Source organism: Platichthys flesus, chromosome 16 (assembly GCF_949316205.1).
Source record: "Platichthys flesus chromosome 16, fPlaFle2.1, whole genome shotgun sequence".
NCBI classification, from domain to species: Eukaryota; Metazoa; Chordata; class Actinopteri; order Pleuronectiformes; family Pleuronectidae; genus Platichthys; species Platichthys flesus.
This window is the reverse complement of record NC_084960.1, coordinates 9,268,760-9,409,033: the sequence shown is the minus strand read 5'-3', so window position 1 is coordinate 9,409,033 and position 140,274 is coordinate 9,268,760. Positions and strand designations below refer to the sequence as shown.

At 43.1% G+C, this 140,274-nt stretch overlaps 10 protein-coding genes and 1 long non-coding RNA gene across 22 annotated transcripts in view; 3 read left to right on the top strand and 8 right to left on the bottom strand.

Moving 5' to 3' along the window:
* The window catches only part of LOC133970569 (uncharacterized), a 26,240-nt gene extending 18,221 nt beyond the window's left edge, over positions 1-8,019 (bottom strand). Inside the window, exons 1-3 of one of the 5 annotated variants that reach the window (XR_009924318.1) lie at positions 6,488-6,959; positions 5,352-5,565; positions 2,617-2,758 (exon numbers count right to left, since the gene is read on the bottom strand). This is a non-coding gene — a long non-coding RNA (uncharacterized LOC133970569). Of the gene's footprint in view, positions 1-2,616; positions 2,759-5,351; positions 5,566-6,487; positions 6,960-7,949 lie in introns of those variants that run through there. The other 4 variants (XR_009924320.1, XR_009924321.1, XR_009924319.1 and 1 more) reach the window with 4 other exon arrangements.
* A 16,782-nt stretch (positions 8,020-24,801) lies between these two features.
* Positions 24,802-27,352, bottom strand: LOC133971099 (suppressor of cytokine signaling 3-like). Its single transcript, XM_062408320.1, has 2 exons — positions 27,167-27,352; positions 24,802-26,638 (listed from the first exon to the last, which is right to left on the bottom strand). The coding sequence occupies exon 2, from the start codon at positions 26,490-26,492 to the stop codon at positions 25,875-25,877; it is 618 nt and encodes a 205-aa protein (XP_062264304.1). The 5' UTR covers positions 26,493-26,638; positions 27,167-27,352; the 3' UTR covers positions 24,802-25,874.
* An 11,854-nt stretch (positions 27,353-39,206) lies between these two features.
* On the bottom strand, positions 39,207-76,698 carry cyth1a (cytohesin 1a). Of its 4 annotated transcripts, none has more exons than XM_062407328.1 (13): positions 76,589-76,698; positions 52,725-52,807; positions 50,701-50,765; positions 49,598-49,664; positions 49,391-49,509; positions 48,120-48,200; positions 47,833-47,945; positions 46,893-47,041; positions 46,569-46,681; positions 42,930-43,008; positions 42,757-42,825; positions 41,688-41,842; positions 39,207-41,143 (listed from the first exon to the last, which is right to left on the bottom strand). In XM_062407328.1, exons 1-13 carry the CDS (start codon positions 76,605-76,607, stop codon positions 41,065-41,067), a joined length of 1,191 nt encoding a protein of 396 aa, XP_062263312.1. In that variant the 5' UTR covers positions 76,608-76,698; the 3' UTR covers positions 39,207-41,064. The 4 variants fall into 4 exon arrangements, with proteins under 4 accessions (XP_062263312.1, XP_062263310.1, XP_062263311.1 ...); XM_062407326.1 differs by lacking the exon at positions 76,589-76,698 and adding an exon at positions 71,742-72,040 and having other exon boundaries at positions 42,930-43,006; positions 46,570-46,681; XM_062407327.1 differs by lacking the exon at positions 76,589-76,698 and adding an exon at positions 65,919-66,144.
* Positions 76,699-77,817: 1,119 nt separating this feature from the next.
* On the bottom strand, positions 77,818-93,156 carry usp36 (ubiquitin specific peptidase 36). Of its 2 annotated transcripts, none has more exons than XM_062407874.1 (20): positions 93,059-93,156; positions 88,954-89,219; positions 88,615-88,836; positions 87,745-87,855; positions 85,972-86,074; positions 85,805-85,872; positions 85,118-85,188; positions 84,922-85,004; positions 84,683-84,794; positions 84,454-84,594; positions 84,046-84,146; positions 83,824-83,962; positions 83,353-83,715; positions 82,610-82,834; positions 82,036-82,160; positions 81,245-81,931; positions 80,646-80,860; positions 80,142-80,333; positions 79,940-80,055; positions 77,818-79,834 (listed from the first exon to the last, which is right to left on the bottom strand). In XM_062407874.1, exons 2-20 carry the CDS (start codon positions 89,204-89,206, stop codon positions 79,703-79,705), a joined length of 3,459 nt encoding a protein of 1,152 aa, XP_062263858.1. In that variant the 5' UTR covers positions 89,207-89,219; positions 93,059-93,156; the 3' UTR covers positions 77,818-79,702. The 2 variants fall into 2 exon arrangements, with proteins under 2 accessions (XP_062263858.1, XP_062263859.1); XM_062407875.1 differs by having other exon boundaries at positions 82,036-82,106.
* Positions 93,157-94,095: 939 nt separating this feature from the next.
* timp2b (TIMP metallopeptidase inhibitor 2b) lies at positions 94,096-101,252 on the bottom strand. Its single transcript, XM_062408733.1, has 5 exons — positions 100,923-101,252; positions 96,344-96,444; positions 96,145-96,250; positions 95,652-95,776; positions 94,096-95,545 (listed from the first exon to the last, which is right to left on the bottom strand). The coding sequence occupies exons 1-5, from the start codon at positions 101,050-101,052 to the stop codon at positions 95,348-95,350; spliced, it is 660 nt and encodes a 219-aa protein (XP_062264717.1). The 5' UTR covers positions 101,053-101,252; the 3' UTR covers positions 94,096-95,347.
* Positions 101,253-107,640: 6,388 nt separating this feature from the next.
* Positions 107,641-111,185, bottom strand: LOC133971574 (galectin-3-binding protein A-like). Of its 2 annotated transcripts, none has more exons than XM_062408990.1 (6): positions 111,053-111,185; positions 109,959-110,065; positions 109,580-109,783; positions 109,299-109,433; positions 108,897-109,188; positions 107,641-108,805 (listed from the first exon to the last, which is right to left on the bottom strand). In XM_062408990.1, exons 2-6 carry the CDS (start codon positions 110,041-110,043, stop codon positions 107,806-107,808), a joined length of 1,716 nt encoding a protein of 571 aa, XP_062264974.1. In that variant the 5' UTR covers positions 110,044-110,065; positions 111,053-111,185; the 3' UTR covers positions 107,641-107,805. The 2 variants fall into 2 exon arrangements, with proteins under 2 accessions (XP_062264974.1, XP_062264973.1); XM_062408989.1 differs by having other exon boundaries at positions 109,580-109,789; positions 111,053-111,184.
* Positions 111,186-111,333: 148 nt separating this feature from the next.
* On the bottom strand, positions 111,334-119,249 carry cant1a (calcium activated nucleotidase 1a). 3 transcript variants are annotated; one of them, XM_062408986.1, is made up of 5 exons: positions 117,080-117,472; positions 114,779-114,917; positions 112,979-113,611; positions 112,365-112,568; positions 111,334-112,274 (listed from the first exon to the last, which is right to left on the bottom strand). In XM_062408986.1, the coding sequence occupies exons 3-5, from the start codon at positions 113,586-113,588 to the stop codon at positions 111,904-111,906; spliced, it is 1,185 nt and encodes a 394-aa protein (XP_062264970.1). In that variant the 5' UTR covers positions 113,589-113,611; positions 114,779-114,917; positions 117,080-117,472; the 3' UTR covers positions 111,334-111,903. The 3 variants fall into 3 exon arrangements, with proteins under 3 accessions (XP_062264970.1, XP_062264969.1, XP_062264968.1); XM_062408985.1 differs by lacking the exons at positions 114,779-114,917; positions 117,080-117,472 and adding an exon at positions 119,129-119,249; XM_062408984.1 differs by lacking the exon at positions 114,779-114,917 and having other exon boundaries at positions 117,080-117,474.
* Positions 119,250-120,027: 778 nt separating this feature from the next.
* syngr2a (synaptogyrin 2a) lies at positions 120,028-123,154 on the bottom strand. Its single transcript, XM_062408987.1, has 4 exons — positions 122,954-123,154; positions 121,802-122,039; positions 121,531-121,667; positions 120,028-121,390 (listed from the first exon to the last, which is right to left on the bottom strand). The coding sequence occupies exons 1-4, from the start codon at positions 123,050-123,052 to the stop codon at positions 121,193-121,195; spliced, it is 672 nt and encodes a 223-aa protein (XP_062264971.1). The 5' UTR covers positions 123,053-123,154; the 3' UTR covers positions 120,028-121,192.
* Positions 123,155-124,116: 962 nt separating this feature from the next.
* On the top strand, positions 124,117-132,012 carry LOC133971569 (transmembrane channel-like protein 6). Its single transcript, XM_062408983.1, has 19 exons — positions 124,117-124,461; positions 124,752-124,855; positions 125,183-125,350; positions 125,464-125,596; positions 125,695-125,776; positions 125,861-126,127; positions 126,207-126,397; positions 126,485-126,629; positions 127,062-127,205; positions 128,185-128,336; positions 129,029-129,119; positions 129,582-129,679; positions 129,767-129,862; positions 129,954-130,029; positions 130,108-130,241; positions 130,917-131,093; positions 131,360-131,438; positions 131,678-131,756; positions 131,853-132,012. Exons 1-18 carry the CDS (start codon positions 124,334-124,336, stop codon positions 131,753-131,755), a joined length of 2,343 nt encoding a protein of 780 aa, XP_062264967.1. The 5' UTR covers positions 124,117-124,333; the 3' UTR covers position 131,756; positions 131,853-132,012.
* A 533-nt stretch (positions 132,013-132,545) lies between these two features.
* Positions 132,546-133,966, top strand: LOC133971572 (heterogeneous nuclear ribonucleoproteins A1 homolog). The gene is made up of 4 exons (XM_062408988.1): positions 132,546-132,739; positions 132,859-132,954; positions 133,072-133,218; positions 133,375-133,966. The coding sequence occupies exons 1-4, from the start codon at positions 132,662-132,664 to the stop codon at positions 133,510-133,512; spliced, it is 459 nt and encodes a 152-aa protein (XP_062264972.1). The 5' UTR covers positions 132,546-132,661; the 3' UTR covers positions 133,513-133,966.
* Positions 133,967-134,487: 521 nt separating this feature from the next.
* Positions 134,488-137,989, top strand: cenpx (centromere protein X). Its single transcript, XM_062409065.1, has 5 exons — positions 134,488-134,567; positions 135,153-135,204; positions 135,300-135,353; positions 135,438-135,526; positions 136,628-137,989. The coding sequence occupies exons 1-5, from the start codon at positions 134,529-134,531 to the stop codon at positions 136,640-136,642; spliced, it is 249 nt and encodes an 82-aa protein (XP_062265049.1). The 5' UTR covers positions 134,488-134,528; the 3' UTR covers positions 136,643-137,989.
* The last annotated feature ends 2,285 nt before the right edge of the window (positions 137,990-140,274 follow it).

The window sequence follows — 140,274 nt, the reverse complement described above, 5'->3', positions numbered from 1 at the left end:
AACGCGCCTTGTTATTCCCCACTCTCTGACAGAAGCCATAGCAATCCGCTAAACCGCGTTATTTGCTTCACATTCCTTTGCTTTGATTGTGGCTCGGTAGTCCAGCTGTCAATTCTTCGACGAAAGGCCCTCATCAGCTGGAACACACTTTGGATTGTAGGCCTTTACGTAAATGACAGAAAAATAACTCAAATCCTAATAGCATGGCCAGTCAGTTGCACAGTATCTCAAATACATATTCTGTATATTCTCACTGGAATTGAAGGTTATGGTGCGACCAGAACATTTTCAAAACTTTACAAGGAAATGTGATGCAGGAGTCACGATAATATAACGCTTTGAATTTTTCATTCTCATTCAAACCTATCTGTATTCCCTGTTGCAGTAATATCTTTAATTTTAAACCTGCTGGACACTTCACCGCATCACATTGCTTCATTGTGGCGCTGCCCGACGAGGGGGGTGGGGATGTCTCAAGATGGAGTGATCTCATTAAGCGAGGAGGGACTCAACCCCTGGAGGAGCGTGTATAAGATGTGCTTTCTCTTTACCTGGGAACCACTTGAAAAGTTAATTACAACTGTGCCTTGTTTGTAATGGGATGATTCGAAAAAAAAAAGCTGTTGCCATGGAACACATTTTCTCCCTTATTTCTCATTCATCTCTAAATATCACTATAATAACAATTATTACGTGAAGCAAGTAGCAAATGTGTGGACATGAAGAAAAGATTAACTTTTCCTCCTCAGTAGAATCTATCCTGCATTAAAATCTCTTGAAAGGACAAAAATTAAGCGCTTATATATTTTAATATAACTCTGTGCTCAGCCGATTTGGAGTCATTTTCCAACTTGCAATAAAACATGTAGTTTTAGTCTTCCGTTTGTTTGATGGTTTGATGGTTTGTTTGTTTGTTTGTTTTTGAGCAAGATAACACAAAAACCACTGGACGGCTAACAATGAAACTGACCCGCTGGGGACCAAAAGTGGAATCCAGGATTTTTTTTTTCATTGTGAGATAGGACATTCAACCTTATTCTTAATTTCAACAAAATAATTCATGGATATTGATGCCAAAATCAATCAGATCCAAATAGAAATCATGAATAAAACATATTTAGCAAAAACATTTTGAAAGGGTTCAGTCATTGCAGCTGAGAGGGAAGGAAATTGGAAAGCTTTCCTTCCCTCTCTTTTTCAGTACAATGTACAGTAAAACTGAACAATGCTTTATACATTCGTTTTTTTAGTTGAAAATATTGCAAATAAGGGTGATTTCAGATCAAACAGGAAGTGGAATGAGAGAGAGAAGGGCAGCAGAGTTCAGGCATGTCTCGCAGAGTAGAGTAGTCCCTCTTTCTGTTGATGAAAGCCTCACAATGCTGTCATCCCCAGGAGAAAGGGAAGCACACTGATGACGGGGAAAGCAGTGCACAAATGGCTTTATTTCCCCTCCACCTTTGTAACCTTCTCCCGTTCACTATCTCAGCCTTGCTGGGTTTATTTCGCGAGACAAAGATAGATTGCTCCTGCCGCAGCCAAGTGTGTTCTTATCGCACCGTGCAGCTTCCTCAGCGACCACCAAATTGCCAGGAGCCAAGATATATATGCAAGGCTAATGAGGTCAAATGAAACGAGGAACTAGCGCAAGGACGGCAACATTTAAATTCTGCAAAAAATGTGGACTCCACCTGGGATCATCCGCAGAACATGTGATGGCGGCATGCCTTCCAGAGTCATGGTAACCCAATGAACCCTGATACACACGGCCTCTAATTTGATCACCCGAATCCTTGTGAGATGTTATGGCTAAGCTCCTACAAATCCTCCTGAAATCAATGGCTCCAGGAAAAACTATCCAACTGCTGAGTAATGCTGTGTGCTGCAAGCGATGCTGGGAGAGTACTAACATAAACCAGGCTGCCTCGCAAAGCAGAGCAGATTTGAAAATATTGTGCTGAAGCCTGTGTACACCAATTTAATGTGATAAAAATGATTTAAAAAATAAATTTAAAATTTCATAAAAATGTAATAATACAAAAATAATACAAAAATGTAAATAGCAATTAGATGTCAGAGGACAGAAATGAAATGTTTATGGGTGTGTCCTTATGAGTGACATGTTTACAGGTACACTTAATCATTTGACTTATTGTTTGTATAACAGTACTATTAAACCAGCTGTAAAAATGTTAATCAATTATCTATAGGCATTCTAACAATCTAATTGGATATCAATCTCAATTCTCATGGTTGATTTTGTCTGGAAAACCACAGACGTCCTATGGACCGTCGTTTCCACAGAGCAACATTGCCTTAGCCAGGCTCCTATAGCGAGGCTTCAGAGGTGAATGGAAGATCGATTTACATTAGCACTGTGTGAAAACTTTGAAATGAATAATTCCAACTATACCATGTATCACCATTAGATGTCTGAATTCCAAAGCAATGGCCCACAAGTAACCCCATTAACAATTAACATGGCGGTGAGCAAGTCCCACTGGTTTCTTTGAGATAAACAACGGCTTTATCACAGACTCATTATGCGTGCAGAGAGCCTACAGCATGGAATTAATCATTCAGATGGACACACGATGAATGCAACGTCACACTGACCCAACCACTCGTCTGCTCGGACTGATCCTCCCATCATCCATCTTCCACCAGGGGTCAGCATTCTTCCATTCTCCACACTCCTCACTCACCCTGCACAAGCGTCCCTCATCCAGAGTCTGTCACAGGCCACAAACTGATGTCTCTGTTGACCCAAACACAATGGTAGTTTTCAGCAGCAGTGGAATCTCAGAAAAATACATCCCGCTGTATATATTATGCCTCTTTGGTCATTGCTCCTTATTTGCACATGTCAGACAAAATGTAAACTCAAGCTTAGGTTGTGTTATTAAGAATCCATAATGGGTCTGCAGAGGATTTTACTGGAAACGTTTGTGGCACAAGTTCAGTCTGTAAACTGTTGTTGTAGCATCTGTTTTGAGACATAATCTGCTTTTGTCCCCGGGCCAATAACTAAATTACCAGTTTCAGGCATGAGTTGACATACACGTGTCGGGTAAGGTAATCCAAAGGGCACCGCACTTCCAGTAAGGCCCAGATGGGTGTGGGCACTGTTTCCTCCTATTCTGTTGCCTCACAGTAAGGTCCTATGTCCTATTAGATCCGAGTTTACTGAAATTAATTACATACATACATTTCGTTATTATATACTTTTTTTTTTATGACAATTATTTGCATGAATAATTATAATTTCTGCTAGGTTTATTTAAATACTTTATGTTTACATGGGGAGCAGGTCCTCTCAGAGGCGGTCATGTTTTTTAACAGTAGTTCAAACTTTACAAACTAAACACCTTTTGGTCTTTTTATGACAACTGAAGGTTAACGGGAGAGTGAGGGGAGGGGTGTTCAGCTGCAACATGCAACTTCACCACTAGTTGTCACTAAATTCTACACGCTGAACCTTTGAGGTCTAATTTTTGTCCCACTCTCTTTTTGCAGTCTCTGTCTCTCTCTGGAGGCTTTGATGTGGACGACCTCAACGCCCAATGTCTTGTGGGAGGACAACTCTTTTGTCTAGAGTTTGAAATTCCGTTTGGACCCATTTCATCTTCTCATCATGTGGAGGCAGAACAAGGTAATATCAATATGGTCTTTGTGCTATTTGAGGGGGAGCAACGTCTCCATTTTCAAAGTTGCTCTGAGTCATATACTAACATGGCAAACAAACAAACAATCATGCAGTGTCTGCAAGGATGGAGCACTGCACTTACATTTGCTGACTGCTATGTCTGCAGAGCCCCAATTCTGGATCATGGCATTGGGCTTAGCTGAGATGTGTGAGTTCATTCCCGTAGACATGGCTCTGCTGCCAAAGCAAACAGGGCTGTGGCACGGTCACTATGCAACCTTTTTCAACTTAATCCCCTCGGCATGTGCGCCCCACCAGCTGGACGAGTCCCCTCCCACTACGATTCAAGAAAGGGGCTCTGAACAGCTCGCCGTACAACTTGCGTGGGGGACGAAGCAGAAGTCAAGCCGAGATGAGAAGAACTAACTTGAGCTCACTGTTGGTTTTCCTGCCAACACTCCTTCCCTGGGTATGCACCCCTACTCCTCCATCTGCCTATGTCGTCCAGTGAAAACAGACAGGAGCTTGCATTTGGGTTAGAGGAGGTGGAAGACAGCTTTATTTAAATGCCTCGTTGTTGCAGCCAGTAAGAAAGTTGTTATCTTCCTCTGAAGTTATGTTTCGTTTCTCTTATCTCTTCTATATCCCTTCTTCTAGGAAACAGTGACAATTACAATTTATCTATATCAACATCCCTAAAGGCTGATATATTACAGGGGGTCACAAGAGCAGAGAAAAAGCACAACTCAGACTGTGCGTGCACGGCCATCAGCTCAGCGGCAGATCCTGTAGTATTTAGTTAATCAATAACTGACCGACTTTCTGTTAAATGCGTCCTGAGTGCATGGGAACTTGACATCTGCTGATAAAGCTGTCGTTCTAGTCATGTTACTTGGAAAAAGGAACCACTCGCTCATGCAGTTCATGTGAATTGTTGGACAGCACAGTCATGTAGCCGGTGTCTGTGTTGGACTGGTGACTTACAGTTTCACAAGCCTCTGGAGAAAAACAAAGCTAATTAGAATGGCAATTGGTAGAATGCCAAGGCCCAACAGTTTCATGAATTCAATCAAGCCTTACAACTAAGCCAACAACCAAGCTTCCATGTCCTGGGAAATACGTGAAAATGTCTGTGTCCCCATAATGTCTGTGTGTAAACAGATTTAGGTCCCCACAACACACCAATACCTGGACCACACAAACACACCCACACAGTCTGTTTAAACCCCGTGGGATAAAACAGGTTATTTAGTGTCTGGAGGAAGGTGTTGTATAGTTATTGCATTGTGTTCTTAGTTCGAGATAAGACTTTACAGACTTATGGGAACACAACCCACCTGTTGGAATGTGAGTCTAGAGTATAAAGAGGCCTCACTTTCTCTGTGTGTGTTGCCTTTGTGCATCTATGCTGCCCTTAAAAAAACAAAAAACTAGCAAGACGGAAACCTATTACCTCTTTGATCAATGTGTCTCTGAAGAGCTCACTGTTTCTCATTCATTCATTCTTCTTCTGATAGCACTAGAAATATTTTGTAGACACATAATAGAGTGGTTTAATCTGTAGGCCTTGTTTCATGAGAATTGGCTTCATCATGAAACACACACACACACACACAAATACACACACACACACACACACACACACACACACAAACAGGCAGAGAGTGCGTGTGTGTGTCAGTGAGCTGATTAAAAATGGAAGTACCTCCCCCCGGTCTCTGTGCTGTCACCCGATCCACTCGCGCAGGCGTCCGCACACACGATGGCATTACCTAAGACCGGAGGAGCTTGGGTTTCTCATGCAGGACAGATACAGTCCGGCCCATTCGTCTCAACCGTCCCCAGCAGCGTCCCGAGAGAATGAACCCCAAAACTGTGCCCGGAGAGCATCCATCACAACGCAGCCATTTGATCTCAAACTGGAGAATACAGAGTTACTGCTTCTTTGTGATCGGGAAGAAAAACGTATCTGGGTCATTTCAACTGCATCCACATCTACTTATGCACTTAGAACCCGACTAATGGGGGGATGTCACCTGCAGTAGCCATGGTGACGCCTATATTACTGTTGAGTTGTGATGGTGTAGAAAATTACGACTTTATTTGGAAAAGTCTGACAGGTGGGTGCTCGGGTGCTGGAGGGTGAATACAATATACACAAAGTGTTGAATGCAATTACTCCATGCTGTAATGAATTGAAACTTCTGTAAGAAATCAGACAGTAAAAAATAAGTCTTATGTGCAAGACTTAAATAATCCAGCACATAAGCCGCCAGCATGCTTTCAGTGTTCATACCAGGCATAGAAAATGAAACGTGTAAACACCTAGAACATATGAGACATTCACAGCAATTCTTAATGTAAATGAAACAGCCCTGGGCAAGTAGATTTCTAATATTACTTTGAATTGACTGCATTGTGTCTGTTACATGTGCTATGGATTAGAATGGGGCAAATGTAAGGTACAGGTCAAACAAATCACACTGCTCTGGCAAATTGTTTTCCCAATGTTGTACGTTTGAACGGAGAAAAGGAAATCTAAATGAATTGATTTGATATTGGTTCGATTGATTTAGTGTCTGCTGACCCGGTGACCTTGTGCTTTGTTCCTGCAGGCGGGCGCCGCAGCTCTGCCATCTTATTACAGAACAAATGATAAATAAATAACACTGAGGTTGATTTATTTTGGTTTTCACTGCATTGTGCGAAATTACTCAACTGCCTGCCAATATTAGGTCAAAGTGTGTCAGTGTGTCAGAGTGTCTGCGTGTGTGTGTGTGTGTGTGCACGCGTTTGTCTGCCAATCGCAATAGACTTGTATGTGCATGATTGTATCTGTACCTCTGTTGACTGGAAATTCTACAGAGGCTGCCGGGTGAACGCCGGGTGAATGCGGGGTTTGGCCCGGTGTCACTTTCGCCCCCCTCTGGTCGGGGTCGGTCACTGTGGTCTCCATTCTCCGTCGACCACTGGAACCTGTTTGCATAGCGAATCATGCCATGTCACCTGGTTGCCACAGCAACAGTGCAGTGTGGTCAGACCTTTCCCGTAAGTGTGGAATAATAACAGATCCTTATCCTGCCGGATTACCATCCTTTCAAGTGCCTTTGTGAAAGCAGTTTTATTTTTTCTTCTTCTTCGGCTGGTTTCTCTTACAGCTGCACCACATGTCCACCTGTTTCTCTCTTTCTCACGTTCTATTATTCCTTTGTTTCAGCTCAGCGAGCGTTTTTTCTTGAAAGCCCCTCCACTGTGACTGTGGCGCTTTTGAAATGCTGCACCCTTTGCCCGGCACTGACCTGGTGATCGTGCACGTGTGGCATCTGTTTTCTGATTCGCTCGCACACCTCGATACATTGACCTTTCGTGGTTTGTGTGCGGGAAATAAAAAATGAACAGAAGCAGGCTGAAGTTTCCACATAGGCAACTTGTGTGTGTTACGCACTAGAAAACTCATGACTTTTTAAAGGGGGGCTATTGGGGAAGCAGTGAATTCAGTTCCACATCAAAAGATTTATAGCTTTCCCTGCATTGTGTTGCATTGTCATTCCAGTAGCACTTCACAATATGTATTAACTACAGCAAAGCTATCTTAAGAGAATTGATAAGAACTGGCAGGTACTTCTTTGGTATTAAGAAGCTCCAAAGAAAGCTGACGTGTCACAATACAGATATTATTGTTGCTTCCAGAGAAGAGGTGCTATCAGTGTCCATCTGCACACCCTGAGCACACAAGCGGTGTCTGTCTGCACAGATGTTTCCTAATAAAGACTTGTTCTCTCTTCAGACTTGTGTTGGAAAAACCTATCCAGTAAAAAATTGGATGGATCACCTCGACAACCTCCATCCAGAACGACAAATTGGCGTTCGTAAGAAGTATGCGAGAGAAGAGAAATTCGACTTGATAGCCAAGTAATGTGCTGCAGCTGCTTTTGTATATTCTACCATGTCCGTGTCTGACTTCATAGCGAATGGAAAATCGAATGACTTCAGTTCCCCTCCCATGTGTAACTTTAGTTTTGATTATAATACAGTTTGCTCATCCTGAAAAAAAAGCTGTTATTCATTAGCAAAATAAAACAAAGTTTACTGAGTCCAATCCTCATGAAGGATGTTTTGTGGAAAAGCAGTCAATCCACCATCTAAGATAGGTATATTGGTGGCAAATCTGTTATTGGACTATAAATCAAGAACCCTTGGAGGTGAATCAAGGGTATTTTAATAGAACTGCAGTGTTTCACAACAAAAATTGCACAATACAAACAAGTCAGAACTCCTCATAGTGTAGAAATCAAAATGAAACCTGCCACTGGACAGAGCCACGAGCACTAGAAGCTGTTCTGCTCCTCCACATGTGCGGCCAGCTTTCCAGATGTGGTGTTCGTAGATGTGTGATTGTAATTTGTTTATGCAAAGACAAAATGAGAGCTTCCCGACCTTTGGGTCCCATTTGTTAAACATTTACATGTTGTTATCCCCCTTTTAAACACTGCAGCTAACAAACATGCTCTGTCTGTCCTTGAGCAACCGCACAGAAATAAACTGCATTGTGACTTTGGGGGAGTGAGTAGGCGTCCAAGGATCTCAGTCTCTTGGACCCAACTGAATATATTTGAATGGTTGTGGAAATAGGCAAGAAAGTCTCTAATATGAAAACTGACAGGAAGTGCTGAATGTGATGTGCAGTGTAATGAGGTATTTCCCTGTGTCATATCTGAATTACTGGAAACTCATGGACATTTGAATGGCACTCATGTAATTTGGCTTCCAAATAAGGTATTTGATTTCCAGGAAGAGCCCAGCACAGAAACCAGCATCCTTCAAGTCGTTTCAGGTTGTTCAGATGTCAAAATGGACTTTCTTCTACCATGTCACCACGATGTATCCCTGGCTTGTTTCTTTTCATGAGAGCGAAGTGGGTTTGTGGTGTCGCAAGCCTGTTGATTATGGGAAGCGTATGCTTTCTGCTTATCTGATGTGTTCAGAAAAAAAAACTCTTGGTTTGCAACAGACTGTTCCAGGAAGCAGGGAGGGGGCCTGATGACACAACTCACCTGAGTCCGATCACCATAAAGATATGAGGTTTTACATCTCTGATGTCCAAAGCCGCCAGTGTTTCGCTTCCACTTCCCACAATTTGCACGGAAAGATCTTGCTGTGTTTCATGGTGTATTTTTCCTCTGTTTTTTTAGGCCACACGCACACACACACACGCACAAACAGGCACACGCAAAACACACACACACACACACACAAATGATAAAGTGTGGGGTGCATATGCACCACACACTCATCAGGTGCATCTGCTCTAACATTAAACAAAGGTAAGCTCAACTCTTTCGTATGAAAAACTTACAGACCTTGAGGAGGTTGCGTTTTCACCCTGTGTGTTTGTTGGTTGTGTGTCTGTTGGTTTATTTTTTACGGGGATCATGTCTAAACTATACCGAAGAGGGATGTGGCCTGAGCCTGAGAAGAACCCTTTATATTTTGTAGATTTATTTTATGAACTTTTTTCATTTTTAACTATATTTTTATGACAAATACATCATTTTGACTGTCAGACCGCTTCACTTTTATCTTTATGTACACAACCATTTTATTTTAAATAAGGTATTGAGCCGCACACAGAGGGCTTGAGTCCTCCTGCAGCAGACGTGGGTTTGTTTCGCTTCCCCATTCAATTTCCCCATGTCACTGGATTATAAAGTAAATTAAAGCTGTTGTTTCCATGAGGTGGATGATTGTGTTTTCACTGTGTTTATCGATTCAGTCAGTAGTTAAAGGAATTTACCATAAAGTCTCAGACTCTCTTTGAGGGGGCTACTCACCACATACGCACTGTACCTCAGGATACCACCACAGAGAAATGTGAAGTGTTGTAAATCTCAGGGGAACCGAGAGTACACTCATATCCACATTGCCACCAACGAAGCAGTGGAACCATTCAATCTGACTCGGTGCTTACTTTTTAACCTTAAACTGAAACAACGCAACACTTGTGGTTAAGACTCACAAGGGTTTAGAGGAAACCAATCGTCTGTCAGGAGGGGGGGCCTCCGTTGTTATCATCACACAGGGGTCCCGACAGTGTCACTTCCTATCACTGCTGTGGGAGAGAGGAGGGGGAGGCTACTCTCAACCTGATGTCACGCAGAGAAAGAGAGAAACACGATTGTTCTTTTCACACATGGGGGTATATTCAAGGAAATTTACATAAAAAAAAACACAGACACGAAATTAGAAGGAACAAATCTGAAAGCACAATTCAAGACCATTTTTGGACAAATTAAGATATTAAAGGGAGTTGAATAAAAGAGATAAAGGATTAGAGAAATAAAAAGGATTAATCTGTATCAAAAGTTGAAAGGGGAAATTAAAAGTAACAAAATAGGAAGAACTGTATAGAATAGTATACTTTAAAAAAAGAACAATGTACAGTGATGGTTTGACTTTTTTAAATGTAAAGTTGATTTGGGTAAAGTGGGTAAAAGCGGCTGGTGGGGCTTTGACACACAGATTCCTGATAGATGAGTAAAATAGTGGTTGAAGCTCCTTGTCCTCGCTCTTGATTCATCTCCTCGTTCCCTTGGGGGCAACTTGTCGTGAAAATGTTGCTTTTTATTAGTTTCACGGTTTACTCATGCACGGTTTACAGTCAGTTACTCAGGCTGACTGCATCGCATGTCTATCTGTTATGGGAAGTGGAGACCAGGCCTGACGTGAGCAGTTTGGCATGCGAGGCCGAATTTATACGCCACACTTCCAATCACAAATGTGTCAATATCCTGTTTGAGTTATTAATAAAACTGACACGAGAAGACGGAGGACCTGCTTGTGTTGGGGCCTGATGTTCCCACATGTGGATTTAAGAGTGTGAACGATATTTACAGAAAAGAGACAAGAGAGAGAGACAGAGAGAGAAAGAAAAGGAGGATGAGGTAAGGAGGAGTGTGATGGTTTTGCATGAAATAAATCCACGTTTGCTCAAGACACACAGGCCGTGAGCAGCATCTGAAGGGTTTCCTGATACGCCACAGGATGAGTCACACTTCTCAGAGGCCACAATCAGTTCCTTGAATAGTTACTAATAGCAGAGCAACTCCCCTCCCCTCCCTTTCTCTCCTCCCATTCTGCTATATACGGACGTCATTTTCTCATTCATGCAAAGTGTGTCAGACCAGCTGGGGCAGCGGCTGAAGGCTCCATTGCTTTTTATTCTTAATCATATAAATGGTGTTTTCTTGTATCGCATTTTCTTTCTGATTACTACCTCCTCCGAGGAGATTATGTTTACATCATGTGCTTGTCTGTTTGTTTGTCGGCCATTTAGCTGGGGTACACAAAACATAAACTGGATGGAATGCCATTTGGGGGAAGGATGTGGCACGGGTCAAAGGAGAATTCATCTGTATCAGAATATTTTTCCCTTCTTTAACGTCGCAAGATAGATCATTTTACATTATTGTCGTTCATGTCAGCCATGATTAAGTGACTGATATTTATGAGTTTGCATAATTTGGGGAAGATCCAAATAAAAAACCCTGATCTGATTATCTGAAATGTGGACTTTCAGGTTTGTGCTCGATCAGTGCATATGTTGTAAATTAACAGAAAGATTCTGAGTAAAGAGCAATTAATAGTTCCTTTCCTCTTCTTCTCTCAAACAAACCATGCACTGGCTTAAAATGGTTGATTATGAGGATTATGAGGTCTAATATACACACCAGTTCATATATATAGCATTAACAGTGATGCCCTGTTAAATACAGGGCACCACATATATACACCCACTCCCTTTTGAAGCATTTCACTTTCAATTTAGTTGAAAGGAATTCACAATTTTTTCATCAGAATGGAAGTGATGGTGGGCAGGTTCGTTGTCACACAACTGTCTATTTCCAGATAATTTCCACTCCCTCTGAATGCGGTTTGAGAGAAGTTGCACAGCAGACCTCACGACCACACACGTGAACTCTGATAATGAACTTCACAGCAGACGAACAAATACACACACTGTTCTTACTGTTCACATTGATCCATTCACCAAAGGTTACCGGACGTTCTTTTCCTCTTTTTGTTAAGATGGCACCTATGCCTCAATCATTATTTCACACTAATCAGAACTGTTTCCACACTTCCTCTGGCTTGTAAATTGAGCAAGGGCATTTCTAGTTAGAAGCCTTTTGCAAACATAGACTGTACTTTGTATAGCATCGCGGTGCCAGGATATACAGCCAGTGCGGCGTGTAGCAATGTATTTTTTTTCCTGTTTTGACCAATGTTCCAATTGTGACATTAGTTCCAGTATAGTCTGTAGTTCCACTTCCTACAAGGCCATGGTTTGCGGTCAACAACGATGTTGAAGTTTTGAGACAACTCATAGCGTTTCTGTTACTGTGCCTGGAGAACTAACTGTGAAGTCACATTTGGGTAGAACGATTGACCAACATGATAACATTTTAATTTTTCAACATTTTATATCTAGACAGGATGTGTGAGCGTGAGTGAGCATGAGTGTGTGCGCCGATGATGGGAAGAGTGATCCTTCCCAGTTTACAGTCACTGTGTGTGCTCAGTGACTCAACCTGCTGGAACAGACGCTCATTATCACCTTTGTTCATTCAAAGGGTTTTCTGAGAGATCTCGCCGCTTCAGACTTTTCCTCTGTCTGTGATCAATAATCAACAGCCAATTATAATAACCGGGGGACTTGATGATTGTGTCCTTGAGGAGCTATTTAATGAGTTTGCCTCACACTCGATCTACGGTGGAGATTCTTTGTGTAGCAGAATCCATGTTTCTGTGGTAAAGCGGATTAGTGGGACTGTGTTAAACAACCACCAGAACCAAAAAGACACAGGGAAACTTTTAAGATGGTTTTGTGAACTATAAAGGGTTGTAACAAATGCAGAAAATGATCCCCGCACAAAAAAGAAAAGACCAACGAGAGACAACGTATTAAATCCTCCTCCTTCTCCAAATCTCTGTGTATTAAACACATGAGTCAGAGTGGAGAAAAGGAGCCTGCCCGCATGTACCCTGTCCTCAGCTGACCCCTGAGCTCATTTTTCTAAATTCCATAATGCTTACCATCACAGGCGAAAAAATGGAATCCAGTAAAGGTTAAATATTCAACTCATTTTGCTGAGGTTCCAATGCTCAACTTTATATTTTCTCTTAGTTTGTTACCAAGCAACGTTTTGGACCGTCCTTGTGCAGGGCACAGTTGTTTCCAATCCTGTGAGTCAGTCCAGGTCAACTGCAGTTATTATTGTTTTCCAAGAGGAGTCATGGGTTCACATCTCAACCGTCCCTGTCTTTCATTAACATGAACATCAAGCCACTTTCAATGCATTCACAAACACATTGTTCCATCTTTTGCTTTTCTGTACGATTGAATCAGAGGTATCTTGGTGGATGCTCGCTCATGCAGCTCATGTGAAACATGGGGCAGCACAGTCATGCAGCAAATATCTCATTCTACCTCGGCTCTCAGCAGCGAATGCTCGTGTTGGACGCATGTCTGGACAATTCACAAGCCCTTGGAGAAAAACAAAGCTAACTAGAATGGCACTCAGTAGAACGCACACCTCCACGGAGGCCCAACAGTCCCCTTGAGTTCAATCAAGCCAACAAAACAATGTGGTTCACGAAATTAGGTTGCAGAAGAATATTACTTTTTGTAATTATTTCCTGGGAAATAAGTGTTACAAAATGTTGCACAATGTTACAGAAATGTAAAAAGAGCATTCCTGGATATAAACCAAACTCAAATATGGTTAATCCACTGAGGGTCTCGGAGGGGAGCTGAAGCCAGTCCCAGCTGACTGGAACAGGTCAGGAGTGCATCGCAGGGCAGACTACAGCTGCTTTCAGACATGCACTGGGCTCCGCAGATCCTCCGTATTTTCACCGGAGGAGGCGCATGTGTGAACGGAAATGTCAGAGTGGGACGATCCACAGTTTCCGAGAACTTTGCTGGTAGAAATCCAAGAGATGTTGATGTGTGTACACGAGTGAGGGGGTTGATGACGCTTTTTACGAAGAGTTGTTGGTGATAAGAGCTGACGGCAGTGTCAGGGCGCTGTAAACGAGATCACCTGATCTACGCAGCTAATCGTCGGTTCCTGCCTCAGCCTGCTGCACCCGGCTGCTCCACCTCCACACAAAGGATTTGTTGCTGTTGTGAACGCTGTGTTGTGCATGTGTGTAAGCCAGTCTCTGGGTACTCTGTAGCCAATTCTCTGGATTTTACCCAGAGGTCATGTCTGCTATACACTCACATTTGTACTGTTCAATTAACTTGCATGTATTTGGGCTGTGGGAGGAAGGCAGAGAAACAGGGAGAACATACGAACTCCACACAGAAAGGCCCTGGTCTGAAGCCCCTCCTCTAGCAACCAACCAGCCAACAAGGTTGTTGGTCCATGCGACTGTATTTTTTTGTTTATCACACAATGAGAGCGGCAGTTCCCAGATGTAATGTTCTATTATGCTGTTGTTCTAAATGTGGCTCTGTTGTTACTGAAGAGAAAGCCCCTGGCATCACAACACCATTTCACTGGCCCTGCTCTGACATCTGGCGAGGCCCATCCCAGAGCTTTGCCTCTTTATGTCTGTGCCACAATGAGGAAAATGTAATTAGCTTTGAAGGTTATGAGGGTGGCGTTGTTTTTTTCACAGCATTGGTGATCCTGCCGTGCTGCCGCCTCATGTCCTTGCTTCTGCTCATTGGTGTCGAAAAATCTTGGTGACGTCCAACACATCCGACATGAACGTTTAAAGCAGCTCTCATCAAGCATCTCTCTTGACTTAATTAGAAAATGGACCTCATGACTTGGAACTCATCACTGGAACTCATTAATCAAGAGTTTTCATGATTATTCAATTCTACTATCACTGATTATATACATGCACAGGACATTATGGGGATTTGTGATTTTTGTCCCCATAAAGAAGACAACTCCCATAATGTGACCGTAAACAGATGTAGGTCCCAACAACATGAGCAATACACACACAGACACACACACTGAGCCATGGGTTTTGGAGAAAAAAATTGGGTGTTTTAGAGGGAAAGTCCAAACATTCATAAAGTTAAAATTATATTTAAAACATTTTCATTGTTCATACCAATGGAAAGCAGCAGTATCTACGTCCAGTAGGGATTCCCCGAGTTTTGTTTCCTCTCCAGGCCAGTGAGCTCATAATGGTGGGCTTTATCATCATGGCTCTGGCATTTGAGGTTTAGGTTTGTTGTGTTGTGAGAGCTTGCATGCAGCAGGACCTGCTCTGGAGTCAGTGTGTGGGCTGTGTGGGGCCCGCAGGGACACAAAGAGCAGTGTACAATATCAGATTGTTCCCTGCTCACTGTTGTGTGTTGAGCTGTTCCCGGAACGTTCTGTGTTCCGTGCATTTCCCTGCAGTGTAAGAGATGTGTGTCTCAAGCGGACTGCTTGGTTACCTGTCATGTCCTGACATGAACTTTGTTCTGAAAATGTTGCAGCCAGGCCACGCCTCTGTTGTGAAAACAAAGCGTTTTTACAGAGAACTACAAGAAGTTCTGAGTAAAAATAGTTCTCAGTATGGTTCTGCAGAAAGCCAGATCTGTTTCAGTTTGTACATGTGTTCTATGGAAAATCCTTAGTTACATAATTTTTTCAATTTATCATGTTCCCTCAACTCTCAATACCCTCACACCACAGAAATTTGTAGTAGAAAGTAACAAGTCACAATTACTTTGCAGCTATACAACACTTTATGAGATTAATTCTATTTAACTTTGAATTAGCTATTTTTAAATTCAGTCTGGTTAACAAATAATAAATTACCAAAGATTGAATTTGCTGGCTATGTATAAACCACCATCAAAGTTTGTCCAACCTTCTCCAGCTGCCCTATTAAAAGTTCATGTTTATGGATACATTCAAATTTGTCCTTTTTTTACATGTTCCCCCTATCATCCAGTAAGTGATTTCCCTGTTTGCTGACGCACCATCCCGGCAGGCCGCACTCAAGGTCATTCAAGGTCATTTCTGGTCACCTGATGACCCCTGTTACAGGAAAGGCCACCTGACTAAACTCGTGTTCCCGCTTTTTGTTCTCTTATCATAACCTTGTTGCCTAAAGTGCGCACTTACACACATACAGTGTAAATACTACATAAAAGCAATGTATTTTGCACACACACACACACACACACATACACACACGCACACACACACACACACACACACAAGGCTGTCATAGTATACTCAGTAAGTGGCTTGATGTATTGAATGGCTGTCACGCTATCACGGAGTTTCCAGTTGATCTATCCTGACTCTGTCTACACAAAAATGTGGCTTTAGGTCTATTTTTCTCTCAAGTATCTGAATTCCAGAGTTTGTTCATGTTTCACGCTCGATGCTGGACATTCAGAAGCTTTGCTTGGAGCCAAACTGATGGAAGAGCAGCAACAACACGCAACAACATGTGTTTACATAGATGCCTGTAGCCAATCCAGTTTCTCCAGTGCAAAAACATGGGTTACTTTTGTATGCCTACAGTGGATGTGTTGTTGCAGACATTTTAGTTGGAATCCAGCAGTCTGATTCAACACTGGCTGGGGTATTATGTTGTATTTTAAGTGACTGAAAATGTCTTCTTTGGAAATGTGTTTTCCGAGGAGGAGAGACAGTTCAACAAGGTGGGGCATGCTGGAATCACTAGGCGTGAAGGAAATCACCGCCACCAGACTACAAAGGAAAAGCCTAAAGATATTATAGAACACGTCCCGCCCAACTAACGGCCTTTTTAATGTCCTCCCTTCTCGTAATAGACTAGAACAACCAGATTCCACAATCAGTCAGCTCCTCGGTGCTATTTAAGAAAGGGAAGTAAAGTAAATGTATTTTTTTATCATGCACTTATCCACTTTAACTAGTGGGTCGCTGCTGATTACCCATGCCGATTATCTTCTTATATATTCATTTAATACGCTAAAGGCATTTTAATGATTTGTTTACTTTAACATCTGTGTATTTTCTTTTTGTCAACGTTAGTGTGAGATCGCCGAGACGACTTCCAATCTGCTTTGTTTACATGACAGTGAAGTGATGAATCTTGAATTCTGAATCAGGAATCTACATTTAAAACTGTGCATTGTATGTCTCAGTGTCAGTGTCACAATCAGGAAGTTCCCTTTGTGCACAAAAAACAATAAATGACTTTGGCAGTGTGTTGATATTAATGTTTTAAACTTTAAATGACACTTTCACCGGGAACTTCGAGAGTCCTCCTCACCATTAGCACTTGCAGAAGAATATGTGCGTTAAGAATCGCTGACGTAATGGCAACTTGCGAGCGAGGTGACATCCCCACTTGGCATCTAATTAAACACCTAGTTAAAGTATTTTCACACATGACTCACAGCTGCTGCTTTAAAGCGAGTGTCTCCGTAAGATGCCAAACACAGAGATGGTGCTAACTAGGTCCCATATGGCGGAGCAGGAATACACAGGTGTTCAGTGCAACCACCAGATAAAATACGGTGTTGGTAAGAAAGCCTGCAAGGTGTCTGCAGATTTGCAGATCAGAGTTACAAAAATATCCAATGAACAACTGTAAATGCAGAACTCTTCACTGCAGGTTCATCAGAAGCCCTTTGAACCTAACAATACAGGTCATTCATGTGTTTTTAATCGTTTCGGGGAACAACAGAGCTCTGTGGCACCGGGGCCGATCTTCGGTTACACAGACGATACTTGTTAGTGGTTTAAATCCCTGGTTGGCTATGGTCTGTGAATGAAATATGAGGCTGTGAAAGGAAAAATACATGGTATCACCACACTGACAAACACTAATGTGTGAAATGACCTAGTTCATGAGATGTTGACAGTCACACTTTTGTTTTTGTCATGTAATGTGTCCTTCGTTTGCGTTGTAATGTAATGATAATGTGACGTGTGTCTGGATATCAGAACGGATGCACACAGCTGTCTCAACACGCTCAAGCAGCCTACACAGGCTCAACCCTGGTTTATTTTGAAGCTCATCTGCTCAAGTATTTTGTGCTAAGCATCTATTATAAGTCAAATTCAGAGGAAATTTCCGAGGAACTACTGGTCATGCCCGCAAGTCATAATTGTGCATCTGACAGCTGTTACTCACTGTTTGGCCACAACCACACAGATGGCAGAAGGAGTGCCAAATTCTCCTTTATGGTTGCGTGTAGGTTACTCAGTGTTTGAAAAGAGTTGTTAGCTTAAGATAACAGCACGATTCTCAAAGTGTTTGGCTACTAAATTAAGGAATGGCTAAATATGAGATTCCTGGGTTATTCTTGGAAATCTCCTGGGGATATTATCAGGCAAAACTGTTTCTAATGAAAAAGAAGTTCCTGTATTTTGTGTGTTTTTCTGGCACTGAGTGGGCTGATGTGATGTGTGTCGGAACGCGCACAGCGTTGTGGCTCTCATAGTAACTAGCATAATCAGTTTGTTTCAGTTTGGTTTATTTCCTTCAACAGCTGTCTGCTATATGTCGTATGTAATGTCTCTCCACTCCAGGAACTTTCCTTGACCTTGTTTTGCATTCACCCGTCTCGACCTTGTCAGAAACAAAGATGCTGAGGAGAGCCACAGAACTGGCGTTGATCCAGTGCTGACTGCGTTAACGGAAGAAGGTTCGTTCAAAGTGTTTCCTCTTTCTGACGACAGTTGTGTGAATAGAATATCATGACAATCCGAAGGAGTGAACTCCCCTTGCTCAGAGTTGTGCGTCACATTGTGATGTCAAGAACTCTGTCCTCATCCGCTGAACATTGACTCTGATAGATTCTCGATTACATTCTTGATTGTATTCTCACATATATGCTTTTATTTCTGTTTTGTTATATTCTCTGTTGTGAGATTCTCGTTTAATTTCTCTCACAGAGAATTTCCACCACATGATACATCGGCTTATCATACTCCTCATAGCCAGAATAATTCAACTGGTAATCCTAATAGGCCCTTGAAATGAATTCCAACAGAAATAAATAAAATATCCATCCCTTTTTTTAGGAATGATGTTATTGTGAAAGTAATGTCCTCAAAGCCGAATCCCATCTGTGGTTTCAGCGAGCAGCATGCAGCCCTGGATCCTTTACGGCAAACTGCAGATTAAATAAATTACACACATACAAATACTGCATTGTTTTGTTCCCATGGCGATGAGAAGCTGTTCCCCACAATGACTAGGAAGAGTACCAACGTAAGCATGCAGCCGCATTACCAAATTGCGTCACCAACCAGGCCAAGTGTCATGATGTGACAAAGACACACCCTGTTCCAATAAAAGACTTTCTATTGACTGAAATACACATAAGGACACCGTGTTGTTAAATAACAGTCAAATAAAAGCTGGAGACTCATATCGTACTATGTGGATTATTTATAGAACAAATTGTTCAAACTTCTTTTGTCTGCAGACACTGATGACAGCACAGAATGTCACAGGTTTTCAAATACGTTCATGATTTCGAAGGAACGACGGATCTTTTACTTTAAGGGCTCGAATATATTTTTACAACACAGAAAAGAGCAAAGTAAACATGCACCGTGGACTGTCTGCAGAGCGGCTTATTACTTATATGTTGATCATTCACAGTGTTTCCCATGGTGAGAAGAGGATCAGGAAGTGAGTCAGGGTTCCACCTGAGTACCCCTGCATGGCAAAAAGCTTGTTAAACATGCTGCCTCATTTTCTCAATCGCACACGTATCTGTTTAGTGCTGTTTGATCACCAATTACAGTTTGCATGCGGCCCGTAATTCACCATATGCGAAGCAGCCCTGGATTTCCCGTATTGTAGCTCAGAAATGTTTACACAATGTAGTAACGTGTCTTGTGCACGAACCGGCATCTAGAAATACGACATTTCACCCCGGGCCAGGCCACAACAGCGTCTAACTTCTGCAGCTGTGACTCAGAGGGTGTTTCCCGGCTGTGCGGGTGGACTGTTAGGGATTTCTCTTCAGCTGACAGTGTTTACATTCACTACCTGCTTTGCAGCTGCAGTCACCCATCACTTCCTGGAAATGCAGGGAAGAATTGTGATCAGTGATTTACCTGAAGCATCAGTTTTTCTGGAACTGAGTGATTTGAAAGCAAAACTGGACCAGTCAGACGCGTTTATAGCTTTATCTGCTCTGCAGTAAATTCTGGTACTCGTGGACCAGTATGAGTAATGGTTTCAACTGTAGTAAATGTGTTGAATCTGACTTCTCACCTGCCGGCTATTGCTAGCCCACGGTGTAGGTGTGTGGAGGCGCACTGTGACACGGCCTCGCTGTGGTTGGCGTCTGAGTTAAAGTAAAACAGAGATCCAAGGTGATGTAAACATTTCAAAGTGGCGTGTTGGTACTTGTATGTCTGGGGTCTAATTAAACCCTGTAGGCAGGTTTACACATTTTAGAACAGGCGCTGTAGGAGTAACACAACATTTAGAATGTCAGTAAAGCACATACCTGTACCCAAGAGCCAACAGTCCCCTTCAATACAACATAGCTGCTTTGGATTTCACACACTTGTAAAAAATCAGCTCCCTAATTGTAAAATTAATAAAAAAGCCCGATCTCACGCAGTTAAAGAAAGTGGGAGAAAATATCCCTGACCCAGACCACATCCTATTATTAAAAATACATGTTTACTATCCAGGTTGCAATTTGCGGTGGTGTTTGCCCACATACTAAGACGAGTGGAGAAGAATATTCAAAAGTAATTTGAACATAATGTGGAACAACAGCAACCCGATAAGCTCAGCAATAAAAACACCACGTGGGACTTCTTTGTAAAAACTCATGATTATTAGCTGTAAAATGGAGAACGTGTGGATTTTATTCGATTATAAAGGTGTGCATTATAAAACCTATATGACAGAAAAGGGATATAAAGAGGATCGTAAAGATGCTATAATCCTATTGATATGAAGTAACATGGAAAAGTATATAAAATGCAGGAGACACAAAGATATCTGGGAACTCAGACTAAAATAGCGGAGGTACTTTTGAGAGGTGCCAGCTGTGCTTATGTTCATTGTCGTCAGTGGTCGTGGCTTAAAATCAGACTCTAATTTTTCAGTTTTCCCTCCTCAAAGCAGAGCCGGGACCTGGAAGTCTGCACAGACCTGCTGAAGTGGCAGAGCAGTCAGTTTGGATGAACACAGTGAAGATGGCCATGCAGATTTATATTATTACAGCCTGAGGTTGAGCCCAGCACAGGGGAGTGGAGTGCTTACAGTAAATCTGAAGGCCTGGAAGAGGAGGAGGAGGAACAGGAGGAGCGTGCCCGGAGAAGAGTCTTGGTGGGTGGGACTTGCGGCCTGTGGTGACTCAAGGCTTCTCCCTGGTTGGCTCTGGTACCTGGCATCTGGACCTTATTACTCACAATAGCTCCATGGCAACGAGCAGTTGTGGAATTGTAAACACACTGAGATACTGGAAAGATTAGTGGGAATGGGGCTCTTGACGTCTCTCCATATGCTCGGAGAGCACCAATGAGGCTCTCAGCTTTTACTGGGTGCACAGGCGTTAAAGTCAAAGGGAGAAAAATTAGGAAAAAAAATCAGCAACAACAGACCTTCGCCTCTGCAGAGTATTGTAACGCTATACGCAGCTCTCCATCTCAGAGTTAGTTCTACCAAAGTCAAAAGTGAGTGCATAATAAATGCTTTAAATTCGTAATTCTTAAAGAACTTTACAGTTATTGTAAAACAACATAAAACATTAATCTTGCTTGTGAACAAAATATCAATCTCAGAGAAGATACTCTGAAAAATGAATGATCCTGCTCTCTCTATTCAACAACAACTCTATTTTGTTGATTTGCAGTGAAGTGTCCAGCTTCTGTAACCCCTTCGATTGTTGTCGCAGAATTGGTTCTATGTCATCGTTTGAAGAATCACCGGACAACAACATACATCATTCAACATATTCCCTGAATTCCAGAAGGATAGTTCCAGACATTTTGGCATCGTCTAGTTCCGCTAAGTATGATAAAGTATAAAGTAAACTAAACTATAAAGTGCACCCCAGTTCATTTGCTGGTTTGGTATGTTAGTTTGTTTGCCTGTTTGTAAGCATGATGACTCAAAATCAACAGAACGGATTTACATAAAACTTGGTGGAAGAATGACGAAAGGGCTTGGAGAAGAATCCATTACATCTGCGTCAGGGGGCAGATCCAGGATTTCTCTCTCTCTCTCTCTCTCTCTCTCTCTCTCTCTCTCTCTCTCTCTCTCGCTCTATCTCTCTCCCTCTCTCTCTCTCTCTTTAAGACTGTGAGATCTTTTTCAACATTTTCACCGTTTTCCTAGAGAATTATTCAAGGATCTTGAAACATCATTGATTGAAAAAATGTACAATGCAAATACAGCTATGAGGTTTTGACATTTACATTTTGTAAAGACACCTACATGGCATATTAGTCATAAGCAATAATAATGCTACATACAAAAGTGCACTGCTGGGCTTGTATTCATCAATCCATCCATTATCAACGCTGCTATTGCATTGAGATCGTATGGCACATTTTTGTTAAACATTAAAAGCCTTAAATATAAATGTCTTAATATGTTCATCATTGTTTGTTTTGCCTCGACAGTTTAATAAAAGCCAGGGAGGACTGTTGAAGATCTTCCTGAGAATACCCTGATGTGGAAGCCCTGATGGTTTCAGCTCAGACAGAGAGCAGTGGGCGGTGGGGCCATGAGAATACCAGAGAATTTCTCCTGAGCAAAACACTGAGCTTGTTTAATAGACATCCGCTGGCGGTCGGATTGGTTTCAGATGGGTGTGAGGCCTTGGAGGTGTTTTAGTATTTAAAGCCTTTGAAAGGTTCCTCAGACTCCTCATTAAATACCTGATAAACAAACATAAAGCGCAGGCAGATGTTCCAAAAGGCTCAGTTTTATGTCAGCAAAATTTACACTACACATAAACCCTCAATTGATCACCATATAATAAACTATGCAGAGTTGTATACGCATCTCTCTGCTGCACTGTAGCTCGGGCTTACTAGGAAACAAGGAGGATGGGAGGATTTTTTAATGCTAAGCAAATTTGCAGTGGCCACTGACTTATTTGGTATTATCACACACAAAGGGAATATTTAAAACTCCCCAGTCTCATCCTGCGCTCACCTCCTTAAAACGAATTCAGCCAGGAAAGTGATTCATCTTCTGAACCACCACTTCTGAGTAAGGATTTGAAAACTGGAATGTTTTATGTTTCACAAAACGACCCCGGGCTCTATCTGAGATGTAATTCACATTCACGAAGAAGCGTCTGAATGTGTCTTTTAATAGGACGGGTATTTCACATGAGCACATTCCAAGAAAAAGTGGACATGGTTCTGAAGCACTCAGAGTGCAAATCACCTCGGAGACCCTTTATCTCATTGAACCCTCCGCACTGAGAGGAAACAGTAAAGTGCTGCTGAAGCAGGTAGCGCCGGAGCGCCTTCCCGTAACCACGTTGGCTATGGAGGTTATTGCGGATTCCTGTTCATCCATCATTTTAGCAGTTTACAGTAAATGAACATGTGTTCCTGGTTTCTCTTAATGATACTGTATGTGTGCAGTGGACATGATGGATCCATGTTATCACAGGGCTGACCATAAAGAACCTACAGAGTATCCGGCAAAGTAATTGAATTATAATTACAATCAATAGATAAAAAATAGGTTAACCCTTCTACAATACAAAAAATGATTCAGTAAAAACCAATACAATCCATCTTTATCAATCTTGAAGGCAATTCAGTTCAGGGCACATACAAGAAGACAAAATCCAGCTGACATTGGGTGAGACACCGAAACCATTCGGTCTCAGCTTCACACTTACGGACATTTTTGAGTGTCCAGTTAACTTAATGCTGAATGTGTGTATGTGACTGTAGGAGGAAGCTGGAGAAAACCCACACAAACACGGGGAGAACCTGTACAGTCCACACAGAAAGACCGTGGCCAAACTGGGATTCAAACTGGAAACCTCTCCATTTTCTGTCTTTTCCTCTGACCTCATTAATATCACCCAACACAGAACTGACCACAGATCATTGCTAGTACTAAAACATCATTATAGGGTTAAATAAATGAATTCTTGTCATGAAGTTGGACAAAGTAAAAAACGTTTCTCTCCCATACACACACACTGAAACCAGGCCATCTTATTAGAGGAGAGACAGCCATGGAGTACAGGATGGGTTGTTTTAAGAAAAATAATAACAATAATCTTAACAAGGATGTTGATGCTAATGTGTTTCCCAGTTCAGATGCTTGGGGTTGACATGCTTCCTGATTGGAGGCTTTGTTAGCTTGCACTTTTTTTTTTAAGAAAGCTCAAATAAAGATGATGTCAGTCTGTTAACCTGCAAGTAAAAAAAAGTAAGACAAACACGTAGTTTTTAAACCCAAGAACAAGTTGATCCAAACAGTCCGAAGCGGTCTGCTTGATTACTGGACATGGTGCATTCATGTGCGCCGGGAAATTACAACATGTCTCTGAATTGCTCTGTGCTGAGGTGCAGGTGCATTTAGTGTGTATTCATGTGCAAGTTGGGGAACATTTCTGAGAACACGTGTGCTCCTAAAAAGTCACTCATGTTACAGGCAGACTTCTGCATCACTATGAATGGGCATGTGAGAGCATGTTAGGTCACGTTAACACCCACAGAGAAACGCTGTGTGTCACACCAGAACAAAGGAGTCACCTTATGCCAGGCAGTTACCTCACAGTTCTGGTGTATTTTGTCTGAAGCGGCCGCGCCAGCTCCCTGTAAGCGGAGGATGTTATCTTTGAACATCTGTTTAAAGTTGAAACTAGGCAGGTGGAGTTTAACAGCAAGCTTATCTCACGGAAGGGAAACGTCAAAGTGAAGATACACTGAAAGCTGCTTGTGTTCAGTGCAGTGTCATGTTGAGCGGCGCTTTCCCATGTGGGTTCAAGGAAGCAACTGGTGCTCATTTACGTTTCCGAGGAAATCATTAAAAAAACTTGTGGTCTGACCTCAGCAGCAAGTTGAGCCAAATAGGATGCATGCAAATAACGTATTTCAGTGTCTGTGATGTAAAATCTCAAAAGGAAAAAGAAACAAAGTTTGTCACAAAGCAAAATCAGACAACGAGATCTCTTTTCATAGAAAAATAGTGCTCTTTATTATAAATTAACAAACGGTTCTCACAAATATAAATAAGTGCAAAATCGTATCAGTCTGCTCACTTCGTCAAAACTTGTCTTCAAGCATCCGCAGCCAGTGGTTTCGGCCGGCAAGGGTTCATCTTTACAAAAGACAGCACAATAAACAGATTCACCGCTTTACCTTCACTCATGTAAACATTGTTTTCAGGATGAGAATTGTTTAGACTCTTCTCCTTATTCGGAAAAGTAAGACGCCACATTTCATACATTCATTCATAATGTGACAATCCTGTCTGTGCCAGAGGTACTGACTCATGTTTTTGGTATGTGTTTCCTCACTACTGGTTTTCACACAAACTTCTGATTTTGGTTATAATAGCTCAGCAGTGGTTCTCCTCTCTCAGGTTAAATTCAGTCGTGTTCCAACAAACTGTTGTCAAGTTCAGGCAAATCTGGCATAAACCTTCCCTCTAAAACAGATTATCAAAAATATATCTTCTTTCCACATATGATGGTCTCATAAAACGTCTTTTGAGATTAAAAAAAAAAGTCTGATCGTAAAATCAGATCCAGCTTTTATGGATGGATGGTTTTCTGAGGCGTATGTGCGTGAGCTCGACAGCCTCACAGCACAATGGTTAGCAGCAGCAGCAGCAGCAGCAGCAGGACACGGAACCTGTGTGTCATCACACTGGAGACGGCCGACTGTGATCCTCACTTCAGTTTTCAGTAAGTTGAACGTCATCAGACGGCAGAGGGGAAGAGGAGGCCGACGGTGTCATCTCTCATTTCAAGAGATTTTTTGTCTGAGGCCTCTTTGTGCCTTAGTCCTCATCAGTCCAGTATTTCTTCCTAAATGTGAACATGAAGAGATGGATGTCCACTCACACACACAACCTTTCAGTCCAAAACTGCTCCTTCTCACAAGCTCAGTCCCGGGCCCGACTCTCCAGTCTCTGCCTCATCTTTACTCCTCACATGTCGTCAGACGTGGCTGCACTGGAACCATCACGTTTTTCTTTGGGACACTTTTTCTGCTCCTTCAAGAGCATCAGTCCAACAGTTCTAGATCGGATCATCGTACGCCTGGAGGAACTCCTTCAGAGAATGAGGAAGTTGGTCTCTTTTAGACGAAATGTCCAAATGTCCATTGACCGTTTTCCTGCACAGGTGCTGCAAGGTGGACAAGCTGCAGGAGAGAGGTCTGATGAGCTCCAGAGGGATCTTCTCCCCTCCAGAGTAAATGAAGGACATATTTCCACTGTGCGTGTTGCCCTTGCTCTGAGGCATGTAGTGATGAATCAGCTTAAGTACGCAGTCAAAGTTGGGAGCAGACTGATAGTTCTTAGGGTCTGTTTGCAGCCGGAAAGAAGCCGAGTCGCACTGGATGCGCAGGTTCTTGGTGCCCGATGACGTTTTGACACTGAGCGTGAACAGGTGTCTGTTGTCGGAGCTGTCCCGGATAAGGAAGGCGCCGGTGGCCTCGGCCGCCAACATGGCATTGGCCTCCTTCCCGGTGATGGCGCCCCAGTAGAAGCCGCTCTCCTGGAGCTTGCTGTGCGTGGCGAGGACCATCTGGTGCTGCGCCTTGGAGGCGAACGTCTTGTAACGGTGAGGCTGCCGCATGTTGGAGTCCAAGAGGCTGCTGCTCATCGCGGAGTCAAACTTGCTGTGAGTTACCATGGCGCTGTGCCCGATCTCTAGATCTCCTGGGGAGCACCGGTCGCCACACCGACAAGATGGTGAGGAGGTGGAGTCGAACAGGGGTTCAGAGGGTCGTGTGGGAGGGCATAAGGAGGTCAGCTCTCTGTTTGTCTGGAGGAAAACACCTGAGGAAAAGAAATATCACATTAAAATCCAGGTTTTAAGTTTGAACACACTGATAAAGTTACTGATCTGCTAATGTTGAGCTCTACAGTAAATCTCGCTGGGAAACTTTGTTTTTTCCAGATGTGGAACTGGTGCCTTTAAACTTCACGCAGCGCAATGAGGTTGTTCTGCCTCTTGTCTTTTATCATCTAAAGACCAACAACAAAGAGCCAGCTTGTCTCACTCCTCCGCTGGAGTGCTGTCCGCGTGTTTAACTACGTTTCCTTCATTCATTGAACTTCCAGTCGTTTCGCGGAAACTTTCTGTAATCTGCCCTCGGGACTCGGTCAGTTCCAGTAAAAATAGCGTAATTCCCGATTGCGCAATTTTACGCGCAACGACCTCCTCCCTTAAAGAAACTCTACCTGACTTTAAGACAAACACTAAACCCATTTGGCTTGCAGTTTTTTATTTAGAAACTCCTAGTTTTAATGAAGTAAGTGTTGGTAGGAAAAAACAACAACCCTGGGAAAAAGAGCGTTTATTACCTTCAGTGTTTCTCCAGAGTGGCTCGTGTAATAAATCCAAATGCGCAGAAGGGAGAAGGCCGTCCACAGTTAGTCCTGGATCTGTCAGGAGGTGGAAGTAGTTTAAAAGTTTCTCACTTCAGATGTGTCTCCTCTGTGTGCGCGTTAGAGAGAGCGAGTGTGTGTGTAACATCCAGAGAGCTGCCCTTTTGAGAGCGTATAACCCAGAGCCGTGGAGACTCCTCCTCCTCGGTGTGAGCGGACTCCTCCTCCTTCCAGTAAAAAGTCTTTGTCTTTTTCTCTCTCTCTCTTGGCACGTTGTCAGGAAGCAACGATTTATTTATTTTATTCAAAGGATTCCTGCTATGAGAAGAGGACGACCCCCCCCACACACACACACATACGCAAGCACACACCCACATACACACACACACACACACACACACACACCACCCCACACCCTCATCTGTTCCTCCAGAATGAAGTTAAGGAGGGATTCCAAGCAATGGTCATTATACATATACACTTCTCTTTTATTTATTTTTTAAATTAAGATTTCAACCTTTTTTTTTTTTTATTCTTTTGATCATCTGTTATTGTTGCTTTTCTTTTCTCGTATTTCTTCCCATTTCTCGTTTTCTCTGCCTGGTTCCAAGTGGCCCTTCAGTGTGTGAGGTAGTGATTCATCCTCCACAGCCGAGGCGGTTTGTGTAATCGGGTTTCTGAGAAATTCACATTAAACACCGAGTACCGTTTCCCTCCATAGGGGGCGCCAGATTTGAGGAACTTGTTTATGAGAGCAGCTGGTAACCAAGGGCAGCGGTTTACTGTTTACACGCTTCCCTTCTGGCGTTTCTGAGCACTGAGAGAAGTTCCCCAATATTTGGTAATATCATAAAATCCGAAACTGTGAACACAGACTCTTATTTTCTTGTAGTTTATTTTAATAACATGGCAATTATTAGACTCTAATAAGTGCCATGTCGTTAAAGGAAAAAAAAGTCAGACAAGAGCACCATCTTTTTTAAGATACAGTAGTTTGCCTCCAGCATCTATTTATAAAGTCTCTAAACCGATTTAGGTGTTCTAAGAAACATAATGTATAGTAGTTGTAAGCAGATGTTTATGTATTTGTTAGTATAAACAGATTCCATGACAATAGGCTATGGTAAACTACAGCTCATAGTTCCGACGAGGGTAAATTATCAAGATTCACGAATTACTCTCTGGAAAATGCACAAAAAAAATACCAAAGAAACGTTATGTCACAATGTTAAATCCCAGATTTGCCCCATGATCTGGATCCACACCAAAAAAATGTGAGAAATAATCACTGACAAATAAAGCATCCTTCAACCAAGTTCTGTTGAAATCCGTTCTGCTGTGTTTGTGTAATTCTCCCTTATGTCTCAACATAAGAAGTAAGATACTGTACTTTAGTAAATGTTGACATAAAATGTTGTGTATTGTTTTACATCTTACTACTTATCCAAACAGCTTTGAGGGTTTCATATTCTGGATATAACTTCATTCCTCTTTGCAGTTCCCCCGCCCACTGTGATGACCTCCTACCTCTACTACCTGTGAGACTGTCTTCATCATCTCTTTACCGATCAGTGGCTGTCTTCATGCAGTGTGTGTTTCACATCCTCGTCTAATCTTTGGGCAACATGCGTGTGACTGATAGAGTGCTCATATCATCTGCATCAGCCCACTCCCTGCTGACTCAGCAGTGACCAGCTCAAGCCTCAGGTGGTTCATTTGTTGTAGATCAACTTCAGGCTATGGTGTTGTGTCGATGGAGGTCTCAAAGTGCTGCTGCCCGCAGGGTGGACAAACCAAAGAAATCGGACAAAACGGAAAAAAACAGCCGGATGGTCCCTGGTAAAAACCAGCTGTGTCCACAGAGGTGAGTCAGGTGTTGTCTGATTCAGGCCATCATTACGATAGAGAGAGGGGGGAGGGGGGAGGGACTACAACAGCCTCTTAACGGTCCACTTGTTCCCAGAAAATCTATTGTGTCATCATTGTGAGGCATGTTTTTAGCATCCGAAGTCCCCCCTGGGATCCCGACAGGAGTCAATGGAGGGAAAAGGAGCAGAAAGTTAGAAAAAAAAAACACTGAGGTGGTATTTTAGTTCTCCTGGTTTCCATGGAAACCCCTATGCACATAATTACAGCATGCAGACTTGGCTTATTAGGAAGTCTGCTGTGATTTCCAGAGTCAATTTCCCCTGTTAAAGTGGAATAGAAGGGACTTTTGATACAGCAGGGAGGAAGACACTGAAAGAAAATAGACCTCTCCCTAGATATGAGGACTTGTGATAATAAAATGAAGTAAAATAAATAAAGCTGAAACAGTGTGTACTTAACCAGAGGTCAACACTCGACTGGTCGGTCAGCTGAAGCCAACCGAGTGGGCTGGAGCAGAGAGGGGTTTCTACAGAGGGACTCCAGCCAAACGTCTGAGGCTCAGGGTGTGAGTCTTGGCAGCTACAGCTTTGGCTCTGTTGTTTCCGTCATGTGTGCTTCTCTGTGTTTTTTACAAATTTCTGGTAGGTTTACAGATCTAAATTGGAAATCAAGAAAAGACTTGACATTTTTTTTCTCAAATATGTGTCAGGGCTCAGCTCAATGTAACCTCCCCTTTAATGTCATGAAAACAATAATAAAAGTTGAAATTCACATGCAGTGTAGACCGATTTGGCCTGAGCGGAGACCGTAAAACGAAGCCTTTGCATGATAGCTTGTTGGTTTAAACCAGTGTTTAGTGGAAAAGGCAGCTGTTTAAGTTTTCCCACACTGACTCTCATGGTTCCAGTAAACCCGCGGGAACGAGAGAGAGAAAAAAAAAAGAGGCAGAGCTGTCTTTTTGCTCAACTGGAAACGGGGCTGAAAAGCAGAAAAATGTTATTCGACAAAATATTTTGGAGCTGCTTTGGCGGATTTCACTGAACAGGGGGATCTCTAAAAAGCTCTGCAGGCTTTGCCAATTCTATGAGATTATTTGCAGAGGTGGCAATTAGAAAGGCGCCGCATATAGTTTGCACAGCTGAATATAGTAAGCCCTGAATTCACGTTTTTTTTACTACGGCTGCATAACTGAAACCTTTACATGTTACACCATGAAATAAAAGGTTGTAAGCGGAAACGGATCAGCTGCTGTGACATATACAAAATACTGTTCGATTGAAATCACGTCAACTACTGTGGAAACGTGAGTCACCAGGAAGGTTCCTGCTTCATGACCCAATTCCTTCATGTCTTCCTTGTATTAATGTCAACACTAGTCTGGTACATAGTATCGGCCCATTACCGTAAAACTTCCTTGTTGGTTGTGCAAGATCACTTAAGTGTGATCATCAATTATCTTCTTATTATTTCCTGGTTACTCTGCCTCCCTCGTTGTCTCTCTTAAACTCACACACACTCACATTTTTCCTTATTGTGTTACTGTCAATGCTGGTCTTTGTGTGTATCTGTGACCAACGGGAAGTGTCATGTGTGATCGCTGCAGTTGAGCGATAAAAACAAGCAACAAAACCCAGAGTGGCCTCACTATTCTTCCACGATTCATACAGTTTAACTATTTGCTTTTGGTACCTGTTTATTATGTGTGTATGATATGCACCAGGTTGACTATAAACATTTTACCGGTTCTCCTCGGTAATGCCAGTTCTCTACAGAACATTTTGTTCAGAGATACTCATCTTCAGCCTGATTGTGCAACTCCACTGAGGGTTTCAGGGAATTTACAGGGAAGACAACTTGTTGTTAGTGTTACTACATATTAGTCATTCCACTTTATTTGGTGGGACTTGACAGCGTTGTGCTGTGACATGCAGACATTTAAGAGTTTAAAAACAGTCAAACAAAATAATTCTATAGAGACAAATACAGAAAAAGAGAGAACCTGAATTTGCAGTCAAAATCTATCATGTGCAGAAAACTATACAATCCTATTTCTTATTTCCACCTTATATGTCTTCACGTTTGTTTTCACTAAACCCCGTGTCCAAGTATGAAAGTCAAATTCAGGCCTGACATGTTGTGCATATGCAGTTCCAGCATTCCTCCATGCGTATCACATGCGGCCTATTTATGGCTGCCAGGATCATTGCTGTGACGGCTTTCCTCTGAGAAGTGCTAAAAGAAGAACACAGAGCCATTAACTTGTGCCTTTCACCCCCACAACATTATCCACAATGAGGTTGGACAGTCACGGCTGTTCCGGGTTATGAATGTGGCCTTCTCAATCTCTTCATCCCGAAAGGGGCCTGTGTGTTTATCTAAACATTCCATAGAAAATCCAGACTTAAAGATATCTCAGTTCAACAGTAGCCTATTGCATCCACAACCTTCCAGATACATTGTTGTGATTCTTTGTTTTACGCCGTCGGCCCTGCCAGTTAACAACAGGCCAACTTTTCAGCTCCAGGCACAGCTCTGATACCTGAAACAGGAGAGCTGTTGTCATTCTCCGTTGGCTTTCCGGCCTGAGTTCTTCTCCTGGCTTCTACTTTCCCATCATGAGCCAATGACACAATAAAAGGAATGTGCAGTGTTGTTGTGATAACCATTTTGGTCACTTACCAACACTTCATCCATGTGACTGAGAGCGGGCAGCTTCAGGGGGAGGCTATTATTGAAACCAGCATCACAGGACTGACTTCTCAAACGCTGCGCTGGAATTTCGAAACCCTATTTTTTTTTTATTTTTACTAAATCACACACAGCTGATGTGGAAATGTAGAAATTACATATTTGGACATTTAGTTCTCACTCTCGAAAAGAAATACAGGAAATGCATGTTGTGATGGTGGGGGGGGGGGAGGGGTCGGTGTGACTGCACAGTCATTGTGTTGGGGAACAAGTCAAAGGAGAGAATGTCACCGACGTCATCAGATCCTGGATGCTAGTTTGTCATCGGTTTCCACTGTGAGCCAAATTGAGCTACATGAGGTTGTTGAACGCATCGCACCTCAACTTCTACTGGAAAAGTGAAGCTCAGAAATTTGACATAATAGAGTGAAAGTCAACTGATGAACAGTGAGGCGCGTGTCGTGAAATAATGTTGCTGATTGTAGATATTTTTTTGGGCGGGGTTGGGGGGGGGGGGGGGGGGGGGGGGGGGGCTGGTGACACCTCTCATATGTGACTAAGCCAAAACTCAAAAAAACTAAAAGAAAACAAATGTGTCCCGAGCCGTACACGTAGAAGACACGGACGAAGATTTTTTTCGCCGATAAGAGCTGAAGAACGGCAACAGCCAGCCACCAGGGGGCGATTCATTCGCTTTGGATTCACTTTTGGGCGGCTGTCATGACATCCATCTTTATCCACATTCTTCTGATCTAACTCTGGGCAAGAAACACAAAGCTGTTTTTTACAATGTCGAGTAGGTCATGCACAAACAAGGACAGAAACTGATAAGCGCCCTGAAGGAAACCCGCACTTCCCCGATAACAATCTGCACTTTCCTTCTGAAGGGATGTCACGTCACCGCGATGGTGCGCGCTGCTGCTGGAGAATGCACTTCTTCCTCGTGTCGATGAGATCCTGATGAACTGCTGACATCAAACACAACTGGCTGCATCATGGCAGATCATTTGATTGATCCCGCGCTGCCCGCCTAACTCGCCTCGCCTGCCACCGCCGTCACCGTCAATTTGTCAGTATCCTATGCATGGGCGACGGAGGAAGCCAATGACATAATCGGGATCTTTATAAATGGACTTTGATTCCCACCAGCCTCAGAAATAGCCCGGCTGATGTCATGGGGCAAATGGTAATGCATCTGTCTGCACTCCGAAAGCAGGTTTGGCTGCTGTCACCTGAGAACACCTCGTTTGAAGGCTCCAAAGCCAGAGGCCGTGCAGCCGAAGTAGTGCCTGTGCACGGAACACAGTAATCATCTTTAATTTAAATATTGCTCCGGTTATCCATGTGGATCTGCACACACATGCAAATACCACACACACACACACACATACCACAGCAGTAACTTGATCCCGAGCTGTGCCAGTAAGTCCGATATTTCCAGATAGATTTAGTGCGTACGTGCAGCGTTCAAACAGCGGTTTTGTGGTCGCTGTTCAGACGAGGGTGCCGATAACCGCCGCGACACGGAGTCGGGCAGACGACAAGGACAAGCCCGAGGACTGGAAGGACTTTTACCTGTGTTTTACTTTTAAAGGCACGAGACCCTTGAGTGATCTTTTATCTCACACTCTGCGTTGTTTTAAAAAAACCTGTCTCACTCACAGATGTTTGAGGATAGTATGAACACAATGCCTCCGTCATCCCGGGGACAGCTTTGATCCCCAAAGCGATTCCATGTGCGTGTATGACTGGTCCTTCAGTGACCTTGCACGTGAGTCTTTCACGGCAGACGGGATGAAGTCACGCGAAATGAGCACGAGCCCTCGATTCTGCTGAGTAGACCATTGTTGCCGGTGCAGGTGTGTTCCTGTTTGGATTTGCAGGAGCCTTTATTCATCTGTGAGTGTTTTTTTTATATTCAAATTGCAGTGGCCTCACTGGTCAATGTGTTGCTGCAGTTCTGTTGTGTTTGTATCTCACACAGACCCATTCTTCCCTCTTCCCCGCATTGTAGAGTTGCAACTCCCACACTTTGAGGATTGCGACCCTCTGACCTCGAGAGGCCGGCGAACAGGGGCAGCTCCTGTCCGAATAGATTTCAGAAGTGTATCCTGATTAAAGGCCTCACACAGAAGAGAATACTCGCTTTTTACTTTGAATTTAACCCTCAAATGCTGCAGGATTTTACTGTTTTGCAACATGTCCTGGATCAGGCATCTAAGAGGAGCTCAACAAGCTCAAACCTCTCTCACTCTTTTCAAGGCACCTCCTTTTGTCCCCTTCTCGGTGGGCACTCCCTGTAGACAGGAAACTCTACTGGAGCCGCTCCAAACCACGGCCTCCTTTTCCCTCTTATTCCCGTTCTTAGCCAGAAGTCTTGGAAGGAGGGTGCGCTCTGTCCCAACTTTCGACCTGCACGTAAACAAACAATCCCCCGGTTCCAGAAATCAGCGACGCTTATCGTTCTCAGCCGAGATTATTGCGATGCCATCCATCGCCGTGATTACTATCCCGCACAATGAGCTGCAATCAACGCGCCTCATTTAGTCGTCAGATAAATCACGAGGAGGAGAGAAAAAAGGGTCTCACAAAAACAAATCACTCTGCTCCTCAGACCGCATTAAACAAATTCAGAGTTTCCTAGAATTAGAGCCACCCACAGTTCAATGAATGTGCTGAAAAATCCCACATTACCATTTCCCCCACTGGGACAAACAGCACTCTGTCTTGTTGACATGGTTTTGCTGCAGCTCTGGATCAGCAAGTTCACAACCCAAAATATGGTATGCGAGAAAAAAAAAAGCGAAGGTTCACTTTCCGGTAAATCTAATAAATGTGCCGCACAGACTTAGACTCGGCCCCTTGAGCTAATGTCACACAGGAACAACGATTTTAGACTCAAGGTGGCTGCATCACTGCTCAGACAGCAACTGCAGTTAGTTCCTCTTATATATAAAAACATTCCCAGCTTGACCATCTAGTGTTTGTCGTCATAAATTCAAGCATGCTCCAGTTTCAGATGGAGGGGGGGGGGGGGGGGTTGTTTTTCTTCACACTCTCACAGTTTCAGTTTGTCACCTGTGAACAACACCTGCAGGCATAAGGTGAAAGAGGTGTTGCAGTTAGTGGAGGGAAAAAAGCTTCTGCGACAGTTGCTCTCAATAAGAAGCTACAGCAGGGATATCTCAAAATCGGCTCACTAAGCAGTTTACATGCAAACACAATCATTTATGCTCAAACTTAAAATGAGGGCCACAGAGCTATTTTTCAATTTCTGCTCCGGCCCATTGCTATTAAATGTGTTGCAATATTTCACATGTGGGCCATTTTTAAACTTACACAACTGCAACTTTGTGGGCAAATGATGTGAACTGATTCGGTAAATCATATCCCGCCCGATATTTTATTCTGTTATCCTGAGCACAAGCCAAAGTTTTACAACTTTTCTCAATCACTGTCATAACTCTTTACTATCAACCGCTGGCTCACGAGCAGATGGGATATACGGTAAATACCTTGTTTGCAGGTTTATACGAGCGTGCGTGTGCGTGTGAGTCGGGTAGGTTAGATAGTGGATGGGTGTCTGTGTGTGTTTGTGTGTGTATGTGTGTGTGTGTGGGGGGGGGGGGGGTAGGCTTTGTTGTGGCTTCTCTTTAACTCCCTTTCTCAGAAACCCTGCCTCCAGGATGAGTTCAGGGTCTCTCAGCAGAGCAAGGAGATTCCTGCCAAGAGTATTAAGTTGGATTTATTCTTACAGTAAGGCAACAATGCATCTGTCGGCGCCGCACCTGAACAGAACCTCCACCTAAATCACTGCAATAGGTCGCCAGTCTGTCTCTGTGTGTTTCTTTTCTTTGTTTGATTTGCATAGAAATGCCGGTATATGAGGCGCAGTTCTGGAATTCACTCTGACAGCTCATCTAATTTTTTAAGGTCCCGTAACAACGATGAGTCACATGATCGGTAGCTGTTTAACCTGACAATCCTCCAGCTTCAAAGGAACACGCTGTTCATGTGAAGCTGACAAGTGAGACAGCCCCTAAAGGAAATTCTACCCAGCTGTGACCTGTTTTTTTGCGTGAAAATACCAAACGTGGCGCGCCGCATATATAGGTTCGCGTGACAGTGTTTGTCTGTGCATGCCTGTCTGTGTGTAACATTCTTTGCCTGCAGGAGCCCCGCTTGGAGAAGGAGCCCGACGTGTGTGCCAGCTTAGGTCAGGCCCGGACACCGTGGGGTGCACCCTGCCTCCCGCCACGGTGGGCCAGGAGGCAGGGGGAGGCCTCCAGAGCTTCTGGGAAACAGTCTGGGCCTAATTGGAGCCTGACTGGTCTCACATGTCTCCACTTACTGGAGGAGACGGAGGATCCCGCCCGCCCGGCCAATGAGCGCTGCAGCGGGCCCAGGCCTTTCCCCTCCCTGCATCAGCATAACCACACAGACGAGCAGACCTGACATGACGGCATGACTGAGCGCTGTGGTCGAGTGGGTAACAGTGCAGTGAGGTCAGGTACACGGTGCTGTGCCAGTTTTTTATAGTGTTTTCAAAGGAAACATCTGAGCTCAGTAAAAATCCCTGTGTGTGCAGTTTGTTCCAAGGATCTTCAGTCTGTACAGTGTGTGTGTGCCCCACCCCCCCCCCCCCCCCCCCCCCTTCACTCACTCATTCTGGGCTTCAACTGATCAAAGATTTACAAGAACACAGTCTCTGCAGTGGGAGCTACGAGAAGTAAAGAACAGCGCAGATGGTTAAAAACAAACACCTCCCCCCCTCCTCCTCCCCCTGCTGCTGCTTCCCCACCACAACCACAATTTACCAACTTTTTTTCTCACTTTCACCCCCCTCCTCCCCCTCCTCTCGCCTCTCGTTTCCCATCAGTCACGGTCACCTCCTTGGCCCTGACTGTAACTCTCAAAAAATGTCATTATCATCCTGTTTCACTGCGGCGCTGCAAAATATTACAGGCAGTTTGTTACCCGGCTTCTTTTTTTTTCTTTTTTCAGGCACAACTCAATTTATTTAATAACACAAATCCAAAACAGGCCAAGTAGGATTTGATTTTATTGTCCACATCTGGAACAAACTCTTTCATAATTTGTAGCAACTTTCTCCCAAGGCACTGCATGTTCTCAAGGGGAAAATTCATGCAGCCATTAATTTTGCCATGGTTTAGGGCATGATTGGGTTTTCTGAATATAAAAATAAAAAGATTTTAATTTAAATCAACGGATGTTTCAAAGCAGTATGTTTGTTTTTCAAATTTTTTACGCCTCAGACAACTTAACAATTTGAGAAAGCCATGAACCCCTTACATCCCAAGACACAACTGCTGTAGCGTTCACTTTATTACCTGCTAAACATCACCCAGAGGTCTCAGCAGCTTCGATCAAGCCGCACTACATTGCACACACTCCTGGATATCCGTCGCCTGATATTCCAGATTTTTTTTATTCATCAAGAACCATGAATTATTCTCTGGCAAATAAGTGAAAATGTCGAACAACGCAATGTGAAAGAATGTGATAAAAAAAGGCTGGATCTGCCCCCTGATCCAGATCGGCACCACATCCATCCAACACAATTTGTGTTAATCCATTTAGTAGTTTTAGCATAATTTTTCTTACAACCAAACAAACAAACCAAAACTGATGCAACCTGGTAGTCTATATCTGCACCACTATGTCTATTATTTTGTCGACTGCCCTTTTGGTGCCATAAGAGCTCTGACCCTTTGGAAGCTTTGGAATCTACATGAGCTCTGAAGGTGTCCTCTGGTGTCCTTTGAGTTTTGAGGTGGCCCCATTGTGGCTTCCACATATACTTCATGAGATTTACAGAACATCAACCCCTCGAAAATATTCCTAAACAACCTGCAGTGTGGCATGATGCATGGTCACTGCCATTGGGGAACACCTTTACCATTAAAGACTTGGTGTCCAACATTGTAGAACATGCTTCTTACCCAGGTACATTACATGGTCCACGTGATCTAAAAGAAAACGTGATTCATCAGATTAGATCCCCTTCTTCCTGTTGCTCCATGGAGCAGGTCTGATGCTCAAGTGTTCATTGTGTAGCAGTGCAGTCACTCGTCTCTGGAATCAGACCACACAGACCAAAATTTTCCATCAATGAGCCTCGGGTGCCGGTCGTTGCCACTTCACAGGTTTGTTTGTCAGCTACCAACAACTGGAAACCAGCCACACACCACATGACCTGCTGTTTTAAAGATGCTCTCAAACACATCTCGCAATCCCAATGTGGCCCTTGTCTTGTCTTTTTTCTTCAGCACTGACTGTTCTCAGTGTTGCTGTGTTACATTCCCTATTCTTTTAAAGATGCAAATGTAACCATGTTATGTTTTTCAAAGGACGTATAAAATGTCAAATTTCAAAAATGTCTAACCCTAACCCAAAATTTCACAATGCTGGTTATCGGTGTAAATTGTTTAAAATGCCAAACAATGTATCCCTCTGGATATGGCGTGTACGGTTTACCATAATTAACCCACCTGACAGAGCCCACACTCTTCTTCAGATGGGGAATTCAGTGTTATATATATATATATAAATAAAGGCTGGAAAGCCAGACGAGAGTAAATTAATGACTAAATGGTTCCATATTATAACCTATAAATATATAAAGTCTTTTTTGTCCTTTCTTTTTATTCCGCCTCTTCTCAACACTTCAATCGACGCATTCTCTATTGGAGCTTATTTTATTATTTTTTTTAATTTCTGATCAATTTAAAAACTTAGTTGGAAAATGTTCCCATTCATCTTCTCGCTACTTGGAAACTCAACTAATTTGAACTTTGAGGCCACACTACTTTCCGCTCTGGAATTTGTATTCAGGTTTTAGATGCGTCAGAACCATAACTATCTTTCCAACAAGGACTCCAACATGCTAATGAAGCCGACATAGTAACTTGCACTCACACCTGTAAATACCTTGTAGTATTTCTGAGTTGGCACTGAATGCCTAACCGAGACTCTCCTAAAGAACTTCTGGTTTACTCATTTGTATTTCCTTGGTAAAAAAATTCAACCTAGTTCCTCCTCCACAGACCATATAGAACTCTAGATCTAGACAGTAGTCAATTGAAAATAGTGCTTTGTTTAAAATTCTTGTGTGAAAATTCTCTTTATACACAGAACTTTAAATATTTCTATAACTATAAAACTTTAATCTGGAATTCATTTGATTATATTTGGATATGGCAGCAAACCAGCACCATTTCCTCAGAAATAGCATCATCTAGTTTCATTAGTAATTGATTTGCATACTTGTTAAATAGGTACTAGAAACTGAATGTAAAACTTCCTGGTTTCCTGCAGTCCTATTAACCGTACAAAGCCCAATGCCTCAACGGTCCTGGTACCATACTGCCACCTACTGGAGCAACATGATTTTGTTTTGACTTGCAGTTGCCTGACAGCCATTTACACCCACACACCGTTTGTGACAAATCTTTATTTCAGCTTGATTAAATGTCGATGATAGAAACCTCAAATCAAACATTACTGAATAGAAGAACAAACAGAGAATGGCACAACTAATAAGAAACTAGAATTAAGACAAAATAACCACTATACATTTAAGTATGTACAACTCTGATAAATAAACCAATACTGTCTAGAATTGTGATTGCTTAGCATTTTCCATATTTCTCTAAGATTAGTGCGCTGAGAGGAGAAGAGAAAGGGAGGGAAACAGGAGGGGGGGGGGGTTAACTGCTCGAAACACAACTCACGCTGCACCTGCAAAATTGTACCTCGATGCAGTTTGGAATATTTGACAAGACGTCCCGTTAGAACGGCCATCAAACCAGCCGTCCTCCATCTTCTGGGGTCACCACAGTTCCTGATATGAGCAGTAGTTTTGTATTGTTTCATGTCGAGCTTCCTGAGACGGGGAACAACCCTGTTCCTTTTAGGGCATCTAGCTTCGCCACACGTTGATTTGGGCTGCTTTTAAGCTTCTGCAACAATAATGTCTCTCATATATATATATCATCTTATACATAAAACAACCTGAAGCACACAGTATTGTAAAATGATCTTGGGGATGGCTAAAATGCCACGAGAGTCATTTATAGCTCTGAAAAGGCAGCGGAAAAAAAGATTAAATGTTCAAGTGGGAAAAGAGAAGAAGTGAATTACTGTCGCTAACCAGCAGCATTTCTTGTCACATTTCATCTCGAGCGCCAGGCACCGTGCAGCAGTAAAGTAACTTTTCCCCCAAAAAATAAAATGATACAGTGATAGAAGTGGGTTCTTGTGTTTTGAGACAAAGTGAAAGCATGAAAAAAAACATGTAGGGGAGCGGAAACAACAACTAAAAGCCTAGAGCTCAAGAAGAGGCCCAGGGTGATGGACACTCGTCCCTTTAAAAGAAAGACACTAATGCGTGGATATGCATCTCCAAGACCTTCAGGAAATGAACAGATCTGGCGCTGAGACTCGGCCCAGACAGGCAGACACCCTCACCTGCAGCGGTACGCTTCACATTTACAAAAAACTGAATAACAGTTGGGTCCGGGACACGGGCGAGGTTCTTCACGGCTGAGAGGATCCACGTCAGCAGCGACACGGAACGTTTCAGAACATCTTAACAATCTCCTGAGTGGCAATTTTTTTTTTTTTTAACAGACATGTTTTTGTTTTTTAATATAAAATCACTAACAGTTGGCAAATTATCCCCCCCCCCCAGTAGTTTCTCTTGCAAGACCATCTTATTATAAAAAAGTAAACAAAACAAACGAAGGACTCAAGAGGAATCTACAGTAAAAGCTGTAAAAAACATCCGAAACACGTTAAAGCACGTCCGAAAAGGTCCTAACTTTTCTTCCATAAAGCGATCAATATTTTGGCTTGGGGCGCCACACGCGATCAGACCTGCTGAGTTAAAACGATGTGTGCTACGGGTGAGGGTATGCATGTTGTGCACATTATGCGCCGTAATGCGGGAACTGTGTTTTTTAGATTTCGATGCTGCAAGATTCCCTTTCTGCTTCCGGGACAGAGAGCGCACACAAAGCCGAGACAGAGAGAGAAGGGAGACATTCACACGAGAGGTTAGAGGAAGCTTTGGCCTTGACTCTTATTGACCATGATCCCCGGCATGCTTCCTGTTTTGTTTTTTTCTGGCCAGTAGAGTCCCAAAGCCAAAGCGAGTGTGTGTCCAAGAGAAGTCCCCCTGGAAATTGTCTGAGGATGTCCTTAACCGTGGCCTGTGCACCGGCCCAGAGAGGGCGAACGGCTACCCGGGACCCCATGCTCCGGCAAGCGCAAAGTCAGAGAAGCGTTCAGTGGATCTAGTGCCTCTTCATGGAAGACACCTTTTTTTTCCTGGCCGCCAACATCTCGTAAAAAGGATCCCTGCTGATTGCGGCTCTGTGGGCACAGGCGCAGAGGAGAATGTCAGTGAGAGGCATAAACGGTTTGAGCGTGCAAAGTGTAGCAGCCGGTAGAATGCTGCAATTGGAGCTCCTTTTTTTTTCTTTATTTTTCTAAAGTGTATCTTTCGATTTAATGTCATCATTGAAATAAAAATTGTTAAACTAATATTTGCACACGTCATTGATCATTTCTTGTTTATTTGGAGGGGTGGAGGGAGAGACGCTTAATCTGGCCCCCCACTACATTTTGGGGGATTTAGTTCAACCTATACTTTTTGATGATGCCTAATAAACACCTAATTAAACCTTAATTCATAGAAAATGGTTACATTGCAAACAGGAACTGCTAATGACGTATTGGGAAAACTTCAAGTGGGGCCAGATTACCAAAGTGCAAGTATAGGCTTAACTGACTGGACATGCAGACATTATTTTTCCATCCCAACAAAACCCCAAACTTGTGGGAGCTTCTGAGGTGAGACCACCAGATTCAGTCTTTGAAAACCTACAAAATAATATTCAAATAAAAAAACATTTACTTGATGCTGTTCATCCAGTCATCTTTCTCCTCCGTGGTGGGGGCAGAAATACGGTAGAAGGTATGGTTCCCCTCCACGACGCGTCCGTCCGCCTCGGTCTTACAAGCCTTTATCACCTGGTCCTTATTGTCCGGTATGAAAAGCTCAAAGCAGTTCTGCAGAAATAAGAGGTGGGAAATTACAGCAATTCCCTTAAAAGACAGATTTAAACACTGTAATGCAACTTCCTGTCGGGTAGTTTCATCCCTTTGGAGTGATCTTAAAATGTCAACGTGAAATAACAGAGAGCCTTTTTCTAAATGGGCAGCACAGGGGAGAGTCCGCACTAGCGAAGCCTCCCCCACAGAAAGTACTGCAGCAGGCTTGATTGCCCCTCTTTTGTCTGATCACTTGAGAACAGGGAAACTTGCCCTTTTACTGTTCTTTGCATCAACCACTGGATAATGTTGGCGACATCTTGCTGAGAACACACACGAAGGAAGCGATTTACCCGACAATTTGTCATCTAGGGGCAGTGAATACTATTATTTATTAGCCTTTCAATCAGGACTGCTCTCGTCAAGTTACTCGAATTCAATAATTGCAAGAAGTTATATTTAGTGGTGTGGCTCTGAGGAGGAGGGGGGCAATATGGAAATATGAGCTTTGCCAATCGAATGCACAGGAGAGGGGCTGAGCAATCAGTTGCTGGAGCTGGCGTAGAGAAGTGCTACCGTCAGATCGACTTTGTCACCTGCCTGAACGTACGCTTTGCTCAATTCATTCATTATTTTTAGACAATCAGCATCTTTAAATATATTTGAAGACCCCGTGATGTCCAGTTGCTATTTGATTTCCACGGATTTACCTGCATTTGGTAAAAAGATGGGGCTTCAGCTACATCTGCGGTTTTAACAAATAAATCAGACGCATCCGAGTGTAGGATGAGTACTCAAACAGTTAAGACAGTTACAGGATTAAAAATGGAAAAGTGAATTTTTCATTTAATGGGACCTTTGCATAGGAGTAAAATCCATCTCCCTCACTGTGTGTAACCATATATTAAACCAGCAGAGGGCGCTGCACTTACTGGCTTCTTATCCTCCACCTCCTTGATGCTCAGGTTCTCCAGGGGGATGATTCCTCTGGGCTCTTTGTCCTGCACAAACATAAAAGGTGTAAATCCACACGGGCGACAACAGCGACATCATGAGCAGCCCCCCCCCCCCCCCGAGTGGCCCTCAGGAACTGAGCTGTACTCACTGTGGTGTACTCAAAGTAGTACAGACAGTTGTCGGTGAGGATGAACCACCTCCTCTTCCAGGTTTTTACTCGTCCCCCTGTGGAGCAGAAAGCGAGCGTCAAAGAAGCTCAACAGGAAAAAGAAGAGACAGAGAGAGAGATAGATAGAGAGGAGCACCGAAGCACCGGGTAGAGCAGCAGACAGGCAGACAGATGTATGGGCAGACAGACAGATGACGGCTCCTTTTACCCAGATCATCCCCATATTCACCGCATTTCAACCATGCACCTACCATCACCATGACTGCATAGCCTTCAGCTCTCTGCCTCACTCGACTTAATAACGGTTTCTTATTTCCTCTTTGATGTTTTTTATGATAATTGGAGTAGATGTGGCGTTGTAAAAGCTACACATCTCCGTAAACGTCTCTCTGCATCTGGGAACTCTCCTCATGTGGCCTTGTTTCATTTTCCTCGTTTGCAGTCTCGGCATAAATCAGTGTGTCGAGGCAGGACACAGATCCATGAGCTCACTGAACTTAACTTACTAGCTCCCGGATGAAGATACGAGAAATAAACGTGGAAACTACCAAAAATGACTGTGAGGAGTTACTGAGGATTAAAGGGATAGTACACAGAAAAAAGGAAAATTCACTCAATATCTATTCACCACTATGCAGATGGAGGCGTGGGTGAAGAGTTTGAGTCCACAAAACACAAATCGTTTTGTGAAAAGTGTTTTGTGGACACTTCGTCCACCCCTCCATCGGTATAGTGCTGAGTAGATGATGAGTGAAACTATCCCTTTAAGTTTACTCCTCTTTCACGCCCAGTGGGGCCTCCCTGGTTAACTCTGCTGCTCGCTGACCTCTGACCTTCTTTTGTCACCCGTACTTCCTGTGAGGGGAAACCTGATGGCAGGAGCAGATGTTGGCCTCGCTCTGGGAGGATGGGATACCAACAAACTGTGATCGGCAGGGAGCTCAGCGCCTGCGGCTATGCTCAGGTACTCTACAGGCATCTCAGACTTGAATTTCCTGTCTCGTCTTTGAAATTCAGGGGGACAGGATTTCACGGTAATCATCCCAAAGACCTGAGCCTTGACTAGACCAGACATTCCCACCACCACTGTTAGTAAAAAGCTGCATTGTGAAACCCCATCCACCAGGATAGGAGGCTTTACGGATGAATATTTACACACATATTGAACACACTTGTACTATCATATAACAGCACTGGCGCTGTATATGATACCCCATCATTTCACACTACTCATGATAGGTCGCACACTTCAGCCTACACTTGTTTTTGTCTACAGACGCTATCGCCACACTTCAAATGGGACAGGGCGGAGATGGACAGCTCCTCGCCGCCTCATCCGCACAACATAGAAGCAGACAAACAGACAACACACAGGCGGTGGCAGAATCACAGAGCCAGCGGCCTCTAGGGTTGATTTGGTTGGTCGGAGGGGTTCGTGATTTTTGGGTCTTATGGTCACATCAGTTCCCGTCATCGCTCAGAGAGAGAGAGAGAGAGACAGGTGACCGTCGTCTGATGAGGCGGGGCGTCCCAGCAGGCTGCTGCTGTGGCTTTGGGGAAGGCGCTCGTGCTGGAGTGGAGCTGGGTGGAGGGAGTCACCCATGCAAGACGGAACTGTGGGAGGCCGGGCAGGTGGAGGATAAGAGGGAGAGGGTTTTCTCGTAAGTCATATCCAGTTGCTGATTTGTTTTTGGTTGATTTATTTGTTTTATGATTATTGTGCAAAAAAAAACAACATTCAAACCAATGTAAAGAATTTATAGAAAAGCTTTGTTGTTGACTACAAAATCCCTGAATCCCTTTTCGACACACTCCTCTGCCCATGCTTCTCTCCCACAGTTTCGTCCAGTCCGATCCAGCAGCACACGGTTGCCCTTCAGATTAAATAACGGCATGAGATAAGGAGAGCAGAGCCACGTTTGCGAAAAGGTGCAGTATTCCCTTTCCATGCAACTGGAGAGCAAACAACAAGAAGCCAATGGGTAAATGGCTTCATGATCAATTTGGAGAGACAGGCAAAAGTGCTTTTGTTGTGCTCGCTGCATGGAAATAAGGTATAATGCAGCTTCTAAAAAAACAGATTGAAGAGAGTGACCACCACAGCATACAGAGAAGAAGAGGGTCGGACTGCTGGGCAGAGTGGTCACAAAGCATTCGGCTCCCAGAACCAGGCCCCCGGGAGGCAAACGCACCCGGCGGCCACCCACAGAGATAAAAGGAGTGTGGTGTGGACTGAACAGACAAACATCTGAAATCCAAATGAGTCAGTGGAGACACGATGAAAAAAACAACAACCCTGTATGGATGTAAAAACTAAAATAAAAGATGAGAACGAAAAGCATGGCAGACCACCGAAAGCACCTGAGAGCTGAGAGACGGGCTAGTGTTTGGGAAGAGCAGGTGTACATACCTCCTGAGGAAAGACAACAGCCAAAATCATGGGAACAAACGAACAAACGAAGAGGAAAAGGAAACAAAAAAATGTAAATTAAATGATAAAGAATTATAGCACCACAGTCCTGTCCGAGGAGGCTTTGATGCACTGCTTCACAGACTTCATTCAGGAGGGTCGGTAGATTTTTACCCATCTGCTGTTAATACGTCGGTCCACAAGGGGGAGTTTTACTCGGTGTGAACTACTGTAAAGCACTACATGGAATAATCACCCCTACTTGTATCAATTTCAGTTTTTAATCTCCAGTAGTTTACCTTCCACCATGATTGATCCAATCTGTCAATATGGAGTCATTGGAGAAAGAGAAGTCTTCACTCACTTGCGAGTGGGTTGTAAAGATTCACAGCGATCTGAAGATTTAATGTCAGTTCAGTTATTAATGCTTTCTTCTTGCTTTGCTTTCAACTAAAGTTCATTGTGAATCTGTACAACAGCGAGAGATCTCAGAGGAAACAGAGGATGAAAACAGAACAGAAAGTGTACCGGATCGGCTGACATCCTGTGAGACCTCGGTAAAGACAAAGGTGGGCCTACACGTGTGTGTGTGTGTGTGTGTGTGTGTGTGTGTGTGTGTGTGTGTGTGTGTGTGTGTGTGTGTGTACAAATGATTCAGTAAGAAACTGGCAAAGGATCAGGAGAAAATACGATTGAAAGTTCATCAAACACTCTAAAACATTAATATGGTACAAAGTATGCATTAGAAAACTTCTCCGAGACCAAAATGACGGACAGAAAAAAAAAGGAAAGGTTTACTTTTTTACTTATAAATATACATATAATTACAGTAACATGAAATCTGTTTATGTGCACACACTTGAAAGTCAGCATTAGTGCATGTCCGTGTATGAAGATGCGTCTTAAATAATTTAGAGGCCTCTTCATGTAGTGCTGTGATCTCAAGGAAACATTCTTAATACATTAAAGCAGGAATGTCTTCAGATGTCAAGGGTCGAAGGTAACACACACGCGCTCACAGGTGCTTCTCACACACACGCAGGTTATCGACCTCAGGGGCAACATTCGTTATCACTTTCTGTTGTGGATTTTTGTGTTGCTATGAAACGCAATGCAAGGTAATCCGTCAGCACAGGGATGAGAACCAACTTTTGAGCAATTAAACATTTCAGTGTACTGAGCATATGCTGTATTTCTAGTGTCACTCACCCAGTTTCAGCAGCCAGCCCTCCCTGTCTGGGTTGAAGAAAGTGTGCGTGAGGTCATTGCCGTCGTCCTCTGGGATTTTGAAGGGCTCGTTCTTGATGCTATCATACAGGTTCTACAGCGAGAGAGAGAGGTGACCATAAATACAGAGCTGGTCTGAGGTCTGCGGACAGTGCAGGGCCACAGTGGAGCAATCACACACATTCTGAAAAGAGTGCAGTTTGGGTCGGACTTTTCTGTTAGGACCCGACAAAGCCCAAGAAAAAATGTGTCGAGCCGGCCTTGACTGATCGGGACCCAACGAGTCGGGTCAGGTCCGAACTCACCCTGAGCAGGTCTTCAGGCAAGTCCCCTCCATCGTTGATTCCTCTGTTCATGGAGATGAATCGCTCCACAGACGGCTTGTCCTTCACGTTGGGGTTGTGGAGGCTGGTGTTGAGCATGATGATGGCAAACGACAGGATGTAACAGGTGTCTGTAGCACACACACACAACACACAAAAAAAAAAAACACACACAAACTGAGCGGTGAGATTTTACCAAATAGCAGAATGTTGCCGTTTACCACAAAAATGCTGCCAGTGTTTTTAAACCTGCTGTTTAAATATGAATGGGAAGCTGTGCTGAAAAGACTGCACTTTGAGGGTTGCAGTATAACAGATTGGAGAACCTTCGTTAGCGAGGGGAGTGGGTTGGAGTGAAAGGCCGCATGTGGGCAGCTAAGTATGCATATGTATAAGTATTTGTGTGTGCTTGTGTGTGTGTGTGTGTGTGTGTGTGTGTGTGTGCGTGTGTGTGTGTGTGTGCATGCTAAGAGACAATGTGGCCGGCACAAAGCTGACACAGCAGCACTTTATCTGGCCCATTAGGCTGTTGAGAAGTCCCATGCATTATTCACATCCATCTGCAATCATGATAGAGGCAGTCGGGCTGTCTGCTCAGGGCATTATTTCCCAAAAGCCAGACACTCTTCCATAACACAATTAACCTCAGCAGACTTTGTCCAAGTTAAATAAAGTTCGATGCCCCTTCTGTTGACATTCCACTAGATCTCAGGGAAGTATGGAAAAAAGACGGCAGAGAATAACAGAGAAGAGAAATAATTATCTGGTTAAGTTTCTGAAGAAATAAAAAAAAGTTAGAATGAACTTTTGTGTAGTCAGGTTAGAAATATAACTGTATTTATCAGTGTTGCTGACACACTAACAGCTATTTTCTCTGAGGACTGCACTGAGAGCCCGGCTGAAGAAAGCAGAATAGCATTACCTGTGGACTGGAAAACGCCAGCGTTGCACTGGCAGTAGCGCTGAGCGAAGGCCTCCATCATGCGGTCGATCTTCTGAGCCTCTCCCGGCAGTCGAAAACTCCACAGGAACTGTCTGTCAGGGGAACACGGCTCAGTCATCAGCAAACACTTTCACTTCCACTGTGAAAAAAGCTGAATTATTCCATTCGGGCAGGGGACTCAAACCGAGAGCTGCATCCTAACTCAATTTAAATAAGGTGAGGATCATGCAAAGTACTTGATACAGTGTGGAAACACGCTGTCTTACCTTAGGGCCTGAACCAGGTTGAGGTCTGTGAACTCATGAAGCTCCACAAAGGCATGGAGGACTTCGATATTGAAGTCATCTCTATAGGAGAGAAAACATACATTTTTTAAAGGCAAAATTAAATATAGGCACAAAATAGTATGTCTTACTAACTAGTATTTAACAGATAATAAACAGTTTTGTCCATAAAATCAGAGGATGAATTATTGTCATGTAAAGAAAATCCTCATAATTAGAATCTGGAACCAGTAAGATAAATGTGCAGTTGTGCTTGGAAATGAACCTAAAATGATAAAATAAATAATAATCCAAACAGCAGGTAAAGACCATCGAACGATAAATTCATAGTCCAGATCTGACAGAGTGAATTTTAACTCTAATTTAATTTCATGGATGTTAAGACCAAACAGAGCCTGTACTGTTGTGGTTGGCTTGAACATTTTGAGAAAATTATTATCGCTGCATCAAAATTGAATAAAAGTAGATCTCATCATAAACGTGTCTGAGGATTTAGCTCAGGGTGTGATCTGGCTCGAATGGGCCTCTGATGTCAGTGATATGCTGCGTCCTCCAATCATCACAAAGGAGGAGGAGAGGCCACCTTTCACTTCTCATCATCTAATCTCAGCCATGACATCATTCTTGACCTTCGCGCCCTTCAGAGTAAACGATCCGCCCTGTGGGATCCTGGGGGGGCTCTAAAGAGCTCTCGTTGTATTATCCAGTCACTGCTATTCCCAGTGGAAAAGTGACAAATCATATCGGAAGAGCCCCTCACTCCTCAGGCTCCTCCCTAAAACAACATTACTCAGACACCGTCCAAGCTTTTGACAACAATCAAACAGAGAGCGCTCCCTTTCCCGGTTTTCCCTCACAGACCACGCCCTCACCGTAACGCGCCCTGACATAGAGCAGGGCGTACCGGCCATTTCCTGTATTCTGCGTCTACTCTACAAAGCATTGCTCTCGAGTGAGAACTTCAAACGCATGTATTCCGAATCGTGTTGTCACAGTAACTTAGGGATGACTAAGATAATCAAAGACAGATGGAGGCCATTGAGCAACAGGCAGGACCGTCTAAATGTGGGACCAATAATCTGTTTGGGAAAGGAAGGGTGTGTCCCTGACCCAGAGGAAGCGGAGCAATACAGAAAGTATGCGCTCGCCATTCGATGCTATTATCAGCCACGTGGATGGGAATGATGACGGCGGAGGTTAGACGGAGAAAGAGAGAAAAACCAAAGCTTCACATAGACAGTTTAAATCCACACCTCTCTCCGAGGTAGTCGCCGATGGCTGTCTTGTTCAGGCCTTCGCCCTTGTAGAGGAATTGAGCGATGTCGCCGCTGGTATTCTTCAGTAAGTCGTTCTCAATCAGGAACTGGATCCCCTGAGGAGGAGACAGGAGCCCCAGGTTACATCCTGCCAGTGAGGAACATGTGGGGGAGAGTAATGTCTCCTCTGTTACTTCTTCCTACCTTTTTGGGGTCCATGTTGAATTTCTTACGGCCCATCGCCACCTGTTTGTTCCTCTGCATATTTTTCCTGAAAATAAGAGGGTTGTTGTTAGTTTTTCCCTTGAAAACCTTATGTAGCATATGTAAACAATTACTTTGTATTATTAATTCATTAATAATCCATCAATAATTGATGTCTTGATTAATTTACAAAGCCTTTTGTTCTAGATAATATAAGAAGACTATTAAATACCAATCACAACTTCCCAGAACATGTAGTAACAGTGTGAGTGACCAAAATACACAATCTATCACAATATGTATTCATCGTAGCTCAGAGAACTACTACAAATACTAATTTCCTGAAAGTATTTTTTCCATTAACATTTTTTCATGTATTGGTCAGGGGCCGGCGTTTCTCCCCCCCCACCCCCACCCCTCCTCTGTGTTGACAGAGCCTTGATGAAGTGTTTAACATAATGCATATGGGAAAGTCTCATTTCTCAGGGCCTGGAGTTATTCAGGGGTCAAAGTGCGCTCCAGGAGTCCGCCGTCACTATGGCGACATCTCCATCCCCAGCCGGTGAGAGGTCATCATTTCTTCCCACTGACTCACTCACACCAGCATTCCTTTGGCTTCTGTCTGCCAAAGTCCGACACTCAGCTGAACCGATTCAGACGGACTTTCCGTGCACCGTCTTCGACCCAATCAGCGGAAACTTTGATCACAAGGAGGTGCCTTATCCCTTAATGGGGTTTAGATCCAAGTGCTTTAGGAATATTCGGCAGCTGATGGGATCCCTATACACTTGAGTAGACCGAACACGAGCGCTCCCTCCCCTGAGACCGTCCATTGTCTGCCTCTGCCCGTACACCCACTGCATTATTCAATGAGGCCGGGGGTGTGCCTGATGAAACATTTAAACTGCCTTAAAAGCATAGCCAATTTGGGGAGGGGTTTTCGGTGTGATGGGCTGGCCCGACCTGGCCATCAAACATGAATAATTGAGAGCTTCATTTGCTAAGTTAATAGAAGCCAAACAACACGCAGATTTAGACAAAACGGGGAGGGGAACGTGTGTGTAGGGGATGAGGAAGAGGAGGGTCGGGTTCGGTTCTCTTACCTCTCCTCAGTGGAACCAAGGTTCTCGATCTCACTTGTCACCTCTGCTATCTCATCCTTCAGCCGCTGCAGAGAACAAGCAAGAAGATTCATGAGTAATGGTGAATACAAAAATTCATTCAACATTAGTATCCTGACACCAGGAAGGGAAACAAACATGAGTGCTCCGTTAAACAATTCTGAAAGGCAAACATCTCTGAGCTTCAGATTGGAGGCAGATGAGCATTCACATGGCAGTCGCTGATCACAATGTGTGAACTTAAAAACTTGAAGGGGGGGTCGCCGACGCATCACTGGTTTCTCGCTTGCTAATCCAACTGGATGAGTTGGAGACAACTACACCCAATCCCGGTACAGGACAGGGTGAAGGTACAAGTAGTGGTGCGGTGATCCCTGATTTACTGAGTCGTTTCACCTCACCCCAGTCCCTGTGAAGTATGAACTCACAGTGACTGCATGTAAGTCATATCAGAGCGTGTGTGTATATGTGTGTGTGTGCGTCTGCCTCCCATTCTGAATTTGATTAGGGGAAGAACATTTGGGGATAATCTCGATACAAATGGAGTAAGAAAGCTTAAAAGTGGATTATAGTTTGTGTTGCTTTTTTGTAATTGATGGCCTTAGAGGCAGATTTAGTCGATCAGGCCTGCTGGTGCCAGACTGACGCAGAAAGGCAGATGCAGAGGCCAGGAGGGATGGAGAGGGTGACTAAGAGAGGTGCTGTATACAGTCAGAGCTCTGATCATAAGACACTACAACGCTTCAAGTAAAGGTTACAAATATCAAGGCTCTCCATTCATATCCAGCCACAGTGTTAGTTTATTATTTCTCCTGCATAATACCGACTCACTTAATGCCAAACCAGAAAGGGAACATCTGTGTTTTCTGCGCAATCACAACACATTCCTGAGATGCTTGTCTCTACAAACAAAGGCCACGCTCATACAGGAAAGTGGGTGGTTGTGGTGGTGGAGGGGAAGTTTCTGGCATGCTGTCCCCGGGTGTGGGAGTCAGGGAGGAGGAGAGGGGTCAGCGTGCAGACCACGGAGGAGGAGGAGAAGGAGAGGACTGGGGTGGTAGTGGTGGCCAGAGAAGAAAGGGGAAGGGCTCGGGCTCATAAAACGGAGAGTGTCGGATCACGATATTTGTCCGTCAGGTTCCAGCGGAAGTTGAGACACCCACTGGGAGATCTGGAGGCCGACTCTCCTGCCAGGCCGGGCATGGAGCTAGTTACTGACTGACAGAAAGGACCTGACCTGAGCTAGCGTAATCAGCTGCAGTTTCACTTGGGTGAAGGCACAGTCAAAAAAAAAAAAAAGTATCAGCATCCTAGGTCATGAACAGGAATGAAACAAACCACATAAGGGAAATTCGGCTGAGCTGATTTGAATCCTGGCTCTGTCTGGGAACAGGAGAGTACACAGGATTATTCTAGCGGCTGCACGAGCACAATCCTCATAAGAGCATTATGCTGTTTTATCTGCATGTAGAATCATTTGCTTGATTTATTTTATTAATAACATTATATTCAAAACCACATTTCAATGAAAACGCCTAAAAAAGACAAGTTGCACTCATAAAAAGAGAAGCGTGGGCGCTTGGTAAGAAATATCTCACATTCCACTTCAGGTGAAATGTGTGAAGGACTCCGAGGAAAGAGGAAATAGAGCAAAGGCAGTGAGTCTGGCTATGAAGTAAATGTTAAATCACAAAGCAGAGGAGGAGACAAACCAGTGCAGTGTCTGCAACTTGTAGGTACAAAACAATGAGGAGATTCAGACCCTCTTGACCATTATGTCTCAAACTTGGTAATTTTAAAGGGGGGCAGCACCTAAGCATATATTTTTATGGTAAGTTCAACTGTAATTTATAAATATGTGTATGGGATTTCACTTTCACTATAATGACTTGCATTTTGACACCCTTTTAAAAATGCTGATATTTTAGTATCACAAACCTCTACTTATCAGAATAAATAAAACCTATCTTGCGATTTAAGACAGTTGAATGGATGTTCAGTGTTACCTGAATGTCCTCCAGCAGCTCCTGTTTGCGCCGGCGGATATTCTCCAGCTCCTGGTGCTCCTCTGGGGTGAGGTCGTCTGGGACTGTGGAGACAGGAGAGAGAGGACGAAGGGTTAAGACAATGAATCCCAAAATGTATGAAACCTTTATCCTTTTCTATGTATATCTGTCCCTTGAGGCACATCTCTGATATTAAACTGTACGGGAATGACATAACATTTTCTCTAACATCTCTTGATTTTAGGAGGTGAATGCTGGCGATAAGAGGTGTGGAACCACGGTGACAGTCATGAAAATGTGATTTTCAGGAGCAGGTGATACGTGGTGGTCAGAGCAGAGGAGGGAAGGTTCCATGATTTGTTACAGCACAATTAGCCGTGCCTTTAACCATGTGCAGGGCTCCTACACCAAGTCTGCAGCAGCACAGTGCCCTTTAAAACAGGATTTAACTTTGACTAAACGAAACCACTCAGGTCAGCGAGGCAGCGCTGAGCATCAGTGCCAGGGTAGCACAACTGTGACAGGTCTCCCAGCTCCGTCACTCACTGTACGCAGCTATAATTATCTTTGTCTGTTTCAAGGACTGAGGGCCCGAGCAACGTGTCCCCGTTGACGGAACTGAGAAGCACCACCAGTCACAGCACTCTGATCTTAACAGCAGCACAAGCGCAATCTCAGTTTCATTGACGTTAGCACTGCACCGCAAGCACTTCCTCTTGTTTTTCTTTCAGACGCCATTTAAAACCCAGTAACTCATGAATCAGATCTCCTTCATTTGTTGCCTGCTTGCCTGTGATCGGTTTATTGTCAGTCAATATGGAAAGAATGTCGTGACTCGAAGGAACAAACTTTGATGCGTGCATGTTTCCACTTGCTGAAGAAATGCATGATATGCTGATGCATTACACAACGTGCAACAACAATAACCTAGTTTAATGACTCCAGACTCTCAGAAACAATGCAGAGATCAGTAACAGTTCTAGACATAAACTAATAATTAACTACACAGGGTGACATTTAAATAAAAACACAAATAATACACACATTTTGTCACGATTTAAGTGACAGACTGAACTTCCTTTGGGTTGAAATGAAACACTCTGATCTCTGAGGTGAGAAACACTAACCATTCAGCCGCTGGGCTGCAAAACAACTTTTGCAGTTTCACAAGACTATATTGTTTTGCACGTGTAGGCCGAATGGCAGTTGAACCCTCTGAACCCAAACAGTGTCAGAGGCTGCTCCGGTCACAGCGGTTGTTCTCTGTTAGAAGATCATATCTGTCACTCAGGGGCTCTTCCTCCGATTCCCCCAGTGACCGAGCACACTTCTCCCCCTGTGACCTCTCCTCCTCCCCTCATTGCCTCAGGCGCAGGGTTCAAAGGTTGAAGGGGTCTCGGGCCGACTCTGTGAATGTCTGCAAACGGTTAACTAGGTGTTGGTTATAGAGTGATGGAGGCTGAGGACACAAGGTCCTGTTTAACTCTTTCTGCAGCTTTCCATGATTCCACCAGTGAGTCAGTGTCCCAAAAAAACAAAGCTCCTTCTTCCTCCAACTTTTTGAAAACATTAATTCAACATTAGTCCCACATAATCCTAGCAAAACCGCAGAGGTAGTAGTCACGTCTAGATGTGAGTGGCAAAGTGGCGTACGTGCAGTAAAGGGTCAGCAGACTTAAGGTTACAAAAGCCCAACAAAAAAATCTGGCACAGCATTCAATAAAAGATGAGCTTCATAGGGCTTTGAGAAACACACACAAACACACCATCATCAGCTAATTTCTAAATTTCCTGCACAGAAGCTTTAATCCAAATATAGGACATTTAGACTTTCCAGCGTATTTTATCCACTTATTTTAATAACAGCAGGCATGCAAACCTAAACATCTCGAGGCAAATACCCATGACATTGACTGGAATGTCGGCTAGAAGACGATGAACGCTCCAAACAGGAGCCTTATGTCAGGAGACTCAAAAACAAAGCAATGCTGTCTTCCAGTATTGTTCTCAGACAGCTGGGTTGGCGCTCCGTTCCGGGTTGACCTTTCACACTCCATGCCTCGCAGCCTACAGTATTCTCGGCGAACGATCCGCAGCCATCCCAAATGTTCTGGGTTTCCATGGAAACCACGAGGACTAGATGACTGTGAGTTACGGCAAAGATAGGAACCAAAATAAAATTGTTTGCGCGGCCTTGTTTTTCACTCCATCTCCAGAGAGCCTCTCATATCAGCGAAGACAGGAGTGTTTAAGATACAGACTGGGGAGCACAAGGAGGCACAAGTGCACAAACACAAAAGCCATGATATACGTGGGTGTTCTTGCATTTATTATTATTTATTTCCTGCTTAACACGAGAAGATAACTGGTCCTAGTTCGTGTGGGTGCTGGATTTTGTATTATCTAACCAACGATCCTATAGTGTGAGGAGGCTACAGAAATAATCTTAATGTCACCAACTGAATCTGAGCCTCCCCAATTTTGAATCGTAAATATCGAAGATGTTTGACATTTTTTCTTCCAAATCGGGGAGAATGGAGTATGAAACCAACAGCTATCCGGGGAACAGAAACCCACGATAGCCAATAACAGCGAGCTGATGCGGAAACGCCATCAGCTGGATGTCATGTGCGCGTGTTTGGAACCAAAACATGTCTGTCTACAGTGTAAATAAGACTTTTGTTTACCTGTAGAAAAGGACAACAAACCTGGTGGTTGTGCAAAAGTCTCTGGAACTGACACTCAACAATCATGTGTTTAAACAGCAAGTGTGTGTGTTCCTGCGTCTCGACTGAATTAAAGATTAAAAGATTAAGAAAAATCAGTTACACGTGTTGCTGTGACTGTGAAAATCCCTGTGTACAGTTAGCATAATAGATTTACTCCAGATCGACTGGACCACTTAATGTCAAGCTGAACAAGCCCAGATCTGGGCTTGATGTTCAACGCACAAATAAAACCGAAAAAGATAGGACGAGCTCACAGCAGGAAGTACATTTCTCTCTCTGAAAGCGTGAGGTCAGGTTGGTTGGCCGGCAGAAGCTAAAAGAAGCCACGCCACACAGCACAGGACGGCGGGATCTAACAACTGCCACCACAGCGCTCTTGGCGTAGAGGAGCACCACAAAGTGAAGGAGAAGAGCGACAGAAAGGACTGCAATTTGAAAAAGAAGAGGAGACGGAAAGAAATTGCGCAAAAGAAGGTGATCATTTGGGGGATGGACACTGTCCGTCTCCCCTCCTGAAAGGACGGGAGGACACGAACAAGGAGCTTTTGGAGAGTCCGTATCTCACAGGGCAGATGTACGATGACACTTTGAGCCTGCGATTAAAGAGCAGGTCTTCTGCTCAACGGGCCGCCCTACTCCTTCACCCGTCATCCGACATCACCCACACAATCACGACTTCACAGAGCCAATCAGGTGCACCCCTCACTGCCTTCCTGACTTCGCCCAGAATTGTCAAGACCACATCAGGGAAGGGAAAGGCCCCACCCACGCTTGTGCCAAGTGGGTGTCATTTTCCAGGACACAGCAGATGAGAGGGGGTGGGGGACCGGTCCATTTAAGTAAGCGCTGAGAGCTGCTTGTTTCCCTTCTGCCTCCTGGGTGTTTTTCAGCAAAACCACTGCACTGGCAGGGCCCGTGAAAAGAGGCCGTCATCAGAAAAAAGACAGGAAGTGAGAAAGACAGGAGGGTAAATGAGGTCAAGATAGAGTGATGAGAAAAGCAACTGGTTCCTTGAAGACACATTTACTGGTAGTCTTATAAAATAAACTTCTCGTTGATGAAGTCACTTTGAAAAAAAAAGGTTGATATGACGCAAGAGGAGATTGGGTGTTTTCTGCTCCTTATTCACGAGATGCGATTCTCCTCTTCTGCCTCGTCTATATCTGACTCCAGGAGCCTCTTAGAAGCAAAGGGGCCCCTACAGTAATGTCTGGGGCGAGCCTGTAAGTGGTGATTTCCACAGAGCCGCCCACATCTTCTCATTTGAGCACTCGAGCTGCCTGGAAAACAGGTCAATCAAGGGGAATATGCACATGGGGGGTGTGCATCCAATGAGTGCAGCCCTATTAAGTCAAATAAATACCACGTGCACACACAAACACACACACACATCCGCAAGGGTGATGTTTCCTTATCAGAGGAAGTAGAAGAGGCTCAGTGCAGAGGTCCACAGACTCCATTTTCTGCGTGAAATAAGTTGCCGAAACCAATGTGGGGCAAATTGATTAAAAAAGCGTTCAGATCAGATTCAGATCATGACCTTATGTCCACCGTAAATGCTCTTTTGCCAAATCCAGGACGGTATTATCTGAGATTTGTCCTGACACAGCCTGGCCCTCATTACTCTCGAGTGCTTTTGAGCCTAAATTTATCCCTCACTACGTCCCATTTTAAAAGGAAGATCACATTCAGATCACATGTATGCCGATCCCCTTCAACCCGACACAATCCTTCACTTGAGCGGCCAAATCTTGTTTAATTTATATTATTGACCACCTCATCTTTTGATTCTAAGAGCGTCTGCGGAGTTCACGAATGGCAAAGCAGTTTTCAGGCGAGGGCTGGGTCAGCGGAGCCAAGTGGGGAGGTGACATCAAGGGAGATACCAATAATAGCTCCCTGTCCCACCGCGGCGGAGCCCACTTATACGCACCGTGATTACCAGCCTGGCAGTAAAGGCAGATGTCTCATTTCCACCCAGATCACTTGAGAAATCTCCTCGGAAAATAAGGAAATTAGAAGTCTGAGTGCTCGCAGGGATGTTTTACCCTCCTCCTCCTCCTCCTCCTCCTCCCTGCAAATGTGACCCAATTTAGGGAGCCCAAAAAAACAACACAGACTTATTACCTAAATAAGCTCCGTGTTTGGCTCCGTAGAAGGTTTACACCATAGTGTGGACTCTTGAAGCTCCACAGCATTAGATGGAGATTCTTTTTGAATGTGTTTCCACTTCAATACTGCCTGTGATTTGCTGACTTTGGGAATATGCAAATACATACAAATCCATTTCCGTTGCCACGCGTTTCTGTTTCTGTATGTGATCACATTTTGATGTGGCGCACAAACTGATTGGAGACAGATGAATGACCCTGGTTGCAGTGATCGCTCCCTGCACAAGGTTCTTCATCTGTTCTTGTCCACAGCTTATTGCCTCTATATCCAAACAACATTAATTTGGTCCACACACACACACACTTTTCATTAGAGTTGTTCATTCTCCTCCTGCTGGTCCTCCATCATCTCCCCTGCTCATCTCTAAAATGCAACCGGGAGCATCAGTTTTCTCCACCTTCTCCCATCCCCCATGCCCCCCTGGGCTCTTGTTGTTGCTGTACAGCCTTTTGTCTCCGTAGTATCATGGACAGTTCCCTTTAAACTTGTTAAAAGGGCGACCTCCCACCCCAAGGTCCCAATCAATCGCCCTTGAGCCTAAATCAATACGAGGGCCAGATGTGAGGAAGAAACAGCCTCTACTTCATGTGGTTTAATATATCTACCACTAAACACACACACGGGATGGACAAACACATATGATCTCTCACACACACACACACACACACACACACACACACACACACACACAGTCAAGATAAAACAAAGTGTATTAAATAGATGTGAGGTTCCTGATCTGTTCTGCTGTGTCCTGCTCGAACAAGCACAGGTGATTCAAAATGCGATTGTCTATGCTGCTGATCTCTGATATGAGACTAAATCTCATTACTAAAGCAAATCCCAAAGGGACCCAGCCTCATATATATTTTACACACACACACACACTTACATTATAATGATTTAAATTAATTTCCAGAATACATACTCCAGCCCTAACCTGAACCTTGAAATTCAATGACTTGTGATTTAGGGACTTGCCTCGTCCTCATAATAAAGACAGTCCACAGAAAGTAGAAAGTGAAAGCAGGTCGCCACAACATCTCTAGACACACACACACACACACACACACACACACACACACACACACACACACACACACACCTTCAGCCTTTGAACCAGACAGTCTGTATCAAAGCAGAGTGCAGGGGGTGTGAAGGAATGCAAGTTAATAAACTGGGCATGAGCCCAAAAGAACTCGTTGAACTCTGACCTCCTGATCCATAGCTGCTGCTGCTGCTGAACACAAAACAGAATCAGAGCGAGACCAAAGAAAGGGACCCCCATCTCTGGATCAAAAAGCCACTGAGCGTCCAACCTGACCTGGCCTGAGGGTAGGAGGAGGTGAAGGGGGAGAGAGAAGGAGCCCTGTGTTTGGTCGGGGAGGTGTGGGACGGCGAGTGGAGAAACAACAGAGAGACAGTGGGAAGAGCAGTGGGACGATCACAGCTCTCCCTTTGTGTCTGCAAGCTGCCTCTGGGGACATTCCTCGACGCGAAGTGACGGCTTAAGCATCCTTGGCGTTACTTCCAAGTTTAGACCCTTTGTGTCCAATGAAGTGGCCTGCTGTGAAGTGAAATGTGAAAACCTTGTTCCACAACCAACAGGGTCATGATGTGCATCTGGACTTTTACAGCGCCGATATATGAGCGGTGATACCCCCTCCCGCACACCCACGAAAAGACCCCTCACCCACACTGACAGCACCACACTGCCCTGTCATCTGAAGTGTCAGTCAGTGGTAGCGACAATCATTGGCCTGAAGGCAACAAGCGACAACCAGGGATGAGGCTGGAGAAGCATTCATTTTCTCCACTGACTCAATCATCCATGCTGTCAATGTGTGGAGGCAGCAGGTACACCCAATGAAAACTGACCCACATGACAGCAAGGGCCAAAGACCACAAGCTCCACACACACAGGATCAATTCAGCAAACAAACACACAGGCATCGTCAATTCAAACTGCTGACCTGAACCGAGAAATCCCCCGAAGTGTCACTTTGTACCGTCTTTGCAGGGAGCTCCTTGTCTCGTTCTACTCCATCTTCTTGTAATTCAATTTAAGGAAAAATTAAATAAAAACACCCGGCGGTCCCTGCCTCTGTCAGCTGCTGTTTGATGCTGGCCGGCCGCACGTCAACATGTCGAGCGGCAGAGAGAAGGAGCCTGCTCCCCCGATCAGGCCCGGAGATACTGCCGGCGTTTTCATACATACAGCCGAAATATCAGCTCCCAGCCTGTCCACAGCACACACACACATACACACACACACTGACTCAGTCCAACTGGGGAAGGAGCCTTACTCACTCCCTCCCTCCCTCCCTCCCTCCCTCCCTCCTCTCTCTCTCTCTGTTTTGCTGTCACTACCATCTAACATGGAGGCTCCACCCAGTGGTCATTCCCTTTTTCTGCCTCCTGACTCACACACGCGCACACACACGAACGCACACTCAGACACAAGTCTATACAAATCAATAAAAATATGACTTTCTTCCAATGTTGAGTTGATCTGAGTATATTTCGTTGTATGTTATGTTTATTTATCTTCCTGACAAATTAAAATTTTTAACAAGAATTGACAGCATGCACAAACAGTTTGGTAACTTTTCCTTATGGAAAGATCACCTGTATGCTCACAATGAAACACTTAATCTTAATAACTTTTTTAAAACTGCGTCAGGTTACTATTTTTGTCGTAGATCCAAATGACAGTGATATCATTTACTTTTCCAAAAGGAAACAGGTGCAACATTTCTGAATTCATTGGCAATAAAAGAAAGCAGAGATTATCTGCTTTGCCTTGTAGCTTCTTGATGTTTTAACTGTCTCCATCCGATGGCTGAGCCTGATCAGGTGGCCACCGGTCATGTCTGATCGAGCAGGAAACTGGCCAATTATCTCGAGCCAATCCATCGGGATGTCTTTAATAATAAACTAATATTGACTGACCCGATGGGCACACTAAGTGTTTTACAGGGAAAGTTGCACTGTGATGTCCACCAGGGCCACAGAATTTGCATATTTAAGTCTTAAACATCCAAATGTTTCATTTTCAAATAAGCAAGATAAACAAATCTTAATTCGGTGCCGCCAGAGCCAATATGTCAAAAAAAAGACGTCAACTTTTAATTAAGATGAGTATGAACTGTTCTTTGGACGCATCTGGTCAGGAAGTGATGAGCATTTGTCATGAGTCAGCACTTGAAGCCAGTCCTGCTCTTCCCTGACCAGTCATCCAACCAGTCATACTATCATTAATCCTCAAAAGTCCACATTAACGATGGAGCCTGTGCTGAAGACAATCGTGTATTCTTGTCACGTTCAGGATGGTGTCTGAGCCTCATCCCTGTGCTAATGATGCATGCCCAGAAGGATTGCACACTTGTCTTGGGTGAGTCTGTACCACGGAGCAGACGGGAGCGCTTGCCTCATGTCTGCTTGAAGTGGGATGAGTCAACCTGGAGCCCTCTGCTGTGCTGACTGAACTCTGCAGTCCCACAGTGACGGGCCTTCCTCTGACTCATGTCAGTATGGGATCCATGTGTTTGTTGACAGGTAATGATTTATGTCCTGCATTAGAAAGCTGCATTTCCAGACAAGTAGAGTGTCTCAGCATTAAACGGCAACAGTGAGGACACAAACATCAGAAAAACTGATCTTAGTTATATCAACATTAAAAACTTGACGGAAAAGGTCGTTTAAGCTTCTTTATGATAAAAGGAATCTGAATAAAGTGATTTTAATCTACTGTTTGTCCCTCTTTTATATTTTATGTGTCTCGTATTTTTATGTAAAGCACTTTGAATTGCAGTTGTGTCTTAAATTCAGATAAAACCTCGCATTTAAAGATCAGGTGTCCTGTCTCTGTGTTGTTCTGGGAAAATCACAGAGAAATTAAATATTAAGTATATTAACAATGGATTAAAAACTTTTTGGCCTCCTTTCAAATGAAGCAACGTCTCATTGGAAACAGGCTCATCAGCTGAAACACAGTTCGTCATCTGGCACAGCAGCAAATTTCCATGACAAATTTCTAACTTGTGAAACACATGTCTGTGAGAATTATACTTTTGTCATTTGTAATATACTCTTTGGGCTTCCTGAATCTTAAGAATCTGAGTAAAGATGTTTTAATAGAGACTTATTTTTCACTAAATGAAAAATTAATTTAATCTGAAAGAAAGTCAGGAACTTTTCTCTACCTTTCTTTCTTTTTTGTTCTACGGCACTTAACAATTTTGTTGAAAAATAAAAGTATAGCTGAAGATAAATCTCTGCCCGGATTTTTAACAATTATTTTTCCTCTTTATTTTCTGTAACTACAAATAAATAAACCGCTTCCCCTTTACACCAGCACACACTTGTCAAGTGTAAACGAATGGTGTGGTGATATTTTCATGTGTGTTTGTATGAGCTGAGATTTATTCTGATATGATTTGAGGCTGTCAGACCCCAAAGAGAACAATGCCCCCCCACCCCCCCAACAGAGTTCGCAGCCAGTCTGCTCGCAGTGGGAACGCTGCTGTGCAGGAATGCTTGGACCAGAGGATGTGACAGGGTGGGAACTGGGAGCTGAAGAACGTATTGCTGGACCCACCACCACACATACTGCTTCAGTGTAAAGCAAACATACAGATACTTCCACAGCACAAACATCCTGCAGCTGCTCACACACACACACGTTCAAGCCATCATTATACGCACAAAAGCTTTCTGTACTAATCTCCATTCTATTACATTGGCGTTTATCATCATTAAATGTTTTGATAGACCAATGTGGAGTTGTCTTATTGTTTTCCCTGAAATGCAGGACAGTTATTTCTATCAACAATGCGTGCTTTTGTCCGCTGATGCTATTGGCCTTGATTCTTATCGGGGCTGTGCTACTGTCAACATCCTCCCTGGCCAGTAGAAAAAAAATACACACACACACACACACATTCAGAAAACACATGATGGGAAAGCTGAAGGAACCACACATTTTGTAATTTTTTACAACCCTTTCAGCTCGTCTTGTGTTCACTTTTTCTGTAGCAGAGCAGTCTCGAACATCTAGCCCACACACACCAACTTCAGGCCATCACTTCCCGCCAAGCACAGACTGTCAAGCTCTCAGCTTCCTGTTTGTGAGCAAGTAAGATCAGAGGAGTGAAAGCTGTGGCTGAACCCTCCCATCCTGTGGGAAAGGCAGTAAAATAACCGTCCTTTCTTACTTTAAACCTTCTAATCTATCACAACACAGCTCGAGCGGAGCAGAAGAACCAGGGAGATACAGAACGGTTCCAAAGAAAGCAGTGTTGAAAATATCTGCTAATCCATGTGAGGAGCGAAGCATGTAATGTCACGCAAAACATGCTTTCAGTTTTATGTCTATATTACCTGCAGCGCAAACACAGAATAATGCCGAGCAGACACTACAGGGTTTGGTTTTGCTGCTACTACAGCAAAACCAAACCCTGAGCTGTAGACTCATTCACAATGATATCGCTAGCGAGCTCCCGTCAGCCGGCATCTTGAATTTCTGGGCCTTATCAACACGGCGGCTCACAGAGTTTATTCCTGTATGAAGAAAATGACTCCGGGCGTGTCTGTACCTGTTGAGGTACAAACCTGAGACACACTCGGATCAGTGCTGGGAGAGAAGAGAGGAACATGAACAGCAGGCACAGAAAGACGGAGAAAGAAAAGCTGTATGCCACACTCGTATCTACTGTATCGTCTCGTTCAGTCAAAGGTTCAGGACCAGATGATCTGTTCGTGGAACACAGAGGAGAGTGTTGCTTGTCCCTGGCCTGTGTGACGACAGGTCGACATAGAGACACACACAAACCAGTCATTACTGTCAACAGTAAGTGTGCAGGTATTTAGGGCTCTACGGGTGACTCCTCCTGTTTTCCTTACAGGCAGCAGGACGTTTCAGCAAGGCCAACAAATTACAGTCGCCTTTGTTCACATTTAATCAGCCACTTGATACTTTAGATACCAAGTTCCTGGATCCAAAGGTTAAGAGGTTAAGAAACTTGAATTTGACTTGAAGATATCCACTTACAATCATAACAGAGAGAAAAACTGTAAGTCATCATTGAAAAGCTTCAACTAGCAGGAAATCTGGAAAATTGTATCTTAAGCAATTAGTACTTTATCAAACTTTTTGTGTTTTCTGTTCATTTGTTCTCTGTCAGTGGAATACTTGATATATTTGTAGCATTCTTGAGCTTTCTATTAAAAAAAATGATTGAAAAAACAATGAACAGGTATCTTTAGGTTACCATGACAGACAGTGTTTACATTACTATACTATCATTTTTTTTTTTATCCTTTTCTTTGACTTGTGAAACAGTCCTTCCTGAAAAAGTTCAGCAGTGCACCCTTCTTTGCATTTTTTTTGAACTACCAAACATTAAAACTTACAATGCCCAGATGACCTGGACAGTAAATACTTTTTGTCTACTGCAGGAACTATAAAAAAAACTCAAACTAGCCTGGGTGGAAAAAGGAGAACTGCAACTGATACAGAGCGAAGGCTAACAATGTGATTATGGGGCGAGGTTGAGGGTTATCAAACCACCGGGGCATTAGTGCCAGGCAGGGCACATGGTTCTGGAGAGCCCATTAGAGCTCTCAGCACCACTCATTAGGAAACCATTACCGACAACTACTCAAACTTCCCAGACCACCCAGACCATAAACGGCAGAGACAAATGGAGTTGAAGAGAATCGACTGTTCCCCCTCCTCTCATCTGTGTGCATGTACCAACAATGCAGCTGTGTGCCAGCCGGGCCGAGCCGTGGGGGCCGCGGAGGCAGAGAGTGTGCAAAGTTCTCCCAATCCATCAGGAGAACAAAGGAGCAGCAGCGTATAACAGGATCACTCAGTCAGACGTGCACTGTTCACTAACACGATTAATAGTGACGCAGGTCCAGGGTGCTGCTAATTAATGCTGCAAGGCTACGGGACGAAGGCGTCGCACTCAGAAACAAGGGGCTTTCTGTCAGGCTTCAAAGGAGTTTCGTGCTAATGCAATAATACACTCCATTAAAAAAAAAAAAAAAAAACTCATGTCAAAGTGTTACAATCGTCTTTTCATACAGGTTAGAGGGATATTGCAGATGTAAGAACGGGCTTCATAGGGAGAAATGTCACTTTTAAAACTGAGCCAAAACGATTTAAAAGCAGAGATCACACAGGAAACTGAAGTGCAACATGTGAAACAATGTGTTGCCTCCAATGCTGACACTGCAGGAGTGAAGGGCCTGCTCTCACACCTGTTGCTTCCCTCGCTGAAAGCCGACACTGGGGATGTTCCCTCAGAGGCAAAAAGCTGTTCGACTGTGACCACTGCGTGAAAGGCTGAGCCCCCGACTCTGATACCAAACTAATAATACACAACACACGCGGCTATAAAGTATTAAACCTGGCGATGCAGACTCACAGATGCTAAATGGTGACAAAATAAACAGAAAGGGAGCAGACACTTCAATAAGTATACAAATCAAATGTATAACTAAGATATCTAGAGCCTGATGTGGTGGCAGATATGAGAAATATCAGTATCCGTGTTTGTTTACCCATATGAACACTTTAAATTTGCAGAATAAACAATTACATTTGCATTTATGTCGATTCCAGCTCTATGTATTTGGTTGTTAGTCAGTTGGTTAAGTTGTATTTTAGTCTCATAGGTCTGTATCAGTATATTAAATAGTGCCTAAATACATAGATTTGTGTTTCCTTTAAATCTATAGTTTTTTATAATAAAAGTTTATGTTTTAACTGTGTACTTACAGTTTGGAAAATACATCTTGGGAATAAATGCCAATGTTTTCAAATATATATATCAGCTGATTAGTCAGTTTTCAAATTGTATTACACCCTAATAACAGCTTCTGAAAACACCACTCAATAAAACTTGTTTATTGTCCATTCTTTATTTGGAATCTGCTATTACTATACAAATGACAATATATATATATATTATTAAGTCTTTTCATATATTCAGGAAAGGCATGAAAAGTGTATCCTTCTTAGTTAAACCACAGCTTTTGATGAATCGTGCGAGGATCTGATTGTGAACACAACAAACCACAGTGATAGTACAAATGGCAGAGGAGTAAACACTGTCAACAAGGCCACACACACACGCACACGCACGAGACTACTTCACGCACACATTTGGTTCCTGAGAGTGACTTTTGTAAAACCTGCTGACGCTTCACATATTATAAACATCTAATAAATGTGCGTTTCTACTTCACACGTTCCGGTGAAGACGTGAAAATGTCTCTCACTCACCGATCCCGTCTTCCGACTTCAACACCATGCTGTCCGTCTGTCTGCGCCTCGCACGTCCGCGAAAAGTTTCAGCCGCTTCGGCAACTTCGTCGAGTGCAACCGGGATTATCGACTATCGACGAACGTGTAGATTTCTTTAAAGTTTCTATTGTGTAAATGGGGAATTCCTCTGGGTGGCGGACGGCGGGGAGAGTGTCGACAGACTGAAGGAGTGGTCTGAGCAGCCGGGGGAGTTTAACCAGCCAATGTTTCCTGTGCGAGACTTTCTGTCAACGCGCCAGACACAGACACGAGGGAGCTTCCCTTCCACACTTTCATAATAAAACCCCCACCGAGCAATTCCTTCAATCTGACAGTCCCACATGTTGTTTCGGTGAGAACGAGAAAAAGTGTTTTAGCTCCAATTGATTGAAATGTATTTATTTTTTATTAGTTATTACACTGAACGGCAGACGCGTGTGTTGTGAATTATAAACTGTAAGAAAAGGTGGTAATAAAATGCTTGCGAGGATTCAGATTTAACGTTAATCAAATTTAATCATATTGGGGCATATCCATTGCAACCTGAAAATCATAATAATAACAATACATTTGCATTTAGCACTTTTCTTACATAAAACACAGCTCAAAGTAAATAAAATTACAGAAAACTGTGCTGAGTTGTTGTGAGAATCAACACGCAATGATAAAAGAGCATAAAGGAAAAATCAATAAGCACGTGTATTGGTTGACTACAAATGGGGTTCAATTAGTAGTGCATAATAATAATTATTATTATTTATTAGATTTATTTTGAAGGAGAGCTTCATCTGTATCCGCTAACATTCCCCTGTCCCTGCTGACGACACTGCTCTGCCGAAAGGTGCAGAAAATGGGCCAGATGACGCGTTTGGTGCCGCCTGCGTTAACACCCTGTTGCTCTCTCTCTTTCTCTCTCTCTCTCTCTCTCTCTCTCACACCAACACACAGACACACACAAACACAACAAAGTTGTTGAGACAGGAATGAGCAATGGGGGCAGGGAGAGTGTAATTAATACACACATATAAATATTGCACATCCGCCAAAAGTATATGTGTGTGTGTGTGTGTGTGTGTGTGTGTATTTAAAGGGTCAGGAATTGTCCTCCCTTGATCTACTGACTTAGATCAAAGTCAACCTCCCGAACAAAGTGTCCACCGTTCTGGACACCGCCTGGAAAATCCCACTCCCTGGAAATCAGTCACCATGGGAACCCTCACCCATTGTGTGTGTGTGTGCGTGAGTGTGTTCACTGTTACACAAGTGAAAGTGTGGTCCCACCCTCTCAAGGCTGCTAACACATTCATTTGGATGTGTCATTAATGGTGAAACTGGTTCCGCCATATCGGGGTGAGACTGAGAAATATTTTATATAAAACTTTAACCAGCTTCTCGTCACAAGCAGTCCCTCTGAATTTGTTGTTTTCAACACACAGTCACCCATCTCTTTGGGAGAAGTGAATTCATCAGCCTGCTGTTTGTAGAAGTACAACTGTGCTGCTGTGAGACAGGAGCAGGCCGAGCTTGTGGCTGCCTGTTGATGAACACATGAGGCCAAGAGGAATGCTGCGCTCACAGCCAATGAAAGAGGCCAGGTAGCGGGAGAGAAAACAACTCCTCTCTCCGTTTTGAGTAGCACAGCAAATACTGGGCTTCATCTCTTGTTTGAAGACCTCATCAAGACTTCTTTCTCTGAGGGTGTGCGACAGTCTGCACAGCCACTCCATTTGCAGGCGCTCTTCTTCAAGCTGTGCGACTTGAATGGCTCGGTTGTGCGGACCTAAACCCGCAACCATGGACAATGCTGCCCTTTGTGAAAGTGAGCCCTGTACACACAAAGTTTCAATTCATTGTCATGGGTTCGTCTGTTCCCCGGAGCGTTGCTGTTAATCGGTGCTAAAGAAGCCGGAACAAGTGAAAGCGGCGTGACCTTTCTAAACGATCAGCAGAGATCATGAGTCGATATCAGCACACAAAGTTATCGTTTGCCACTTCCGTGTGGGCACAAAGGCATGTGACAAATTTATCGAAAACCTCCAATCGAACGCTGAATTATGGAGTGGGAAGAGGTTTTGGTTCATGCATGTTAAAAGATAGAGAAGAAACTCTTTGAAGGACTTTCATTTATTTGTTCAGCAGGGAGTGACAGTTTGAAACAGGAACACATGACATTTAAAGTCAGGCCCATGTAGGGATGTGCAATAAAACATTATCTAAATATAACCTTCATCAATAGCAATATAACAAACATCCGGTTGTGACATTACGTAGGATAGGTGATGGATGGATGGATTGCTCCTTAAGAATATATAGAATTAGCTCTGTCTGAAATGAAGGAACGCTATAGCGTCACAACTTTCCAGCAGCAAAATCAACAGTCTCAGTTTGTTACAGGCTTATAAAATTTATACCTTCCTATCTCAAGCCGAGATGACCCTTATCATATCATGGGGTCGTGTTCTAAAGAGAAAACTCCCTCCGCACAGAGACGACAACAGGTAAAGTGATCGAATTCTTTAAAAAAATCTGTGGAATGACCCTTTACATTGATGCTTTCCTGAGGAGAGTCCTCACTGGTTCAAGCTGTCTTCTCCTGAGGCCAGAACATAAGTCTATGAGAGGAGATGCCAATAGTGACCCCTGCTGATCATTTGCCATATTTACAGTTGTACCAGCAGGAAAAAAACAGAAACAACATGTATGGAATCATAAATATGTACCTTTACCAAAGGAGGTTATGTTTAAAAAGTTTTTTTCATTTGTTTGATTGTGGGCAAAATTTCAAAAACCAAAACTACTGATCTAATGGTCAGATACTGTCACACAGACAGATTTATCCTCACATTTAGAAACAACTAGTGGTTTCGTTAGCTGCAGTGTGTTGGGTCATATCACACAATGACATGCCTGTTTTGGTTCTCTTCCTCTTTCACATACAAACAACAAGCCCAAAGAGGCTTATTGAGAAACAGGAGCTTACTATGTGCATAGCAGACATTCTTTGGCAAAAGCTGTTGCAGTCGTTTTATTGCTCCATGCATGACTAAATGCTCGAGCTGATTTCAAAAAACGCTGCTCAGCTGACACAGGTAATGAGACCTTTGGAGCAATCCATCATATAATTTTCTCGGCGAAAGGGTGTGTGCCCCTTCAGTTCGATTGCTGACATGAGTCATGTAGTAATTCGAGTGTATATTTAGCTTTAATGTCACTTTTCTTGTGTGTGTGTCTGTGTGTGTGTGTGTGTGTGTGTGTGTGTGTGTGAGGGAAAGAAAAGATATACCCAGCCAAATACTTTGCAATGACAAACATGCTGTAAATATAGCATGCTAATCACATATCTCAAACAGCATATTTCCTTAATGTCAGCCTGCAGCAGAGCTCGCTGCTGCCCCTGCACATATGCATGCAGGAAAACCGCTGTCAGAGCCTGTGACTTTGCAAATCAGTTTTAGGAGGAGGATGCGAAATGCAGTGAGCGTCTGATGAAGAAGGAAAGCTGGGAGCCTGGCGAGTCGCTGTTCCTCAGGCCAGGCTCACAGCAGTTTGCACGGCGCTCATTGCTGCACTTGACATGTTCACCAAACACGAGCACCACCACTGCATTGGAAGACTGAAGGCTAAGGAGGCAATCATCATTATCATCCTAATCAATTGGGCAATCAAAAAGTCCCTGCTGGGAGTGTGTCTGCAGGCATGTCAACACAATGTCTGCACAATCACACATAAATAACAGGACTTACAGTAAGAAGAGTCATGTTGCCGTGTCATTTTAACAGCCGTCACTGCACTATCCTCTCCTTTACAAAAAGCTGATTTGGCAAATATTCCCGAACAAGCACCGCTGCTGCTGCTGCTGCTGCTGCTGCTAATGGACTTGACTGTGCTCCCAAACAGACCAGTGTGTCCCCAGCTGCCCCTGGAGCCCACATGACTAATTTCTACTGTCAAAGAGGCCGGGAAAAGCCTGGGCACACCTGCCCGACTCAGCAGATGCAAATGTGTGACTCACCACACATGTCACCGTCCTGTGCCTCAATCGAGCTGAATAAAAAGCTCCAATAAAGTAAAACACGCGCCTCCACTTCTGTGTCGGCTTTGTGAAGATTAAGTTGGCAAAAGATTCACAGGAACCTTTAAAGTTGGGATGAGCAACAACACTGCTGAAATAAAACAGTTATATAACACCAGACAACTTCTTATTTATAATGACATATTTAGGAGCGATGTCATCGTGCTGCTGATAAAGTGTGATGGTGCCAGTTATAGATGAGTCACACATGAATCACTTGCATGATTCACGACTAAAAGCAGAAACAGAAACACCACCGTCCAGGCAGCCTCCTCCCACCATTAGAGGTGCAGAATGTATAATGGCTGCCACCACAACATTACTGTTATCACAGTTTAGGACACGTGCAGGCGGGTTGGCAGCTGAAGTGAATGTGCCGCTTCATGTACTGGACTGGAGGCTGAATATTAAACTCACAAACCAGTATTTTAAAAATATAATTTGTAAATTCAGCCGCTAGGGGTCTCTCAATCAAAACAATGACAAAAGGTTTGAAGTTGTTGACTTCAGCACCATTGCTGATGAAAATCTGCCTGACGTCATCACAGAGGAGGTCATGTTTGAGGTTTGAACGACAAAGAATAAACGTGATCTATTACAAAAGTTACAGCAGCGGTAAAGTAAACAGACACGAACCGTCCTGTTTGTGGATTCCTCTGCGTTTGTTGGAAACATTCTGAATAATGTCCATACACAAGTAAACAAAATATATAAGTTAGGTCTGGTCCTTTTTGGAAATTGTAATGAAGACTAGTTTCATTTTAAAACTTGAGCTCTTCTGCGTCATTTTAATTTTTTGCTTGATCAAAATCTGTGAAACGCTGCCGTCACCAGAAGAATCCGGATCACTTCCCCCTCTTCAGTTTTTTCGTTACAATTTTCCTATCACACAGGTCCCCGCTGCTGATTCAGGCGTTCTTAAAATCCCTGAGACAGCACCGCTTCCCCATTGGTACACACTCAGTCAGCTGATTCACCACAACATGGGGAGGTTAAGCCATGTCAACACTTCAAGGTAATACAGCTGCAAAACCTAACAACCAAAACACACACACACACACAGTATTACTACAAAATTAAAGAGCAGATCTGGACACATGGGGACAGATGGCGTGTATAAACAATCTCCTGAAGAGACTCAGCCAGTTCCACTCGTGCCTGCTTCTCCATCTGTGATTAAACTGGGAAGCAGTCAAATCTGTTTATCCAGGTTTGGGAGGTGATCTCCCGTAACAGATCCCCGCCACCAACACGTCAGCTATCAACTGGAGAGAGAGAGGGGACATCTCAGTGTGGTCGTCTGTGGATCTACTTTAACCGTGAACACAGTCAGTTGGAATGAGTTCGGCTGTGGACGTGTTTGAGACCTGCTTAAGATTAGATCTGCTCGGTGGAGTAATTACTTTAGCTCGGCCTCTCTCAGCGTGTGTGTGTGTGCATGCGCGTGTGTGTGTGTGTGTGTGTGTGTGGAGCAGAGGTTTAAGTTGAGCTAAAGGAGGGAGCCTCATTAAGCCATGAGAAGCTCCCGCTATTTCTGTCCAACTGCCTGTTTGTTCCGGTCGACACACGAGCACAACGCATGGAGAGAAGTCTGTCAGTGCTGGTAGTGAAAGATGGTTTAAACATGGTCACTCAACACTAACAGGACACCAACAAGTAAACCAGCAGCAAAACAACCTTATGTCAATGGAGCTTGCCCCACACGGCCCACAGGTCTGCCTTTACTCTACCTGGAGGTTGTTGGAGCGCCTTCACAGCTGGACACAAGAACGTCTGAAGACTGGACACGCAGAGTTCACTCACTGTCCCCATAGCTGCAGACTGGCCTGCGTGCGTTGAGGTCTAAAGTTGCAGCCTCTCGAGTCGCACCGAGGTGGAGGAAAAGGGAAGTTGCGAAGGCCCCTGACTCCGACGCTCACTCCGAGCCCCTGGACATTGCGTCCGTGGAGAGACTCCCAAGTGTAAGGTCCTGCTGGGCGTCACCAGTTCTCCCAGTCGATTGAATTCCCCTCCTCTCTCCTGGGAGGCCGATCCCTTCACGTTCACCTACTTTCTCTTCCTCCCTCGGTTCGAATGTGCAACTTGCTGAAAACACCTTCTGCTTTTCTCCCTGTTCCCCTTTTGTGCCGCTGTCTCAGCCTCCCTCTATCCTCCTCTGTTCGTTCTCTCTCTCTCTCTCTCTTTCTCCCTCCCTCTTTCTCTCTCCCACTTGCACTCTCTTGCTACTTTTGCATACTGATTCAAGCAGATATTGCTGCGACCCAACAGACTGCACATATAAACACAGAAGCCAGGTTGAAATCATATAAAACATTTCCTTTGAGACAAATCTGTGTTTTCTATGACTTTAGCCATTGGGACCAATTATAAAAAACACACAATCACAGTGAAAACCAACAGAAGAAATAAAAGAAAACAACTAAGAATAAATTTAAAGTTTCACACAACATGAGAGTCACAGTGACCCGTCGTCGCTGCTTCTGTTTTGTGCTGTGCAGTTTTAAGTTCCCTTTCTACCCTCAGTTGCTTTTAGCTTCTGGTCGCTTGTCGTTTTTTTTGGCTTCGAAGTCTTGTACATGAAAATCAAGATTTCATTGTTGCTTAGCAACAGGGTGGAAGAAATGATTTGCTCCTGGGCAAAACACTGTGAGCCATTTGTTTTGATTCGATTATTTCCACTGCTATTGGGAGTCGTTCACCACGGCGAAATCCCATTTTGGGGTCTTGGAGCATCGTCACACATATGGACACACACACACAAACACATTTGCACAGTCATACAACAAAATAATTGGTCTGGTTCTGGCACACATGTGCTCATAATCAGCGACAATTGATTACTTCGTCTTATTTGGAGCAAATTATAAATATTTACCTCCACTCCTGAACCAAGTCCGCTCCGCCTGCCACTCTGAATTAGCCCACCTGTCAATCACACAGAGTCTCCTTAACCACAGCCTCCCTCAGTCACCCTCGGTCATTAGCAGACTCTTTGACCGTGCCCTCTCTGTCAATCACGCCGTCAAGGGCAGCGTGTTGGCACCAGGCCGAGGAGGCCGTGGCTGAATGCGATGAGGTAGCTCTGTCACTCGCTGCACTTGTTGGTTGTTCACATGGGCTGCAACCTTGATGTGGCCATCTTGATCGGCCCCGGGTCAGTACCACAGGGCCGAGGGGCTCACGCTGACCCCTGGGTGAACTGCAGAGTCAGTCCTGGCGACTTTAAAAACGCTGCAGCTGCACAACACCCAGAGGAGCGGCAGCCCTGTCACAGAAGGAAGAGCAGCAGATGACACAGTGAAGTCAGCACAAATCTTTCTCTTCTCTTTTTTAAGCATGCAGATTCCTCTCCCACTCGTTAACTCCACCACACACAGCTTCATTTGCATGTTAACAGATAGATAGATAGAAAGATACAGTGGATGGATGAATGGATAGATAGATAGATAGATAGATAGATAGATAGATAGATAGATAGATAGATAGATAGATAAATAGATAGAATACTATTAATTACTGACTTCTATTTTTTGACAACCCTCTTGCTGCTTTCACTGCAAATTGGGACAAATAAAGGATTATCTTATCTTATCTTATCTTGTCTCTTCTTATCTCAGGTAAATAGGTCGCTCTATAGGTCACTCATTAAGTAGGTCGGTAGGTTTACTAAACCATTCATGAGTCTCAAACTTCTAGGTTATTTTATAAAGCTCAAAAAGACATTAGAAACTCACAGCACCAGTTGCTCTCACTGACAAACCCACAAGGGCCCATAGGTGCCCAGACTGCCCACACTCAATGATCACTTATGCAATAGTTCTCTGTGAATGACGAGATCCCACAGAGCTCCGGTTGCTCTGGCGCTTCACTGTCCAAAACACCCTTCAAATAACAGGGACGGATTAATATATAATTAATAACTATCTTTAACTTCTAATGGACTCCTTATATAGACTTATTATTATCTGGCACAATCTCAGAGATGCCCAGATGAATGAATAGGAAAGAGTGGAAATATAAGAGAATTGCATAATTGCTGTAAAAGCCACTCAAAATCCACAATAGCGTGACAATACAGCAGTTATCCTGTCTAAACTCAACTGGTAACTAATTCTATTCTTTCATAAAGTGGAGGGTGGGGAAGCATAACAAGAATTATCTTCAATCCGAACCTAATCCGTCTATCTCATAAATAACTATGAATCAAGACACCTTCAAATCACAAAAATTATAATTATAATAATCAGCACCTCTGCACCATGTTGCAAACATTATGTTTTTAGTGGCTGTTCTCAGTTCCTTTTCCGGTATCTTTGTGCAAACATGCCACCATGTGGACATATCAGGCACCAACACCCTTATTCTCAGCTTCCTGGAGTTGCCCACTTTGCTTTAACTCATCTGTTACAAGTCAGTGAAAAACCCATCTGCAGACAAGTAAGGGAGAAAAGCTCCTTCTGCCAGAGTAGACAGTAGACCATGTGTTTGTCTTTAAGAAGTCAGGTCTGTAGTTTCCCCAGCTGGATGCAAACCTGCAGAGAGGTTGATGTTCTGTGTTGGTGGAACTCCCACACTGCCGCCTAATGTTAGCATCCCCTCCAGTGACTAACACCTGTCTGTGGTGGGAGCAGAACAAGCACCTCTGCTGGCACGGCTCAACCGAAACAAACTCACACCACACAAGGGAAAAACTCACCCACCTAAATAAAGACTAACTGGGCTTAGTGAGACCTTTGTGTAAAGTTGCAGCACTTCCAGATTTCCATTGCAGCTGCCTGCTCAATGTGACAGGTTTGATATCCTTGTTTGTGTGCAGCTGAATCAATTGAATGATAAAAAAAAAGAAGGATAAGTTTGTTGCCTGTGTTTTCAGGATGTTTATTTCTGGGTTGTGTCAGAAGATGAACTCCGAGAACTTTCTCACACTTTGATGGGAAAGATTTCAAATTCTCATTTATATCTTTTGATTTTTTCTTTTTTGGTGACACACTTTGTCTGCTCGGCTGCGAGAAAAAACACACAATACAGGCCAGTCGAGGCATCAATCACTCAGCCGAGGAGGGAGGAGGAGGAGGAGGAGGAGGGTATCGGGCCGAGAGCAGCGACGGCACATAACCACAGCAACCACACGTATACCTGCCACGCCCATGAACTTCCTTTTGTGTGTTCAGGTTTCATTATGCAAAGAGGAACCAGGGCTGCGTTGACGAGTGCAGGTAGATGGCAAAAGTGCAGCAGGGACATTTTGGTTGACACCCTGCAGTTCAGAGCTTTTGAAGCTTGAGCTACACCCAATGACTCCCAAGATAACTGATTTATCAGGCAGCAGCACCTTCAGCAACATCAAAGAAGCATGCAGTAAAAAAAGTAAAAACACTATTTTAGAAGGGTACTGCACTTATATCATAGAAAAGCTATTAAACAAACACATTAACCTGCCAGTCCCCTCAGGCATACAACATTTCCTGTTGCATAAGTCCTGTCTACACCGAAATAAAGAGTTCATATCCAGGAGCAGCTGATTTGACTGAGGAGGTGTCAGAGACAGTGTGAGTGTTATTTTGCATCAGCTGGGAGCGTCAACGTGTCCCTTCCCTTGCTGCATCGCTCTTTCACGGATTATTACATAACCATTCAGCAGTTGTTCAGCTGAATTGAATGCAAGGTAAGAAAGGGACAGCACAGACGAGGCGAGGGCTGCTGCAAACAAATAGGATTATCCAGCTGCAGGGCGGAGGAGACACATGCAGGATGGGCTGTCCAGTATTTTTAAACCTCAATGAGAATTTCTTGACACTGCACAAAACATTTATGAAACTGCAGATCAATAATCTCACAAGACGAGAATACATTTTTTTTTTGTCTTTTCATGCAACCCAGACGAAAGCCCACCCTCCTTCTGACGGAACACGAGTTGAAACCTCCAAATGAGGCCATGGCTGCTGATTCTATTTTGAGACGCTTTAAAGCTCACAGAAAAACTCAAACTGCTAAATAATTGAGATGAAGACTCCATCACGGCCTGAGACATGCAGCCATCAGCTCAATGAGATGATGTCAGGACATTAAAGATGACTCGTCTCAGCCATGAGGGCCTGTGTATGAGACGGTCTCATCGTGTAAAGAGCCTCAGAGCAGAGGCCAACATAAACAAATCGGGTTTTGATGATGGCAAGAACTTTTTCTGGTTCTCGCTGCTTTCATTTCACAGATGTGAAGATTAGTTCCAGTTTCCACCGAGCTGTCATACACCTGCAGTGTGATGCTTAATAATTCATCACACAGATCTTTTTATGTTGAGCTCCATGGAAGCCACCTGCACTGGTTTGTGAAACTGCCAACATGTCCTCTCCTGTGGTTGTATTCAACTTATTAAACACCACATGAGGAAGTGTGGGTGTAGAGCTGTGCCATGCAGTCACTTGTGCATTAGACTGGCACCGAGATGAACACATATCAGATCACTTGGCACAGCAGCGCATGGAAACTGACGCTGAATAGAAACTCTGTGTACGTGAGGAGCTTCCTCTAAATGCCGTGCGGGCTATAAGTGAGTGTGGGTGGGATGAAGACCAACCGTAATTCTCGCCCTCCATCCTGGTGGTCCTGATGCTGCTGCAAGCGTCACTGTCCGGGGGGTGTCTCTCGCCGAAGCACCTTATGGACTCCTTGCTCTTCCTCTTCCTGCTCTATCTCCCTCCTTCTCTCACCTTCTGCTCTCTTTCCTCCCAGACTGGAGACACAGGCTCGCCACTTCTTCTCAGCTTGTTGATTTGTTTTGTTCAACCAGGGCAGTTCTCCGTGCTGTGCCGTGCCGTGCCGTGCGGCGCTGTGGATGCTGCTGCGTCCGCTGTTACGCACTCAGAGGAGCCGGTGGGGCACATGCTGGCCCCGCCCACCCCGGGAGTGACGTCACGCCCCAACTTCTCTTTTACCAGCAAACTTTGCTGAACGAACCTGAAACTCTGACAAACGTATTTTTAACATTTCAGTCACTTTGTGAGACCAACTGAACGGAAGGATTGTATTCTGTGTAAATCTAATCTTAGTGAGGAATTTGACTGTCAAACGGTATTGCACATTTCAGAGATAAGAACTATAACATTGACTTGTTCATGGTCAATTTCACATCCAGGATGTGGCTTTAAATAGCGAGACTTTTAGACACACAAAAAAACAACTCACAAAACCGTCTTAATGTAGATTGAACTTGATCTTTTCTCTCCTTTGTGTTTATGTTAAATATAAATTTGGATGTGTTTATGTAATTATATATTTACTTATCTACATGACTGTTTAAACCATACTGTCACTCAGCTGGATACTTTCTGTGTTGATCACCTTTCTGCAATGTTTGTGCATAATCACATTTGTAAAGTGTTAAACCGCTGAGTTAAATTTAATAACAGGCCTCTGAATCCGCACATGGAGATATTAATCCTGAAGTTATCAGCTTGCTTTTGTTTATCATCGTAAAATGAATCGTTTATTTTTGATGATTCATTTTACTTAAGTTTTCATTATTTGACAGATATAGAATCTTATCTCATTTAATCTGAAGCATTTTGCATTGTAATGTTGGCCTGTATAGTCCTTCATGGTTGACGAGAACATACAATGGCTGTCTCTTTTGCGCAGTGAAATATAAAGTGACATTTATCACTGATATTTGTTATCCAATGCAAAGATAGAGGAATTGTAATGATGAAAAAATAAATATATGCTACCGTGGTCTTATTTGTGTCTTAAGTGGGAAAACGCTTCGGTTAACCAACTTTCCGAAGGCTTTAAGAAAACTGCAGGATGTGCTCACAAAAGTCACAACTTTATTGCACCTTTATAGTATAACTAGTGTGGTAAGAGCCACTTTTCATTATGAAAGGTCTCCTCCTTGGTCAGAAAAGGTGGTGCAAAATATAGAACCATCAATGCAAACATGTGGACCGTCCGTTCACAATGGTAAACGTTCCTCTAAGTGAGAGTCACACCTTACAAGCACGTCCTATGGAAATCAGTCAGTCGTGGCCTCTCCTGTACTGTACACACTACAGTGACATAAGGAAGGTCTTGCATGAAAACAGACAACTCTCTTTTACACAAATGAACAAACACATTTGCAGATAAATTCTCAAGTTAACATCCACCAACTGATCCAAGTATTAGTAGCACATTAAAGATCTGTCTTTTCTTTTAAATTATATATTTATAACATCATATTCTATACTTTTTTTGTAGCCAATTCAAGGCAACATCTCTAGAATGAATAGAAATGCATGGGCAAACCTTTACAGCATTGGGAGGGAAACACAGGTAGCACAAGATGGACTGTACAGTCTTCTACACTGGCAAAGCGTTTTGTTGCGACGTTAGTTTCTCTATACGCATCTGTGTCTGGATTGGTGCAAGATGATCCCATGGTTTCCACACCTGAAATACTCAGTATAAAACAGTTTCTACAGGATGTACAGGATGCAAAATGGTGGTTTGTCATTGTATGAAACGGTGGGGGGGAGGTCTGAACGGAGGTGAAGATGCGATACAGGATGTCTGATTCCTGAGTCTCAGCCCAGTTTGTAGTGTCACCAGCATGAGCATCAGAAAATTGCATAGAGATACAAAGGGGGAAATAAATTATTAGCATGTGGCAGTCCCGGTCTAACACAGTGCCCTGAAGTAAAAAATGTAACCCTTTTATTTCAGTACATTGGTTCTGTGGTGAGGTTGGTTACAGAGTGGAAAACATCCAGAAAGAGCCTCCGCCCTGTGGAACTGGTGAGATGAGCTACAGAGTTGAATAGCTGCACAGTAGAAAATAAATGCTCTTGTCCGATTTCCTCAAGCAACCACAACGTCTCCTCTGCAAATGAACGTTGCACTAATGTGTTGATCTTCAATGTTTCCAGTGAAAATGTTCGGCTGAGCACTCATTTGTGGTCTTAAATGTATCAAACAAACAGTACATAACATGGCATACAACCAAGAGAACAAAAATAAAAACAAACTTACTGTATAATGTTTCTGAACCAATTTAAACCCTAATTTTACCAACAGGCAACATCTGGTCTTTTAAAAAACAAACCATAACGCTGATGGAGGTATAAAATAAAATAAAATAAAACATTTTGGATCATTTCCATTTAGTATCATTTCAGGGGCGAAGGATCTAAAAAAGGTCACTTTTTTAATGTCCAATTAACTGAACCCTTGCGTCTGCAAAAGCAACAGGTTTTGCTCTAAAACAGATTTACTGAATTGAATTCCATTGTTATTCAGAGTTGCAGGGCAATAACTGAGGCTCACAGGATGCCAACATACAGTAATTCATGTGGCATGGATGTGTGAGGCTTTTATGTTAAATACTGCATGGATAAAAAAAAAAAAAGAAAAGCTTGAGCCACCTACTAATGCGTTTCTGATTAAAAAAGGGGTAATGAGTTGTTAAATCCAGCTATGATGAAGACAGTCTTCATGTTGGTTAGTTGGAACTTGATGGTGAAGGTGCTGTCAGTCAAACAGTTAACAGTCTGCTGTGCTGCATTTGGCTCAATCCTATTCTTAAATTTGGGTCTGAGGTGAACACAAGATAAAAAAAAGTTTAAAAAATAAGAAGAAAAAAAAAAAGGTAGAGAAGTTTGGTATACAGTATTGTCTCAATATCCAGTCGGCATGATCTCGACAGCGCTCTGGACTCTCAGCGCCGGACTCCAAACACTCTCTTCCCTCCGGGTGTCACAGACCACTTGTTCCTCCTGTCCTGGATTTTCTGGAAGATGCTGCTGCCACTCCTCCAGCTTTCTCTTTTATAGTTCTTTATTTTCTTCACCTGTTTATTTAGAAGGGGGGAAAGGTGACAAAGTGAGAAAAGAGGAACTCAAATTTAAGAGATTATTCTTACAATTTTCTGTCCCTGTTTTTTTCCCCCACTCACCTTTCCACTGTCAAAGTCTTCATCCCACTCATCGATCACAGTGTCGTTCTTTGCGTGGTGTACGTCTTCGATGGCATCTCTACTGATCGCAGATGCGTCTCCATCCCAGCTTAGGACTAGAGGACACAAACAAAATGTGTAAACGCATACAAAATCGTTTGGATAAAATTACCATTAAGTATGCAGAAACTCAGTTTCTCACCGCTGGCTCCGTAGGCCTTATCTGTGGCGTTCTTCAGCAGCTCCTCTACCACAACACTCGTCTTTTTTCCATCCCAGGCTACGGGAGCAGCACGGTTCGTAGATTTATCTCCTAACTCACTTCTATCAGCCGCTGGAGCCTGGCTTCGTTTGTAGCCGTCCTTCACTTGGCTGTCCCACACCACCACTGAGGCTGGATATGAATAAAAAAAAAACATAAAATAGCACAGATTAGGCATTGATGAATACGACATTGTCAAAATGAAATTAGATGAGGAAATGAATGAAAATCATGCTCTCTTAGTGTCATTGTGAAACGACCGGTCACTCGCATTTAAGGCTGAGAGGCTGTGGTCGCGCTGCAGTGATTTTTGGCAAATGGCTGATCAGTATAGAAGGATATTACATGTTTTGTGTTGGCGCAGCAACAAAGTCACACATTTCACACTGTAGATGGCACAGCGTGAACCTACGTGTGTGTTCATCTGAGTCCACGCTCACGTACCTGTGCTTTGTTTTCCCAGTTTGTCATTCTCTGTGATCGTCTTTTCGGAAAGGGGCTCCGCCATGTCCCGCTCCTCATCTTGCCCGTTTGAGCACCGCCTGCTCTCCTCCCACAGTCTCACTTCTTCTTTTAGACGCTTCTTCTTCTTCATCTTTAATTTCTTTTTCGACTCTCCCTCGTCCTCCTGAACAGCTGCAGCCTTCACCTCAGAATTGCTGTTGGGGAAAAAAGTACTTTAAGGAAATGTACTTATTGCAAAGCGTTATCTTTGTATATTTGTGATCATAGATGAAATGTCATGAAGCACCTGCACTTGAGATTTTTAGATAGGAGGGCAATAATAATAGTGAGGAACTAGAATAGCTTCATTGTGGTTGTATTAATCCGCTAACCAGAGCAATTTTCATGCACATATTTCCTCATACTTTCCCCCACAGATTGAAATAAGGTCTCCGTGACCTTTGACCTCTGAAATATATAACTTTATCTTTGAGTCTAAGTGACAACTGATCAAAAGTTGAATTTAATCCCTGAGGCAGTCCCTCTAGAGGCCAAAACAGCGACACAAAGACATGTATCAATAAGAGCCGTCCACCAACCTTTCTGATGCCGAGCATGTCGATGTTGTGTCCTGCAGGGCCTCCGTCAATTGCATCTTCTTCTTTTTCTTCTTCTTCTTCTTCAACAACCCAGAGTCCCCTTCCTGTTCTTTCTGAGGTGACTCACCCTGCGTTGGAACTGTGGAATTGGACTGAGGCTTGGACTGTTCTGCACTGGGATTGGACGTTAGACTCCACATGCCGCCCTGACACCAATCCTCCTCCTGATTTGTTGTGTCCAGATGAGACGAGACGCACTCCCTCTCCTTCGCCGGGTCTTCGTTGTCAGTCTCCCTCTTTCGCTTCTTCTTTTTCTTCTTGCGCTTCTTCTCACTGGCTGACTCCACAACAATGGCCGGTATCACTTTAGCCGGAGATGTCACTGGCTTCGCGTCACCCTCCACTTCCGAGTGGCGCCGCTTCTTCTTCTTCTTCTTCTTTTGGTTGACCTTTTCAGCTGAAGGGCTGTTGAGGTCTGGATCTTGGACCGTGGAGCTGAGGTTGTTGGAAGACTTGGGGCTCTTTGGGCTGGGACTGTGAAGCCCGTTGGTTTTCGGAGAAAGGCTGGCGTTTGGTTTTTGCAGTGTGGAGTGAAGAGACTGTTTCTGAGGGCTCTGCTGTTTGAAGGAGCCACTTGAGTGGACAAAAGGCGATGACTGGACTTTAGGGAAATGGAATGGACCAGCTCTGAAGAGAGAACAAGGGATAACATCTGAATTTACCCTGCCAATGTCATTTCACATGGACAAATCTTTATTTTATGTGTGTTTTCCTACTGTCGCATTTCGTACCTGTGAGCGTGAGAAGGTGAGCCAAAGGTGGGGGGATTAAGTTGATTATGATGTGTGAGGTCACCGGACAGCTGGCGTGACAAAGGGGGCAGAGCATCAATGTTGCTCGGACTCCGGTTGCGAGCCTGCAGTTATCGACATAAATAAAAACTTGGTGGTCTAAAGAAAATAGCCATGAATGTGACAAAAACAAGGAAGAGAATCAAATAAGGAAAGGGGGTGATTAAAAAATGTATGGCAGGAAAAGATGGAGGGAGGAAAACAAGGAGGAAAGGGTATGGCAGAGAAGAATTAGAAATGGTTAGAAAAAAAGAAACTAAAAAAGGAAAAGAAGACAAACTCTAAACAAGTGCTACCGTGTGGTTGATTAGACAGGAACACTGGAGAAATGACACGTTACATACAGCAGAAAATAAACTTGGAAAAGGAGTTTACTTGCCTTCATAAAACTACAAATTGAAATCAATGGTCAAATTTGGGACAGCAGTGTGGAGTAAGGAACAGGAAACCAAGGTATCATGAGCTTGTACAAAGACAGGAAGTGGTGCTGCTGTGGATGGACAATGAAGTTCACCTTCTTGGCTGACAGGGCCAGTTTCTTGGCTGGTGGAGGTGACATGGTGCTGGTGGCTTCGGATGTGATGTTGTTGAGGGCTGGGGGTTTTATTTTCGCTGTCTTCTGCTCCTCCGTGCTCTGAGAACGCTCCACACTCTTGGCTGGAGACGACAGGCCGTTGGAGCCTTTCCGAGGGGTGGAGGGCGTCTCTCCTACCGGCGCACTTTTGGTAGACAAGGAGTCCTGGCAGAAAATAAGGCCCTGGTTAAGCTTCTGTGCATCGCTCAGCCACAAAACAGGCACATGGATTAAATATAAGAAATGATCACTATTTTTTGAGACTTTATCAAACCTTGAGGGCCATGGGAAAAATAATTGAAACCTGACAATACTTTTCTAAATTACTGATGGTTCAGGCTACAGATCTACACAAAGCTCTTCCACAGCATTAAGAAGCATTTACCCTTTTTCATGTTTTGGCTGATCTGTGCCACAGACTCACAGTTTTATGAACACCTTTCATTTAATATATGGAATTTGCATCTAAATGGATAAATGGTAGTTATTCCATGCCCTTAAAGTGTTTTTTTTCCAGAACCAATTTCTATATGACAAGGATTTTATATAAGAATCTGTGTCTTAAAGCTCTCACATCTAGTTTATATAGTAATTCTCTTTGCACAATAGAATTGATCAGATAAGATTGACCTCGATCCTGCCTCTTAAGATTTGTGTTTGTTCTTTTTCACTGCCAACCTTACCTTAGATTCAGAGGTGTCGGCAGAGGAAGAGTCAGACAGAGACTTAAATGAGGTAGATGCCGCAATGCCTCTGCCCTCGCCACCTTGCTTCTTATCTCCCTCCGTCCTGCTGACCCCGTTGTTGGAAGGGGTCGGAGTGCTGCTGCGTGACTGCACTTGGTTCTGGGGAGACGGCTTCTTCAGCTTCTTGAAAGGTTCGTCGATAACGGTGGGTCCACCTGGCGGCTTTGGTGGGCCACTGGACGATGAAGTCCAGTTGGAGAATCTGGGCTGTGGCTGAGAGCTCAGACCGTTCCTGGAAACGGGCTGGCCCAAACCACCATCCACAGACTGGATCTTACGCAGTTGTGCAGGCTCAAGTTTCTGTCAGAAGGAGAAGTTGCACGAAAATCATTGAAAACCGCTGTAAAAATAAGGCACATCCTTTACCAATATACCGAAAGTTTTTATCAAATGACTGATGTCTTATACCTTTGTGACCTGCGGGGAGGAGAGAGGCCCGTTCAGGTTGGCCCTCTTTATTTGATCAGACGACGTGCTGTTCTTCCCCTGATACAGCATCCCCTGTTTGGTGGTCTGACCCTCTCCATTCTTTTTAGTTTCAGGGATCCTATAAGACATTGAATTGAATTAAACATCCAGGAGGAGCAGATAAGACATCTTTTCTGATCTGTTGCAGTGCTTCAGTCTTACCTCAGGTAGAAAAGAACATAGGCCTGCTGGTTCAAGACCACTTTGATGTTACTAGAGTGCACCATTGAATCATTCATTTGGTACCACTGTCCGTTGCTTGCCTGAGAGAAAACAATTTGAATTTTCATCATAAAAGTTGATACTTCTGTAAAATACATATCAAATTATTAATACAAAGAAAGAAAATGTTAATCCATGTTTTACATTCCAAAGATAGAAATGCTTTAAAAAATAAGAATCAAGACACAATTGTAATTTTAAGTCTCTTTTTTACATTCAGTCTTAAAACCATTTCCCTCAGTTTTTGTTTGCCTTTAGTGTCCGTTTCTATGACAAAGAAAATCCTCCAAAAATCGTTGGGACTTTTAAATAACTTAGCAGAAGCAAATGTGCATCTAGTCGCCTCACCTTAACATAGCAGTAGTAGTGGCCAGCGTGACAACTGTACCCCGAGTGCACCAGGACAGCATAGAGGCCATACATTACAGGGTCGCCTGAGCTCTGAGACATGTAGGGGCGGATGTTCAGGAATTCTGGGTATCCGACATCCTGAAGAAATAAGATGGTAAAATTAGACACACTGAGAAATGAGACAGTTCTTTCAAACGGTGGACTGTTTGAGGATTTCCTTTTTAACCTTTGTGATTTTGCCACCGCTGAAGTTGGCGAACCTCTTAAGTGAAAGAGTCAGAACGTTGGATGGTCGATGGAGCGTGAAACGTTTGGTTGCTGGCACTTTCTTTTTGCACCTAGAGAGGGGAAAAAAAGATTGAACCCAAAAAGGATGTGAATAAATGAATATATATGTATATAAAAAAATATTTTGATGTTCTGCTCTAATTAAAAATGTCACGGACTAGAAAAAGTGACACTAACTTGGCACACATGTAGGCATTCTCTCCGCATAACACGTCTGGTTTAACAAACAGCTCCAGGGCTCGCACAATGTTTGCCGCTTGCTAAAAGACAATAACAGAAATCTACTGAGTTCTGTTGAAGTTAAAATGAACAATGATCAAGTATTTCTGTAATATTTCCATGAAAATGAGACATTAAACTCTTGTGAACCTACCCGAATCTCCACAGCGATGTCCAGGTAAGGGTCATACGTGTCAGACACACTTTTACAAATAGAGCATTTCACTGAGAGACAAAAGCGAAAAAACAAAATCTGACTTTGTGACTTGGGGTCATTTCTGGAGATAGAAAACCTGTTTATGACAAAGGTTCACAATAGGGGTTAGTACTCTGTTCAACTTTTATGAACCACATGATATCAACTGTTATAACTATGATGAAATCATTTTTGCATCTTACAAACACGTTAAAGCTTGCAGATCTCAAATCTCATGGACTATAAAAGTATCAACACTTACTGAGTCAGTCAACACACCAATGAGATGTATGAGGTTTCGAGATTATTTAACTAATGCTGAGCATCAGAAAAAAACAAAACGAGACAGTAAAAGAATTAAGCAGTGAGACCGTAGAGAATGACTTGCTAATTTCCCCAAACAACGTTTTCACTGGAGGCATCTTCAACCATGACCAGATCCAGATGTGCAGTGTGGTACCTCAGCTTTCAAACTACAGCAAGCAGTTTTCACAATAACAATTCTGTTGACATTGACATTAGACCTACTGACGTCTGCAGGGAAATGGATTAATCGTGCAATACTTAAAGTATTAAAGGTGAAAATTCATGTTAAATTTTCGTTTTCTATTGGTTAAACATTTTTTTGGCGAACATGGTCAATACCTCTTGACCTGAGGTAACCTCCAAAGATCTGGTGAACCAGCGTTGTGGCCTGGGTCTGCCTGTCTAGCCTACAGACAGGAAGTACACAAATAAAAGATCAAATTATTAATCATAACATAAACAGAAACTTATGAGACCATTTATAAATGATATTAAAACAGCTTTACTTGGGGTAGCCATTGAGACAGGCTTTCTGCATGGCATCGATGGTGTACCGCAAAAATTCATGGGCATCCTCCTGGCTTCCAAAGCGAAAATGTCTGGCAATTTCTGTGGGAGACAAAAGTGGATTTTTAGCTTTGTGTTAATCCCATGTTTTTAAAGGTGCTTTGTAACAATTACTCAACACTGAGTCAAAGCAAAAATATTCATGCACCTCTAATTGGCAGGTTATGATCATTGTAGTGAGTTCAATAAACTGACTGACCACTGACTGGTCAAAGTCAGTCTCTGTTTAGTGGTGGTCTGCGGTAGCTGAGGCGGTAGAGTGGTCGTCCTCCAACCTGAAGGTCGGTGGCTCGTATACCAGCCCAAGCCGAAGCGTCCTTGGACAGGATGCTGAACCTCGAATGGCCCCTCATAGATGTTGAATGCACTAATTGGAAGTTGCTTTGGATAAAAGCGTCAGCTAAATGATATGTTATGTTTTTTTTGTTGTCACAGACAAAAATATCAGCATCATCACTTATGCTTTGTTCTGTAAACACTGTGTAAAACTGCATTTTCACGAAACAACAAAGTGAGGGGAACAATGAAAAGACAAGTGATCCACACAGTTACTGCCACTAGACAGCTAACTGAAGGTCTTTGATTAAAAAAACACTCATACAGTATATTAGAGCAGGTTACAGTGGGAATTTATCTATTAAAGGACATTTAAGCATGGCCAACAGGCACATTTATAAAGTAATAATCAGTAAAGATTAAAGACTACTCTTTCGTGGGTACTTAGAGGCCTCTAATGTTTGTACCTCATGCAACTCAGACAAGCAGTTCAATAATGATCTAATAAAAAGCTTACAGTCACTTAGTGACTTCAGCAGCCTGATGTCTCGTCTAAAAGACTTACATTAGAGCTAATGCAGCTGTGCCTTTGCTGTTATTTCCTAATGGAAAAGAGGGGAAAGTATGAGCTGGTTGGTCATCAGCACATTCCCAGCATAGCATTCCTGCAGATTTATGACAATGAGTCACCCTTGAGTGGGAAGAAGGACTAAGAGACCATGCTATTGACCTTTTCAGGGAACTTAAGAAAAGAGGACGCCCTGAAGATTAGAAATGTGTTGGCAATACACTGCAGGGCTGTTGTTTCATTCTTACAGACTCCCTGCTGTGAGATCCTGCAGTGATTTCAGCATCAGTTGTAGAGGCTTTTCGATTTTTATGTTATGACATTGTGCTGTACTGTTTTGATGGGGGGGGGGGATGCTGAGCACATACGTGGATTTTTTTTCCAACAACTAAATAAATGGAGAGGGACATTCTGAAACTTGTGGGGTCATGTTTTGGTGGGGTTTTTTTTAAAAGGGGACGGACTGTACATGTTTGTGCTAAAGCTGCTCCTCTCATCCTGCAGTCACAAGGAGACAGAGAGGGCATTGGGGAGGGAGAGGAGGGAGAAGGGAGGGAGCGGCTGAGGGAAAAAGAGGCGCAGGAGGTGGAGACTTGATTGCAGCAGCACATAAGCAGGCAGGTAGGGAGGGAGGGAGGGCTCATGTGAGACTACAGCACAGTACCTCACCATGTCAAGGTTTAACTTACACCTCGTCACTAACCCTGCAGCCACGGCACTCTACTTAAGCACTGCAGTTACTGGCTGTCGTCACATGGGACACTGTGGCCTATTGTTGCATCATTTAGCCTCTGGTAATATTCAACCAAGAAGGTGGCTGAGATTCCTGACATAATCCCACAGTGTTGAGGGGTGGTCGCTTCCTTACTTTTCAGGTCTCTGATGAAGGAGACGGGCTTGATGGCATTGCCTGTGTTGGCAAAGGCTTGGATGATATGGTTCTGCATTATACAGATCATACAAAAGCCTGGCTGGTGACCTGAAACACAGACAAGAGCAACGACACAAATGTAAATCTAAATTCCTTTAGTGGACGATGTTTTGTTGTAGAAGAAGAGAAAGGAATAGGGAAATGTTTTGGAGGCAAGGGGCTAAAAATCAGCCTGACAGAAAGTTCATCACAATCCATTTTAAGGTATTTTTCATCGAATATTAATAAAAACTGATTATAAGCCTTGAATGTGCAGTTTAGGTAGAAAAGTGAGTCTCAATAACATTCTGCCCTTCAAGGCATTTAGAGACATTTTACGCAATTTCCAAGGCTTAAACCACTTCCAAGTCTTTTTCACTTGCAGGTCTTGAAAATGTATTTATCTATTCTGATTCTATTGAATGTATTAAAGGTTATTTAAATGCAGCTTCATCTGGAAGAAGAAGAAAATAATGCGTTTTTGTCCAGTTTCAGTGCTTATTTGTACAAACTAAAAGGTCAGTGAGTTTTAGTTTTCTTGGCTCGTTTGAAAGGATCATAGACTGTTGAACGAGTCGGGGCCTGAATACAACAATCAATATAAAGAGCATAAAGCAGCTGTTAGTTAGTTCTTCTGAAGCTGCTTGGGTTTCTATTTCACGGTGACGTTCAGTGAAACATGTCTGCATGCAGATTAACAGATGCAGGCTAACTGCCTTTTTCTAAACTTAAACCTATGTGTCCCCATGCAGTGTTTAGGAAATAATAAATAGGGATTGTAAATGTTGTGACACTGACAGCATTGAAGAAAAAGAGACAGGCACTCACAGGCACGGCTGTGCTCCTTTGAGAGTAAATAGTTGGCAAGTGGCGGGGTGTAGGTGAGACATTGCACTGTGGAGTTGAGGAAGCAGGTGTTTCCCAGGTTGTGGAGGCCGGCTCCCACCCTGAACACACGCTCCCATTTGAGGGTAAGCTTGTTTCCTGGAAAGAGCATCTTCTGTGGACCGGGGATCCCATCGGTCTGGCCACCAACCATGTTCTCTGAGACTGAAACAAAGTGTGGTCAATTTTGTGACACATCAAAAATAAATCATGATCTAAGCTTTTAGAACATAACCCAAATCACAAAAAGGTACATTTGGAAAATGTCTAAAGAGAGCTTACCTTGCCTCTTAATTTGGAGAGGCTCTGTTGCCTTCTGCCCTGTAGCCCCCTCATTCCTGGGATTGAGGATGACATACTTGTTCTTTAAGCTATCCAGTTGATAAGAGAACCCCTTGCTGGCAGGCTCAAACTCTATCTTCTGCAAAAGGACCTTCTTGGCAGAAGAAGCCAACAGTTTATTAAGGTCACCCTCATCTCCAGTCTCCTTTCGGCCGGGTTTTAATGCCTCCTTGAGTTTATCCACTATCGGCATTGTTGGAACATCACTGCAGAGGAAAATAGACCAGGTGTCACGTGTCATACATTTTCTTTGAACAGTCACATAACATGAAGCCGCACTAACAATTAATAAAGCTGGTTCACCCAAATTCCCCAAAGGGATCTATAGCAAGTCCTCTGATCATGGCTACACCCCAACGCTCCTCACAGTACTGTGGGGTTCAAAGTGGTGACGATACAACTTGTGTTGATCTAATTAATGTTGAAATAATCCGTCAGCTAAGTGTTTATTACCACCCCTGTCTGGTTGTGCTACCTTAGGTACCTCTCCAGGCCACATATCCTGACGTGGCTCCACAACAGATATGAGTGCATCCGAGGAGCCAGCTGGGTCTTGGCAGCTGTCCCCACAGTTATGCAAGCATCAGACGTTGAGAACAGAGGGTTGGGTGTGTGAATGAGATGGAAGAGGGCACGATCATTGAGAGGACATGAGGTGTAAGCAGCTGCTGTTAACTGACAAGCCAAATTCCAATACATCAAATTCATTCACACCAGTATTTTCCTGGATACCTTGATTCAGTAATGCGGCGTGATTCCTACAGTACATTGTGTCATCAGTAATATGAGAGATGCAAAAAAACGGCTAGACAATAGGAATGCATTTGCATCATTAGCCGTCAGTTACCCCCTTTAAATACAGTGGAGCTGAGAGCACTAAAAGGGCCATTTCAGTTCAGATAATAGTGTGTGCACATTTCCACAGCAACCCTCTGCCAGAGCCGGTCCGGTGAATGACTTCTGACGTGTCATTTTCTACAAAAGGCAGCAGGCTGACAAAATGTTTTCAGTGCTGACTGAGCAGTGAGTAAAGCAATCATTCAGTCCCCCTTTTGCCTCAATCTACTCCCGGTGTTGTCAAGGTGCCCCGAACACAACACAACCCCCACCGACAGTGAAGGCAATGCATCATGTACATTTTACTGTACTGCACTAAAAAACACAACACCAAAAAGGCATGGAGCGGCATAAGTGTTGTGCTCATCAGAGTGGGCAGTGACGTCATGAGGATAGAAGGAGGCCTGAACAAGCATTGTACGAACAAGGGCATTCTGACCTTCACTTGCTGCTGATACTGATACGACTAAGAAAGACACAGAGCACAGCCACACAGCTAACTGCAGTGATGCTACCGCTAGGACCAGGCAGCATTGTTGTTGTATTTAGCGGAATTCAGGTGTTTGACTTGATTATAAGGTCGCGACAATTTGTCATTTTATTATTTCACAGACAGTTTTTAATGTTCACACTTATATATTAAACGTCTCAGCAGCTACACTGACAATGAGCCAATGTTTAGATCATTTGAGGAATCTACTCATAAATCTAAGTATCAAAATTAGCTGAGCCTACCAGTGTGGACATCTGTGCATGCTGCTGCTGTAGTTTGACAGGCCTGCGGCTGCACTTACTCTCTCTGCAAATCTCCATGTATCGATAACACTGCCGATGACTCAGTCAAATCCCCTTATGTCCAACACATACTGACACGGTTAGACTCAGGTATTAATATATAACCTTACACTTTACTTAAAACACTGTTCACTTAAACCACTGCAAGTAATTACTCTGTGATTAATATGTAAAAACTGTAATTAGATGTTTTATTTGCAGGCTTAGATACCAGTGGCTGCTTTAATATGGCTGCTTTTAGATATGAGCCCTGAACTCTGCAGTTCCTCCGTATTTACTTCGGAGGAGGTGCAAGTGTGAAGGCAAATGTCAGAGTGAGAAGATCCACAGTTTCTGACGACTTTCTCATCCTGGCCTCCTCGTATAAAGCCTGTAGAAATCCAGGAGACATCAACGTCTGGATTCACCACAAGCGGGTGGGGTTATTTTTTACGGCAAAAATGAAAAAAGAACAAAAATAAATCAAATATCTCCAGATAAAAAAACGGTGACACACACGTTAAAGACACCAAAGAAGATGTCAAGAGGGTTAGTGGTGAAAAGAGCTGACGCCGGGCCTGTGAATTGTGAGTTAATACGTCACTTCCTGCCTCTGTCTGCTGCACCCGGCTGCTCCGCCTCTCTTCTGAATAATGCTGAGGGTTTGTTGCTGTTGTGAGCGTGTCTGTGCAGAGAACCTCTCGCTGTGTCATGCATGTGTGGAAGGCAAACTCTTGGGAAAATTCCGTAACCAAACTCCGGATTTTAGTAGCAGGTCATGTCAGAAAACGTCTTGTTTTAGTCATCTTGTAAAACTGATGCAGTAATCATTAACTCCTAGATCTAATGATGCAAATACAATTAATCGTTCAGCCCTAACGTAGACTCAAGAGTCATCATTTTTATTCATCCTTATATCCAGACTCCTAACAATATCTAATCTTACCAGCTTTCTGAAGCACTTGCGTTTAAAATATATAGATTTTATGTAAGTGACAAAACACCTGCAAATCCCCCCCCAAAACATGTCTTGTATTGAAGTGAAAGAGCATCTGAAAGTTTGGGTTGTCCTGAAATTTTAAACACAAAAGGTATGGTGCTTTTGTGTTGTTTTGTCTTGAGGTTATGATTAAATCCTTTCAGGAAATAAGTATCAAAATAGTTCCCCCCACCTTGGTCAATAAAAACTAAACACACTTAGTTAAGGTGTGGTGATTAGAGCTGTAACAATGAGTTGATAAATACATGTACAGTCCTTGGGTCTCTTGAAAGGGACTACATAAATGCAAGATAGTATTACTCTTTGGCAGTAAACTATGCGTCTCAGGGTTTTGCACAGTTGGGATCAACAAAAACCTTTGTTTAAGTCTTCTACGGTTCTCTGCCATTTTATTTACAAAACAGCAAATGTTTGGCCGTTTAATAGTAATATCACCAAATACTGATATTACATGTTTGTGTCCATATCACTTCAGATCACACAGGGTAAACTACACCTGAGTGACAACAGTGGGTTACATGTGATGACTTCAAGAGCTTCCAAAAACATTGTAAATATGATATAGAAAGGTCGAATCCAATGGCGATGTACAGATCTTTGGATAGATGATTTACCCAGACAGATTTAAAACATTACTTTTAATTTAAATAGTCAACTATCTTTTAGCCAATGAATGATCAATACAACTGATTTGTTGGCACTACAGCCACTGGATCTTCTCATTGTAAAACACACACTCACACAAGTCAGCCACGAAAGGGCAAACACAGTTGCTACAACATGATTATTTACAGGAGCACCTGAACGCACATGTGTTCACTCGTGGATTGCAGATGGGGGACTTTAGAGGGAGCGCTTGAAGGCAGCACCGTTACTGCTGTCACTTCTAAAATCCCTCTATTAGTTTAGTTAGTTTTAGGCAACTAGTTAGCTCCCTGGTTCGGCCGGTTACCACTTCTCCGGGTTAATAACCATCGTTATAAACACCTAACAGCAGCGGGGCAGCCTCCTCCACACAGGCTGGACTCTGCTCCCCGCACCAGTCATCTTAGCTTCAAATGCTAACATGCTAACCTCAACCACAGCTAACATCGACCGCAAAGGTCTCGAGTTCAGATATAAGACGTCGCGGTCACCTTGACAAAGACATGCAAGCTTCTATAATGGAGGATTTGTATTTATGCTGTCGACTGCGTCTTATTTCGCAGTTTTTACGCGCTTGACAGCGGCTGTAGCGGTTTAGCCTTCGAGCTAGCTTAACGTGGCGAGAAGCCTCCGTCCTCGCTCATTGCAGCAATGTGGGTTAGCATCTCTGCGTCCAGGTGGCTAACGTCCCCCTCAGCCGCCACATTGCGCCTGTCTGCCCGACAACATCCAGCTGGACACAGCCGCCGACGCACGGCGCGTTTACCCGCGCGACATCGGTTCACTCACCTTGGCCACAATCGTGCTAAATCGTTGACGGTAGAGCGCCTCGCTTCCTCAGCTGTAGCTTTCCGATCTGCTATTTTCGCCCATGCTGCATTATCAGAGGGCGGTGACGACGGTGATTGACGCGGATCAGGGCCCAATCGGGGAGCAGGTCGCGCCGTCGTTGAGCGGCTCGGCCAATCGGCGCTTGGGAGAGGAGCACACGTGACTTACAGCCAGCGCTGTTTACCACTGACACTGAACATGTCTAAAAATTATTAATGTGAGCACGAAACAAACATCCTGTGTTGTATCTGACATGTTTGCTTGTCTACATGTTTGTCCACACGTATGTTGACATGTGTGTTAAGGATGCATCGCTGTCACGCGCTTGCAACAAAATCCCTCGAGACAACAAATCGCTTCCCACATTTCTACTTATTGACACAAACATGTATTATCGTTATTATTATTATTAGTAGTAGTAGTATAACTGTTGTATAGACATCCTGATGCAGGCTTGTAATTTAATTTTACCCTGCTGTTGAAATAATTATTTCCTACTTAATTCTAATTTTTAATTTCAATAAAGTATTGCATCGCTAATATAATGAACCATAAATGATTTGACATTGTGTCATGGTTGAGAATAACGCATGTTTGCACATGGATGGGCCCTTGGAGGAATGTAAATTACTTTAACATGTTGTCTCCAATAGGTGGCAGCAGACTGCTGCTGTAGTGTTGCACCGTGTTTTACTGTACTGGCCTTTGCAGATCCGGTTACATACTAGTTTAAGAAACTAATAATAATAGATTATAGATGGTTTAAGTATATTTTACTGTTGATCTAGTAGTTTCCTTCTTAATTCATGCCTTTCTCAGTGCCTGTTTGGATCATTACAATAAAGTTACGTTTTTTATTGAATTTGATTATTCAAATTACATAACTACCAAATAAAGGCACTGTGATTCTCTGCTGGATTCAAAGACCCTTCAGAATAAGTTTTTCCTCAGTCTGTACACAGAGCATTGATGTAAAAAATGACCAGAGCAAAGAGTTAAAACAGGGTATGGGATTTAATAAAAAACTCAAATGTACAGTATTGATTCAGTCAGACATGCATGCAAAACTCATCTCATATCAAAAGTCCCATGTAGAACCAGCACAAGACATCATCATACTTGACTACAGATTCCAATCAAGATTGTTTTTTCACACTTGTTAATTTATAAAGTCACTTATCATCCGTTATACACGTTTATGTTCATTCCCATGACTCTGAAATAAAACTGATACCTGTTTGGAATGTGCTATGGAATTCAGTGCCCCACAGGATGAGCCTGTAAACAGTAAGGCCAACAATTTCTTTCAAACTTTGTGTATTTTGAAAGAAACCGTTAATATAAACTGTCTTCTGTGTCATTTGTCTTTATTTTAAGTATCAAAATATGGGCTTTTCTTTTGAATACATGCTTGAATCACAATATCTTCTTAAATAAAATATGTTCCTACAATAACCAAAGCATTAAGAGAAGAGCTGAAATATTAAAATACATCATACAAAAAGGAGGATTCAATCCTCTTTTTTTCAGACAAGAGACAATATGACTGCTGTGATCATTGTGTTCAAAGTGCATACTTGTCCCTTCAGGATTATTAAAAAAGAAAAACATAATCCAAATCTTTTATCAAGTGCACAGGCAGTAACATGCCACTCTTTTATTCTAAACAGATTTCCCACACCTTAAAAAAAACAAAAGCCAAAATATTTGCATATAATCAGCACATAAAGAACACAACAGGCAAAGGGTGTCATTAACTCCGTGGTAGCTCGGCTGCCGATTACCAGCTCAGGTTATTAAACAACACAGAGACTCACAGAATTAGTACACTTAGTTTTAGCTATGTTTGTATGTATGAGTTTCATTATAGAATAAAAGTTCCTTTGGTTAAAACAGGAAATGAAAACTAGTAATGAGAAATTACTAGTGCATAAAAAAATCAAAAGGACAGCAAAGAGTAACCTTAAACTGTGATGATTATCCCTTTATTACAGCAGAGGGAGAAGTGGTTTATGAGGAAGTGCTTTAGAGTTTGGGGTAGAAGCATCAGAAAGTGCTGAATTCATAAGACTGATTGATAAGAAAAAAAATAACCCTAATGAGTCCTGCAACTAAAATAATCAATTACATGATTTCCCCCCCCCCCCCCCCAATCTCACCAGAGTACACACCCTGCAGCTTGCTTGTGGCATTTAAACCTTTGTTTAAACTGTGGACATCCTCAGACCATGTAGGACAGTGGTGCATTTAAGGGTCCTCGATGTCCAGGAAATCCTTTTTGGGCGGCGCAGATCCTCTGTACCAGGCGCAAGAGTCATCGCTCCTCTTGATGCAAGCGTAGAGTTTGGCCTGCTGTCCGTAGACGACCGTCTCAGTTAGCCAGTCCGTCCAGAGGCACTCCGCTGGGCCGCTCACCGTGCAGGGGACGGAGGTGCAGCGAGTGATCTGAGGAGGGGGGAGAGCAGACCGAGATCAGGGGACTGAGCTTACAACACACAATGCATCTCAAGATTTGTTTTCACCAGCTGATTTGACACTTCAGGTTCTCTACCTTGCATTCGCAGCCCATTTCATAGCGCTCAGTCAGGCTCTTCCTCTGGTGGGGAGTCAGGGCAACCCAGGGCTCAATGAATTGGCACAGTGTGACGTGCATCTTCCCGTCACTCTCCAGACGGCCTAAAGGGAAGAGAGGGAGATGTAGAGGCAGTTAGATGATGTGAAAACTGGTATGAGGGAAACATGCGCATTGAATTTTATAGTGCACGATTTAGTAAGGTTCCATGGTTCGAATCCCGGTTTGGCCAGGGTCTTTCTGTGAGGAGGTTACATGCACAATGGCATTAGGTCGGAGACCCTTAATTGACCATAGGTGTGAATGAGAGAGTGAGTGGTTGTTTGTCTCTGTATGTTGGCCCTGCGATGTCCAGTGTGAACCCAGCCTCTCGCCCAATGTCAGCTGGGATTGACTACAGATCCCCCCCATGACCCTCAAAGGGATAAGCAGCATTGATAAAGGATGGATGAGAAAGGCAGGCGCATTATACCTGTGATCAGATAGTCTTCCCCATCGGTCTTCAGATTCACCCCACACATTGCGGAGGAGGAGGGGGTGTAGATGGCTTCGATATCCTCGCTCGGGCCTTTGAACATCTGAAATGTTAAACAGAGGAGTAAGAGGCGAGAAATGAGAATTGGGTGTATGACCAAACATAAACGGCAAATGAAACACTTTACTCCATGTACCTTGAGCTGCTTGATGTCATACTGGATATGTGTGATGGGATATCCATAGATATTGTTGCCAACTTCAATCTGCCGTGATCCAACTACCTTTGCCCTGATTACTGGAAAAAGACAAAAAAAAAGAAAAACCACACACGTTTAAAAAGGCATTATGTCTTAAAACAAAGTTTCTGAGTGAAACACTATTGACATGTTAAAACTAAACTACATCTAGGTCTGTCTGCGTCTGATCTAAGCCCTGCCCTGGGTTCGGCACGCCACAGTTGGCCACAACATATTGCTCTGGCTTGGATCTGTGGAGTTTGCATGTGCCAGGTGCTGGGAAGACAGAGGCACATGAGTGTTTCATCAGCTGCAATCAGAGGGGAGGAATGTGTGCTGCCTTACACAGGAGGAAGCCAGTCAGCAATCTTAAAAAAGCTGAACTAGAAAAGCTCCCCTCGCCCCGAGGCCTCTCTGCCAGCCTTGCCTCTCTGTCTGGATTGAGCTGCTGACATGCAAATACACCCCTCTCTCTTTTGGTGCACAGCCTCTCCCCCCCCCCCCCCCCCCCCAACTGTCCCCCTCTCTCTCCATTAAAGTTCCAATTCCTGGATTCATTGAGGTTTGGATGGGCAAGAAATATAACGGTTCAAGTGGAAAAATATTATCAGAGCCATGTCGAATGAGCCTCTGGGTATTCAATAAAAAAAAAAGATGACTAATGTGTTTCACAAACATGTTTTCCTTCCTGTGAATCTAAAAGCTCAAGTATAGCATGGTAATTAACATGCATCAGTCATAGCTAAATTTTCCCAAGTTGCGGTGATCACTTTAAATGCACATGGCTACTGCTGAGAAAAAGGTTTACAAAATCTATATTTGTAATGAAGGAGGCTAGCGACAGAGCTGAGACAAACCAGATGTTCCCTATGTTGTACCAGATGAGTCATCTATTTCCCAAGGTGTCAGCTCCCGTTTAACTCGGACCATTACAGGCCACCAAATAAAGATAAAGCCCTTTAGTTTGGTTTTTACACGGTGAAAGGCATGAAGCTGTGAGCCACATGTGCCCTAATTCAATGTCAATAGAGTCTTCCAGAACATCTCCTTTTAAGGGACTGAAGAGTCGACCTTTCACGAAGGCAAAACAAGTGAGGGGGGGGGGGCAAGAGTGTGTGCACAGACGGGGAGAGTGGCAGAGTGATGAGGGGAGAACAGACGGGAAGAGTTTCGCAGAGGTAGTGACAGTGTCATGCAAACAGGGAGAAGACCTTCAAATGCAGAACTGAAATACTGTCACAAACACACGAGTTGACAGGGGGAGGAGGAGTTTGAGTGCAGAAGAGACTGGAGGGGTGGGGTGGGGGGGGGGGGGGTTGTTCGTTCGTAGCCAGGAAAATGTGCAAAACACTGAGCTGGCACAGCCTGCGTGAGGCTCTCTGCGCTGGGAGCTGCTGCAAAGTAGCAGATACACTCGCAAACAAATACGTGGTTTAGAATGACATGCTGCACCTCGTGATGATCCGTCTACACCAGTCAAGATGTTTCTGGTTTACAAACTGCCTCACACACACACACACTCTCTCCCGCCCAGAGTTAAAGAAAAATAAATAAAAACTCAAACTTCTCTGGCTACAAAGTGGATTAGTGGTAATCCCCCTTTGCCTGAGTTTGCAGAATCGCACACAGATCACTTCTCATTCTACTGCTGTAAAGTAGGCCGGCTGGAAATATGCACAGTATGTACAAAAAGAAAAGCACTGAAATATGAGGCTTTGGGAGGGTTAGAGTTAGCTCTTTTAAAAAACATTCAATATGCTGAAAATAGACAAATTACTCAGATGAAAACGCGGATTAAAGTTCTATGTGTTTTCTCCTATTTATCATTTGCAAAACATCCATATTAAAACAATTCAAACAGTAATCCATCAAATACAAGCTATAACTTTGCCAGTGCAGATTCGGTTCGTCCTCTGTAGTTGAAGTAGTGTAGGATTACTGCAATTCTCTGTCCTGATATTCAGTGCAAATTCTCTCAGGAAAAGACGGTGTTTACTGGAACAGGCTGACCATGCCCTTTAGCAAAATGATGCGTTTCATAAAAGCGCGAGCTGTGGGAAACATGTTCTCGTTGCTCAAACAATAAACACATTATTTTGTATAAAGTATAGTGGTCATTTTTGCTAAAGAAAATGCATTTCATGTAATTGCAGGGCCTGTACATTCGTTTAACTCTCTGAGAAGCCACAAAGCGGTCAGACCTTGAATGAGGGAAACCAACCGGTGAATTCAAACCAGGTCCTCTGCTCATCAGGACGGCGTTTTACGTGAAAGACAGAATTTGACCCTAGTGTTTAAAACCATCTTCTTTTTACAACTCATGCACTTATGTATAATGAGGCTGACGTACAAAGTCGAAAAGTAACATTTCAAAGTGAAGTTTTTGCACATTGACGGGAACCTGCCGCACAGATTGATCCATTGCACTCTCACCGGAGGATGCTGGCGTTTAAAGCAGCTGTTGTGAGAGCTTGCACACAAACTCAGAGAGGAAATCTGGTTTTAATGTCAGCTCTGTTTGCACAGCTTGCAGGACAGCGTTTAAATCGGAAGCCACGTCAAATGCAGGCTTTCCTTTCAGGGTCCCGAAGTGACTCACTTGCCCTCTTTTCACAGAATAAAGCTGCGCAGGTATAATCACAGAGGATTGCTAAACAAACTGCAGATACATGATGAGCTCAGCATATGACTGCAGGACATTCCTGTGCCTCGGCCAAAGACCAAGAGGATGGATTTCAGATTCACAAGGAAAGATTTGTTTTTTTGTACTTGCTGTGTCAGATAAATGAAACTACGTGTTTACAACTCAAGTTGATCCGTTTATTTTCTTTTTGTCTACAGGGGGGAAAGATACATTAAGCCAGGGTGTAATGGAATTAAAAGTAAAGGTGTATTGTTATTAAATAAAACTAGTCTGATAAAACTAAAACAGACTTTTGGATTCGTGGCTCTGCTACTTCAACTTTCTATCAGCATCTTTCAAAGGTCTCTGCCTTATTCACTGTGCGCTGACTTTGCCTCACGCATAGGAAACTATCTACAGTGTGACGTCATCAAAACACAGTGAAAGTGACACGTTCTCACATACGACACAAACCTCGACTTCTCTTGAGCAACTTGTAAACCCTGAAGCCAAGTTTGCAACCTACTCTTGTTCTTGTTGTCATCAATAAGCAGGAATCAATCAAGGCAATGTTTAACTGTGTGTAACAACATGGGAATAGCATACATTGTTTATGCTTTACATTAATACTATATTGCATAAGTTCACTGTGATATTAATTGCTAACTATTTCAGCAGAGAGTAGACAGAGTTCAGAAGAATACCAAAAAAGCATGATGATGCTTGGGCAATTAATGGTGACCTTCATTTTGAAGATGACAACTCAATGTAATATGTTAATCACACAACTGTCAATCCCCTCAGTAACTGTCAATGTACCAGTGACTTTATAAGCAAATGAACTACAATCGTTTCTCTCTGAAATTACCGTTTGCTTTTTAGCAAGTTCACGATTGATGACCGACCTGGATCTCGTCAAACACCAGATCTCACTGTACTTTATCCCCCAGTTGACTCTAGATGGGATCATATTTGACTTGAGACTTGAAACTAGCTATTGAGACCATTTACACTTTTCACAACCAGTGGAGTCGCCCTCTGCGGGTTATTCAAGAGAATACAGGTTTCAGGACCTTCCACATTGGCTCCGCATTCCGGACACAGAGTCTATGATCCCTTTTTTATATGAAGCAGATGGCGAGGGGGTTAAAGGTCATTTTAGGACCTGACCTCAGAGGCATCTCAGTGGCCCCTCTGACCAAATGACTCCGGGAATCCATTGGGGAAGAGAAACCTGTGAATGAGACAACTTCTGTATACAGGCCACACACTCGGCGTCCAACCAAAACCCTCAATTTAAATAAGTGCACAAGCCGGTCACTGTTTGGGGCCGTGAACTTACGGCCTGTGTTGAAGGCGGCAACAAGCAGGGTTTTGTAATAGGGGAACTTTCTTCATTGGGCTTTGAGCGAGAGTAGCTTGAATGACCTTTCAGCAGGAACCACTTTACAAGGGAGGAGGCGAGGTAAATACTTAAATTACGGGCTGCTTTGTTTTGTCTGTTTGTTTGCGTGACACATAGATTCCAGAAATAACAATTATAAGGAGTGTAAATAACACTGATGGGAATTCTGATCAGCATCAGGCAAGGGTGTGGCAGAGGTACTAACACTGGTGAGGGCTTCGTTTTAACTATAGGCTGAGCAATAAATACCTCAATAAAATAAACATAATAATGAAAAAGTAGAGTTAATTTATGTGGGTTTAAATCAAGAATTAAATATTAAGAGCTGATTCGAGCAGGGGAGGAGGGCATTTGGAAAAAAAGAGCGAGGGAGAGAAATTTCCATCCTCCTCATCCTGTTGTAAACATGAGAGTAAGGAAAGTTTGGAGAAGTTTCCCCCTCGGTACTAAAACACACAAGCGTCGACACTTTGCAAATCAAGCAGCTTGATATCCATCCATCAACTCACCGACATCCGAGCTGCAGAGAGCCTGCTGAGGATGAGCCGGGGAGCAGCTACAGGCTTCTGCTCCTTCCTCCACCCGCCACAGACACAGGATGGCCAGGGTCACAAAGCAGCTGCTCAACGTCCAGGTCATCTTAGACGCACGAAAATATTATAACTAGGAGCTGGAGGGAAAAAACAAGTGTGACGGCAGTTGCGCCAAGTTCCTGGAGAGGAAGCTATAAAAATGTCCCTTTGCCTCAAAGGAATCAACCACTGAAGTCTGCTCGTCAAACTCTAGACATGCACAACTCGTGTGAGGTTCCAGCTCAGGTCTGCAGCACTGACGCCTCCTTCTGTTTTCCTCCACAGTCCGGCGCAGCTTACTACTTTATACCCGCAGGCTGCAGCAGGCTCCTCCCACACTGAGGCCGCAGCCAATGAGGATCAGGCTTCGGAGGTCAGGGTCTCCCAGAGTTTACACATCCACCGCAAAACCCACGTCACCGGGGCTGCTCCATCCTGGGCTGCCTCACTGTTTACATCTAAACACTGATGCACACAGAGACATGCATTTATCCTCCTGTTCATTTCCCATCTGCCCCCCCACAATAAACACATAACCTTCAGTTTTCCAAATCTAAAATTCCACCCAACAAAATAGCCAGATTTAGATCTAATAACCACATCAGCCATGAGCTCATTTAAGTTTTCTTTTATTGTTACTTTATAAATGTAGTTACGTTAAAAGTTGTATAAGAAAGTATTAATTAGAACACATGTACAATCTTATTATAAGATAACATAACACCAAAAAAACTGTAGACAATACAAATAAACAAAAAAACATTACTATATTTACACAGGGCTGTTATTTTCCAAAATGAATGGAAAATAAAGATAGGGATTAAAGTTATAGAATGTCATTCAGTTCTTTCTTGAAATGTAGATTTTAATATAGTTAACGCTGGCTTTATGTGTATAAAAGAGAAAACTGGACATATATTATACAACGGAAAAATACAGAGAGGGAATCATTTATGTGATAAATAGTGTATTTTCATTACAAATGAAATATTGAAACATTTGAAACCTATCCAACCATAACCCTGAACAGATAAGAGTTACGGTTACAAATAAGGTCATTTTGTCATTATCTCAGGAATGTCCTCGTCTAATTATCTTTGCGAGTACATTTGTGTCTCACAAAATCAGCAAACAAGTTATTTGTGTTTTTGCCGTGCCAGCTTAACTATTCACGGAAAATCGCCAAATGGGTTCTGGGGAGCGTGAATATGACTCAGTTCAGTTCGTGACAAAGACAGACAGTCAAAGTCAAAAGGGGGAATAGGGTTTCTACAATCCCTGAACATCTGCAGTAAGATTATGGATGTTGTTTGACATTTTGGGAAATATGCTCCTGAGAAGATAAGCAGATGACAAAATGTGAATCTCCAGTTGTCAGTCGGTTAGTTTAACTTAATCCTTAAAACTTGAAACAGCTAGCCTGGCTCTGTCCAAACAAAACCTGCCTTTTACCAGCACCATGTTATGTCTTGGTTGTTTAATTAGTCCAAAAACCAAAGGCGGCACTGGCCCCCTTACAACCGCACCCCAGTAATCATTATAATTATCTGTGAAGGTGTTTAGCTCTGGTCCGACCTCCATCTGATCCACTAATCGCAGTATCCGTAAGGAGGCATGAAGGATGAGTGGAGGAGGAGTGACGCAGAGGAGAGAGGTGACTTCATCCCCTCAAAACTTAATGGATCCAATCTGGCGGCAGTTCCCCCGGGGTAAGCTACCCTCCACCCTGTCGGTGAAAGAAACATTATGCTATAGTCGAATTCCTCAGTTGTTTCTCATCCCTCGCTCCTGCGTCAAATAGGTAGCTGCTCAGTTGGAATGTTCACCACTGGAGCACCACCTCAGGAAACTGTGGATCTCCAGAGTTCTGGGTTTGTGGACTCCCATGTTGGTTCTGGCTCCGACATGGGGAGATCACAGTGAGGGCATGGGGTGTTTGATGATTAGAGCTGTTGATGGATAGTGAAGAAAGAAAGGAAGATAGAGAGGCAGAGAGAGAGAGAGGACTGTATCTGCATTCGCTCCCTGACATCATATTTGGCCACCGACAGTTGGTCTTCTGGCTAATGTGGCAAATATTTTCTCTCTTTTCCATAGTTGAGCATTTTTTCGCCTGTTTGCTTTTCCACAGGTCTCTGATGTCTGTGTAAGAGGGAGCAGGGAGGAAACTGGGAAACCCAAGTTAAAGTCATATCTGGGGTGACTCAAGTGCCCCTGTGTCTTCTCGCTGAGGGGGAATTTGGACATTCGTGCATAGTTGTCTTTTAGAGGGAGACCGGCGCCATGTTAGATAAGGAGAATTTTCACATCGCTAGTAATTTTGCAAGCCTGTATGACTCGTAAGTGGAAAGCGGAATTTACCAGACACAAAAGTGAAAAGCAAATGCGAACAACAGCGCAGATGTCGTGTGTGCAACCGAAGTTAGGACACATGAAAGGAAGTGACACATCCAAGACGAAACGGGTGGAAATTTACTTCCGTCTCTCTCTGCCGTTTACCAGAAGCATGAGAGGAACAGCGGACGCCTTCTTCTGGGCTTAGCCTGCCGCTCCCTGTCCAAACACTTCGCTTCCTTTGCACCGAGATGCCGAATGATGTGGTTGGCGCCGCTCAGATCTCTGCCTTGTCCCAGACTCCCAGCCACATTGCAAATGACCTCACAGCACGACCCTTCTGAGCTATTTCCAACACTACAGCTCTACCTAGAACAGGCTTTTTCTCGCCGGTTAAAATCTGGGATTATTGTATCAACATATGGTTTTGATTTGTTGAACGTGGGCGGAATTGTTAACAAAGTGCAATGTAAGCAGCCCCCCCTGTGTACATTACCCACTACAAACGGCAAAAGGGGCTTAGGAATGGCCCGAACCTCCATACCCTAAATTACAGACTTGCAAGGCCAGGAATACTCCTAAAAAGAAGTGCCCGGTAAGGCAGAAAAAGAGGGTCTCATTGTGGGAACTGGTGGGTGCTGTGGCAGTGACCCACATCCTCCGACTCCCACCCCCTCGGCCCTGTTGCCTCCGCACATCCCTTTTGACCTGACCACCACCACGCAGCGCTTCAACTATCCATTCCCCCTGCTGCACCCTCCACCCCCGCCGCCCCTCCTACTCTCTACCATCTTTGTTTTGATGAGACCCGGCCACAGCCCAGTGGTAATTCCCAACATTTTCCATTCATCAGAAGGGGCCTATTCGAATTTTATTGTTCACCATGTGAATCAGCATTACCGAATTCTCATAAGGTGGGACAGTGAGGAGGAGGGAAACATCTGCTCGGAAGAGAAAGTAATGAAGTCTTACCATTGTTCCAAGTAAAACCTTACCTTTCTGCATTGAGCTCTGGAAGTAATTGAAATCCCTCCGACATTTCTAACGATGCCAGTAACAACCATTATGATGAAATGATGAAATCGGAGCAGAGCCTTTGTCAACACCTCTACATAAAAACAATTTAAACAAAGTCAGTGTCAATGAAAGTGCCTGGTGCCCATGCTGCCATGCTTCAAGTTCTTGAGAGGTGCGAGTTGGCAAGTAACATTTAATTTGTGTTTGCAGATTTCCAAAGAAATCTTAGTACACAGTTAGAGATTCTTTTACACATGAGGAAGCAGTGAAAGTAGAGTCTGCTTCAACTGCTCAGGTTGAAATAAGTGACATTGGGCAGACAAGAGAAAGAGATAGAGAGTGAGGGGCTGTACTGGATGATCACTGTAAGTAAGGCAAATAGCACATTTCAGATTAATGGAAAAATAATATCATCAGATTGTATTAAGTTGGGGAAGCTACTGAAACAGGACTTTTTGGGGTCAGACGGTGACAAGTCTCCACAGTCTGGTGTCACTGCTGTTGGGTTTCCCTTAAAATGTAACACATACTTTCCAAGATACCGGGATGCTCCATGACAAGGACGTCTGAGGAAGCAGCTGAAATGACTAACAATTTAAACAGCGAAGTGGTGGTGTGCACATCTTTAACCTTTTCAACCCCGCAGACTCTTGAGCAACTCTACTGTACCGTCACCAAAGACTGATCACGATAACGATCATGACAATGATGATGAGGACGAATGTCAAAGGTCATTGCCACAGTGACCTAACAAAACACATTTTTGGTCTTGTGAACTCAACATCTCAGAAACAGCCTGAAATGCACAAATATTGGTATATTTGGTACAAATATTCACTTGGGCTCAAAGACGAACATATTTGATTTTTGTGGTCAAAGGTCAAGGTCACGGTGACCTCATATGTGTCTGAGGATATGTGGGTATGAGACTAAAGGGGGTACCGGTTGGCAGCGGTATTAACCCGCAGGACGATAAAACTATTTAGATTGTCAAATAAAGACAATGCATAGATGTTAGATAGATAGATTACTATACAAGGAGGCAAACATTTGTGAGTTTTCGTTTCACTGTGTGATGTGGCAACTAATCAAAGTGAAGAATCCATTTCTCAAGAATGAACTACTTCTCCATACTTCACCATACACAACCCCTGCATGCCCCTTTAACACAAAGGCAGTTCCCTTTTACTGCGAAAGAAGTAAAAGCTAAAAGGTTCAGTATGTACAATTTAGTGACATCTAGTGGTAGAGTTGCATTTTTGCATCTGAACGCCCTCTAACCTCACCCTCCCTCTCCAAACATGATGGAGAATCTGTGGTAGCATTCAGTTGTCATAAAAATTCAAAAGGTTTTTAGTGTGGCCAGTTTGGGCTACTGTTAAAAAACATGGTGGCCTCCGTAGAGAGGACCCGCTACAGCATTTAAATATAAAGCGCCCATTCAGGGGTAAAAAAATAAAATAATAATTCATTCAATTCAGATAATCACACATGAGTAAAAACTTTACTAGGATTATCTTATCTTCAATTTCTGCAGATAGCTCCATTTACCTACATCTTAGACACTGGAACTTTACTTCTGTTTCTATTTGCTTTTCTTGTTACAACACAGTTTCTTCTAACATAAGGGGAAACTGGAGTATTTCAACAGATAAATCAGAGTTCAATGGGTTAAATGGGTTTGCCTAAATTGTAGGTCGTAAAACCACACAGTCAAATTTCTAAATTCTGTTGTGACTTTGTGGTTGATTGTTCTAAAGGTCAAATGACACAACAAGGATGACACAGCCAGTCACATACGAAACCAGTCTATCCTGTGAGGAAATATTTAAACTTTCCCTTCTCATGAACACATGAGTTTACATTGAGCTCACCGTCTGACATGCAATTACGTGTGAATGAAAAGACGCCACTATCTCTCTGTTTACAATCTAATCACAGCCCAACCGTGAGTGTATCTCAGAGGAGTCATCTTTAAATTTACTCCTAGATCACGTCTTCTTTACAAATAATCAATCACCTCCTACCACGTAATGTTTTGGTAGGGTCACCGACCGATACGTTTCTCGGGAACTCGTGAGTCACCATGTGTTATATGTGTTGGTTCAGCCCACCTGCCCAGGCATGCAGGCCTGCACGTTGTCAGAGTGAGACCGTGTGACGCAGAAATGCAGGGGGATTTGAGAACAGTAGTCTGGTGTGGAGTGAAAACAGAAAAGCCCTGGGGAGATACGGCGATTCCCGAAAAGGAAACGGTCATCATATCCTTAATCAACTCCCCCGTAACCACAAACACTTTCCCATCCAGTCTCTTATCTGATGTTGAATCAAACCCACATGTTTGAAGGTAGTTTTTTTTCACATACTGCTGCAGGAAAGGGATGATAATTATGATAAAAATGTGACTTTTAACGATTACACCCAAAAAGTAGTAGTGCTATTGTCCAACAGTCCTTTTAAAATTAAAGCTGAAGCTGCAACAAATTTGTTATTGGTACCAGTCCTCTACCTATGCCAGAATTTTTTCCCATAGAGATCCATGAGTGATTTCTTGGGAAAATGCTGAGAGAAAAAACAAAAAACCTAGCCCTTTTGTTAAAGTAAAAATAAATCCTGTATCCGCACCCACATTTAATGAGTTTTCTCTGACCCATTCGGCACCCTTCCACCAAGTTCCATCATAATCTGTTCACGAGTATTTGTGTAAAGTTACTGAAAACATGGTTCAACAAATGGATTTGAATCACTGTTGAATCAAAATCTGTCTTTAAATCTCATTCATCTTATTATCATCATACCACATTGGTTGAAGCAGTTCAAAACACTGTACAATGATAATTTTATGTTATTGGGAGGATTCATACATTTATGGGATCAGCAAATATATAGTCCACAAAATACCCCTTGCAAAGTGGTGAAATTAAAAGTATTAATACCTTATTTAAGTATTGTTACCTATAGTCACGCTGATTAGCAGTTTTGTTGGCAGTCTTTTTTCAAAGCTACCTAACTTAAATTAAGCTAATATTAGCATGACATTTAGGATAGGTTATTTAATGCTTAACTTTTTTTATCTAATGTTTTTTCAATATAGGCCTGAGCATATGAACCCTTCGAACAATAAACCTCTGGCTCGCTACAATATATTTCATGATTAGCTGAGCCCCCCTTGAACTGACACGCTCAGTGTATGTCCGCTGCACAAAAGCTAAACATTTGTCTGGGCCCAAATGGTCATCTTATCCATCTCATCTGGTTACACTGGGTCTTAGAAAAGGAAAGTACCAACACAGAGCCGCAGACATTCAATGTATTATTTATTTCAAAATAAAAAAAAAAGAAGCAGGCAAGGTTATGATTGATGAATTAATACATTTGTAGATTAAGATTAAGATTAAGATTAAGATGCATTTATTTGTCCCAAATACACGGTAAGTAGCTGATTGCAATCTGTAGAATAACAACCTGATCAGGTGGCGACATATTCCGGTCTCACTACATAGAGGTAGGTGAGCTTGTTATCGGGACACGGGTAGGCAAGCGTACTGTTTCCACCGAGATAGGCCAGGTTGAGCTTGAAGTCCTGCACCTGACAGATGTACTTGCCCTCGCACATCAGCAGCAGCTGGTTTCGAAAGAGGATTTTGCTGCGGTCGTAGTTGTTCTGTGGATACAGCCTCATCATGGGGAGCGACTTGCAGTTGAGCCCTCGGTTTGAGCATTCATGTCGATTGGTGAAGATAATCGCCTCCCATTGAATCCTGTTGTCCTTAAAGATCAGGCTGTTGTGCAGAGGTGTGTTCAACCACCTGCTTTTGGACTGACCAGGGGCAGAGCCAAGAGACACACTCCATGGACTGGCAGTGTAGAGCCTAGGCTTGAAGTCATCATCGTCTCCGTTGAACTGTGGGTTGGACAGAAGCTTGCTGAAGAGGAGAATGTTAAACTGAAAAGCTTTCAACATGTTGTCACGATACAGTCTCTCATGAGTGCCGTAAAGAGAAGAGTTGGCCTCAAGCTCATAGAGTTTCTCCGCAGGGATCATGGGGAAACGAACGCGATTCAAGAGGTAAGCCTGGGTCTCCAAACTGATGGAGTTGTTATTCTCTTTGATCCAGCACTCTACTGTCTGGAGCAGAAAATACTCATCTGGAACCACCAGGTCTGAGCGGGCTAGGATTGATCCAATGAGCTCCACGGGCAGGTCGGCCCAGGCTGGAGATCTCGTCAGGTTTTCATAGTTCCAGGCCAGGTACTGGACACAGTTCTCCTGAAGCACCAGGTCATCGGTCTCCTGGGCATATTTGTATATGGACACCTGAGTGTGAAACAGAGGGTCCTCTGGAAGGACTTTCGAGAACAGTCGGGCCATGGCCTCCATCAGCTCCTTCACCCCAAATCTAGAGGCCATCCAGTGGAAGCACTGCACAGAGGGCAAGGTCACTTCTATCTTGCGGGTGTAAATGTACCTATTGAGAGGAAAAGAATAGAATAATTATTAAATTTTTTGAAGGACGTCTGAATGTTGAGGCAAAACAAATCCTCTTAGTTTCATTATACCTAATGAAGGAGGAGAAATAGGGATCGCAGGGTTGGATGACGTCTACAGTGATGTTAGAAATGTCCTCTGAAGCGTTAAAGAGAGGGAATTGCGAGAGGATTATTTTGTGTGCATGGATTGTTGTTTCCACCGTTTCCAGAGTACCGTCCTCCCGTCTGTTTCCAGTGGGACTTTTGACCAGGATCAGGAAGTCACAGCCGTTTTGGCTGTCAAACAATTTTCCAAGGTCACCAGAGAGACTGAAACTGTGGTCCAGCAGGTGTCTAGAATCACCGGTGGTGGAATTAGAGCCTGGAATCACAAATGGGATGAAGATTTAATTTAAAGAGGAGCATAGAAGAACTGAGATCAGACAGTGTCTACTTTTGCTGAATCAGTGCTGTTGAAGTTTCACTACCTACTTTCTGTCTCACAAATTATTCCAACATCCTCTTTGTGGGTGCAGTCAGTTACTCCCCAGCCTTTGAATCCACAAGTAAACAGATGATTCTCTGTTCCTTTACAGTTAATATCATCCAGCCAGATGGGTCCAGACACTGTGCCATGTGAAATCAAAGAGAAATCCATTTCTTACTCGTTATGGCAACAAACAGCACATACAGAGGGCCTCAAACCACAATTCCTCATTCATAACAACAATTTCACTGCCCTCTGCTGGGGGATGAATAGAAGTAGAGGGCACCTTGTCCATAGTCCTTGCCGATGACAACAGACTTTGCCCCGGAGAATCGGAGCTGACGACACACCACCTGGGCCTCAGCCATGTCCCAGCCGTCGTCACACACTGTTCCCCATTTTCCTTCATGGTAGACCTCCACGCGTCCCTCCGAAACGCTCTGAGAGCCAAACAGTCTCAGGTCACCTTCCTGCTGCTCCGGCCTCCTCACTGTGCCTGCAAACACAGGTCATATTCACCAAGGCCCCGAGGTCTCAAATGAGCAAGGTCAAAATGTGTAGCTTAATGTGGCCCTTGCAGAATATAATCAGTGTTAGCCTTTTTCCGTCATTAATTTCCATGTTATTTTTATACAAACGATAATGAAGTGTATGAGGTGACTCACGGAACATGTTGAATCGCATCGCATTTCCAGGGACATGAAGAAGTAGCAGAATCGCCAGAGTGCATAAGTTTCGAAGCGTCAGCATTTCTACTCACCACTGCAGAACTCTGATAGAAGACAGAAAGGTCATCATGAGAGTTATGCTCTCGTTTTCTGACCTTAAGATTTAAAAATTATTATTCTGTTTAATGGTAATGTGGTGCAGGGAGTATATAATTAGTTTTGGAGATTCTTTGCACATGGTTTAATGAATTTGCTTTAAAAGAAGCCACAGTTGTATTCATCAAATTCAATGTCAAGTATGGTTGAAAATGGCTATACTGAAGTAAGGCTGTCACAATACAATATTCCCCTTCACAATTATCATGGCAAATGAATTATGAATATATTTATATATATATCAAATATAATTCAGATGACCAGCAGCCACACACTGTAACTTGACAACATGTTGGTAACATTTCTTTCTTCTCTTTAATTGCTTAGTCTAGTTGTTCTTTTCGCACAATACTAAAATGCACATACACACATGTAACAAATAAATAACAGGACACATATGATTTATTAGGAGTTATCGGTTCCTGGCGGAGTCGACTGGCTCGGCCATCAACCGCAGGTCGAGCTGCAGCAGACAGGCTTCAACAGTCTTCATTACCAATTGGACTGCACCACCTCCCTCATAATCACTGGGAGTGACTTTGTTTGGTTTTGTAGATTTTTGGCTGTTCTTCTTTTGACTCGATTTTGATATCGATGTTTAATTATTGCTCATCAGTTAATATTAGATAGCATTAGACCAGCTTGTTTTGTGGTTGCTGTAGTTTGTTTAAATGTTGGTATTTCTTAATCTACCTCCCACTGTTGTGTTTGAATGGCCCGATCAGCCATTATATATATCTCCCCTTTGTCTCAGTTGAGGTCAGTTTGTATAGCAAATTAAATAAGATAATAATGAGAATGCTACTCATCAAATTCAACTATTTAAATGCATTATTTACATACAGATTTTTTTTAAATATCACGTTTCTCGTCATTGTGACACCCTGGAATGATGCTTAGAAGAAAACCCCTTGGATATTAAGAAGCCACATTACCTTCTTCTTCTTCTTCTCTGTTCTCCTCAGCTGTCTTGTTTAAAGTGTGTGTTACAATCACCCCTTTATGTCCTTCTAAAAACAAGGGAGGGTTAAAGCTTCACTTCTCCAATTCTGCTGCTTTCCCTAAGTTTCGTCCCCCCCCCCCCCCCCCCCAAAAAAAAAACAGGCTGTTGCAAAACAGTTTTTTGCCCAAACAAAACCGAACACTGGTCTTTGTTTAACCAGTCTCGTAGTAAAGAGGATCCAAATAATGATATATATAACAAGAACTCAGAAGAGAGGAATCAAGAATTTACTTAGTCAGCACACCCGCCAGACATAAAACACATGACATACAAAATCATTCTAATTTCCTCAAATCCTTCAAATGATTTTTTTTACGAAGAATAAAAACAGGCTTTCAGGGATTTCCCCTGACAATATTTATGCCTTTTGTGTACAGAGTGATGCAGTTTGACCTGGAGCAAAGGGGGAAACGACCTTTGACCTTTTCAGAGTGTAAAATATGTGCATAAAAATGGATACTAATCACAGTCTGATGAATCAATCGTTAGTACATTCATTTTAAGAAAGGCTACAGTAATGTTGAGGAAGGAGATGATGCACCACGAGAAACGCTGGTATCGTTCGTTCTGACGGACACTTGCTCTGAAGCCGAGGCGGGACCACGCTTCAGTCTCAGCCCCAGGTTCTCCAGCTCGCACTGAGGAGGATCCTCCAAGGGCCTGACTTGTGCCTTCTGCAAACTTAATGAGGAAGCAGCAAGTGCATTAACTTCGACAGTGACTGGCTTGTAAACAAAATAGAACTACAGTGCAGTGGCCTCAAGACCGAGTCTCAGAGTTCATTTAGATGAACTCCAGGCCTTCATACTTCACGTCGCCAATCTTGGTTTCAGGTAAAAGGATGTGTCCGTCAACCGTGAAGGCCATGATGTACGTGGCCACCTTCTCAGCGACCTCCTCCGACTTGAGCGCCAGAATAATTTTGTCGCCTGTGTTGGGGACGAACTTGAAGGAGGAGAAACCGTGAGTGGGGTTGAGAGGACCCACCCGGGCCATGACTATGTCTTTGAAATCTGGCGAGCAGCTGAGGACAAGGTTCGTGGCGCGACGCTCGTCTGCTGCCTCTTCGTAGCGGTCCGTGCTGGCGCGGCGTGGGAGGAAAAACCAGCGCTGAAGGGTGTCGCTCCACGCCGCTGACTCGTGGATGAGATAGCCTGCAGAAATGGAGAGGGATGCAGTGAAGGGTAAAGCATGGAAAAGAGAAATGGAAGCAAATGTAGGCAAAGCCAGATTTACATCCTCACCTGGAGGCTCTATCCCTGCAGCGGACTTCAGAGATTTGTACCTTGGGACCCAGTTCTGGTGTTGCACATCCCCCCTGAAGCCAATTACTTTGACCCATTCTGGGTTGTTGTTGACGAACTCGCCCTCAGTGGTGGTCCACTCCTTCCCCAGGCCACCGACATACAGGTGCTCGTCTTTCACTGCCAGCCACTCAGCTTTGAACCCTATCAGGAGAACGTAACAGCACGATACACTGATGTAAAAATACTATACTATTATTATGCACCAGTTATGTGAAACAAGCTCCCAGAGAACATCAGGCGACAGTGGTACAACTCTCAGGCCTTTTAAATCAATGCTGATGACATTCCCTTAAAAATAAATACAATTTGTTTTTAAAATGTACTATTACATTTTCTATGCCAAACCTTTAAATTTTATTCTTACATTTTATTTTTTCCATTGTGTTATGTGGCTTTTAGAATTTGTCAAACGTAATTTGATGTTTGATGTGGAGTACCTCCATCTAAACGGGACATCTCTCATACAAGTCATCTACATCTGAAAAGAGTCATGAATCTCTAACCTGACACTTTAGTTAACTAAGAAGTCATTGGTTAGCATACATGCTGACCTTTGGCTACGCTGCCATCGCCGTCAGGTAAGATGACCCAGGGCACAGCCTGGTCGCCGTCGATGTGGTAGACCACGCCCGTTCTGTCGTCGACGCTGTACAGTTTCCCGTTGAACACCACCAGCTCAGACAGCTCCATACCCCTGCCCTTCTCCGACAAGTGGCTTTCCAGCACCACCCTGTCCGCGTCCCAGTCGATCGCCACCTTGTCGCCACTATCAGACACCAGCAGGTACCCCCGCCGCAAGTAGCTGAACCACGTCAGCTTCTTATCACTTCGAGAGTTTGTGTCCAGGTCAGCGATGACCCCGATGCGGTAGCGGGTGCCCTGCGGCGTGCTCTCAGGCAGACTGAGAGGGTAGGTGTCATTATAACGGCCATCGGACTGCTGGTTGTCACCGTGCCACCGGGAGCCAAACACTGAGCTCAAGTTCGTGAAGAGCAGTAGGAATAACGAGAGGGCTAAAACTGCGGCCACGATGGGCTTCCACTTGAGGCGGAAATGAGGGTTGGCCATAGAATTCAGAACGGGGAGGCCTCCTACGGAGATCCGCAAGGAGTTCATCGGCTCATTCTGCTTCAGTCGAGTGTAGCCTGAGGGAGCAGACATGGAAGACAGAGGCCTGGAGTGAACTAAAGAAAAGAGGAGAAAGAGAGATGATGAGTTATTTCCACTGGCAGATAACTGAAGAGAAGAGGAGCTACGGCTTCCTCTGTGGTGTTCACTCATTCAAAGTTTGGCTAATCCTTCTTTCAGACATGCACTGAACTGGAGTCAGTTGCTTTGGGCATTCTTTGGCAACCTCCAGAGAAAGCCCAAGTGAGGAATATGTCAGGAAGATTCACCATGAGCGAGTGGATGAGTCTATGACATTTCTAACATGTGAAAGACGCAAAACAAAATGATGATTCAAACTTCTCCAGATAAAAAGGAGGAGCAGAACACGTAAGAGATGCCAAAGATAAGGTCAACTTGGAAAGACGACGAGGCTTGGGAGCTTTTGATGGTAAGGGCCGACGCCGGGGCAGTAAACAAACACAATCTATCTCCACAGCAGATTTTATACTTAATTTCCTGCCTCTTTAACGCTCCTCTAAGGCATCCACCCCTCATCTGAACGCTACACAGGCTCTCCTGCTGCAATCTTCATATGTGAAGGACAAAGTCCGGGAAAGACCTAACCCATTATACTAAACGTCCCACAATAAATCTACAAGTAAGAAGAGTTCAGCAAATCCTTTTCCATTTGTGTAAAAAGGCTATTGTCACATATTGTTCCTTTCAAAGCCTCTTCTAGAAGGAGACTGCATTATGTAACTGCTGTTGAAGCTGCTCTCGTCTCAAATAACCACTGCAGGATGATCAATGTTTACGGTTGTTTAAATATTTAAACATTATCTAAGATTTAAGCAACCGAAGAATACAGTGGACACCAGGTAAAGAAACGCCTTCATGTACCGAACTGAGTCGGGTTGGGTTTGACTCCTTATGGATACAATTTTTCACTTCTAAAAGCAAGAAAGTATAATGTCTTCTTTTTTAAAGTTACAGTCTCTTTTTTTATCAGGAATAAGCCACAGTCAATTTAGGTGAAGACCGATGAGCTATGTCACTTGGCAGGAAATAGTTGTTCCACCCGCTTTCACCTTGTGAGTGTCACTCAACAGAAGGGTTTGGTCTGAATATGTCTTAATCCTGCTGCTCCACATGAGAACTGAGGAAAAACAGTCTTTGAAAAATAAGCTTCCTTTAAACCACCACATCTGTCACATCTAGATAATAAACCCAATCTTACTCACCTATTCTCCATCCGTGTTCACCTGAATGAAGTCTGTTCTCCTGACAGCAGGCAGATCATTCATTTAACGCTGTACTCTACACGTCACTTAATAGATCCTGGTAGGCGCTCACACAAGGGAGTGCATGCAAGGTTCAACACTATATGTGGAGAAGAAAGAAGTGGCCCGGCGTCAGGTTGGGTGAATATCATGTGACCTCTGGAGAGGATTGTCAACGTGGAGGATGGGAGGAGCAATCTCAACAATGGATGGTGAACAGGTGGAGCAGGAAATACATGGAAATAAAAATACAGATGGCTGATGTGAACAGAGCATATCTCAAAAATCACAGAGCTGAATATGTGATCAAACTAAAATGTGGATATTCAGCTCATGATTAAAGTCCTAAATTAAAGGTTCAGTGTGTAAGATTCAGAGGAAATGCATCTTTTGGCAGAAATTGAAGATTTAATAATCTTAAGGATGTTTTCACTAGTGTGTTTCATCTAAAATGTACGAATAGTTTTTTTCTTTACCCTAGAATGGGCCCTTTTTATTTAAACTGAATATTTGAGTTCGGCCGGTGGTTATATTTTGTTGATGTTTTAAATAATAATAATGATAACTTCTACAGATGCACCATAGAGAGCATCCTGACTGGCTGCATCACCGCCTGGTATGGCAGCTGCACCGCCCTGAACCGTAAGGCTTTACAGAGGGTGGTGAAGTCTGCCCAGCACATCACCAGGACAGTGCTACCATCCATAGAGAACCTCTACACCCAGCGGTGCAGGAAGAAGAGCAGCCGGATTATTAAAGACCCCTTCACCCCAGCCATAAACATTTTTGCCTGCTGCCATCTGGCCGACGGTACCGCAGCATCCGGGCCCGCACCACCAGGCTCAGAGACAGTTTCATCCCCCAGGCCATAAGACTTTTAAACTCCTCTCTGTGACATATCTGCATATTTGCACTTTTGCTGTTTTATTTTCTCCTCAGTTGTTTATATATATTTAGATATATATACATTATTTTCTTTTTTAAATTTTTGATATTCCATTTTATTCTATTTTACACTATTTCTATCTTATTTTATTGTATAGGTTGTAATTACTTGAGCATTGTTAGAAGAGAGCCTGAGACTAAAGCATTTCACTGCCAGCGACTGCTTAATGTTATTGTTGTGCATTTGACAATAAAAATCTTGAATCTTGATAATAAAAAAAATGTATCATCAAATGGACCGGTGATGGAAACGTAAGTTGGTTGGAAGAACCTTTTGGGGTCTGATGCTGATATTAAGGAGTAACACAATTCTGATGCCAACACATACAAATTTGCAGTGATTCCTACTATATCTTTATCAAACCCTTATGACAAAGACATATAATTGAGGCTTGATATTTTACAGTTTTAACATAAACTTTATTACAAGTAGCCATGAGTAAAAAATCAAATACAAGCAAACATATTGAATGTGGAAATGAGAAAATAAACTAAACAAACTTCTTTTTGCCTCACATCAACACTGATTCGGTCTGTGAGAGGATCGTAACAGCCCATAAATCAATCAGGCATTATCTAATACAGACCTTTATACCCTGAGCTTCAATGACTAGTTAATAGCAGGAGAAGTTTCTAGCTTTATAAAAAGGTTCACATCAGATTTTCTACTTTTCCCTATCTTATATGAAAGAAAGTCAACTAGATTATGCATCTTAATATCCAAGGATGTTTTCATTTATATTTCCTATGGGGTCTAATGTCTAATGTTAAACAGATCAAATGACTAATGGAAATTAATCAACAATCAGCTTTTTACATAGCTGAAGAAAACGATGTTCAGAAGTAGATTGCTTCATTCTAGTACAAAAGAGGTGGAGAGAGGAATATTTAATCATATGATGTTTCTACATAAAGTTTAACAAGTAATGAGACATTTAAGTTAAATCATCACTGTGCTTCGGGTCACAGTCGGGCTCTGTGGTCTTTAACTCTGTGTCATTCGCTCGCAGCTAAATTCCATTAAACTTGGCCTCTGGAGCGTCAAACACACACACACACACACTGGGGCCTGAACACGGCTGCGTTTCTCTATAAGCAGAGCAGCGAGTGAAAGGGTCTTTCATGAGCAAGGGACCCGTGCCAAACAAAACAGCCCATTATGACAGCAACATCAGGGCCCACACACTCCTGGCAAGAAAACCATCCTTCTCTGAAAACCACCACCAAGTTGCTTTTTAGTTATTAAGCTTAAAACACTTCTTAGAGTCCTACGGTAACACAGTTTGTTTTGAACTTTAATTTACTAAACCGGCTTACCTCTTCTTCTCCTCCGATCAGAACGCGGAGCCGTCATCATCAGATTTACCTCCACGACCAAATCCTGGGCTCTAATGTCTCGTCCTGCTCATTGTTCGTGGTGGAAACATGAAAAGGGCTTGTACTAGAGCAGGTGAACTTTAACTAGACTTGGAGGATTATGATTCAGTCCAAAGGGGCAAATCTGCCAGGAGGCCAACCAGGTTAGCGAATTTAACATTCGTCTAAGCCACTTCTCGGAGTGGCCAGGCACCAGAGGTCAAGAGAACATTTGCACCATAACTCAACATGCTTAAAAAGGTGGAAAAGCTTCAAATCCTGCAGGGTGAATAGAGAGGAAAAGTGAACCTGTGACGCAATGAGCCTCAGAGTGCTCTGACTGGACCAAGGCCAGAGATCGGCCTGATAGCGGCGGCAGAGCATTGAACGCTCGGGCCACAGGAACCATCTCTCACTCTGACTCTTAGTAACATTAACTGATTGAACTCCGTTTGGCCTTGGGTTCAGAACAACACGTTGGGAGGATGAGTGATGATGCAGAAATCATCCAACGAGACACTTGAGATATTCTCAGTCGAGCCCAGCCGCATTATTGGTTAGACAACTTGAGACATATTTGTGTTAAAAACATCATTTCTTTACTCAAGTTCTGTTTTATTTGGTTTTGATTTATTTTTATTTATAGATGTTGATAAAATGGTTATTAATGAAGTTAAAAAAAAATGAAAATCATGCCTCGACCTCTCACTTTCTCAAAATATCAAGCCTTCATTTCATACAGGTTTGACAACAACATTATAGGAATCATTACCGAATATGCCCAACCCATTGACAAACATGAAGGCAGAAGAAGATAAGGAGCAGCTCTCTGTGGAGTCTGGTGAAACAGCTTCTACTACAACCTCATAAATAATTCTGCATAGGAATAAATATCAATAAGTTCTGTTTCATTAGATCATTGAGGCCAGAGCAGTCAGTTATTAAATCACTAGATATTTATAACAGTATTGTAATCTTAAACGATATACTCTGATAATACACTAATCAATAACCCTAATGTAAACTGACTTATAGTAACGAGTCGTTCTTAACAGGGAGAATTTACAGGGGTGAAAATGTCGAGAGTTCCTGCTTTGATCTCCCTGAAGGAGGACATCTGGGTGGTGGGCCCCGAGGGACGAAGATCAAAGAGACACTAGAGAGAGTGTGTATGTGTGTGTCCTGTCTACTTATTTGTGTTGCCTCTTTAGGACTTTCTCCAGTATAAACACTGACCTTGTTTGGCCCAGTAGACCTCATGGGGACCACAGCACTGTCTTTATGAGGCCCAACTTTACTTCTTAGCTCCTTTTATAAGTTTAGGGATAAAGTGTGAATTGGTCATGGTTAAGGTTAAAGATATGACCTTTAGGTTAGGCTGTCCACAATGAATGGAAGTCAATTGAAAGACCTAATGAGAAAAGCCGGTGTGTGCGTGTGTGTGTGTGTGACGCCCATAAATAGTTCATATTTAGCTGTAAGGCAACATTTGCACATCAAGGACTCCAAACAGATGTGTGTTACACCGACAACCTGAGTGTTCATGTGTTTTTGTCCAGAGATATTTAAGTATCTGTCATTTATCTGCAGACCCCCAGGGGACCCAAGAAGGGTGTTAGCTGCGACCCTGCCCTGCAAGCATCATAGAGGTACACACACACACACACACACACACAGAGCATAATAGAGGCATAGAGGCACACACACACGCACGCGCACGCACACACAAACACCCACACACACACAGACACACACACACACACACACAGTTTGAGTGTGTGTTTAATGCGTGTATAAGCTGATGTCCCTGTCCTGCCAGCAGCCCAGAGGTTAACACACACTCACTCACGCTCGCACACGCACACACACACACTCAAGTGGGATGTTTGAGTAGGTGTGTGTGTTAGCTGGTGTCCCTGCCCTGCCAGCAGCACAGAGGTTAACACACACGCACGAACACACGCACACGCATGCCATCACAGATCTCAGGGAGCAGGATCACTCACTCACCGCAGATGTTCGATGCTGATCCTCGGCTCGCATGTCCGTCTTCCTCCGCCTCGGCTCCTTATTCCTCCGCTTGGTCGTTTAGCAGAGACGCGATCATTACTTCCTGTATACTGATGACGACGTAATCGTGCACGGCCTGCGCGCGCCCTGGATACTGGAGGCTCTGTGGAGCGCTGCCTTCGCGTGCACTCGGGAATATGACGACTGCAACCCGTAGACTTTAGAATGGAGCTGTGGATCATGGCAATTCACTAGAAGTGTAGCCAAACGCGTCTCGGGCTACTTGAAATAAATAGATTACTTTGATAATAAGCATACAAGTGTGGAATAGTGAAAAAAACAGTGACTCATTAAAGGTAGAGAGGACCCCGGGTCTTATATCTGCAGAAAAATACCTAAAACTGCTGTAAAACAAATAGATGCAAAGTGGCCTCACAGAAACTACCTCAAGTGTAATGTTGAAATGCTGCACAACTTCGGGCCTTTTCCGCTAAACTGTCAGTGGGGAAATTGTGTGTCCAGGCATCGATAACTTCAATATTATACCTTTGATCGAAAGGAAAATAAATATGGGTCGTTCTTATTGTGAATGTTATTCCTATTCTATTCGTTTAACTCATGTTTAGCTGTACTCTCAAGCTGGATAGTTGGCTATTTCAATGAGTTTGAGTTGGTTAATCTAGATATGTGAGAATATATGAATCATGCATCTTTCTTTTGTTACACCTCTGTATAGGATCCATACAATACACTTGCTGTGTTCCTTTGCAGCATAAAGGGCCGTCTCCACTCTCCACAAGGTCCTCTACACAATCACCACTCAAATATTTACCAAAGGAGATCACATCCCTGCACAGGGTCCGGCTCCTTCTCTACAGAAGGATATAAATCACCAGAGCTGCAAAACCAGATCAGTTTTTATTTGACACACCTTGTGTTATACAAAACACTGTATAAGGCACTTCAGTGGGGAACAATTGTAAAGCCTCTGAACCTGACAGTAAAACTGCAGCATGTGTAAAAAGGTATGATTACAAACAAGGACAAGCAAGAGAGGGGGAAAGAAACGTTGAAAACAATGGTTTGATTGTCATGCACCTTGACTGAAAGGGTTTAGGTTGGATAATAAATACATCAATTTCCACAGCATTAAAGAATTCCTGAAATCAAACAATGTGAATTACATCAGTTAAAGAATACAAAGTGAAAGTGAAATAAATCAGGCACCCAGGCTTCTACAGAGGTAGCGGACATCATTGGTTTGGCTACCTCAAAAAATAGAAAATAAACTTAAATAATAAACTAAAATGTTGGATTTAAACCGTCACAACAAATATTTAATGAGATATGGGAAATTAACTGCTCCCAGCCTCAGTGCATAAAAGCCATTTTTCAGTGGTTGGTGATTTAAAAAAAAGAAACAACAACATGGCGTTACAGTAGTTACAGAGGGAACATTGTCAATGCACCCATAGATTAAATAAAATGGGTTTGTTTTATGAGCAAAAGAGACACCTGGATCATTTTAAAGGGACTGATTTCTGCTGTAAATGAATTTGACATTCAAGAACAATTTGTACTAAACACAAACATGTTCATAAAAAATATTGTGAATGCATCTGAACAATGCAAAGTAGATATCCAGACAAAAAAAAAACCCTAACCTGTTTGTTGATTTTATGCTTTGACATCAGCAGCTCTCAAATTGCACAAAGTAAAAGGAGCATAGAAGAAGTACTTATGTTTTGGCACAAAGAAACAATGGCACGGTCATCTTCACTCTTAACAAGGCAATCTCCTTCTAAAAAAATTTGAGATCTTTAGAGTTCACTTGCTGTGTGTTGAACAACTGGGAAACCAACAACCGAAATGGACCAAAACTTACAACATCGGAACAAACTAAAAACGCATCATGGCACCCAAAAACATGCAAACACTTGTGCAGGAAGAACATTGGAGTGCAGAGAACCATCCAGGTTGTAAATTCAAACATTGGCACATGTCTTTACTTGAAAAAAATAAGAAAACTCCCCTGTTGGTTTCATGCATTTGAATCTCAGTTCTTCAGTAGGTTGGAGGTTTGTAGTCCCCTGGCGCCTCCTGATTTTGGGAGAAAGGTGACTGCTGGTAGCCCGTGGGACCACTCGGGTACGGGGCGGGTGGGTATGGAGTAGTTTGCTCACCAGCTGGGTCTCTGTAGTCCTGGTCAAAGTCACTCACGCCCTGACTATACCGTACATATGCAAAGTAGGACGAGAGAGCCTGTTGAGAGACGTGTGAAACAGTGAGAGAAGTTCTTTCCCAGCCCTCAGCTTAAAGCCAACTCAGCTGTGTGTTATCAAATCAAAAAACATTGTTAGTCAAATGATGGCCACGCCAGGAGGAGAGGATGAGATGCTTACCCAGGTGATGGCTGAGAAGAAGGAGAAGGCCACAACAGCCTGAGCGGCATCACGAGGGAGAGCAGTCTTATCAAGAGTGTGGGACCACAGGCTGGCCAGGACACAGAAGCAGATGAACCACAGCAATGTCCAAGCGGCTATAAAAAAAAAAAATACAGCTCAGACGTGACATAAGGTGACAACATTTACCTTGACTGCTGCACTTCCTGTTTTTTTTTTTTTAATACATTTCCTTTATTTTAGTTCAACTGCAGTGAAACCAGACTCTCACCTGAGAAGACTAAATCTCCTATGACAATGTATTTTCTCTCCTTGGCATTGCTGATCTGTGGGAAGTAGGCATCCAGTATGAGGAAGACAACACAAGCCAGGAAGGCCAGGACTCCGATCCCCACCCCGTAGCTGCAGGCACTGTCGCGGCCGTTGAACATGCATTGGGCTTCTTTCGATTCAGTTGGGTTAATGTAGCCCTCTGCTGTGATAGTCGCGAATACGACAATGGAAAACAACTGCAGAGAAGGGACACACGGGGTTAATGCCAGGAGAGGGAGGGAAGTAAAAAGCAGCCACAGGGCTGCCTGCTTCCTTTCCTATCATTTGATTCACATCACATGAAGCTTTCCCTGTAAACAATTTATTGAAACATCTCTTAAGCCCCTTCTCACAGTGGAGCTGAGCAATGACACTGGAGACTTTTAAACCCTGATCTATTCCAACACTGAATCCTCAGGGATTCCTGTTTTCACACAAGAGCGGAGAATAATCCATCGGTCAATCCATGTGTGTATGTGTATAAAAATTTATAAAGATGGTTATGTTATGGCAACAGCAGCAAAAAACTATAACCAAGTGATAGAATAAGCGTGTAAAAGTGAATGAATGAGGCCACATATAGAAAAGTGACTTCACCATCTTGGTGAAATGAATCGTCTGAAGAAGACCGTGCAGGGCAACAGGTGACGCTGCAGAACAAGTGTAATGGTTTCTGACGCGGAAACCCCCACAATAGAATGAGTCACGGGTTCCTGCACTTGAAAAAAACACTGGTCTCACTTTTAAACCAGAACTACTTTTGAGAAAAACTATTTAAAGCAAAACTCGTCCCCTCATCTGGCGGCGTTTAGTGCGGTGACACAGCACCAGGACGTGCTAGCTAACCTGAGCTAGCGTCCAACTATTGCGACAGCGAAAGAACAAAACTTATTGGCATTTTATTTAATGTGTATTTGAGGTTTTACGTTTCCCTCCGGTTCTTGCTCGGTGTGAGCGGCTCATTACACCGAGCGGCCGCGGCACGGACCGGTCCGTGTCGAGCCGGGCAGCGCACATTTGCTCGCACTGGGTCGGTGCGTTGACAGCTGGCTAACCCTGATGCTACCAGTGATGCTAGCTGTGATGCTAGCGTAGTGGCGGTCTCACTCACCCAGCTCAGGCAGCGCAGGATGGTCGCAGGCTTTCTGACAAAGTCCATAACATCGAAAGTACCGCCGGCCAAAGAGGCCCCGTAAGCGCTGCCCTGCATTTTCTAGTGATTATTGATTTGTCAGCGATCGAGGGTCGAGCTGCTGGACGAGCGGTAAACTTCCTGTCAAACTTCGGACAGTTTCGGTTTTAAGGAAAGTCACACTTCCTGAAAACTTCACTGAGCCCGCCCCCCTGCCGCGGTGCGTTCAGGAGCTTCCCGTCAACTGCGGAAAGCTTACAGTAACGTTTCAAGCTTCACGACCCCACAATCCCAAGAAGTAAAACAATCCCCCTCCTCACTTTAAATAAAGTGCTGAATCCTTCTTTTAATATTCATCCGTTATTTCCCCCCTCCAGATTATTTTAACTTTGGCAGTTCCTCACCGTGACCACCATCACGATTAAAACCTATTAATCATGATTCTGAACTAAAATGTGTTCAACTGATAAAGTTTCAGGAGCTCCTGGTAAAACGTAAAACTGCTAAAAGTAAAAAAAATTTGACCGAGTAAAAAACTCACTTCACTTTTATTCCTATGAAAAAACTTGAAAATTTAAATAATTCCTCTGTTTTAACAACTAAAAATAAAACATCTAATAGTAAACAGCAACCCCTGTGTTTATAAAAGTAACGGTTGACTCAGTGAAAATCAGCTTCACTTTTATTTCTACGTCCAAACGTAAAAATACGCATAACTACAACCACCACGTTTAAACTTTCCTTAATCCTACGTCATTCTGATTTTAAATGCACCTGCTTCTTTCTTTGTTCCCCCTCCAAATTACTGTAACTTCTGTGTCTGCATGGATGGACACCGATTTGAATAACTTAATTTAGCATTAACAGCTTCTCTCTCTGGCCACTAGTGGGCAGTAAAGAATCGTGATCCTGAATGCACTCAGTTTTAGAGACTGCAGCTCAAAGCAACGTCAGTTTGATAAAACACCTATGAAAGTAGACTGATGCTTCCACATGAACCATTTAGAAATAACACTATACACTACAAATGTTAATGTAGACATTGTTTACAGATAGGCCGGCAGGTAATGCTTGGCACCAATTGCAAATAAGTCACAGCTGTGTGGAGGGAGATGGAAAAGAGGAAGTGACACGTTGTTTGATATTAGTCAAGGTTAGACTGCCGCTGACCTCCTCTTTGTCTCTCATCTGTATCCTCATTACATTTGTGACATTTGGTGAGGAGGGGGGTCGATGTCCCAGCAGTTCGGTGATAAGGGTCAGACCAAGGATGTGTGAGGACATCAGCAAAGAGCAGTGAACAGTGCTTAACTTTAAATAGTTGAAGGATAAACAGAGGAGCCAATTGTCCTGTATTGTATGCAGTGCCAGGTGAGGAAGATTGATCCCCTGGGAGCTGTGGTTTGCAGTAAAATGAGATCATCACGGACCGGGTCACTCAGCGTGAGGTTCGATGTCGACATTTGTCCAATTGATTCTGACTATGAGTAAGTTCACTTTCTGCCTTTCTGGTCTGTTACTTCTTGTACTTATGTTTTTTAGATTCATTAAATGTTAGTAAATTCTTTGTCTGCAACAATGCTAGGCCAGTGTGCCTATTTCAAGCATCTGAGTTATTGTATAAGAAGTGGAACCACTCTGTTCCTGCAGCTTGAGCCGTTGACAGCTTGAGCCGTTGACAGCTCAAGACGGTTCAGCTTCAGTTTGAAACTGTACATGCTCCTGTACTGAGGGAGGTTAGTGTTCAGAATTTCCATATTTCGTTGCTCTCCTGCAGGAATCTGAGTGTAGGTCAACCAGGTCAGGTCTCCTTCGGTGAACCGGCAGATGGCCCCCAGGGGCGCCCTGAGACCCTGCAGATGGATATGATTGAAAGCACAGGTACAAATACAGTTTGATGTAGTTTAATGCAACGCAAATCTTTTAAACTTTATAGTTGAGCCCATATATATATATTTATAGTAAAAATAAATATTTCACTTACACTTAAGTTCCAGTGGTCAGTGTTCAAATAAACTCTCTCAAAGGACTCAGGACATAATGACGATGCATTCTGAGAATATACCACCCCCCCTTGCATCCAATAAGCATTTGCAAAAATACAGAACGATAAATCAGGTTGAGTTTAAAGTTTTCTTGGTTGGATATCAATCTGTAACCATTATTGAGTAAATTGTTATCATCTAACCTTTGCTGTCTTTTCAAAAGGAAAAAGATATCATAAAAAAAATAGGAAAACCAGCTTTTCCAGGAGAATATATACAGGGGAAGACGAAATGGGGGATGATGCTCTTGATGCAGAGCCGATCACATCTCTGCCCCAGTGTTCAGCTGCCACCCAGAAGGTCCTCTCTCACATGCCGAGCTGCACCGCTGGTGAGCTGAAATGGGCTTTTACTGTTTAAGTTGTCGACAGGCATGAACACATTTCTGGGGCCATTGGTGGGATGAGATGAAATATTCAAAATATACTCCTTGTGCCCACACAGGGAAATATAATGCTGCAGTAGTGTCCAACAAGAAGGACGAGCTGGTGGCCGACCTCCGGGGCCTCTCTGTGAGGGAGGGCAAGCGGAAGCTGCGGGCCATGCCACTCAGCCTGGGCAGTAAGAAGGAGATCAGGTACGTGTGACCCTGGAAGCATGAGATTACCAGTAAAATAGATTACTTACAACTGCGATAACAAGTTTTAAATAACTCCCTTGCCTGTCATTTCCTAGGCGACTTGCCTTTAGGGACGTAGGTTCAACTACCAGCAGAGTTATTCCATGCTGCAGTGGGCACAGTGGGCACATTCTAAGGGTGAGTACAAATGTTGTGCTTATACGTGATGAGGTTTAAATGATCGTGTGCATCAGTTGCACGCTGGTGTTTTTCTCCCCTCAGACTTGTCGTCAATGCCTGTTCCGCTGCTTCACCGTCCTCGGCTCCCTCCAGCTGTGGCATTCAGCCATGAAGAGGGTGAGCGGACGTTTCGGAACCGGAGTGCTCTCCTATTTCCTGTTCCTCCGAACCCTCCTGGGCTTGAACCTCCTGCTCTTCATCTTCAACGGCCTGTTCGTGGTCATCCCTCAAGCCATCCATCCTCCTCCTCCTCCTCCTCCTCCTGGTCATAACGACAGTTTCACTGCTCTTGAGCTTTTAACAGGCACGGTAAGGTGGCGTTAGGTTAGAGCAGTGTATACATGTTTAGTCCTTTCTCTTGAACCGGCTCTTTCGTTATCTGTGGCAGGGCTACTTCTCTCATAGTGTGATGTTTTATGGCTACTACATCAACACCAGCCTCACAACTTGTCATGCTACTGGGACCCCTGGTTCCACTGGTGAATCTTTGTGCCAAATGGGGACATACCACATACCTGCAGCCTACTTTCTCACCATCGCCACCACCTTCTTCATTATCTTAATCATCCTGGTGTACAGGTTAGAAAACGGGTGAATTATTCATGCATTTATTTCATTTCAGGCCACGTGTGCTGTGAGTTTTATGGCTATATTGTTCTCCTGCAGCATTTCCAAGTCTTTCGGGAGAAGTTTTCACGTCCTCAAGTCGAAAGGGAATCTGGCAGTGAATGTTTTCTGTGCCTGGGACTTCAAACTGAGCAAGAAGACGTCTGTCAGATTTCAGTCTGAGAAAATCAGCAATCAGCTCAAAGTATGCGTCCTTTTAAATATTCCTTCAGTCTGTCTTTAGTGTGAATACGGACAGATGTCAGAAAACCTGACATTGATGTCTCCTTTTCGAAACCAAAGAGTAAATGTGAGGTTGTAAACCATAACAAAATAAATAACATGTCATTTAAAAACTCCTGATAACAATCATTTTGACAGACCGAGCTCAGTGTCACATTCTTAATCATGATCATGCTCTGTTAGTTTCGGCTCAGCAGGTTCACGCAGGGGAAGTTTTGAAGATGCATTTCGCAACTTGACTCCTCAGCCTGCACACAAACAAACTTAAGATGGCCATTTTCGCACAAGGGAAAGATTATTAAAAATATAATTTATAATCATCAATCGCAGCAGTCACGTTTAATAAAGCTGAGACACAAATGTCGCTGGTCATTAACGCTGCTGTGTCCAACAGGAGCTTCTGTCTGAGATGATCACAGGAGACGCTGAAAAGAGCTGCAACCAGCGACTCTGCCACCTCATCGTGCACTTGCTGGCGTGGACTGTGTGTCTGGCCAGCATCGGACTGTGCGCCTTGGGGATCCAATTCCTGTCAGAGGTTTGAGAAAACTTGTGCAGAAAATGAAGTGCAACCAGACACAAAGGATTTCATGTACATCTGCAAAACGATGTGTGAAGTTGCTCAACCCTAAACCACAAAAATAGCCCCGATAATTTCCTTCCTGTGCTGTTTGTATACTTCCCCTTTTGTTGTCCTGTCAGACGTTTTTTGGTATATGTGAAATGCTCTTAAAAAAATATGAGACGAAGAGACGTGTTGTCCAAAAAACTAGTTTCCCCCTGTTATGTCCTCTGAAAGTTTGGACGTCCCATCTGGCAGACAAATTTTATCACCCTAAAACACTTTTCTGTTGGAGAAAACGAGAAATGGAAGTGGAACTGTCGAAGATTTTAAACCCAAATGACACAGAGACACTGACACTTACAGGCTTTTTCCTAATATAGATTTGTCTCATGTTTACTTCATATGAGCATCATCAGTTTGTTCTCTTTACCTTCAAAAAACGTGCGTTCCGCATTCTTAATAATAATAATAAACGTCATTCTTACAGAACTTTTTCGAAACAGGTTACGCTATGATTATTACTTGCACAGAGCTTTGACAGTCCTCAGTGCAAATGAAGGCTCTGTGGTGGAAGGATCCTTTGTTTCTATAACAGTGAGAACATCTCTGCCGGAGGATCTCAAGTTATGCAAATTATCTTGTGGTATTACAACATTTTCAAAAGATTTCAAATAATTTTAATTACAGCTCTGAGGTAGAGATTTTGAAACACGTTTATCATCATTTAACAGGTAAACAGAGTAAAGCTTGCCAACACCATTCCGAGCATTCCTGGCTCATGGCATGCGTGAAGCAGATTCAATTTTGACTCCTCTTGCCAGGAAAAGCAAAGTTAGAACCAATCAGTCAATCAATAAATTCAAATCCTAGCAAAAAGGTTGATTCAACTTTACTTTTCCCCCACAAGGTGTTGGTCTGCAGCCGTCACTGTGATTTCTCTGTTTTTTCACAGAAATCCATTGAACCCTACAAAGACACTAAGTTGCTGCTCTTACCTGCAGTGGTGTCGGGCATCAACCTGCTCCTCCCGGGCCTCTTCAACCTGTGTGCCTGGGTCGAGAAACGCGACTCACCCAGTGTCAGTGTCTATGTTTCCATCTTCAGGTGAGAAAGAACCACGGGTTAAAAAACTACAAATCAGTCATAACGCACCAAACGTTCATCTTTCAACAGAAACGAGTACTTTCAAATGATCTTTTATTATTATTATTTTATTTACAGGGACAGTTTTTGCAGGTTTTGAATAAATATAAACCGAAAGTTTACTTGCTTTTTTGACTATTTTTCATGTTTTGCTTTTAGTGGATAAATACATACTTATGAAGTCCATTTAATATCTTTGGTAATTGAGATCTGTCTCCTTATACAAATTTGGAGTCTAAGGAACTGCTGAAGTTTTCTCGTACTATATTATAATGATATATCAAGTAGATCAAATGTTTTAATCATAAAACCCATAAAACCCTCCTTGGAGGACAAACACATTTTGGAACATGACAGCAAATACACCCCACACCACTGAGCCCATATATTGATACTGGATTTACAAGTGAAAGATTGTTATAGATAATATAGAAGAAAGTGTGGCTTCACTGAAAATGTGCTCCAGTTAGGTAAATGAAGGTACAATGCCATTATGAAAGATAAACTCAAATAACGTGAATACATGTACTGCATTTAATTTAAATCAAGTACTATTTAGATTTATAAAATGATCACATCTTGTATGTATTTAGTGAAACCTTGAGCTGCTTTTGTCAAATGGAAAATATGTTGTTTCAATATATTTTTCTCAGGAACCTGTTGTTGAAGATCACTATTGTTGGAATGCTGTGTTACCGCTGGCTGGGGAGAATTTCTGTGGAACAAGAAAGGACTACTTTCCAGGTTGAAAGAGTCTCGTGTTACCTACTGTCAAAATAGTTTGGAGATGGTGGAAAGAATGTTGTTAAGACACAATGGGGCTTACTGGAGGTCAAGGCACAGGATGTCGCCTCTAGTTATGCACTATGAGATAAATTGTGATTGTTAATATGGGCTAAAATATTCAAAATTTGATTGATTTATATATTTATTTTGTATTATTGGGAAAGATGTTTTAACAAAATAACAATAAATAAAAAGAAAACACAAATAGAAACAAAAATATAGATCTTGAATCAAGACTATACACAATGTTAACACAAATTGTTAACATAAATTAATTTCTGGATTTTTTATTCTGTAAAATAAAATGTTCATATATATACAGACATCAACGCAGATATAATTCTACTTACAATTTGGTGAATCGCCCTTGAATCCACTTTCTGGTGTTTTTTCATGTTTATATGTCTCTGCTGTCCACAGTGCTGGGAGAACTTTGTGGGTCAGGAAGTGTACTGCCTGCTCCTGATGGACTTTTTCTTCACGCTGCTTTACACCTTTCTGGGAGAGTTCCTGTGGAGGCAAGTTGGTGCTCTACCCGCAAGTCATGTCCCAAATTTTTCTGAAAGCACTGGTCTCAGTGAGCTAACCTCCATCTTCCCCTGTAGGCTCTTTTCCAAGCAAGTGCGGGGAAGAGACCGAAAGCCAGTGTTTGACATTGCCCGTAATGTGATGGAGCTCATTTATGGACAAACTCTTACATGGTTAATACACAGAGTTACACCACATTTTGGAAAGCATTTAGATTCATAGGAAAGGTGAGTTCAACATTAACTGGTCTTCTGTTCTTCCCAGGATCGGGGTGCTGTTTGCTCCACTTCTACCCGCAGTGCAAATTATAAAACTGCTTGTGCTGTTTTACATCAAGAAGGTCAGTTTACGTTTGACTCAATGTTGCTCACTGTGTATGATGTTACAAACAATGTTCTTTGTCTGCTTTCCTCGACAGAGCAGTCTGATGGTAAACTGTCAGGCCCCCAGAAAGCCCTGGAGGGCCAGTCAGATGAAAACACTGTTCATTACTATGTTGTGTTTCCCATCATTTGTCGGCGCTGCCGTGTCTGTCTTTTACACGATTTGGACGTGAGTGAAATTTGCATGTGCTTGCACGACTCAACACAAAAGACACATGAGAATTCCACGTCTTCAGCAGCACATACTTCCCTAAATACCCGCTGACAGTAAAACATTTAGTACACATACTACCATTGACGCAGGCTTAGGATTCTCTGCTTTTTTTTATGGTAAAAGATGAACGAAAAAAACAAATAAATATGTTTAACACTGACAGGTATTGCCTTGACCAACCTGCACGCACTCATAATTATCAGTCCCCTTAACAAGCCTGTTTTGTTTTTTTATATCATGGTCCATGAACTCTCTTCTGAGTTATCAGTGAAAATGTCAAAAAATGCCCTGTCTCTCAATGTTGTAATGTTGAAAGTGCAAAGGCAATGTCAGCTTATATATACGGCACCAAGCTGTTTAAAGTAATTCAGTTTTTAATGAAAATTTTGCAAGGTATTCCTTAAAGGAATAGTTTAAACAAAATGACAAACTATAGTATTTTTTTAAATGTATGTACCTACAGTAGAAATAAGTGGGCTTGAGGCTGCGCACCATTACAAATGTTCTTTTTTCAGACTTGTTTACACCATGAAGAGTGTAACAGCCATTGCCAACCCTGTTTTGTTTTTCATCTTGTCAGTGTGATGCTGCCCAAGACTGCAGTGTTTATTCTCTTGTTTCAATCTGCAGGAGAAAACCCTCATCCGGGTACGGACCATTCAGGAATCTCCCCACAATGTTACAGTCAGGGCGCCTGTGGGCCAAGGAGCTGAAGAACAACCACCCAGTCTTGTCTTGGCTCAGCACAGTCTACAACGCTCTGGTGGAGAACCCAGTTTTCTTATTCCTCGCCAGTGGCGTCTTCTTGTGAGTGGTGAAACCGTCCAGTTTCCCCAATCCCTTCTTTTGCCGTATCATAGTTTGATTTGTAGGTTTTGCTTATTTAATGCTGCTAGTAGTTGAGATTAAAATGTAGCATCAGGCTACTGTATCTACAATTTTGAATGCATTGTCATGGTTATATTGAGAATCTGTAACCTTGAAACATTTAACACTTGTGACCTAGTGTGAAAAGTATCTTTAATTATGCTCTTTGAGTCTAAATGGATCCCTTGTGCTTTCTGTTGTTTCAGATTGCTGATATACTTTCACGCCCAAGTTGTTGATGGCCAAAGGAAAATCATCAGTCAGTTAGAAAGTCAAATAGAAAACGTAGGCATGATCATTTTCTTTAAACAATGCTATGAGTTTAGAGCCGTGCTAGCACTATGTGAGGCTGTAGCAATAGTGCCAACATGTGAAATGTTTAAAATCCCCACCGACGCCAACACAATCTTGACAAATCACTCCTCTGTGCTAGCATTGCTAAAAATGCATGACAGCTGCCTGGCACATTGATATTGAATTCAGTGTGTATTGTGTGTGTGTGTGTGTTTTGCTCTTATATACAGGAGGGTAAGGACAAAAAGTTCCTCATCACCAAACTGCAAGCGACTTGTGAACAGAATAGTCTGGTTTCTCATAGATAAGGTGAGTTGTGTGATTGCTGTTTATATTATTGTGGTTGCAATGTATGGTTTCACTGTTTTAAGGACCTCACATTTACGTTCTTTTCTTATTTTTTAGGTTGTGAATGAGCAGCTCTGATCCTATCTCTGCCAACAGGGTTGTTGTTTTGTATATACTGTTTGTATACTGTATATGCAGAATTATGATATTAAATGTTTTGTGCACAAAGACAAAATAAATGAAATGTTATTTGAGTGACCATCTTCAAGTGTTTTGGGGAAATTAGAAACATTGTTTCTTTTATCCGACTGACTAAAATACTACAAGTGTTCTGGATCATTTATCTGATGCAATAATAACCACTCTTAATAATAACTAGTCTGTTTTGGAAACATTGTTTTGGTGTCATCGATTCAGATTTTCTTGTGTGTGATTTCCAAATGTGTGTGCCACATTCAGCCTGCAACATTACACTATGTGGTAACACTAATCCATCGGAAGGGGAAATAACATTCATTAACATACCTGTGTATTTGTCAACTGTTGAAAATGCACCTGCCTCCTGCAGCTGTTTCTGGAAAAAACTGGCAGAACAAGTTGGGTGAAAATAAAATTATTTCAAAAAAATTTCCAGCGAGGAGGTGACTTAGAACGACACTATATGAATGCACATCGCAGCGGGTCAGAGAGTCAGTCTTCTCTGTAGAGCAGGTGCAACTCACATCAACAGCTCACTGAACTCTGGTAAGTAACATATCCTTGATTTCACTCCTCATCTGCAAAGAGAATCAGATCGTTAACAAATATGTTCCTAATTTGCAGAAATGAAAAAGTAAATTTCAATTTTTTGCAAATTCTGCTCTTAATTGTTCTATTCAAATAATTTTATAATCAACACAAACGTTTTCCTACTCCCTCCAGATAACATGGACGCACCAAAAAAAAGAGTGTACATCAGTCTTCCAAAGAAATTCATGTCTGCTTTGGGTGAAAACTATGAACTGGTGAACAATTTCTCTGATTTTTTTTAACTAAGGCTGAAGAGAGCATCACTTTTTTCTTTCTTTTTGACCCAAGCTGCAGTATAAATGTATGACTCTGGTAATTTTCCGGTATTTAACAGGATCATGGACTGGTGATAAAAGGTCTGAACCCGTATTTGAACGAAGGATATATACAAGCTTACTTTAGAGAATGGGGCACCGTCACAAGGTGTAAGGTGAGGACTTTATAAGCTTTACAGCTTTATAAGTGACTAATGTATTTTTTGTATTAATCATGAAGATCTTATGAGATTTGTCTCAAAATGAAATATTATCTTGATTTTGATTTACAGATTAGCAAGGGCTCCAACAAGGAGAATACTAAGGCTGTGGCCTATGTGAGGTTTTTTTTGGAGGATGAAGCAGACAGAGCAGACTGGGCCGGTCCTCACTTTATTGGAGGCAATGAAGTGGGAGTGAGACGAGTTGTGAGTCCAAAGGTGAGCAGACGCCAATATCCCTCTCCTGTCAAAGCCTGTTCTCGTGACTGGATCTTATGTGAAGAAATGCTTCTATTTGAATTTTAAAGTAAGGATTTGCTCACTGTGTTTTTATTTAGATTTTGGTAAATAAGAAAACATTTATCTGTCTTTTAGGTCGAGGAGGATGAATCAGAGGCGGAGATCATCGCAGCAGCAGCTTCAAAGCCGAGACCACGGCGATCAATGGGTCTGGGCTACATACTGGAAGATGCTCAGTGGTTAGATGATAAAATGGAAGAAGAAGAAGAATAAAAAAAAGAACGCAATCTTTTTTTATATACCCAGAGCAGCCTAGATAGCATAGCACACTGTTTTCTCACCTGATTATGAAGCTCGGGTGTAAACTGCAGTGATATAGACCATATTAATCTTATTTTGCATAATATTTTGAGTTGTTTGTCTACTGTGAATTGGAAATGGGGCAGATGTGTCTGAGGGGCAGAGAGGTTGTCCTCGAACGAAAAAAATGTCGATGGTTCGATCCTCAGTCTTCCCCACCTGCCTCCTGAAGTGTCCTTGGTGCAAAATACTGAACCACTAATGGCCCCTCATAGATGTTGATGGTCTATTTGTAAGTCACTTTGGATAAAGCATCTGAAAATGTCATCTAATGTGATAAAATAAAGTTATAGTCATTAGTAGGGGTAAGATATAGATTATCAGCAATAATGTTGCCATTGTTGGTGAATTCATGATTTTTGATACATAAATAAACTACATTTTTCTAACCACATTTTTGATCTTAACTTCTGTCTCTTTGTTTAAAAAACACATGAATGGTCTTGACAGCTTCTGGGTTCATTTTTGCCTTCTTTCCTTTCCCTCTTACAGAAATTGAGTAGCATATGGAATGCTAAGATTAATAAGCTTCAGTGAAATATAAACATGAGAAATTATATTAGTAGAAATATATGATTGCACGTGGTAAGATAATCAGATTGCAAATGATGGGAGACATTAATCTACAGTATAGGCTGTACAATATGCAGTAATTCCCATTTTCATTATAATTATAGTAATAAGGATATGTTGTGTTTATGGGGCACTTTTCAAATTTAAGCGCAAAATAAGATAATAGTAATAATAGCAGTTATAAAAGTATTCACACATTGGCGTTAAAGTAAAGTAAAATAACTAACGTGAAATAAAAAAGTGAATGGATATTTAGTTTTTTTAACATTTATCGTCAACGTGGGCCTGTGCGTCTGACGTCAGAGATCCCTGGCCAATCCCTGAGCAGAGCGCCAAGCTTCTCTCAAAGAACAAACATGGCGGAGCAGCAGGATGCGGCACCAGGCTTTAGAAAGGTAAAAGTTCACGTTTCCTCTTCGTAGTCAGATTTTCACTCATCGTCACCGTCTCTTCTTTTATCTTTTGTATCCTCATTAAACATTGTCAGTGACCCAGATGCGCCTTTTATTTTCCACATGTCGCTACGAGGTTATTCAGTGGATGGACGAGTTGTGTACGCGGATTGACAGAGCAGTGCATAATGTTTGATAAGTGTAGCTCTGTTGTCACTTTTCTACTTCAATACTTTTGACTAAACACTCGGGTTAAAGTAAAATGACGGTGTTTTCGAACGCAATTTGTTACGAGGACAACACGTACGTGAACGCACCATCAGGTTGCGAGATAGAAACCAGTAGTAGTCTATCTGAGATGTCAAGTTGGGGACTTTTTTGTATGTAAGTGTGTGTTTTTGTACCTTTTTTGTATGTGAGTGTGTTTTTGTACCTTTTTTGTGGGTTCACAACAACCCTAAAGCTGTCTTTAAAACCCCACCACAAACAGGTAAAGGTTCTGGAGCGTGAATTTCCCCCCGAAAACTACGATTCTCATCTTATTCTCGTCCCTAAAATCCACTCGTGTTTCATTCTCCTCACTCACAGGAGACCGTGGACAAACTCTTGAAAGGTTTCTTCAAGGAGGAGAAAAACAAACGTGAGTTGTGTAGATATGGTCGGGACACAGGTGACCTCGTAGTTTCTGTATTTTCTTTGTAATTCTACAACTCAACCGTCCTCCTTCTGTCACAGTGAGCGGGGATGCCGCCCTGCTGATGGCCGAGCTGCTGAAAGTGTTTGTGGAAGGTAAGAGGCACGCATGTGTCAAAGTCGGACACCCAGCGATCAGTCCATCAAATCACCAAACTGACATTTCCATCTCCTTTGCAGAAGCTGCCGTGAGGTCACTGAAACAAGCCGAATCCGAAGACTGCAACCAAGTAGATATCGAGCACTTTGAAAAGATCCTACCTCAGCTGGTGCGTACATCAACCCCCTTCAGGCCTGTCCTGAGTGATCCGGGCACAAGTTGTCAGCACTAAGTCTGAATGCACCCAAATGTGTCCTGAGATCAAACCACATTAAGATGCATGTGAACTCAATCTTTCCTCTTTTTGAACACACATTTGTCCTGGACCACATATCTAGGACCGTCCTCTAAACTGACATCCTCTGACATAGAATGAATCATACATATTTTTAAGCCTCTCAATGCCAATATGTTGATTTGTCTGTAGCCAGTTCTACAAAATCAACACAGATCAATTGCCTACTTTTCTAAGCTGGATCTCTTTACCTCTCGCGTCAACATACACCGACACGCAAACATTTTCATTGGCCGCACTCAGACTGGCTTACATCAACATCATTTGGTCTTTGTGAACACAAATGTCAAGCATGTTTATTTGCATATAGAGCGGGGAAGTGAGATTCAATCCCAAGAGGTCACAGGATACTCATTCAGGAGGCAGTTGTGGACATGTACTTAGATCTGACCACTTGTGACCTCTGTTTTCATATGTTACACCAGAGCCACAAATTATAATCATGAAATGCCAAAGCCATCATGTTACCTGCTGGCTCAGAACAGGAAGACTTTTGGTTGGTGCTTTCTTGTTTGGTTCCTGAATTCTGAATTATTTTTATGATATACACTCACCCTGAATTCTTTACATTACACTGTACAATTGATTTTCTGTGCTGATAATATGCACCTGTCTATATTATCTCTGCTTTTATTACTCGATCGTGAGAACAAGTGCAGGCTTAGATTGACGGCCAAAGTTCTTCCTTTTTTTGAGTTGCTAACTTTAATAATGTTGAAAAAGTTTTATTGATTTATTCATCTCAACAAAATACACTTTGAACAGGGTTCAGGTTCAACGCCAAGCGAACGGCATGTGAGATTTAGTTGTTTTCAATGTATTGATTTAAGTGGATTCCTGAAGATCCACATTTGACTGGCTCTAAGGGCTGGTATTCTGTATGTAATATGTAGTTTAACACATATATCATTATTGGATGGACATATTTACGTTCCAAACTTAATTCCTTGGTTTTTCATCTCTTTTGTGCTGCAGCTGCTGGACTTCTAGCACAGCGGAGCCACAAGGTGGAGCCAGAGTGCTGCCTGCATGTCCCTACATCAGTCCTACTGCAACAAGTTTAATGAGAACTCTTTATCTGTTTTGTACAACTGCAATTTCTCTCTCATATCAGAGATACATTGAAATTCTCTTTCTGTCTTTATACAATTTGTGTGCTTTTAAGTGCAAATCAGCAGTGCTGTCCACTCGCCTCCATGCCACCACTATCAAGGCCCACCTGTTCTTCTCTGTGCAACAACAGGTGCTTCCAGCGTGCTCCATGGCGCCCTTCATCAAAGCCTCCTGGAGCAGTTGGAAGCAATTAGAGTAATAAGGGGAGCAGCCAGTCCCTTAGATGATGACAAGTGCCAGGAAAAAAGGAGTACCCCCTCCAGCCACTTTGAAGTTCCCTTTTGCTGTCCTGCTATGTTTAGTTAGAGGTGGGGGGAAGGGCAAAGGGGACCTCTGGCACAGGGGGAAAGTTGAATGGGAGTGTGCATGCACAAATGTGTGCATGTGTTAGCCAAACATAGCAAGAGACCACACGCATAGATATTCTGTTTGAAAGGAAACATAACAAAACACATCGGAACACGGTCCAAGAGGAGCAGGGTGTAATTCTGAAGGTAAATAAACAAAAGAGGCGAGTAGTGGAGGTGCGCTCTCTCCTTTCATCACAGCAGAGGGCGATGCTGGGGCTGCAAGGAAGAGGCTAATGTGGGGTTTTCTAACCCAACTGCCTCTGATGGTTTTCCACCAGTGGAGTATTAAACCGACGTGTCTTCACCATGAGTCAGCTTAGCTGCACAACACCTCACACTATTTATTTGTGCGGCTCTCGGGTGACTCACTATGCTTACAAATGCTGCCCACGTACAGCTGGAAGCAACTTGGGCTCAAGCCTGAGAGCCCAGGCATCGCATAGGTGATCAAGGACGCGGCACCTGGAATTTGACCCAGCACCTTTTTTAGTAGAGCCCAGACTGGATTTGTGTTCCCCAGGAGTGACTTCCACAGCAGGCCTTCGGAACCTTTGGTTGAGTGATGTTCAGTTTAATGATCCCACGAGGACCATTAGGACACAAAACTACTTTTTGTGAAGAAAATAATTTGTTGGGCTAATTATTACAGTCTTTAATAGCACAGTTGTGACCCCTAGTTTTGTGAAATACTGTAAACTGCAGAGCCATTGCTTTGAGAAGCTGGCGGTTGAGATGAAATCCTGTGAGCAGACTCCTCGGTCAATAGCAGGCATGGACCCAAATGATCACAAATTTGTAAAAAGAGTATTTTTGTATAGATCTTTTGTAATGTATAACATTTCTGTTGAATAAAATAAAATAACCATGCTTTTGAGCCAAACTCATTTTTTTCCTTCTCCGCATTATAAGTTGTCAGAAGGTCTCTGCCCCGGCAAGGTCGTGTATTACTGTACGACTTTCTCCTTATGCGTCTTAGTAGAACAAATTACATCTGAAGGCAGTATTATTAAACATACGAAAGCAGTTAGGACAAGAATGGGGAGGGGCATCGAAGAGAGTAATGCGTTAAAGCTTTTCTTGATCATACATTAAAGGCAGGGAGTGTCGACAGCCAGTCCAGACGCTTTGGAGAAGCTCCGGAGTGAGAAGCTTTTCCCAGGAGACTGATCTGTCTCCAGCTCTGAGGCTGGGCTTTGAACGTCACCGCACATGGGCTAAGGTCCTAATCACTGCTGCGATATGTCTGTCTGATTGTAGCCATCAATATCGGTGCAGATTTTTATAGATAGACAAGTGACTGCCAGGGTGATAATTTATCTTTATCTTTTAATGTGAACGTCGAGTTACATTTAGGTTCTTTTACTGACGTGACTGAGATGTGTTGTGGACAGAGCTTAAACTTCTTAGGGCAGTTTGGATCATTGGTTATTGTTTCTAAAAATAAAAGCAACATCAGGATAAAATAAATATAAGGACTATCCAATTATAAGATCAGGGAATACCTTTCTTCTGTAGGCAGATAGAGGGCTGTGGGTCTGCACAAGTCTGATAGGGCTGTGTGGTAAATAATCTTGGTGCAGGGTGATGTTTGACGGGGGTGTAGTTCCTGTGAGGGTATGTTAGGATTATGTCAGATTTCTCTCCTTAATTCCCTGCTCACTAGTCTGTTTTTTCTCTGTCAGATTGACACAGCTTGTCCCATCTTTCCAACTTTCTGTCATTTCATAGCTCCTTTCTTCTCGGGCCCAAACTAGAGTTCCATCTGTGACAACTAATGATAATACACCCATTTCCCTGACTGCTGGCATCTCCGAGATGTCTGCAACGACATCCAAGCAAGCACAATGTGAAGTGCACAGTCTGTTGGTGTGTTTGGCAGATAAAACATTCACTTTAACCAGTAATATGTGCATAAAAACAATATACTACTAAACCACTTGCATCATCGCACCATTAATGCTCTTTTATTTAGCTTTTTAAGAACTGGTACCTTTTCGAACCTAGTTGGTAGAAAATATGTAGACCATTGAGATCTGCTGTCAGAAAACCATAATACACAAAGAAGCTACAGGTGTCATCTGCCATAAGAGCCATGTTTGCCCACATCCTTTCGATCGCACACGAGTACTTTTATGATAAATATGTGATGGCGTGCATCTGTTCTCAGATGTATGTGCCTGGATGCATGTTGTGCTTAATCTGGGGCTGTGATGCATTAGTGCTCAGGAGACAAGAGGCCCTTGTGGCCCCCTCATGGGCACAGAGCTGTCTAACCAAGGAGGAATGCTGAAGGGGACATAGAGCGAGTACATTCTTCTAAGATGCTCCACACGCAACTCGTGCACCCAGGAAAACTTCTAACTAACATTTACGTCAGTATCCCAAGTATAGTATACATGCTGAGGAATAAAATGGATGGTTTACAATCTGCAGTGACACAATGTTTGATAATGTCGGCATTCCTATCTGTAAAATGTCTCATTCTTATGCACTGAAAAGTGAGAAAACCTAATTGTTTTTGTTTAAATAATAGGCTGAAGGACTTCATAGAACTGATGATCATGGAACGCGCAGCCTCAGTCGTGCAGGAGCATTACAGAGTTAATGATTTACAAGGGCCATGGACACTTATAAAGAATACATCAATAAGGGACATTAGTTTAAGGCTGTGTTTTATATCGGTTATAAATAAAATTGATATAAACCCTGTAGGCAGAGCAAAGAAGCACTGTGTCTTATTTTACTGTATATATTTTGTCTGTAACCTCTGGTGTACTGTGTTTGTGTTGTCTCCTCGTTATGTTTGTATCTGTTCTTTGTCTTGTCTATTTGTGAACAAAAATGTTTGTTTTTTAAATTACAAGGCTGTCCAAAATAAAACAGCACAAACAAAACACGGATGCTGGTGTTTGGTGCACATTCGCTTGCGTGTGTGATGAGAATACAGCATCTCTGCTGACGGTACTGTAAGTCGGTGACATGCTAGTTTCCCGGAGGCCCGGAGACTCTCTGAGGGGCCTGGGGTCCTCAGGCTTAGCTTTGTTAAGGAGCCACAGGGCCCATGCCGGGGTTGATTAGAACATACCTGGCAGTTTGAACCACTTGGGCGCTCTGCCGGGATCACTCCTAACTGGTTGTGGCGCTTGGCTGTTAGTCTGA

Excerpts from the sequence above, each read along its gene's own strand:
- LOC133971099 (XM_062408320.1), bottom strand. The coding sequence starts at position 26,492 with ATGGTAACTCACAGCAAGTTTGACTCCGCGATGAGCAGCAGCCTCTTG.
- cant1a (XM_062408984.1), bottom strand. The coding sequence starts at position 117,119 with ATGATGACGGCTCCGCGTTCTGATCGGAGGAGAAGAAGAG. Across the intron at positions 112,569-112,978 it reads CGATGGCAGCGTAGCCAAAG|GGTTCAAAGCTGAGTGGCTG; the intron begins GTCAGCATGTAT and ends TTCTCCTGATAG. Across the intron at positions 112,275-112,364 it reads TGCAGGGATAGAGCCTCCAG|GCTATCTCATCCACGAGTCA; the intron begins GTGAGGATGTAA and ends CCATTTCTGCAG.
- LOC133971569 (XM_062408983.1), top strand. The coding sequence starts at position 124,334 with ATGCAGTGCCAGGTGAGGAAGATTGATCCCCTGGGAGCTGTGGTTTGC. Across the intron at positions 124,856-125,182 it reads GGATATGATTGAAAGCACAG|GAAAAAGATATCATAAAAAA; the intron begins GTACAAATACAG and ends TCTTTTCAAAAG. Across the intron at positions 131,439-131,677 it reads TAGAAAGTCAAATAGAAAAC|GAGGGTAAGGACAAAAAGTT; the intron begins GTAGGCATGATC and ends TCTTATATACAG.
- cyth1a (XM_062407326.1), bottom strand. The coding sequence starts at position 71,823 with ATGGGGACAGTGAGTGAACTCTGCGTGTCCAGTCTTCAGACGTTCTTG. Across the intron at positions 48,201-49,390 it reads GGCGACTACCTCGGAGAGAG|AGATGACTTCAATATCGAAG; the intron begins GTGTGGATTTAA and ends TCTCTCCTATAG. Across the intron at positions 43,007-46,569 it reads GGGCTGGCTGCTGAAACTGG|GGGGACGAGTAAAAACCTGG; the intron begins GTGAGTGACACT and ends TCTGCTCCACAG.
- cenpx (XM_062409065.1), top strand. The coding sequence starts at position 134,529 with ATGGCGGAGCAGCAGGATGCGGCACCAGGCTTTAGAAAG. Across the intron at positions 135,205-135,299 it reads CAAGGAGGAGAAAAACAAAC|TGAGCGGGGATGCCGCCCTG; the intron begins GTGAGTTGTGTA and ends CTTCTGTCACAG. Across the intron at positions 135,354-135,437 it reads GCTGAAAGTGTTTGTGGAAG|AAGCTGCCGTGAGGTCACTG; the intron begins GTAAGAGGCACG and ends TCTCCTTTGCAG.
- LOC133971574 (XM_062408989.1), bottom strand. The coding sequence starts at position 110,043 with ATGCTGACGCTTCGAAACTTATGCACTCTGGCGATTCTGCTACTTCTT. Across the intron at positions 109,790-109,958 it reads GATGCGATTCAACATGTTCC|GCACAGTGAGGAGGCCGGAG; the intron begins GTGAGTCACCTC and ends CTGTGTTTGCAG. Across the intron at positions 108,806-108,896 it reads TATTTCTCCTCCTTCATTAG|GTACATTTACACCCGCAAGA; the intron begins GTATAATGAAAC and ends TCCTCTCAATAG.
- usp36 (XM_062407874.1), bottom strand. The coding sequence starts at position 89,206 with ATGCCGATAGTGGATAAACTCAAGGAGGCATTAAAACCCGGCCGAAAG. Across the intron at positions 80,861-81,244 it reads ACATGCTCGGCATCAGAAAG|CAATTCTGAGGTGAAGGCTG; the intron begins GTTGGTGGACGG and ends TTTCCCCAACAG. Across the intron at positions 80,334-80,645 it reads ACTGGGAAAACAAAGCACAG|CCTCAGTGGTGGTGTGGGAC; the intron begins GTACGTGAGCGT and ends ATTCATATCCAG.
- syngr2a (XM_062408987.1), bottom strand. The coding sequence starts at position 123,052 with ATGCAGGGCAGCGCTTACGGGGCCTCTTTGGCCGGCGGTACTTTCGAT. Across the intron at positions 121,668-121,801 it reads AGGAGATTTAGTCTTCTCAG|CCGCTTGGACATTGCTGTGG; the intron begins GTGAGAGTCTGG and ends TTTTTTTTATAG. Across the intron at positions 121,391-121,530 it reads TCTTCTCAGCCATCACCTGG|GCTCTCTCGTCCTACTTTGC; the intron begins GTAAGCATCTCA and ends GTCTCTCAACAG.
- LOC133971572 (XM_062408988.1), top strand. The coding sequence starts at position 132,662 with ATGGACGCACCAAAAAAAAGAGTGTACATCAGTCTTCCAAAGAAATTC. Across the intron at positions 132,740-132,858 it reads TGGGTGAAAACTATGAACTG|GATCATGGACTGGTGATAAA; the intron begins GTGAACAATTTC and ends GGTATTTAACAG. Across the intron at positions 132,955-133,071 it reads GCACCGTCACAAGGTGTAAG|ATTAGCAAGGGCTCCAACAA; the intron begins GTGAGGACTTTA and ends TTTGATTTACAG.
- timp2b (XM_062408733.1), bottom strand. The coding sequence starts at position 101,052 with ATGACCTGGACGTTGAGCAGCTGCTTTGTGACCCTGGCCATCCTGTGT. Across the intron at positions 96,251-96,343 it reads ATGACATCAAGCAGCTCAAG|ATGTTCAAAGGCCCGAGCGA; the intron begins GTACATGGAGTA and ends TTAACATTTCAG. Across the intron at positions 95,546-95,651 it reads AAATGGGCTGCGAATGCAAG|ATCACTCGCTGCACCTCCGT; the intron begins GTAGAGAACCTG and ends CCCCCTCCTCAG.